This window comes from Scyliorhinus torazame, chromosome 9 (assembly GCF_047496885.1).
Source record: "Scyliorhinus torazame isolate Kashiwa2021f chromosome 9, sScyTor2.1, whole genome shotgun sequence".
NCBI classification, from domain to species: Eukaryota; Metazoa; Chordata; class Chondrichthyes; order Carcharhiniformes; family Scyliorhinidae; genus Scyliorhinus; species Scyliorhinus torazame.
The window spans coordinates 162,824,888-162,969,066 of NC_092715.1; the positions used below are offsets into that span (position 1 = coordinate 162,824,888).

A 144,179-nucleotide genomic window follows, 5' to 3' on the forward strand; every position below is an offset into this window, starting at 1 on the left:
CGATTCCAACAATAAAGAACTGTAGCTATGAGGATAAATTGGAGAGGTTAGGACTATTTTCCTTGGAAAAAGAAGGCTGAGAGGAAAATTGATAGAGATATTCAAGATGAGGGTAAATAGTGAGAAACTGTTCGCATTCAAGGGAGCATAAAAAACTAAAGGGCACAAATTCAAAATAATTGGCAAAAGGAGTAAACATTTTGTGAGGAAAAAAATGTTGCACACAGAGAAAGTAGGAGGCTGGAACAAACTTCCTGATAGGGCTGTGGAGTCAGGTTCGACTGAGGTATTCAAAAGGTTTGATATCTGAAAGGATAGAATGTGCAAGGTGCCAGACATAAGACAGTGGAGTGGGACTCGGTAGAATTCGCTTTCAGAGAACCAGTGCAGATTCGACAGGCCGAATGGCCTCTTTCTGCTCTGTAAAGATTCTGTGATAGTGAGTTCAGTGCTAAGCTATTTCCAGGTATATATGAGAAGTGCAATAATGATCGCACTACTTCTCCTCATTACCCTGGATCTAATGGCCTGATTCTCAAATGTAGACAGACCAAGCAAGATCAACACATTGCAATTTTACATCAGAGAGCGACACCTTTCAGCACTGACAGAGCTCATGTTCAGCAAACCAGTGCGTACCAATTTCTCTACTCTTACCCATTCGACTCTCAGAAACAAGCCAGCAGCTTCTAACACTTCAAAAGAAGGTGCCCAAGCTGCACAAGAAAAATGGGGGAACAGAATTGCCAAGTTTATATTTCGGACAACATGTATCCAGGATCCCGCAGAAGATAATAGCTACCAACGGAGATGGCAAGGATTTGTTCGGAAACAAGGTCCTTGAAGTAATTACAGATAAATAACAATGATGAGGCATAGCCGAGGACAACTCACATCCATTCCAGCTCCTCAACCACCGTACAGTCCTGTTGTACCTCCGACAAGATGGGAGAGTGCAGCACATCAGTGTAAAAGACATGCTGAGGTACTTGCAACCACCTTTGGCCCGAAGTGCTGAGCGGATTATCCAACGTGGCCTCCGCCTACCCGTTTCACTTTAAAAAAAAAATTTAGAGTACCAAATTCATTTTTCCCAATTAAGGGGCAATTTAACGTGACCAATCCACCTACCCTGCACATCTTTGGGTTGTGGGGGTGAAACCCACGCAAACACGGGGAGAATGTACAAACCCCACACAGCCAGTGACCCAGAACCGGGATCGAACCTGGGACCTTGGCGCTGTGAGGCAGCAATGCTAACCACTGCACCACCGTGCTGCCCCCCACCCCTGCCCCGTTTCACTCTTAATACCCTCAGATGAAGTAGAGTTGGGCTATTGTGTTGCCAACATCACCTTCAGCCCAAGCACATATTTAAAAAAATCTAATTTTGAAAACAAGTGCCAGTCACAGCTCAGTTGGTAGCCCTCTTTTCTCTTATTCACAAAATTCAGGATTCAAGACCCATTCTGTGGTTTGAGTACAAAGATCAAGGCAGACACTCTACTGTAGTACTGAGGGAGTGCTGCACTGTCAGAGGGTCGGTACTGAGGGAGTGCTGCACTGTGAGAGGGTCGGTACTGAGAGAGTGCTGCACTGTCAGAGGGTCAGTGCTGCGGAAGTGCTGCACTGTCAGAGGGTCAGTACTAAGGGAGTGCTGCACTGTCAGAGAGTCAGTAATGAGGGACTGCCGCACTGTCAGAGGGTCAGTGCTCAGGGAGTGCTACACTGTCAGAGGGTAAGTGCTGAGGGAATGCTACACTGTCAGACGGTCAGTACTGAGGGAGTGCTGCACTGTCAGAGGGTTGGTACTGAGGCAGTGCTGCACTGCCAGATGGTCAGCACTGAGAGTGCTGCACTGTCAGAGGGTCAGTAATGAGGGAATGCTACACTGTAAGAGGTTCGGTACTGAGGGAGTACTGCACTGTCAGAGGGTCAGTGCTGAGGAAGTGATGCACTGTCAGAGGGTCAGTGCTGAGGGAGTGCTACACTGTCAGAGGCTCAGTGCTGCGGAAGTGCTGCACTATCAGAGGGTCAGTGCTGAGGAAGTGCTGCACTGTCAGAGGGTCAGTGCTGAGGGAGTGCTACACTGTCAGAGGCTCAGTGCTGAGGGAGTGCTGCACTGTCAGAGGGTCAGTACTGACGGAGTGCTACACTGTCAGAGGTGCTGTCTTTTGGATGAGATGCTAAGCGTAGGCCCATCTGCTTCCTTGGGTGGCTGTTCATGATCCAATGGCACTCTTTTGAAGAAGAGTAGGGGAGATATCCCTGTTATTGTGGCCAATAATTGTGGCCACATAAGTGCAGCCTCAACCGGGACCTGGGATTCATGTCGCATTACATTCATCCCCCACCATCTGGCCTGCAAAATCCTACCAACTGTCCTGGCTTGAGACAATTCACACCTCTTTAACCTGGGGTTACTCCTATCTCTGGCTATGTAAACACTTAATTAACTGCAAATGCTCGCATTCTAAGCATTGTCTTGCCTCTTTGAATTTGTCTATATATATGTTTCTGGAACATACCTCTTCATTCACCTGAGGAAGGAGCAGTGCTCCGGAAGCTAGTGTTTGAAACAAACCTGTTGGACTTTAACCTGGTGTTGTAAGACTTCTTATTGTGGCCAATAATTATCCCTCGACATGCACCCCCCAAAAAAAGGATCATCTGGTCATTGTTGTGAGTGTTAATAAGCTATAAAAGCACCAATCGCTCATATGGGATTGTGCAAACATGTGAGTTCATTTATCAATTCTGGGCACAGGTGAACAAATATGCATGGACAGAAAGCTTGAGTACATCAGCAGCAGGGCTTTTGGGCTGTGTTCAGTTCCATTGCCAGAGTGAAACTGAAGCTGGATCACATGAGACACTTCACTCAAAGTGACAGCATGCTGCTATCCCTTAAAGACATATTACAACATTCCCTCCCTTCCATCATCAGGTCAGAAGTGGGGATGTTCACTGATGATTGCGCAAAGTTCAGCACCATTTACGATTCCTCAGACACTGAAACAGTCCATGTAAAAATATAGCAAGACCTCGACAATATCCAGGCTTGGGCTGACAACTGGTAAGTAACATTCATGCCACACAAGTGCCAGGCAAGGACTATCTCCAACAAGAGAGAATCTAACCATTGCCCCATGACATTTAATGGCATTGCCATTACTGAATCCCCCACTATCTACATCCTGGGGGTTACCATTGACCAGAAACTGAACTTAACCAACCAAATAGTCACTGTGACTACAAGAGCAGGTCAGAGTCCAGGAAGACTGCAGCTAGTAACTCACCTCCTGACTCCCCAAAGCCTATCCACCACCTACAAGGCACAAGTCAAGACTGTGCTGGAATACACCCCACTTGCCTGGATGCATGAATCTCCAACAGCACTCAAGAAGCTCGACACAATCCAGGACAAAGCAGCCTGCTTGATTGGCACCCCTTCCACAAACGTTCATTCCCTCCACCACTGATGCACAGTGACAGCCTTGTGCACCATCTACAATATGTACTGCAGGAACTTACCAAGGCTTCTTCAGCAGCAGCTTCCAAATCCACTACCACCACGATCTAGAAGGACAAGGGCAGCAGATACCTGGGAACCCCACAACCTAGAGATTCCCTTCCAAGTCACTCATCAGCCTGATTGGGAGATAAATCGCCTTCACTGTCGCTGGGGCAACATCCTGGAACTCCCTCCTTAATAGCACTGTGGATATATCTACACCTCTAGGACAGCAGCGGTGGAAGAAGACAGCTCACTACTATCTTCTCAAGGGCAATTAAGGATGGGCAACAAATGCTGGCTTAGCCAGCGAAGCCCCCATCCTGTAAACATTTTTTAAAAAGTGGATAAGAGGTCTGTGCAAAATCCTGGAATACAGGACAAAGTCCTTCAGCATGTACCAGATCGCACCTTGTAGACTTCAGTAATTTTAAACAACACTGAAAATGACTAAACTCTTCTGCAATTGTAGCAAGAAGCAGTGGAAATCAATCAGGAACTAATCAGAAAGTAGTTGATGATTTCTTTAAATAGTGTTGTGGGGAGAGGTCCTTTCTGAAGCTGAATGTGGGTTCAGCCATGCAGGGTTAAGAGAGGGCAATAGCTGGATTGTGGGGTTCCAAAAGTGCACCCTGGTGTAAAAATAACATTACATCAGACAGCTCTGCATATTTTTTGCACTAAAACGGCATCTGCGCAGCCAGCACCATCTGCCTCACCCAGCCCTTGCTTTATTTTTAAATTAAGGGGCAATTTAGAGTAACCAACCCTGTACATCTTTGGGTTGTGCGGGTGAGACCCTCGTGGAGAATGTGCAAACTCCACGCTGTAGCCACTTAAAATGGCTAACTCCCGATTTAAAATGGCGAATGGCAAAGGCTGATGGGAAAGTTAGCCAACAGGACAAAGACGAGCAGCTGCAGGTTGACTGTGTATTTACCTCTGGAAAGGTCAGACAAGATCGATACCAGCAACCATCAGCATAACAAAACACCAGCCATCTGCATACTAATGAGCAATCCCCGGGAACAATGAGCAACATTTAGACACATAAAGCAAAACCAGACTCTTCGGCGCCAGCAGGAGCCTACGCAAAGGGAGGTGAACGACCACCTCAAGACCGCCCATCGATCAGGGAACCGCTCCAGCATTGGAGAAAATCGAACCAAGCGATTGGGACAAAGTCCAATCACTTGGGAACAGGTACAGGGTCCGCCCCGAAAGGCGGGAAGACCCTGGCGACTATAAGAATTGAGCCCCAAGTTCAAGGCGCTCTCTCTTCCAGCTCTCTACACCAGCTCTTCTTCTTCGGCTCGCTTCCAGCTCTTCCAGCTCTTGTCACTCTTCAGCAGCCGACCGAACCTGTAAGTCTTATTTCAACGCTCGCTACGAGATAGGCGCTCCTAGCTATCAATCTGTACCAACTTCAAATCCCGCAGGCTCAAAACCCGAGGAAAGGCCACTTGTTTCCCTGACCTGGTGGGCCAGTTCCAAGTTAAGTATAGGCCTGTTAGTTATAGAAGTAGCTTAGACGTAGAATTTATGCATGAGTAGTGATTACTGTGTATAATAAATGTGGTTTGATTTAAATCTTACTAATCGGTGTGTTGGACTATTGATCATTACTCGGACTTGAACCACGTGGCGGTATCATAAAGATACCTGGCGACTCAAGAGCAAAGGTGATAAAACAGAGCAATTAAACTAAGGCAAACTAGCAACAACATGGACAGTGACCTGGGGCCGGATCGAATCCAGGTCCTCGGCGCCGTGAAGCAGCAGTGCTAGCCACTGCACCACCATGCCGCACTCACCCAGCCCTTTCTTACCTGCAGTCAGTCCTTCTCCCTCAGGTGGATCTCCTGGAGGAGATACTTTTCAGTTGGGCGAAGACTCTGGATCTTTTCACTGGGCCATTTCAGGTGACTATTCTAATGGGGATGGTTTCTGTCGCCCCTCTCCTGTGGGATCAACCATCCTTACCTTGTGGATGGGCCTCTGCACTCCGGGGTTTTCCTTTGTTAGGGGGCCATCAAAATGCCCGTGGTCACCTTACTTACTCACCATGAGGCCTGGCCCCAGTGCTCCAGGGGCCACCCAAGATGGCCACCATCATGTGTATGCCATGTGGGTATGCGCCTGCACTCCGGAGTTTCCCTTTGTTTGGGGAGCCTCCAAAGTGGCTGCTTGTGGCGCCTTTGTGTTTCTTGCTACCATGTGCGATCTGTCATAGCCAGTCTAGCTCCCTTCACCCCCTTGTCCCTTTGCTGTCCTGCTGGGTTTGTCCCCCTCCCCCTTCCCCTTCCTCATCCCTGTGAGTGACCCCCCCCCCAGCTATTCCCCTCCTGTTCCCCCCCCAATATGTAGTGTTCTCCCTCCTGTCGCCAAGCACCCTCTCCCAGATGGGAGATGTGCCCCTCGTTCGTACTTCCTAGTGCTAGCTTACCCACTAGTGTGGTGCCCCCACCATCTGGGCCGATCTATACCTCCCCGACCACTGCGTGTCTGTCCCCCCTTCCTCATCCTCACCTTCAGCCCCACTTGCGCCCTGCTGCTCTCCTTTCTGAGACTTAGCTCCAGAACTCAATGGCTCAAAGGTTCAATGCTGGTTGCGTTGATGTCTTCCCAGCACACGTTTGTGGACAAACTCATCTGCATCCGTTGGTGCGGTGAAGTAATATTCCCTGCCCATGAGAAGTCACCCAGAGCTTGGCCGGGTACAGCATTCCAAACTGTACATTGTTTTCATAAAGGGTCTTTGGCTTTGTTAAATTCTGACTGCCGCTTGACCATGTCTGCCCCAATGTCCTGATACACCCTGATTAAGTGACCCTCCCAGTTGTAGAACCTAGTGTTTCTAACGACACGGGCTCTCATCGGTTGCGGCAAGGCTTAAACAACATAATGGGCTACAAAGCAAAGCCGAGTAGAATCTCCAGCAGCAGCGCACTCCTTCCCGGTGATCTCAATGCATTCTATGCTCAGTTTGAGCAGGAAACCATCAAACTGTTGTCGCGTGCCCCAGCAGCCTCCGCCATACCCATATCTACAGTCACAGCTTCCGAAGCCAGATCGACCTTCTTGAATGAGAACTCTCAGAAAGCAATGGGTCCTGACGGAGTCGCTGGTTGTACACTCAGATGCTGTGTGGACCAACTAGTGGATGTGTTTGCAGACATTTTCAACTTCTCCCTACTCCATTCCGAGGTTCCCACCTGCTTCAAGAAGACTACCATCATACTGGTGCCAAAGAAGAACCAGGCAATGTGCCTCAATGACTACCATCTGATGACCCTGACATCAATTGTAATGAAGTGCTTAGAGAGGTTGGTCATGAGACACATCACCTCCATGTTCCCAGAATGCCTAGATCTACTGCAATTTGCATACCACCACAACTGGTTCACAGCAGACGCTATCTCCCTGGCCCTACACTCATCCCTGGAGCATCTTGACAACAAGGACTCCTACGTCAGACTCCTATTCATTGACTGTAGCTCCAACTTCAATACCATAACTCCAGCCAAGCTCATATCAAAACTCCTCGGACTTGGCTCCTCACTCTGCAACTGGATCCTCGACTTTCTGACCCATAGACCACAATCAGTAAGGATAAACAACAACACCTCCTCCACGATAGTCCTCCATACCAGCACCCTGCAAGGCTGTGTACTTAGCCCCCTACTATACTCTCTATACACACACGACTGTGTGGCCAAATTTGGCTTCAACTCCATGTACAATTTTGGTGATGACACGACCGTAGTGGGTCGGATCTCAAACAAAGATGAGTCAGTACAGAAGGGAGTTAAAGAACCTAGTAGCATGGTGTAACGACAACAATCTCTTCCTCAACGTCAGCAAAACTAAGGAGCTGGTCATTGACTTCAGGAAGCGAAGAATCGTACACACCCCTGTCTGCATCAATGGTGCTGAGGTGGCGATGGTTGACAGCTTCAAATTCCAAGATATGCACATCACCAACAATCTGGTCCGCCCAAGTCGGCGCTACGACCAAGAAAGCACAACAGCGCCAATACTCCCTCAGGAAACTAAGGAAATTTAGCATGTCCACATTGACTCTTACCAATTTTTACAGATGCATCATAGAAAGCATCCTCTCTGGCTGCATCACAGCCTGGTATGGCAACTGCTCATCCCAAGACCGCAAGAAACTACAGAATTGTGAATACACACTAACAGATTCAAAAACAGCTTCTTCCCCGCTGTTAACAGACTCCTGAATGACCCTCTTATGGACTTAACTGATCGCTTCACACATCTTCTCCACTGAGTAGTACCGCACTTCGTATGCTCACCCGATGGCTTTACATTGTGTATTTATGTATTTATATATGTCCTATGTTTTTTCATGTATTGAACGATCTGTCTGGACTGTATGCAGAACAATACTTTTCACTGTACCTCGGTACACGTGACAATAAATCAAATCAAATCAATTACCAAATTTAAGCTTCTTTCCTGGTCTTGGTAATGGTGCAGCTTCGCGATGATGGCCAGCAGCTATTCCCCAGCCTTGAGCTTTGGCCAAAGTGATTGTGGGCTCTGTCTATTTCTTGAGGCTTGGGGAAGCTTTCCCTCCCCACCAGTTATGGGTGGCACAGTAGCATTGTGGTTAGCACTGTTGCTTCACAGCGCCAGGGTTCCAGGTTCGATTCCCAGCTTGGGTCACTGGCAGGGGAATGGGAACCGGATTTGTAGTCCGATATTCAGGACGCCAAAGCATGTAATGAGGCAGTGGGGAAGGGAACACTGACAAAGGAGAGTACTTGCAGGCACGGAGATGGGTTAAAGTGTGTATACTTCAACGCAAGAAGCATCAGGAATAAGGTGGGTGAACTTAAGGCATGGATCGGTACTTGGGACTACGATGTGGTGGCCATCACGGAAATTTGGATAGAAGAGGGGCAGAAATGGTTGTTGGAGGTCCCTGGTTATAGATGTTTCAATAAGATTAGGGACGGTGGTAAAAGAGGTGGGGGGGGGGGGGGGGTGGTGGCATTGTTAATTAGAGATAGTATAACAGCTGCAGAAAGGCAGTTCGAGGCGTATCAGCCTACTGAGGTAGTATGGGTTGAAGTTAGAAATAGGAAAGGAGCAGTCACCTTGTTAGGAGTTTTCTATAGGCCCCCCAATAGTAGCAGAGATGTGGAGGAACAGATTGGGAAACAGATTTTGGAAAGGTGCAGAAGTCACAGGGTAGTAGTCATGGGTGACTTTAACTTCCCAAACATTGAGTGGAATCTCTTTAGATCAAATAGTTTGGATGGGGTGGTGTTTGTGCAGTGTGTCCAGGAAGCTTTTCTAACACAGTATGTAGATTGTCCGACCAGAGGAGGGGCAATATTGGATTTAGTACTTGGTAATGAACCAGGGCAAGTGATAGATTTGTTAGTGGAGGAGCATTTTGGAGATAGTGACCATAATTCTGTGACTTTCATTTTAGTAATGGAGAGGGATAGGTGCGTGCAACAGGGCAAGGTTTACAATTGGGGGAAGGGTAAATACGATGTTGTCAGACAAGAATTGAAGTGCATAAGTTGGGAACATAGGCTGTCAGGGAAGGACACAAGTGAAATGTGGAACTTGTTCAAGGAACAGGTACTACGTGTCCTTGATATGTATGTCCCTGTCACGCAAGGAAGAGATGGTCGAGTGAGGGAACCACGGTTGACAAGAGAGGTTGAATGTCTTGTTAAGAGGAACAAGGAGACTTATGTAAGGCTGAGGAAACAAGGTTCAGACAGGGCGTTGGAGGGATACAACATAGCCAGGAGGGAACTGAAGAAAGGGATTAGGAGAGCTAAGAGAGGGCATGAACAATGTTTGGCGGGTAGGATCAAGGAAAACCCCAAGGCCTTTTACACATATATGAGAAATATGAGAATGACTAGAGCGAGGGTAGGTCCGATCAAGGACAATAGCGGGAGATTATGTATTGAGTCTGAAGAGATAGGAGAGGTCTTGAATGAGTACTTTTCTTCTGTATTTACAAATGAGAGGGGCCATATTGTTGGAGAGGACAGTGTGAAACAGACTGGTAAGCTCGAGGAAATACTTGTTAGGAAGGAAGATGTGTTGGGCATTTTGAAAAACTTGAGGATAGACAAGTCCCCCGGGCCTGACGGGATATATCCAAGGATTGTATGGGAAGCAAGAGATGAAATTGCAGAGCCATTGGCAATGATCTTTTCGTCCTCACTGTCAACAGGGGTGGTACCAGGGGATTGGAGAGTGGCGAATGTCGTGCCCTTGTTCAAAAAAGGGACTCGGGATAACCCTGGGAATTACAGGCCAGTTAGTCTTACTTCGGTGGTAGGCAAAGTCATGGAAAGGGTACTGAAGGATAGGATTTCTGAGCATCTGGAAAGACACTGCTTGATTAGGGATAGTCAGCACGGATTTGTGAGGGGGAGGTCTTGCCTTACAAGTCTTATTGAATTCTTTGAGGAGGTGACCAAGCATGTGGATGAAGGTAAAGCAGTGAATGTAGTGTACATGGATTTTAGTAAGGCATTTGATAAGGTTCCCCATGGTAGGCTTCTGCAGAAAGTAAGGAGGCATGGGATAGTGGGAAATTTGGCCAGTTGGATAACGAACTGGCTAACCGATAGAAGTCAGAGAGTGGTGGTGGATGGCAAATATTCAGCCTGGATCCCAGTTACCAGTGGCGTACCGCAGGGATCCGTTCTGGGTCCTCTGCTGTTTGTGATTTTCATTAATGACTTGGATGAGGGAGTTGAAGGGTGGGTCAGTAAATTTGCAGACAATACGAAGATTGGTGGAGTTGTGGATAGTGAGGAAGGCTGTTGTCGGCTGCAAAGAGACATAGATAGGATGCAGAGCTGGGCTGAGAAGTGGCAGATGGAGTTTAACCCTGAAAAGTGTGAGGTTGTCCATTTTGGAAGGACAAATATGAATGCGGATTACAGGGTTAATGGTAGAGTTCTTGGCAATGTGGAGGAGCAGAGAGATCTTGGGGTCTATGTTCATACATCTTTGAAAGTTGCCACTCAAGTGGATAGAGCTGTGAAGAAGGCCTATGGTGTGCTAGTGTTCATTAACAGAGGGATTGAATTTAAGAGCCGTGAGGTGATGATGCAGCTGTACAAAACTTTGGTAAGGCCACATTTGGAGTACTGTGTACAGTTCTGGTCGCCTCATTTTAGGAAGAATGTGGAAGCTTTGGAAAAGGTGCAAAGGAGATTTACCAGGATGTTGCCTGGAATGGAGAGTAGGTCTTACGAGGAAAGGTTGAGGGTGCTAGGCCTTTTCTCATTAGAACGGAGAAGGATGAGGGGCGACTTGATAGAGGTTTATAAGATGATCAAGGGAATAGATAGAGTCGACAGTCAGAGAATTTTTCCCGGGTGGAACAAACCATTACAAGGGGACATAAATTTAAGGTGAATGGTGGAAGATATAGGGGGGATGTCAGAGGTAGGTTCTTTACCCAGAGAGTAGTGGGGGCATGGAATGCACTGCCTGTGGAAGTAGTTGAGTCGGAAACATTAGGGACCTTCAAGCAGCTATTGGATAGGTACATGGATTACGGTAAAATTATATAGTGTAGATTTATTTGTTCTTAAGGGCAGCACGGTAGCATTGTGGATAGCACAATTGCTTCACAGCTCCAGGGTCCCAGGTTTGATTCTGGCTTGGGTCACTGTCTGTGCGGAGTCTGCACATCCTCCCCGTGTCTGCGTGGGTTTCCTCCGGGTGCTCCGGTTTCCTCCCACAGTCCAAAGATGTGCAGCATGATAAATTGCCCTTAGTGTCCAAAATTGCCCTTAGTGTTGGGTGGAGGTGTTGACTTTGGGTAGGGTGCTCTTTCCAAGAGCCAGTGCAGACTCAATGGGCCGAATGGCCTCCTTCTGCCCTGTAAATTCAATGATAATCTATGATTAATCTAGGACAAAGGTTCGGCACAACATTGTGGGCCGAAGGGCCTGTTCTGTGCTGTATTTTTCTATGTTCTATGTTCTAAGCCCCGAAAGACGTGCTTGTTAGGTAATTTGAACTTTCTGAATTCTCCCTCCGTGTACCCGGCCAGGCGCCGGAATGTGGCGACTAGGGTATTTTCACAGTAACGTCATTGCAGTGTTAATGTAAGCCTACTTGTGACAATAAAGATTATTGAAATTGTTAAAGCTTGCCTAGCATCTGGACCATGTATTCCGTAGGGTTTCTGTCCTTGGTTCCCTTTGCTAGGCCCACAATGCGGAGCTTCAGGCAGTGCAACCGATTTTCTTTATCTTCGACCTTCCCCTTTAGTGTCCCTTGCATCGCCACCAACGTTGCCATTTCCATCACTAGTACAGTGATCCTGTCGCTCTGGTCAGTCAAGGACTTCTCCAGCTCCCTGATCGTCTCCAGCCTCCTGTCTGCCTTTTCCATTGCCATCTGCAGGGTGACCAGCGCCTCCGCCATCACCACTTTAACCGTTGCCATCATCTCTATCTTGATGGCCTCCTTGAGCTCCTGGAGTCCATGTATTTGGAACACCCTCCATTCGTTCATCGGAGAGGAGACCTGTGTATGGCCTGGTGATCCTTCCTGTTCAGGTGTGGCCAGGAGCCATCGCCTCTGTCCTTCTCTCCAGGCTTTTGCTGCCTTTGCCGTCCAATCGGCCCCTGGAGTTGCTGCTCCTTGGCATGCCTTGTCCTGATGATGTTGGAGGAGGGTGAGGGCATTTTCTCCTGGTGTTAGTGGGCTATTTTGGGTTTAAAAGCACCTAAATTTGAATTTCCAGGAGGTGGACCACTGTTTTTGAGTCCGCTCAGTACATCCCCATCACCGGAAGCTGAAAAGGATTTTCAACTCTGTGCTGTTCGTCTATTCCAAAGAAAACAAACTCAAGACTCATTCATCCACTTTATTGTGAATGCTCCGCACATTAAGGCACAAAGCTTTGTCTTTTTAACATTACTTGTCTCACTCCCAATATTTTTCACTGTGGCCCCTTTTGAATCTGGCCCTTGGTTTCTCTGCCAATCACTTTTCTTATTCCCCTTTCTGTCTTTTGTTTCTGTCCCTGTTTCCTCCTCCTCTGACTCCTTGCATAGGTTCCCACCCCCCTGCCATTTTAGTTTAAACCCTCCCCAACCACTCCCCAACCCTCTCCAACCACAGCATGTTATGTTGCTGTGCCGCCAAGATTAATTTCACAGAATTTCAAAGTCATTCAGATACCATCAATTAATTATGCCGATCTAGCTATTACTCATAGCATCAATAATCAGGAATATGAGACCTGGCTGCTAAACACTACAGGGCCAGCGGAGAGAGAAAAAAAGTAGATATTTCTAAGGCACCACAGAGATGGCAAATCAGATTAAAAAAACACATAACTTGTGTGAGATAGGTCACATTATTCATAAAGTAAGCAACCATAGATGACAGGATGTTTTCTGATTCTCATTGCAGATTATACCTCCAGCTAGATAAAATACAGTGAGCAGCATGAGATTTATTGGCAGATCCTCCCATTTTGGCCTCAGTCACCGTAACGGAGGAATCAGTGGTGCTGGGTAAATTATCAGTGAACACAGGAATTCTTCAGCTTCTTGCAACTGGCCTCATAACATCAACTGTTCGCAATGTTTAAAAAATACTTACATTGAAATAGTGCCCCTTTATGACCACAGGAGGTCCCAAAATGTTTTGCAATCAATGAAGTACTTGTGAAATGTCATCACTGTTGTAATGTAGGAAATGTAGCAGTCAATTTGTGTACAGCCAGCTCCCACAATCAGCAATATGTTAATGACCAGAAAACCTGTTTTATTCATTTTAATGAGAGATTAATGCTTGTCAGGGAATAACACCATGGGATCTTTTACATCCACCTGAGAGAGCAGATGAGGGTTTGGCTCAATGTGTTATCTGAAAGATAGGTTAGTAAACTAATTAGAAATGAATGAAAATGATTAAAGTAATGAATTTTAACAAGCAAGTAATCAGCCTCTTGGCAAATACAACAGGTGAAATAGCTACCTACCGTATGTTGACAATTTATGTTGGCAATTTCAGAAGAATGGCTCACATCAAGAAATGCTTCACTTTTAACGTTTAAGGTTGAGGTGGCCTTTCTTGACGAAAGATAATCTCGACCTGAAATGTCAACTCTGTTTCTCTCTCCACTGAGGCTGCCAGACCTGCGGAGAGTTTCCAGCATTTTCTGTTTTCATTTCTGATTTCCAGCATCAGCAGTATTTTGCTTTATCCGTTGTCGCTTAAGAGGTATGAGTCAAAAGGACATCAAACATTCAGTTCAGATAATCATCCAATCAACACAATAATAAACAAGCTTAACAAGACATCAGCGTTCTGGTTAATGCCACTTTTCATAGCAAATGGCAGTAGGTCAGGAAAAAGAAAAACAAAATTATCTTCAATCCCTAATGATGTGGAGATGCCGGCGTTGGACTGGGGTGAGCACAGTAAGAAGTTTTACAACACCAGGTTAAAGTCCAACAGGTTTGTTTCGATGTCACTAGCTTTCAGAGCACTGCTCCTTCCTCAGGTGAATGAAGAGGTATGTTCCAGAAACATATATATAGACAGATTCAAAGATGCCAGACAATGCTTGGAATGCGAGCATTAGCAGGTGATTAAATCTTTACAGATCCAGAGATGGGGTAACCCCAGGTTAAAGAGGTGTGAATTGTGTCAAGCCAGGACAGTTGGTAGGATTTCGCAGGCCAGATGGTGGGGGATGAATGTAATGCGACATGAATCCCAGGTCCCGGTTGAGGCCGCATTCATGTGTGCGGAACTTGGCTATAAGCTTCTGCTCGGCGATTCTGCGTTGTCGCGCGTCCTGAAGGCCGCCTTGGAGAACGCTTACCCGGAGATCAGAGGCTGAATGCCCTTGACTGCTGAAGTGTTCCCCGACTGGAAGGGAACATTCCTGCCTGGTGATTGTTGCGCGATATCCGTTCATTCGTTGTCGCAGCGTCTGCATGGTCTTGCCAATGTACCACGCTTCGGGACATCCTTTCCTGCAGCGTATGAGGTAGACAACGTTGGCCGAGTCGCACGAGTATGTACCGCGTACCTGGTGGGTGGTGTTCTCACGTGTAATGGTGGTATCCATGTCGATGATCTGGCACGTCTTGCAGAGATTGCCATGGCAGGGTTGTGTGGTGTCGTGGTCACTGTTCTGAAGGCTGGGTAGTTTGCTGCAAACAATGGTTTGTTTGAGGTTGCGCGGTTGTTTGAAGGCAAGTAGTGGGGGTGTGGGGATGACCTTGGCAAGATGTTCATCTTCATCGATGACGTGTTGAAGGCTGTGAAGAAGATGACGTAGTTTCTCCGCTCCGGGAAAGTACTGGACGACGAAGGGTATTCTGTCGGTTGTGTCCCATGTTTGTCTTCTGAGGAGGTCGGTACGGTTTTTTGCTGTGGCGCGTTGGAACTGTCGATCGATGAGTCGAGCGCCATATCCCGTTCGTACGAGGGCATCTTTCAACGTCTGTAGATATCTATTACGCTCCTCCTCGTCTGCGCAGATCCTGTGTATACGGAGAGCTTGTCCAAAGGGGATGGCTTCTTTAATGTGTTTAGGGTGGAAGCTGGAGAAGTGGAGCATCGTGAGGTTATCCGTGGGTTTGTGGTAATCCCTAAGATCACGGGTGATGGGTGCCAAGAAATTAAAAACCTCACATCGACAGAAGAAGCTGTTGTGGACAGTTTGGTCTAAAGGCAGTGACTAAGGTCAAAATGGGAGTTTCTGTCAATGAATCTTTGTCATGTTGTTCACTGAAGCTTAACTGATAAGAGATGTAATCAGAATCAATCAATGGGAATCAGAAAACATCCTGTCACCCCTGATCGATTGCTTTATGAATAACATTATCTACTTCACACTAGTAACAGATCTTGGCCATTTGTCACATCTGTGACACCTTAATAATACCTACCTTTTCATACACCATACTGATACAGAGCACTGGTGCACCACCCATTGGACCAGTAGCCATTCACAGAACAAAACACTAGGATTCTTAAATTGCAGCAGTGACTACAGCTCAAAAGCACTTCATTGACTGGAAAGTGCTTTTGGACATAAAGTCATGAAACATGCTACATAAATGCAAATTCTAATCAACAGTTTAGAAGCACTCACTGGACATGATGAATGTAGCCTTTCAACTAGTTTACTCAAGGCAACAAGAGGTTCATCGCATCCCAAAACTTTGAGGACTCATTGTTTAAGTGACAGACTTTCAACTGGCATAACACCACAATGGCATGGCTGGCATAGCACATAATAAAAAACACACATTGCGGCTCCACTCATTCCGCTCTCATTTTCGGCACCTCTTCACATCCTCAACTGGACATCCAACATTCACACCCACTTCACCTTAGTCCCACCTCACACCCATACCTCATTATTGCAATTCACAACAGATGGCATTCCATCGACTCCTCAAACGCCATTTCTCATCCTAATACTTTCTGTTATCTCTCATTGAAAGAGAACAGATTCCACAACTACAATCACTCATGTTGAATTGCTGTCAGCGCAAATAGGAATGTCGGGATCTGCACACTGTAGACTTAAAACCTTTTCTACCTGTCGGCACTAACCCATGTCTCTGATCTTCCACAGATTCCTCAAGAGTGATGGAGCAGTTGGAACAAGAGAAGATCATGAAATCCTCACAGGAGTGTGCGCATTCTAAGGAAACATCATCACATAATTCATCTTCACCCTTCACCTGCTCAGAAACACATACCTGAGGGAGAGCACCACATTCGCCATCTTATTAAAGGTGGCATGAGGGCTCCCAATGTTGCTGGCCCAATTAGAGGGTCGGCAATACCCAAGCCCACTGGGAGAGGTGAGAGTTAGTAAGGCAGCCTTTGGAGGGGTAAAATAAAATTAATAAAGTGACGTAGGAAGGTGTTTACCCCTTCGATAGGAGGGGATACCCTTCTAGGTGCATCATTGGATTTGGAGGCTGCCTTTTGCCTGAGTGGCCCCCTCTTTGGGGAATGGGGCCACCAGCTTTGACAGACCCCGCAGACTGTTGCAGGGAGGCACCTCTGCATATGCCGGGAGTTGGTTATGCTGCCAGCAAAAGGCCATCAAACCTTTTTCATCACCACTCATTGGGACCGTAAATATGTAAATTGGCTACACATCACTGTGGTGCCCTGCCCTCTCCTGGGAATTATCCCTGGCAATGGGAATCCATGGAGAGCTGTACCAAAACACCTATGAAAGGAATGGATGCAGCTCGGTCAAAAGGTGCAAGTCTGGCAGCAACACGATCCTTTCAAGGTTGCTCCTGAGCAGCCCAATGTATTTGAATGGCCCCAAAATAAGCAGTTTGGGTGCCAGTTTTGTGGTGCAACTGACATATCTGCTCCTTGTTCCCACAGGACAAGAGAGCCCACAAGGACAGACTGGTGGTGAAGTCCCATTTCTCACTTTCTTAACACAATGAACGTGTCGGCAGTGTACCCTGTCCAGCTCTCCATCATGGACAGTGAGGCAATTGTGAGGGCACAAGAAGTTAAGTAACCCCATGACTGGGCACAAGGCAGCTGCACAAGGCATTGTGCTCCTGTGTCCTCCACTGCACAAGCATTAACATGACCATCATATTACTCTGGATGCATCTGTCTGGAAGGGAAATCTTTCTGTTCTCTCACACAGGTCAGCCACACAAACTGAGAGCTGTGTGGTCTTTAGTAGACGGTTGAACACGTCTGAGGCGGAGAAGGGGAGCTCAAACAATCCATTGTCAGACCTTTCCCCCACACCCTCCACTAGCACAAATACTCTTACCTTGGCAGGTATTCATTACGCTTAGATTTCAGAAAACAACCTAGTGAGAGAAAGACAGATGTGCTTTTTGGAGGCTGTGGCAGTCAGGGTCACTGAGAGACAGAAGACTGTGGGAAGCTATCCCATATAGATACTTATTACGATCCCAGACCAGACCCCAACAGTGGCTAGGATACTAGACCAAAACCCCAGTATTTTAGTTTATTTGTAAGACTGTGCGGAAAGAATAATTCACTCCAGGAGCGACTGCATTAAGAAATAGGGCTTTAGTACTCCTAAAACAAAACTTTATTATGGATACAATATTAAACTTTTTAACTTCACACAGCTTACAATTATCCCTTAACACAACTATACAATTTCCCATTAAACAATAAGAAAAGAAACATACAGGTCACTGAGGGACACTGCTCAGAGTCACTCAGGTCACTGAGGGACACAGCTCAGAGTCACTCAGGTCACTGAGCGACACAGCTCAGAGTCACTCAGGTAGGTCACTGAGGGACACAGCTCAGAGTCACTCAGGTCACTGAGGGACACAGCTCAGAGTCACTCAGGTCACTGAGGGACACTGATCAGAGTCACTCAGGTCATTGAGGGATACAGCTCAGAGTCACTCAGGTGACTGAGGGACACAGCTCAGAGTCACTCAGGTAGGTCACTGAGGGACACAGCTCAGAGTCACTCAGGTCACTGAGGGACACTGATCAGAGTCACTCAGGTCACTGAGGGATACAGCTCAGAGTCATTCAGGTGACTGAGGGACACAGCTCAGAGTCACTCAGGTGACTGAGGGACACAGCTCAGAGTCACTCAGGTCACTGAGGGACACAGCTCAGAGTCATTCAGGTCACTGAGGGACACAGCTCAGAGTCACTCAGGTCACTGAGGGACACAGCTCAGACTCACTCAGGTCACTGAGGGACACAACTCAGAGTCGCTCAGGTCACTGAGGGACACAGCTCAGAGTCACTCAGGTTACTGAGGGAGACAGCTCAGAGTCACTCTGGTCACTGAGGGACACAGCTCAGAGTCTCTCTGGTCACTGAGGGACACAGCTCAGAGTCACTCAGGCCACTGAGGGACACAGCTGAGAGTCACTCTGGTCACTGAGGGACAGAGCTCAGAGTCACTCAGGTGACTGAGGGACACAGCTCAGAGTCACTCAGGTAGGTCACTGAGGGACACAGCTCAGAGTCACTCAGGTCACTGAGGGACAGAGCTCAGAGTCACTCAGGCCACTGAGGGACACAGCTGAGAGTCTCTCTGGTCACTGAGGGACACAGCTCAGAGTCACTCAGGCCACTGAGGGACACAGCTGAGAGTCACTCTGGTCACTGAGGGACACTGCTCGGACTCACTCTGGTCACTGAGGGACACAGCTCAGAGTCACTCAGGTGACTGAGGGACACAGCTCAGAGTCACTCAGGTAGGTCACTGAGGGACACAGCTCAGAGTCACTCAGGTCACTGAGGGACAGAGCTCAGAGTCACTCTGGTCACTGAGGGACACAGCTCAGAGTCACTCAGGCCACTGAGGGACACAGCTCAGAGTCACTCAGGTAGGTCACTGAGGGACACAGCTCAGAGTCACTCAGGTCACTGAGGGACAGAGCTCAGAGTCACTCAGGCCACTGAGGGACACAGCTCAGAGTCACTTTGGTCACTGAGGGACACAGCTCAGAGTCTCTCAGGTGACTGAGGGACACAGCTCAGAGTCACTCAGGTGACTGAGGGACACAGCTCAGAGTCACTCAGGTCACTGAGGGACACAGCTCAGAGTCACTCAGGCCACTGAGGGACACAGCTCAGAGTCACTCAGGTAGGTCACTGAGGGATACAGCTCAGAGTCACTCAGGTGACTGAGGGACAGCTCAGAGTCACTCAGGTCACTGAGGGACACAGCTCAGAGTCACTCAGGTCACTGAGGGACACAGCTCAGAGTCACTCAGGTCACTGAGGGACACAGCTCAGAGTCACTCAGGTCACTGAGGGACACAGCTCAGAGTCACTCAGGTCACTGAGGGACACAGCTCAGAGTCACTCAGGTCACTGAGGGACACAGCTCAGAGTCACTCAGGTGACTGAGGGACACAGCTCAGAGTCACTCAGGTGACTGAGGGACACAGCTCAGAGTCACTCAGGTGACTGAGGGACACAGCTCAGAGTCACTCAGGTGACTGAGGGACACTGCTCGGACACTCCAATGAGCTCTGGTGCACCGCAGCATTTGACAACGTCTGACTCCTGCCCACAGTAGCACTTTCCACCATCCACCTGGGTGACCCCTGCATGTGAGCCGACCCTTTCATCACACGGTCTGATCGGATCCCTGGGGTGGCAGAGGTGGGGGACGGTGGAAGGGCCCTATGTTCTGTAACGGTGAGCGCTGACTGAACTGCGGTCCCCAGGTCAGTGCCACCCACAGCGTTCATCCATTCCACCCCCCCCCGATGAAGATCAATCAGATTCGCATAAGGTAGCGATGCTCCTAACAGCGGCAGGGCCCAAAGCAATTGCTGTGTTTAATACGTTTAAATTTGCAAACTATGAAGACAGAAAAAATTTAATGAAGTAATTCAAAGATTTGATACACATTGCAACCCCAGAAAGAATGAAATTTATGAACGCTGTGTGTTTAGATCATGTTCACAGGAAACAGGGGAGTCCATAGATCATTTCATCACTGATTTCAAGTTAAAAGCTAAAACCTGTAATGTTTCTGCGGTGGAATCTTCCATGATTCGGGACCAGATTGTGTTTGGTGTGAATGGGAATAAGCTGAGGGAACAGTTGCTGAGGGAGTCGGAGCTGTCCTTGGAACAAACAGTTAAGATTTGTCAGGCTCACGAGCTAACAGCACAGCATTCTGAAATGTTTCTCAGTAATGGCGGCGTCTTCTTGCAGGAAAACACTCCGGTTGCTGCCCTTTTTCCAAAAGGATGGGAAACTTCAGAAAGAAGGCAGGAACGTTCCTGCAGCACCTTGCACACCAACAAACTGGTTAACGATCAGGACAAAGTGTAAAAGATCTGGTCAAAGGCACAAATTAAGACAGTGTCCAGCGTTTGGCGAGTTTTGTTCCAGATGCAAAGGAAAAACAACACATCCATGTGAACTCCAGCACAAGAGAACAGATTTCACTTGGACCGAGCAACATGCGCAGTGTGGAAGAAGCTCAAGACTTCACTAACCACCACGCCAGTTCTCACATTTTTTGACCCATCTAAGCAGATTAAAGTGTCAACAGACACATCCACAGATGGACTGGGAGCAGTTCTTCTGCAACTCGAGCATGACGATTGGTTACCAGCCACGTATGCATCACGATCCAGGACGACAACAGAGCAGAGGTACGCTCAAATCGAAAAAGAATGCTGGGTTTAGTTGTAGGGTTGGAGAAATTCCACAACTACGTCTACGGGCTTCCAACTTTCACAGTTGAGACAGATCATCATCCTTTGGTTAACATCATGAAAATAAATCTTAGCGAGATGTCGCCGAGAATTCAGCGAATGATCGTGAAGTTGCAACTGTACGACTTTGAGTTGGTATATACGCCGGGTAAACATCTTATTGTAGCTGACGAGCTTTCCAGAGCTACCAGCAACGAGGAACCACTCCAGGTGGATGAGGACGTACAGGACCACATAACCATGGTGACAGAGTCTCTGCCAGTCTCTGACAAGTCAAAAATAATTCAAGAAGAAACTGCCAAGGACACTGTCCTGCAGAAAGTGAGAAAGTATTTCCATGAATTTTCATTCACACCAAACACAATGGAAATGCCCAAAAGATCCTCTTCAAGTTTCTACAATATTCAAACAGAATTAAGTGATGTGAAAAAAATTTCTGCAGAATCAGCGGATTGTCATTCTACAGGCACGGAATTTGCATGAAGGGCACTAGGGGATGGAAAAGTGCAAGTGGAGAGCCAGGTAGGCAGTTTATTGGCCTGGGACCAACCGTGACATTGAGTTAATGGTGGAAAACTGTGAAACATGCTGCAGATTTCAGCACAGGCAGAGCAAGGAACCTATGCAGATGGGCGAGACAGCCACAACTCCGTGGTAGACATTAGCCATGGATCTTTTCCATTTAAATGTAAAGGAGTATCTTCTGATCATAGACCAGGGGCGACATTCTCCGACCCCCCGCCGGGTCGGAGAATCGCCGGGGGCTGGCGTGAATCCCAATCCGAAGTCTCCGGCACCGGATATTCGGCAGGGGCGGGAATCGCGCCGCGCCGGTTGGCGGGCCCCCACCGCTCGATTCTCCGGCCCGGATGGGCCGAAGTCCCGCCGATAAATTGCCTGTCCCGCCGGCGTAAATTAAATCACCTACCTTACCGGCGGGACAAGGCGGCGTGGGTGGGCTCCGGGGTCCTGGGGGGGGGCGCGGGGCGATCTGACCCCGGGGGCTGCCCCCACGGTGGCCTGGCCCGCAATCGGGGCCCACCGATCCGCGGGCGGGCCTGTGCCGTGGGGGCACTCTTTCCCTTCCGCCTCCGCCACGTCTCCACCATGGCGGAGGTGGAAGAGACTACCTCCACTGCGCATGCGTGGGAAACTGTCAGCGGCCGCTGACGCTCCCGCGCATGCGCCGCCCGGAGATGTCATTTCCACGCCAGCTGGCAGGGCAACAAAGGCCGTTTCTGCCTGCTGGCGGGGCGGAAATTCCTCCGGCGTCGGCCTAGCCCCTCAATGTTGGGGCTCGGCCCCAAAGATGCGGAGCATTCCGCACCTTTGGGGCGGCGCGATGCCCGTCTGATTGGCGCCGTTTTGGGCGCCAGTCGGCGGACATCGCGCCGTTTCCGGAGAATTTCGCCCCAGATTTCGAACTACCCGGAGCCAGCACAGTTGTCGAATTCTACGGCAAGTTGTGTCATTCAGAATGTCAAAGAAATTTTTGCGCAGCACGGCATTTCCGAATGTGGTCATGAGCAATAATGGTCCTTGTTTTGACTGCCATGAGTGGACAGAATTTGCACGGCAGGATGATTTCCAACATGTTACCTCCAGTTCTCATTATCCTCAGTCGAATGGCAAGGCTGAAAAGGGAGTGCATATTGTCTAGCAGATCCTAAAGAAAGCACTAGACAGCTGCGATGATACGTTTCTTGTGTTGCTCAGCTATTGTTTGCCACCACTTGCTTCACAGCTCTAGGGTCCCAGGTTCGATTCCCGGCTTGGGTCACTGTCTGTGCGGAGTCTGCACGTTCTCTCCGTGTCTGCGTGTGTTTCCTCCGGCTGCTCCAGTTTCCTCCCACAGTCCAAAGATGTGCAGGTTAGGTGGATTGGCCATGCTAAATTGCCCTTAGTGTCCAAAAAAGGTTAGATGGTGTTACGGGGATAGGGTGGCGGTGTGGGGATAGGGTGGAGGTGTGGGGATAGGGTGGAGGTATGGGCTTGATTAGGGTCCTCTTTCCATGGGCCGGTGCAGACTTGATTGGCCGAATGGCCTCCTGCACTGTAAATTCTATGATTTTATGATTCTACAATTCACTAGTCAATGGCCTCTCACCTGCGCAGATGCTGATGAACAGGCAACTGCGAACGACTCTACCTCTTTTTCCTCATGAGCCCATGATCCACTCGTTAACAAGACAATTGACTTCTCAGAAAGGAAGGCAGAAGGGATTCTATGATAGGTCTGCCAAAGGAATTCAACCTCTGCAGCCAGAGGACATGGTGAGAGTAGAAGACTCCAAAGGAAATGGATGGTCTTAGCAGGTGAAGGTACGGCGACAAGCAGGTCCAAACTCGTATATTATTATGACGGATGAAGGTGCTGTCTTGAGAAGGGATAGAAGAGCTTTGCTCAAAGTACAGCAACTGTTTGTAATGCAACCATCAGAAGAAGCATGCAACAGCCCCAAAACATCTGAAGAACATATGGAACAAATACAACAAGAGGATGATGCATCAATACACGAAGAACATCAAACTCAAGCAACAAACACTAAAGAACATGAAGAACCGTTGCAAGTTCAGCAGACACGGAGAGAGTCGACAAGGGTAAGGCGCAATCCAGAAAGACTGAACTTGTGAAAGACTAAAAATTCTGAACGTGTAAATAGTTATGCATATCATGGTGAAATATAATAAAGTAATTTAATGTATGTAAATAATTTCATTTTCCAGAGGAAAGAAGATGTGATTATTTGCATAAAGCACGTTTGTGCATAATGTTATGCATGACCTCCGACCACTAAGTGGCTGGGGAGTTGGGCGTAGGTCACGCTGGAGGATAGACGTGTTTTGCAGTAGCTCGACAATAGTTACTTAGTTTGAGTAGTTTTATTATTTTATTTATCCTAGTTATCTTTATCATGCAGTTGTTTCAGAATAAATTATTTAAACTAGATGTTCTGTAGTCACTTCGGCCAGTATACAGAACATGACAAGCGTCACCATTGTCACATGTAGATCACCAGCAGAGTTACTCATGAATAGAGGGTTGCGTACCACACTTCCATACTTGGAAAAGGAGGAGGAGAATGCGGTGGTACTGCAGGAAATGCAAAACATTAAAGCAACACAAAAGCAGTTCCATGATAGAGTGTCGAGAATGTTACCACCTCTGAGTAGTGATGACATTGTGAGAATAAAAGGTTCAGGCAATTGGTCGGGAAAAGCCACTGCATTTGAAGAAGTAGCACCTCATTCCTACAATGTACAGACAGAGGAAGGGATGGGTTTAAGATGAAATCGTTACACACTCTTGAAAATCAGAGAAGACGTTCACAACAACATGATGGATGACGAACCTACATCAGAATCAACGTCAGCTGCAGTGTCAGATAGTTCAGCAGTCCCTGAGCATGAGAATGTCAGGGAGAACATTGAATCTACAAGTTCTGAGCAGCAAGGTCAAACTTTGAGAAGATAAACCAGAGTCAGAAGAAAACCTGATTGACTCAATTTGTAGATTTGGATTATTTGTACATACTATGCTTGCTGTTCTTGTATATATATATTTGTTAAACCAGTTTTAAATTTGTTTTAAAAAAGTACTGTTAGACTCATGGGCTTATGATATCACATGCAAATATACTGATGATAATGTGTTAATTTATTCTTTCAAAGGAAAGGGGATGTAGTGATATCATTGTTGTGTTGTAATTCACCGACTGGCCACTATTAGTATAAACGAATGTTAGAGTCAGATGACCCCTCAGACTGGCTGGAGGAAACTAGAGAGAGGTTGCTTGTGCTTGATCTTACTGTTATTCATCTGTTGTTTTGTATATATTTGACCCACAGTTAATGTTAATAAATCATTTATAGCTTTAGCTACAAGTGTTCCTGTACTATACGGTTTATCTGACAGATATATACTTGAGAAGGAAGGTGAGGGAAACAGGGCTTTACTGTAATTGAGAGGAGCGTGAGAGTATAGTCATAGGATGCTGATGAAAGAAAACTCATCAAAGAGAAATACAGAACATTTGGAACATTTCCATTCTGATTTGGTCATGGTTTCTGTCACCACTTCATTTGAACACAAGTGGAACAAGCTCACAACCTTCTGAAGCGGTTTTGATAACAGAATTTCAATTTGGAGAAGTCTCTCTGTTGCAATTCTAATCCAGCCGGATCTCTTATTTTCCAGATCATCTACAGTGACAGATTGGATATTAATTCTGTTGGGAATGCTGCTGTACATTGTGTTGCCTGGGAAATGGAGTAAGGCTGCAGCTGGTGGGAATGCACAGCTGCGATCTACTCCGTCTTCCCACATTATCTGGCCTTGTAGCTGGATATTATTTTGTTCAAAGTTAACTGTTAAATCTGTGTATTTTTTACATGCTCGGCTCAACCAATGATCACATAGAGTGGACTGGACTTTATACGTTTTTCAAGAGGGTGAGGGATGCGGAGTGGAAGCTGAGTGGCCCACTAGCTCCTGGCCCTGTCGTTTCAGCTCACCCAATCAGGCATCAGATGGCCATTTAGTGGCCATCCGGTAGGAAGGAGGTGTATTAAAGATGGAAAGAGGGGCTCCTTGCACAATTGGGCTGAGACGTCATGCAGCGGCAGGGTAATGCAGTGAACAGGAGGTTGGTCACACCTACAAGTTTAAAAGCTCCGGAGCACTCTGAATGTCTCTTCATTGTTTCTAACAGAAGCTGAAGAATTAGTTTTTAAAAAACCACGCTGTCACCTTTGCCAATAGAATCTGCTGAGAATTTCAGCCATGTTCCCAGTGACAGAACTTTGCTTCCACCCGTGTGCAGCCTAGTCAAAGCTACTGTCAAACACTCCTAAGCTTTATCACGATGTGGAGATGCCAGCACCAGACTGGGGTGAACACAGTAAGAAGTCTCACAACACCAGGTTTAAGTCCAACAGGTTTATTTGAAATCACAAGCTTTCGGAGCACTGCTCCTTCATCAGGTGAAGTGGAGGCAGGTTCACAAACACAGCAGATGTAGGAGAGACACAATTGCAAGGGAATTACATATTACATCCAACAGCTGAAAAATGCAGTGGGCAACAAAAGATTGCCCAAAAGAGTAAGCATTGCGCTGATCAAGGAGACACAGCCTGAGTGAGTGAGAAACAGACAGAGTGAGAATTTGGTAATTTGGTGCAGTGAGCTAACCAGGAAAGGTAAGTGGTTAATCTAATTGTGCTGTTTTTCAGTTAAAAGTGCAGTGTAGATTAGTGTCTGATTGGCTGAAGCTGCCCCCACCCTAATTGCTGAGAGGCAGTTATCTGGCAGTCACCTGAGGCCTGTTAAGGGGCACAAAGGTACACATTGTATTTTTCTCTTTGAAGTTTTAGTGTGAGTCATCCTAAAGTCTGTATAAAAGACAGACAGAAAGCGCACTTAGTAAGCATTGCGCTGGTCAAGGAGACACAGCCTGAGTGAGTGAGACACAGACAGAGTGAGAATTTGGTAATTTGGTGCAGTGAGGTAATTCGGGGAAGAGTGGGAGAAGGTGCTTTTCCCCGACTGTTTTGTTCTCTCTCTTTCTTCGGACCTAATTTTGGGAGCCATTCGGAGGAGGAGGAGCAGTCTCTGTGTATAAAAACCTAACGGTAACTTCCTGTTTTCCAGGTTTTTTTTTCCAAAAGTGACGTCAGAGGGAAGCTGTGATCTGATTGGTTGATAGCAAATCTGCCCCCAATTTTTTTAAAAACACAGCTAAACTCGTAAACTTAAATTAAACTAATTAATTAATTAGTGATGGCTGGTTCTAGATGAAGGCGCCGAGTTGATGAGCTGGAGTCTGAGCTTCAAACACTGAGGCACATCCGGGAGGGGGAGACTTACCTGGACACTGTGTTTCAGGAGGCAGTCACACCTGTCAGAGCAAGTAGTTTAAATCCTGCCAGTGGCCAGGGACAGCAGGGTGTGACTGCAAGTCAGGCAGGTAAAGGGAACCAGCAGTCAGGAACTCAGGAGCTTCAGCCCTTGACCCTGTCCAACAGGTATGAGGCACTTGCTCCCTGTGTGGATGGCGAACAGGGCTGCAGGAAGGATGAGTCAGCTGACCAAGGCACCATGGTTCAGCAGGCCATTCAAGGGGAGGGAGTAAATAGGCAAGTTGTAGTTGCAGGGGATTCTATTATCAGGGGGGTAGATAGTATCCTTTGTGAGCCGGATAAAGAGTCCCGCATGGTATGTTGCCTGCCCGGTGCTAGGGTGCGGGACATCTCTGACCGGCTTGAAAGGATACTGGAGAGGGAGGGGGAGGATCCAGTTGTTGTGGTCAATGTCGGTACCAACAACATAGGCAAGTCTAGAAAAGAGGACCTGTTTAGAGATTATAAAGAGCTAGGATTCAAATTAATCTCCGGATTACTGCCCGAGCCACTTGCAAATTGGCATAGGGAGGCAAGAATAAGGGAAGTTAACACGTGGCTGAAAGAGTGGTGTGGGAAAGAGGGGTTCCTTTTCATGGGACACTGGCATCAGTTTTGGGACAGGGGGGACCTATACCGTTGGGATGGTCTCTACCTGAACCGAGCTGGGACCAGTGTTCTGGCGAAAAGAGTAAATAGGGTGGTCAATAGGACTTTAAACTAGAGATTGGGGGGAAGGGAAAGTCAGGGAACCAAGAGGTGAAGTAATCAGTGGGAAGCGTAGCTGCTTAGGAATACAAAAAAGCACGAAAAGTCAGAACTCAGGAGAAGTTACGATAGTCCCCATCCCACAAAATATGACACAGTGTATGGAAAGGTTCAGTAAACCAAGGTCCACCACACTAAGAAAACAAAAAGGGACGGTCAATAGAGAATTAAAGGTGCTATATTTAAATGCGCGCAGTGTACGGAACAAGGTAGGTGAGCTTGTGGGCCCAGATTGTGACTGGCAGGTATGATGTGGTAGGCATCACAGAGACGTGGTTGCAGGGGGTTCAGGACTGGCATTTAAACATCCAGGGATTCACAACCTATCGAAAAGACAGAGAGGTGGGCAGAGGGGGCGGGGTTGCCTTGTTAATTAGGAATGAAATTAAATCAATAGCACTAAACGACATAGGGTCAGATGATGTGGAGTCTGTGTGGGTAGAGTTGAGGAACCACAAAGGCAAAAAACCATAATGGGAGTTATGTACAGGCCTCCTAACAGTGGTCAGGACCAGGGGCACAAAATGCACCACAAAATAGAAAGTGCATGTCAGAAAGGCAACGTCACAGTGATCATGGGGGACTTCAATATGCAGGTGGACTGGGTAAATAATGCTGCCAGTGGACCCAAGGAAAGGGAATTCATTGAATGTTTACAGGAGGGCTTTTTGGAACAGCTTGTGATGGAGCCCACGAGGAAACAGGCCATTCTGGACTTAGTGTTATGTAATGAGCCAGACTTGATTAAAGATCTTAAAGTAAGGGAACACTTAGGAGGCAGTGTTCATAATATGGTAGAATTCAATCTCCAATTTGAAAGAAAGAAGGTAGAATCAGATGTAAAGGTGTTACAGTTAAATAAAGGTAACTACAGGGGCATGAGGGAGGACCTGACGAAAATCGACTGGGAGCAGAGCCTAGTGGGAAAGACAGTAGAACAGTAATGGCAGGAGTTTCTGGGAGTAATTGAGGACACAGTACAGAGGTTCATCCCAAAGAAAAGAAAGGTTATCAGAGGGGGGATTAGGCAGCCATGGCTGACAAAGGAAGTTAGGGAATGCATCAAAGCAAAAGAGAAAGCCTATAATGTGGCAAAGAGTAGTGGGAAGTCAGAAGATTGGGAAGGCTACAAAAACAAACAGGATAACAAAGAGAGAAATAAGGAAAGAGAGGATCAATTATGAAGGTAGGCTAGCCAGTAACATTAGGAATGATAGTAAAAGTTTCTTTAAATACATTAAAAACAAACAGGAGGCAAAAGTAGACATTGGGTCGCTCCAAAATGACGCTGGTAATCTAGTGATGGGAGACAAGGAAATAGCTGAGGAACTAAATAAGTACTTTGCGTCAGTCTTCACAGTAGAAGACATGAATAATATCCTAACAATTCAGGAGAGTCAGGGGGCAGAGTTGAATATGGTAGCCATCACAAAGGAGAAAGTGCTAGAGAAACTATGAGGTCTAAAAATTGATAAATCTCCGGGCCCAGATGGGCTACCTCCTAGAGTTCTAAAGGAGATAGCTGAAGAAATAGTGGAGGCGTTAGTTATGATCTTTCAAAAGTCACTGGAGTCAGGGAAAGTCCCAGAGGATTGGAAAATCTCTGTTGTAACCCCCCTGTTCAAGAAGGGAACAAGGAAAAAGATGGAAAATTATAGGCCAATTAGCCTAACCTCGGTTGTTGGCAAGATTTTAGAATCCATTGTTAAGGATGAGATTTATAAATTCTTGGAAGTGCAGGGTCGGATTAGGACAAGTCAGCATGGATTTAGTAAGGGGAGGTCGTGCCTGACAAACCTGTTAGAGTTCTTTGAAGAGATAACAAATAGGTTAGACCAAGGAGAGCCAATGGATGTTATCTATCTTGACTTCCAAAAGGCCTTTGATAAGGTGCCTCATGGGAGACTGCTGAGTAAAATAAGGGCCCATGGTATTCGAGGCAAGGTACTAACATGGATTGACGATTGGCTGTCAGGCAGAAGGCAGAGAGTTGGGATAAAAGGTTCTTTTTCGGAATGGCAACCGGTAACGAGTGGTGTCCTGCAGGGTTCAGTGTTGGGGCCACAGCTGTTCTCTTTATATTAACGATCTAGATGACGGGACTGGGGGCATTCTGGCTAAGTTTGCCGATGATACAAAGATAGGTGGAGGGGCAGGTAGTATGGAGGAGATGAGGAGGCTGCAGAAAGATTTAGACAGTTTAGGAGAGTGGTCCAAGAAATGGCTGATGAAATTCAACGTGGGCAAGTGCGAGGTCTTGCACTTTGGAAAAAAGAATAAAGGCATGGACTATTTTCTAAACGGTGACAAAATTCATAATGCTGAAGTGCAAAGGGACTTGGGAGTCCTAGTCCAGGATTCTCTAAAGGTAAACTTGCATGTTGAGTCTGTAATTAAGAAAGCAAATGCAATGTTGTCATTTATCTCTCAAGAGGCTTGGAATATAAAAGCAGGGATGTACTTCTGAAGCTTTATAAAGCATTAGTTAGGCCCCATTTAGAATACTGTGAGCAATTTTGGGCCCCACACCTCAGGAAGGACATACTGGCACTGGAGCGGGTCCAGCGGAGATTCACACGGATGGTCCCAGGAATGGTAGGCCTAACATACGATGAACGTCTGAGGATCCTGGGATTATATTCATTGGAGTTTAGGAGGTTGAGGGGAGATCTAATAGAAACTCACAAGATAATGAATGGCTTAGATAGGGTGGACGTAGGGAAGTTGTTTTCATTAGCAGGGGAGACTAGGACGCGGGGGCACAGCCTTAGAATAAAAGGGAGTCACTTTAGAACAGAGATGAGGAGAAATTTCTTCAGCCAGTGAGTGGTGGGTCTGTGGAATTCATTGCCACAGAGGGCGGTGGAGGCCGAGACGTTGAGTGTCTTTAAGACAGAAGTTGATAAATTCTTGATTTCTCGAGGAATTAAGGGCAATGGAGAGAGAGCGGGTAAATGGAGTTGAAATCAGCCATGATTGAATGGTGGAGTGGACTCGATGGGCCGAATGACCTTACTTCCGCTCCTATGTCTTATGGTCTTAATTGGATTGTTAACAGGCTCAATAGCTTGTTAATGGATTTTTTCAAAATGGTGAGGGGGGGTTCTGATTTCTGCACCTGCTCCCTTTCCGTAATTTTAGAGACTGGTGCAATGATGTCATACCGCTGACCCGACATCACCATGTCCTATTTTACACGCGCTTGGATGGACGGGGTACCCCCTCAGGAGAACTCCCAGAATCTGGTATATCATAATTGAAGGTTCTTTTGTTTTCCTGCCTCTGCAGATTGTTCAGGCAGCCCTATTGGGCCCCCCTTCACCAACACTCCGACTCCCTCCCTCCCCACCCCCCCCTTCCTTTCCCTTCTGTTGGTACAGAGGCGAGGGTATCTAGTCTCTCTAGTGCAAAGTTTAGTGCTCGTACCATTTGTTTTTGTAGAAACGTGTTGTGATCTGTTTTAATAATCAGAGTATCCACCCCCCCCTCCCCGTACATTGGTACTGAGGAGTACCCTGTTTCTCCAACACAAAATGAGTGTTTGTACCGTTTGGCCTTGTATAGATTTTTTACTGTTTTAGTAAAAAGATATGGATGGACGGGGGACTGGCGGGAAGGGGGGGGCTGGCAGGAAGGGGGGGGGGGGCGGTGCACAGTTTGCTGTTGTTAAATCCAACTATTTTGGTGCAAATAAAATAACGAAGGGAACTAAATCAAATAAACTGAGGGACAGTCCCTTAAAGTGATCCTGCCTTAAACACAAACAAATGACAAATGAAACTTAGAACATCAAGCCAAAATGTGATTAAGAGAGTCAATAAGGCACCCCCCCCATCCCGCTCATTTTTCAGTGGCAATCAGAAGTGGCTGCTGCTTACCCTCCCAAAGACAATGAGGATCAATTACAATGCCCTACCACCAGCCAGATCAGTTAACATTTTGAATCTGTGTCTTTCTGGGTTTATATTGCTCTGTGCAGAATACAATCCTTTTACCCATTGAAGCATCAGAAAAAGGTGAGTTTCTTTTGTTTTTATTGTATTTCCAAATTCTTGCTGGGAGAATTGAACCCTGTAATTCCACAAATTTTGAAGGACACCATACATTTCAGGAATAATGAGCCAAATTTAAAGCTGGACAAGTGGGTAGAAAACAAGGTTGGGAGGGGGATGATTCATTTGGATGCAAAGTGCAGTGTCAGGTCCTTGTCATTGGGAAGGAAGGCCAAGTAGGGTTCCACAAGCAGATGCCAAGGCAATAATGGCCTGTGAATCCCTCATTATCAACAGATTGACCATCCATCAGCTCAAGTCCTAATGGGACTTCTGCATTTCTATCGGAAGGCAACTCCCAACTGTACACAAACAATCCAGGCCATCCTTGCCATCCCAGTCACTGAGAGTGTCAGAATTCCATCTTTACACACATAGGCCTGCTACTTATTCTGCAAGCGATCACACTGTTAACCAGATCACTATGTTATGGGCGAGGCGTTTCAGAACCCCAAAATATATCATGGAGTTCAACCAACCTCTCCCTTTAATGGATTTGTTGCTTTTCCTAGCACATGGCTTTTTCCCTAGGTGTGAGATTACAATTATGGACACGTGGGTTTTTAAACACAAAACACTGTTTATTCCATGAACTCAACTTAACATCTTAAATAAACATTGGATCTCTTAACACCCCTTACTTCAAAGATAATTCAGAAAATATTGCAACAGTAAATAATTCCTTAAAATGTTCCTTCAAACTTCCAAGATACTTAACACCTTTAAACAGTATCACATCAGGTTAAAGGCTTCACTATTATAAGTTTAAATCACCCAAATGATCCAGAGATAGTCTTTCATGGCAGAGATCCTGCTCACTGCAAACACAGACACACACACAAGCTGTTTTTAAACTGAAACTAAAACTGCAAAATGGCTGAACTGAGCTGAGCTCCACCCACTCTATGACATCACTGTTTTCTTAAAGGTACATTGCTTAAACATCTTAAAGGTACTCTCGCATGACAACTACAATAAAGATCACCCACCACACATGAATAAAGTAAACAAAAGTATTTAATTGAATGTTAACACGTTCCATAATCTAATGATTGAACACCCAGGCCACCCTGGTGGATGAACATAATCTTTTTTTTACATTTATGATCACTACAATGTGGTGACATCCAAAATTGAGGTGGATGCAGACTGCCGAATGTATTGCTCAAAGACTAGTCTTTCCAATGTAGCGTCTGTATTGAACTGACTGTATGATGGCTTCCCCCCAAACATTCCTTCATGGCAGAGGTCACATGACTATGGAAAGCCAGGTAGGACATTTGGCAATGATTGCATTTCAAAATCCAAACATTTCTCCTTTTCCATAATGAACAACGGACAACTTGACATGCATGATCATGTGTAACTGTAAGTTACCCAAGTTACCCACTACATCACAATTGTTCTCATGCATTAATAAACTTCTTCTAATTCTCAGTCTCTGAAACTGCATTGCATATATGGCCATTAAATCATACAGATATGTGTGCGCATTGTCATTGGCTGTTCATCTGATTGATGTTCCTTCTCTGGGGAGTGTCGTTCCCGTAGGCACTTGCTGTAGCCATGGTAACTGTTGTTGTTGTTCCATTTCTGTTGTTGGGAAGTGATGGTCATGCTGTACTCTGTGCTCCTGGTGAAATCCCATCTTCCTGATTGGCTGCCTCTGTGAAGGAACAGCTTATTTAGTTGTTCGTATATGCCTCTGGTTGCACTGGTATATTTGATCGTTAACCTCGTATGATCAAGGTGAACAATTCTATGCATGTTCCAAGTTGGCACAAGGGCTGAACGGCCTGCATCAGTTGCTCCTGCATGTCTATGATGTACTTACCAGATTATGACCCAATTCTAAATATGATTGCATTCCTATGAGGTGACAAGAAACTCTCTGAGGTTTTGATACCCTCATCCTCAAAGGTGGACATCAGGGTCCTGGATGATAGAGCAGATCGACTTCTGGAATGCAGAGAATACAAATAATTAGGTTCATGTCATTCACAATCCTTCTTCCCATCAGTCTTTGATGTGCATCTCCTGACTACCCAGTCGTCAACACCAAGGTTCAGGCCTCCTCACTCTCTACACTCCAGCTTCGCCATCAGTGCTTACCTGGCCACTCTGCTCTCTGGCCAGTTTCACCGCCTCCTCCTCTGCCAGTATGAGCATCCTAATGTTGGACACCCCTCCACCCATCTTTCCATGCTCTCTGGTATTCTTGCCATTTTCCCCTTTAAGCAGAAGAGGAGAATGAGTCTTGGCGCCTTGGACAACTAACCCCCTTATCAGAATGCAATATTCTGACAGATAATGGGGCCTCCCAGGTAACTCATCCACACTTCTACTCATGCGACTTCTACAGTGGTGGGAGCATGGACCTGCAACATCTCTCCCACATGCGTCCAAGCCTCATGATGCATCTGCTGCTGGGTCTTATACTTCTTCCATCCAACTGCCTGACCCCTCCCTTCATTGAGACTAATTCCTTGTTGCCCTCATGGGTGCCACATTATTCTAATAACAGCATCATGCTCACCCTGGCCTGAGGAGCCTAACATCTGCTGGGATCTCCGTTCAGGATTCCATGGTCAGGTGGGAGAGTTTTGTGAGGCCATTGGTGGGGAAAAGCACCTCTTGCCTTTCCTGGGCAATCTGGTTCACCTGCAGGGAGGCAAAGCTGAACCCTGGGCCCATCCTTGGATCTGATCCATTTGTCAGATGGATGCTCCCTTCTCGAGGCTGAGCACAGATTACAACAAGCAAGTCTGATTCTGGAGGTCACAGTGTTGAGGTGGATTTCTATCAGCCCCTGCAACACTGATGCTGTTGCCTACTTACTGCAGGCATGTCTGTGTGCTGCTTAAAATTGACATCAGGACCCCTGATCCCGTCAACTGGTGGTGCATAATTAGCTGCGTTTATTGGTTAACTGCAACGTAATCATGGTCGACCAGCTGTTCCCATTGTGAATGGAAGTGCCGCCCACTACTGGGTCCACCACCATAACCCGGCTCAGGGCAACTAAATTCTGCCCAATATTTTCCATTCTGGTAGTGGCAACTGTGTACAGAGCAGACAAGATGCTCCATGCTGTACTTAATGGCAGAGCTGCATTTGCAGAACTATATTCTCCCACTCATTTGCAATAATATTAGTGAAAAGTGGATTTATTTTCAATAACTTCTGCAATAAAATTAAAATCATACAGTTAACTTCATAAATTTCTTTAAAAATGAAAACATTTTAGAAGTCTTTGAACAAAATAAATATTTGTTATGCCTTAAATTTTATTCTATAATTCTCTCGCACCTATAAGTTCTCCAGCACTTGAAGATTACATCAGTTGGATTGTGTAAGGCCTTTTATAATGTGACCTATTGTGTGATGAAAATGCATTAAACAACATGGCCTTTGGTTTTCACAATTGGGAGTGAATGGTGGTCAAATTTCTTCTGAAACCTGCAGCAGAACTACTCATGGAGACGTACATAAATGCATTATGTTTTGACATAATGTGCACATGGTTGCAAAAGTGGAGGAGTGCTCTGACCTTTCAGAAGAAATTGGAGCGCCTGCCATGTGAGGCTTGGTTGACACAATTAAATCTACTGGCATGTTTCTACTGGCCAAGGGTGAGGATTCCACTCAATATAGTAAATAGATTGATTTCCAAATCACATTAAGATGTTATTTGTTTCTGTAATGTTTTGCTGGACTGTTGCTCTATTGGAGATGGAGCAGCACTCTATCAGCCAGGCTAACAACTCAGCTTATCCTGATGAATAAAGAGTGGGCAAGATTGGAATAGATGTGGTTACTCAGTACAGTATATTCACATTTAATGATGCCAGTGCGAACTGGTTTAAATTCAGCTGAATAATACTTTGTTGAAAATTTCCTCAGGGCTTTTCCTAACTTTGGTGGAGATTTGACAGAGGTCCCAATTACGTATGGAGTGATACTACAATTAGTCTTAGTGCCTCTGGGCTTGGAGAACAAACAATAACTTGGGTTTCTGCTCTTACAATAGGATAAGGTGTGTTAGTTGTGATTATAGAATCCATAGAATTCCTGCAGTGCAAAAGGAGGCCATTCAGCCTATCGAGTCTGCACAGACTCTCCAACAGAACACCCCACCTAGTTCCACTTCCCCACCCTATCCCTGTAACCCCACCTAACCTGCACATCGTTGGACTGTGGGAAGAAAGCAGAGCACCCGGAAGAAACCCACGCAGACACAGAGAATGTGCAAACTCCGCACAGTCAACCAAAGGCAGAATCAAACCAGGGTCCCTTGCGCTGTGATAGGAAGGAGCAACTTACATTTACACTGCACCTTGTGACAACTCTCAGAGTTATCGTACTGTGCTTCACAACTTTGAAGCGCAAGGGTCTGGGCAGCCATTTAGTGCACAAAGTTTCCATGAAGCAACAATAACATGGCTGACTGTTACAATTCCAGTTGATGTTATAACTGGAATGGAAGATCCCAGAATGGAACCCTAGCTCAAAAGACCGTGGGCGGGATTCTCCGTCCCGCCGCACCAGCAGGCCTCCGGGATTCTCTGTCTCGGCAGCCAGCCAATGGGGTTTCCCACTGTGGGTAGCCCCACGCTATCGGGAAATCCCCGGGCTTCCGGCAAAACAGAGAATCCCGAGAGCGGAGAATCCAGCCCTGTAACTTTTACTTTTCCTTATAAAATGTGGAGGAACAGAGTCATTAGGCTGCTAATTTAAAAAAAAATTAATTTAGAGTACCCAAGTATTTATTTACTTGTTTCATAGATTATCATAGAATTTACAGTGCAGAAGGAGGTCATTCGGCCCATCGAGTCTGCACCGGCTCCTGGAAAGAGCACCCTACCCAAGTTCAACATCTCCACCCTATCACCATAACCCAGTAACCCCACCCAACACTAAGGGCAATTTTGGACACTAAGGGCAATTTATCATGGTCAATCCACCTAACCTGCACATCTTTGTACTGTGGGAGGAAACCGGAGCACCCAGAGGAAACCCACGCACACACCGGGAGGATGTGCAGACTCCGCACAGACAGTGACCCAAGCCGGAATCGAACCTGGGACCCTGGAGCTGTGAAGAAATTGTGCTATCCACAATGCTACCATGCTGCCCCTCTTATTTTCCATTTAAGAGGCAATTTAGCGTGGTCAATCCACCTACCATGAGCATCTTTGGGTTGTGGGGGTGAAACCCACGCAGACACGAGGAGAATGTGCAAACTCCACACAGACAGTGACTAGGGCTGGGATCGAACCTGGGTCCTCAGCGCTGTAGGAAGCAGTGCTAACCACTGCACCACCGTGCCGCCCCAAGGCCGCTAATTAATAGCAAAAAGAAAATAAACGTATTAATCACAAAAAATTGGATTGTGATACAATATGCCTTTACTCCTCATTTATCTTAACAATTACACACAGGTTTTAGGATTAACATGGATTACAAAGTACACTTAATCTACAACGGTCTCATTAAAACAAAGTACCTTTTAAGCACACAAGATGACTGTGGGCAAATATACTCTCCACTCTGAACCCCAAGTGAATGTTTGTGGATGACTTCTCAGAATCCCCCATATGATTGTCATGTGAGAGTTTCCAAACTCCACTCCCAAAAACACGCTTTAAAATCTTCTCTCAGAATTATGTTTTTGCTTAACAATTTGCATTCTAAAGTCCAGTCCAGATTTTCCAAATGACATTTTTAAACAAAACTTCCACTCCACTTGGCTCACCTAATGAAGGAGCTGCGCTCCAAAAGCTAGTGATTCGAAACAAACCTGTTGGACTTTAACCTAGTGCTGTAAGACTTCTTACTGTGCCCACCTCAGTCCAATGTCAGCATCTCCACATCCACTCCACTTGTAACAGTGAATCCAGTCCAGGATTTTACACCACCTGTAGGATTTCTTTGTTTTGACTGCTGTGTAAATGCTCACAATTGCTTTAACTCTCAATTCCCAGACTATATTAAGATGACATCAGATGTTAATTTATCTTAGAAGGCTGCCTTTAAATCTGGTTACTGAAATTTTCTCTTTAACTCAGAACACTTTGTTTACTCTTCCTTGGATTTTTATGAGCAATAGCTTGGTCTGTGTTCAATTAACTCCAGTCATCTTAAACATTCTTTCTGTCCCAATTCCATGGTCACCTGGACTGTACTAGTACTTTTGGAAGCCGTCCTCTTTGCAACTCCGTCCTGTCCAGTCTTTCATCTGGCAGAGTTGAGAGATATTCGCTCCCCAAGGTCATGACTTCAACTGGCCACAAGATCATAAGACGTAGGAGCAGAGGTGGACCGGTTGTCCCATCAAGACTGCTCTCCCAATCAATTAGATCATGGCTAATTTGATATAGTCCTTAACTCCACTTTCCCACCTTATCCCCATAACATTTAATTCCCTTACTGATTAAAAATCTGTTCATCAGTTCAGCTAAAACTAAAACCTAAAATCTTTTTTTATCGTTTCAGAGCCTCCAGTTGCTCGACAACGCCTGCTAGATCTATTTATTCCAAACACCATTATTGTCTCTAAGCACAATAAAAGAGCGGTTTCCTGGGCAGCGTTCTTCCTTCTATCATCCTTCGCAAAAATATGGCTTGGTCATTGTTAGGAAAACAAAGGTCATTTAAGGGATTTATATTTGTTTGTTAAACATGAGATATAAGGGGCGGGACTTTCCGCGCCTCCGCACCGAAGTCGCGCTTGGCGCGGGGGCGGAGAATGGGCGTCAAACCCGAGATCGGGTCCAACGCCACTCCCGTGATCCTCCGGTCCCCGGAGAAGCGCCGGCAATTGGGTACGCGTGGTCGACGCGGCGCCGGTTGGGGGCCATTGAAAGAGGGCCCCGCGTTGATTCTCCAATTGCAGCTGGCCGAGTTCCCGCCGGCGTCGTTCTCTCATGGTTCCACCCGGCGGGCAATCGGTGTGCCGGCTGCGGACTCAGTCCGAGGCCGCCCTGGTGGGGGGCGGGGGGGGATCATTCACCGGGGAGGGCCTCCAAGACGGCCAGGCTATTGCACGGGGTCTACCGATCCCTGGGCGCAAGCGATCTGGAGGGGGCCTACCTTCTTGGTGCCGGTCCGCAGTGTAGGTTGGCCATGTTTCATGGGGCGGCTGACACAGACCTCATTTGGGGCTGGGGTATTTTGTGCGGGTGGTCCAGGCTGGGCGAGCATTTTACAATTCCATTCCCCCTAACTACAGGTATGGCCCCCCCCCCCCCCCCCCCCCCCCCCCCCCCCCAAATCCAGTGCCCACTCAGTGCTCCTCACTCTTCTTGACCTTTTGTGGTCTACTGCTACGTCTCGGTGTGTTCCCAGGATACACATCAGAGGCGGAGGCAGCCTGCTGCTTTCCGTGCCCTCTGACCTTTGATGCTTTTGGCAAACGTCCTCTCGAGGGCCTGGGGCTGATGGGCCCCGGCCGACTTATCGGTTTCACAGGCATCGTCATGCCACCCTGTTCTGCCTGCTGCCCTTGAGATCTCCGGTGTCGGGGAGGGGGGGATTTGGAAGATCTGGAGACCGCCCCCTTCTCCTTGGTGGCAGGCCGGGGTTGGTCTCCAGTGTTCCTCCTCCCTGATGGTGCCTATAGGGCCCTTTGTGACTCCAGGGGATGGAGCGGCAGCTAGAATGAGCTGCAGAAGCCTCTGAGACATCCGGATCTGCAGTCCTGGAGGTTCCCTATTGTCTGCACCATGGTGTCAACACCCTCAGCCATGCTGCTCAGTGATTGGGCAATGCTTTAGAGTGTCTCGGCAATGCCCACCTGCATCTAGGACTGCCCCTCATCGACTGGGACATGATGTTGAGGCCTTCAGCCATGGTCTTTACAGACTGACCCATGCCTTGGGCATCACCATTCAAGATGCAGATGTCGTGCTCCAGGTTTTCCACTGCAGTCGCCACCCAAGTGGTATTGACCTCAATACCACACATTGTTGGCACCATATCCTGCGCATGAAGCCTTTGGGACTCCAGTTGGCTTTTCGGTCATTGGAATGTCGCTGATACCCCCTCCTGAATGTCCTGGCTGTGTCCTATCATGTGCACCAGCTCTGGGCGAACCTTGTCCAGAGGCTTGGTATCTGATTGGGACCCAGCTGAGTCCTGGGATCCAGCAGATTCTGACTGCTGCCTCCCTTGAATGTTCGAGCCTCCACCTGATGTGCATGGGCGGCACGGTAGCACAGTGTTTAGCACTATTGCTTCACAGCACCAGGGGCCCGTGTTCGATTACCCGCTGGGTCACTGACTGTGCGGAGTCTGGACATTCTCCCCGTGGCTGCGTGGGTTTCCTCCGGGTTCTCCGGTTTCCTCCACAAGTCCTGAAAGACTTGCTTGTTAGGTGAATTGGACATTCCAGCGAATTGGACGTTCTGAATTCTCCCTCAGTGTACCCGAATGAGCCCCTGACTGTGGCGACTAGGGGATTTTCACAGTAACTTTATTGCAGTGTTAATGTAAGCCTACTGGTGACACTAATAAAGATTATTAGATTATTATCAGCAACTGTGTCGTGCTCACCAAATTGTGCGCCAGAAGCCTGCCCACTAATGCCGCCCAACAGGGTGTATGTCTCTGCACTGGTGGAAGGTGGGGGTGATAGTTGTAATGCCTCGATGGTGGTCTCCTCGGAGCTCTCCTCTGAGGTAGTCGCTTGGTGGCCAGAGGGGGAAACGACTCCGGATGGTCCGGCCTCATCAGATGGAGGTCCTGCGAGAGAATGGACATATGGTCAGTGAGAGGGAAGGATCATTTTGTCTATAATGAACAACTCACTTGAGACAGGTCACCTGGGTGGAGAGACAGTGGATCCACATGTCTGTGCTGCAGGTCAACCTCGCTTTTGGTGACTGCTCTCTCCTTGGACAATCTCATGATATCCAGGGCTGGTTCCTCATAGATGGTGAGGACTCGGATCTCTGGCATCCCGCCTCCTGTCTTGGATCTTTCCCACTTATTATGGGCTATCTTCTCCTGCTGAAACAAAGAGAGGGCTGTGTGAACCATATGCTTAATGGGTCAGGGGGGGTCTATAGCAGGTGGAATGTATGGGCATCACACTTGGAAGGGGTTGTGCTGGTGGGTGCCAGGGGGTTCGGAGGCCATTGCCTGAGGCCTGCCCCGCTATTCTCCATCCCTGACCGGCCGAATTCCCGACGGCATGGACCACTCATGGTCCCACCATCCGTGATACCTGGAGGCCGCCCCCATGCGCATGTGTGCCTTCTGACCTGGATGTACGGGGTGGGGGGGGGGGGTGTATCGGCAGCCGGAGCTGTGAGCTACACGACAGCTGACTGCTAGCCCTCTGCAGGGCTGTGAATCTGTGGCCTTTTGATGCCTGTTTTCCTGGCGTAAAAGACCACAGTTTTCACGACAGCGTAGGGACATAGTCCCGAAAACAGAGAATCCAGCCCAGGATGTCATTAAAAAATAGTTTTCCGCTACTGAGTATTCATGGAATTGAAATAAATCACAAGTTTGAAACCTCCACAGGTTACCATTAGGTTTGGCACTTTATCTCCACATCGCAATGTGCCATTGGGAAATCAGGATTTTGCATCCTATTTGATTACGTATGCCATGTTTCCCGCTCTTTCCAACTCAGTATAATCTGTTCACATGTCTGTCCTTGGCCTGCTGCATTGCTCCAGTGAAGTGCAACACAAACTGTAAAAGCAGCACTTCATATTCTGATTAGGGCCAATGCAGCCCTCAGGGTTCAACATTGGGTTCAACAACTTTGCACTCTGACCTTTCTCCTCCATCTTGATCTTTTTTATTCTGTATCCAAAACATTTTTCGTCCCAATGCAAAACCCTCTCACTCTCTTTCCCCCACCGGGCCATCTGTCACCTGTTCTTTAGTTTTCCTTTCACTGAGCGTTGACCTTGATTCTTCCATCGATACCTCGGCCGGGATTCTCCAAAATCTCTGGATTCTTCGGCGTCAACACCGGAGTGTTTCTCGCCGGCGCCAACGGGCCTCTTGGCCCAGCGATTCAGTGGGCCACAGGGGGGGCAGCATGGCGCCGGAGTGCTGCGTGCTGCTCTGGCGCTGATATGCGGCCCTGCACTGCCGGCGCGGGTCCGCACATGCGTGTGGTGGCCGTTTCCGCGCCGGCTGTGCAACATGGCGGACCCATACAGCGGGCCCACACGGAAGGAGGTAGGCCCCCTCCAGATCGCACGCACCCGCCAATCAATAGCCCCCGATCGCGGGCCCCCTCCGGAGTCTAACCTCCCGACCCCCCTACCAGGGCGGCCACCGCGGCCGTGGGTCCGAGCTCCCGCCGGGTGGTACCAGGTTGGAACCACGCCGGCGGAACTCGGCGGGAACTTGGCCGGTCGATCACAGAGAATCGCCGCGGGAGCCGACTTGCCGATCCCCGATTTGCGCCGCGTCGACCGCTCACGCGCGGCTGCCGCCAATTCTCCGGAGAATCGCGTCCCGGTGTCGGAGCGGCGTGGCAGGAATTTCCGGCGTGACCGCTGATTCTCCGACCCGGCGCGCGCTCGGCGAATCCAGGCCCTCACCTTTATGCAACAACTAGAACCTTCTCCTGCATTTAATGCTTTCTCTGTGTTGTGAGCTACACATTTCTGTTACAACCTCTCCCAGCTCCCACCAATCACTGACTTTTCGCCCTGCTTCAGATGCTCCGGCTCCTCTTACACAGTACATCATCCAACACTTTTATCCCTTTAGCTCTGAAGAAGAGCCATATGGACTTGAAACGTTAACTTTATTTTCGCCCTCCACAACTGCTGCAAGATCTGCTGAGTTTTTCCAGCATTTTCTAGTTTTTATTAGGTTTAAAGGTCTTTTGTTTAAGCCTCCTGGAAATATTTACCCATCTGAAAGATTTTTGTACTTTGAACAAATCTTACATTATAACAATTTTGTATTTTCATCATTTTTGAGTTAATCAGATCCAAATCAGTTGCTGGTGGGATTAATGTCTTATTTAAAAGGGATTGTGGCATGTGTTCTCCCCCTATTTGCTGATCATATTCTTCTGGTGCATTGGGTTTGGATGATGAACAAGTTACATTTAAATATAATTGTCGATATTGTAATAAGATCTCAACACACAAAGCAAGCATTGTTCAGTTTTGACATTCTAATAGGTATGTGTCATTTTATGGCAACCATCCTTATTTTTCAAGCTGAGTTGAAAATGATAGCAGGCCTGCATAATCAGTAAGTTGATACAGTGCATGTTCACACATGAAAGTGCTTTCAACATTGAGAACAAGTATAGCTGTAATGGAGGAGGAATAATCAGAGCACAAAAAGCACCGCTGTTTAAAGTATTGTTCTGAAATGTACCTTTCGGGGAATTATTTGAATCCTTGCAGAAATCAATGCAGCAAATGTTTGTCATTGCTGACAGTCAAATAACATCCTGCCATTTTTTGAATGATGGCTGCTGGGAAACTCAACCTCTCCTTTGGGAGTCAAATGGCTGTTGGCAAGTGAACAAAGTGCACAAAGATGTAGGTTTGATTTTATAACACGTCAAAAGCTTACATATGGGGCGGAATTCTCTCATCCCGTGGCAGAGTGTCCACGACGGCGTGAACGGGCCGCTGCCAGGAGTAATTCTGGCCACTACAGGGGGCCAGCACGGTGCTGGAGCGGTTCGCGCCGCTCCAGCTGCCGATCCCGGCGCGAACTGGGCACCGCGGGATCTGCGCACGCGCAGTGGCCTGCTTCAACGCACCGGCCCCGATGCAACATAGCTCAGGACTACAGGAGCCGGCACGTAGAATAGGAGGCCCCCAGCCAGAGAGGCCGGCCCGCCGATCGGTGGGCCCCGATCGTGGGCCAGGCCGCATCGGAGGCCCCCCAGTGTAGGCGCCCCCCTCCCCCCCACAGGCCGCCACCCGACCCTTCCACACTGAGTTCCCGCCGGCTGAGAGCAGGTTAGAACGGCGCCGGCGGGACTCAGCATTTCCACAACGGCCGCTCGGCCCTTCCCGGCCCGAGAATGGCGGGCTGGCCGCATAGAGAGGCCTGCGACCGGCGCCGCGCCAAACACGCTGGCAGAGAATCGCATGCCGGTGTCGGGGCGGCGTGGCCCGGTCGCGGGGATTCTCCGGCCAGCCCCGGGCTGAGAAAATCGCACCCATGGTACCTTAGGTCAAAACAAAAAGGATGAGGAAACTAATAATACATAATGAACTATCTGCAAATAGTCGGCATACAGTCATCAAACATTACAATTGATGCAATTCAACTAGAAAAAAAAAATCCACATTTGGGCACGTTTAGCGGGGGTGTTGCTTGGCGGCTGCCCCACTAGTCGACTGCACTTTGCCATTTTGTTTTGGCCTCGGCGAGGACCGTCCTGTTGAAGCCGCACTTACATAATTTCCTGCACTGACGAGTTCAGCTTGCCAGTGCAGGCTGAGTACTCGTATGTCGGGGTGCCATTGTTAAAGGCAGACTCAATCTTTTGCCCCCCTCAGTGACCCCACCGCGGCCTCCAGACCGCCCCCCCACCCCCCCCCCCCCCTCCCTCCCGACTGTATCCAACTTATCTCTTCCGGGATTCTTGAGCCTCCCCTCACCCCACCTTGTAAGGGCACGACACCCCGGGCCCGATCCCTGGCACTGGCAACCGGGCACCTTGGCACTACCAGTCTGGCAGTGCCCTTGGCAGCCTAGCAGTGCCACCTGGGCACCTTGGCAGTGCCAGGGTGACTGTGTGGTAGTGCCAAGGTGTCAGGCTGATAGTGCCAAAGTTCCCAGGTACTAGCAAAGGGCCAAGATACCCCCCCTGCCTTGCCCCCAATCACCTGAGGGTCTCCAATGGCCTCGGACCTTCTCAGGTGCCGTTATGACTGGTCCACATTTAGGCAGCATGGTGGCGCAGTGGTTAGCACAGCTGCCTCACGGCTCCGAGGTCCCAGGTTCGATCCCGGCTCTGGAACACTGTCCGTGTGGAGATTGCACATTCTTCCCGTGTTTGTGTAGGTTTCGCCCCCACAACCCAAAGATGTGCATGGGATTGGCCAAGCTAAATTGCCCCTTAATTGGAAAAAAAATGAATTGGGTACTCTAAATTTAAAAACAAATGACTGGTCCACAATAAACAGTGCCCGGTCAAGGCCCTGGGAGAATATGGCGCAGACATATTTCAATGGGCTGAATTGCTCATTTAAATATGCTGATCTAGATCTCACCCAGTGTGACGATATCCAGTTGCTGTCGTCTCGAGAGGTTCAGTCGAATCCCACGAGACATTTCAAGCATTCTGAAACACGTGAGAGCCCTCTCAAGAGATTCAATGGCCTTGTCAGGTTACCAAGCAGGACCCAATGAGGCCTGTAAATCCTGTCCACAGTCTTTAAACCATGCTGTTGTTAAAACTATTTATCAAAACATATTTATTAATATTGTAATACTTGCACCTATAATGTCAAAACATCTAAAAAGTGCTGCAAGCACTTTCAAGTTACATGTGTGGAGACATTTTCCAGATCTATATGTTTCTGACTTGGAGCATCACTTGCTGGAAGCATATTTCGGAATCCAGGAATTCAGGTCAAAAGACTTGACAGGGCCAGTTAACTTTTTGCACTTGAACTCATGATATGTGTTCCCATCAGATAACTCCTTGTGTTGGGCAAGAATATTTATAAATTTTACCCTATAATGTCACTAAGCCCCAGTCTGGAGTTTTTAATTCAGTCAGAAAGACTAAAGCATGCATCTGTCTTTTGCTTCTTCAGAATTGGGCCGGAGGGTTGGGGAATGCATCAGTTGTGTATTGCAGCAATTTTAACTGTGAGTGCTGATGACATCATTGAGTGAAATTGTGGGACGAAGCAACAAATGTTAACATTGTGAAGGATCATAATGAAAACATCGCGCACTCCGACAGTTAAGGGTAATCAGTGCTGTACTTCATAACTGTCTTCACTTCTTACAACAAAATAATTTCCCCCCCCACCCCAATTTCCTTTACAAAATACATTAACTTACAGGGCTCCTCCCGTACAGCTCCACAGAAGAGACCATTCTTCACTCACTTCACTGTGAACAGTCACGGCCGAGTTTTCCATTGTTTTTGAAACTGGAACAAAGAAAAGGGAAACAGTTGGGGTGGGGGTGATCTGCGAGATGGTCAAAGAGCAATTGCTACTCAATGGAGCGTGCATGCTGAAGTGAATCCATGGATGATTTCATTTCAGTCCATCCTCCAAACACAGACTCATGCAGATACCAAGCTCTGCGACTGGGATCAATGGAAGGTTAAGATCAATAAGGAACTAAACCAGCCAAATGTGTAAGCCCAATAAGTACTTAACATACTTATTTATTAAAGTATTACATTAATATCATTGCATACATTCAAGAAATCAGGAGATTTCACCAATTTAGCGCTCCTTCAGTTTCCTCTGATGAATTCATCTGCATTTGAGTTAAACATTTATATTCAACAAAATAGACATTTAAACATTAAAGAACATCAACATTAATCAGAATTTAACTGTCTTTTGCCAAGATTTCTGACCAAGAGGTTGCCTTTAAAATGTAGGTCCTGCTGCCGTAAATTTCTGTTTCCTCCCACTAAAGCTCTAGGCCACTTAGAAAAGCAATGTTCACTGAATGAATTACTCTCTCCCTATGGAGAAATGTACCAAACTAAGTTAACCTGTGTTCTTTTATGATAACATGAACTCCTCATAAGTTTCTCTTGACTACCCTCAAAGCAGCATTTCCCTTTGAGGGGATGAATAGAATCATGGAATCACAACATTGTTACAGCACAGAAGGAGGCTGGCTCTCTGTAAGAGGAACTTAGTGAATGCTACTTCCCTGGGCTTTCCTAGAATCCCTTCTAGTACTTATCCAATTCCATTTTGAAAGCCATGATTGAGTCTACTTCCACCACCCATTCAGGCAGTATATTCCAGCCTGTAACCATTCACTGCACAAAAAGGCTTTACCTCATGTTGCCTTTGGTTCTTTTGTTAATTGGAAGGAGAAGAATACTGATATCGTCACTCCTTGTGATAATTTTAAAAAAAGTTTAGAAATAGCTTGTTCAAACCATTTTCATCCTAGCTGAACATGTGATTAAAACTACAGTAGATTTGCAAAACCTGACTCCCAATGGACAGCAATAAAGAAATGGATGCTGGTGGTCGTCTGGTGAATATTTTTCATTCAGCAACCCAATTTGAAGATGAAGGCCAGCAAGACCTTTAGTTGTCCAGTAGTAGATCATAAAAATCCATATTAATATAAGCAACAGCCTCACTTGCAGGAAATGTAATTTAATGAACATTCTCTATTCTCTGATGTACTCCCAACATTTATCAAAATTCATGTTCATGTGCCATAAAATATTCCAAATGTAGATTAAAACGCAAAGACTTTCCTGATTTCATGAACTTTAGTGGTTCCAGGCTTCGCAGAAATTATTAATTGTGTAGCATGCATATTCTATTGCTCATGTTATCAGTTTTGAAGTTCTCCTGAAATGCATCCACATTCATAATGGTCCAGAATTGCTGTGCACCGAGATTAGTAGCGCCATCAAACAGTCGCATCGCACACGACTCGGGACACGATGCGGCCGGTAAATCTTGCAGGAGGCCTCTAATGGGATCCCGCGAGACATCATAATCTGGATCCCTCCTACAATGGGCGGGTCCTAAATTTACCTATTTAAGTGTGCAGTTAGGTAAGTTATGTTGGGGGATTGTGAGATCAGGGCACCTTTTAAAAATGGCACCTGGATCTCTTCCTGCACTGGCGAACGGAGCTCCTCAGTGCAAGAAATAAAGTCAAGTGTGGCCTCGGCGGGGTTTCCCGCTGAGTCCTGTTCAATAGTGGGGTCATTCCCAGCACTACAAGCACTGAGAAACACCCCACTAAACCTTCCACAATGGGACTCTGTTTTTTTTCTGTTAAATCGTGCCCTTGGCTCCCCACTCTGCAACTGGATCCTCGATTTTCTGACCAACAGACCACAATCAGTAAGAATGAACAACAACACCTCCTCCACAATAGTCCTCAACACCAGCGCCCCGCAAGGCTGCGTACTTAGCCCCCTACTCTACTCCCTGTACACACACGACTGCGTGGCAAAACTTGGTTCCAACTCCATCTACAAGTTTGCTGACGATACGACCATTGTGGGCCGGATCTCGAATAACGATGAGTCCGAATACAGGAGGGACATAGAGAACCTAGTGGAGTGGTGTAGCGACAACAATCTCTCCCTCAATGCCAGCAAAACTAATGAGCTGGTAATTGACTTCAGGAAGCAAAATACTGTCCACACCCCTGTCAGCATCAATGGGGCCGAGGTGGAGATGGTTAGCAGTTTCAAATTCCTAGGGGTGCACATCTCCAAAAATCTGTCCTGGTCCACCCACGTCAACGCTACCACCAAGACAGCACAACAGCGCCTATACTTCCTCAGGAAACTAAGGAAATTCGGCATGTCCACATTGACTCTTACCAACTTTTACAGATGCACCATAGAAAGCATCCTATCAGGCTGCATCACAGCCTGGTATGGCAACTGCTCGGCCCAGGACCGCAAGAAACTTCAGAGAGGCGTGAACACCGCCCAGTCCATCACACGAACCTGCCTCCCATCCATTGACTCCATCTACACCTCCCGCTGCCTGGGGAAAGCGGGCAGTATAATCAAAGATCCCTCCCACCCGGCTTACTCACTCTTCCAACTTCTTCCATTGGGCAGGAGATACAGAAGTCTGAGAACACGCACGAACAGACTCAAAAACAGTTTCTTCCCCACTGTCACCAGACTCCTAAATGACCCTCTTATGGACTGATTTCATTAACACCACACCCTGTATGCTTCATCTGATGCCAGTGCTTTTGTAGTTACATTGTATATGTTGTGTTGCCCTATTATGTATTTTCTTTTATTCCCTTTTCTTCTCATGTACTTAAAGATCTGTTGAGCTGCTCGCAGAAAAATACTTTTCACTGTACCTCGGTACACGTGACAATAAACAAATCCAATCCAATCCAATCCAAGATATCGAGCTTCAATACCAAGTGCATATTGTGGTTCTCAAATTTTATGAAAAGCAGACTAGTTACTGTTACAACATAGTTGTTCAGCAACATTAGAAATGTATTTCATATATTTAAAATTATTTAACTTTGACCCTGGTTTAGATCATCTCAAATTGATACCCTATTTATCATAGTAACTCGACAGTATAGCAGGAGGCCATTCGGCCCATTGCATCTGCACCCCCCCTTTGAAGAGCACCCTACTTAAACCCACACCTCCACCATACTTATGGGGAAGTTGTTTTGAAAATACATAAGCAGAATGAGGGTTGCTGCTTGTACACAGTCTTTTCTCCCCAGTCATACAATGAGGTGACCCTAATCCTCTCCACCAAGGTGCCAGCAATTCTTGCCAAGACTGAAAAGATATTTTACAAATGTTAATACTACACCTTTATTGAAACGTTATGTAACGTTATGTAAATATCCTGTGGAATATTTGTTTCTCTAAGAACGCCTTGGAATCCTGTAAATATCACTGTGGAAATATACAATTTTTGACAAAATACAAAGGAGGAATTGAAACTGACAAGGAAATTATTAGTATGGCTTACAAAATGGTGGCATGATAAATAAATGGGGTGGAGAGTCAATAATTGTAGCATGTCTTCATGGATTACAGACTTCTTAATGTGCACTCTTAATTTTAACCTTGAAAAACATCTGCAGCTTCATTAAATTGTCTGTAAATAGAAAACTAATCGCACCAAGTATAGTCAAATTCTCACTTAATGTTTTTTTTGCTTTGATGGCCATTCATATCTAGAAATGCAAGTATATATTAATATAAAACGGATACCGGTGGGCTGCCATGAAAAGCCATTTGGGACCACCAGCAAAGTTATGGAGAGATAGACGGTATGGCCGTGATTATGCAGGGCCCCAGGGAGCATGGTGGGAGGCGAGGGCTTTGAAATTGGATGGGCTGGTGGGGGCGCCATGCCTGTCACCTCCCCGCTGCCCTAGGCATTTTACCAGCATTAGGGAAGGTAACAGATAGCTGTCCTACCCTAAGCCAATTGAGTCCCTTAAATGTCTAATTAATGGCTCATTGAGGGCCTCTTCCTGCCACCATTCATAGTTTACCAGCGGTAGGTAGACACTTCACCATGTAGGGAGACTGCCAGGTATATATCCTGGCGGCCTCCTTGCGGACTCATGGGGGCCATCTTGATAGGCCTGGCTGTGCCCAAAAGTGATAGAGTCATACGCTACTGACAGAGGGCCTTTAGACCGTCATGTCTGTACCAACCATCAAGCACCTGTCTATAGGGGCTGGTTTAGCACAGTGGGCTAAACAACTGGCTTGTAATACAGAACAAGGCCAGCAGCACAGGTTCAATTCCCGTACCGGCCTCCCCGAACAGGCGGCGGAGTGTGGCGGCTAGGGGCTTTTCACAGTAACTTCATTGAAGCCTACTTGTGACAATAAGCGATTATTGTTATTCTAATCCCATTTTCAAGCCCATGCTATGGCATTTCAAGTGCTCATCCAAAATGTTGTGAGTGTTCCTGCCTCTACCACCCTTTCAGGCAGCGAGTTCCAGATTCCCACCACCCTCTGGGTGAAAAAGCTTTTCCTCAAATCTCCTGTCCATTACCTTAAATCTATAGCCCCTGACTATTGATCTCTCTAGTAAGGGAAAAGGTTCCTTCCTTTATACCTTATCTATATCCTTCATAATTTTTACTTCTCAATCAGATTCCCCCTCAGCCTTCTAAGCACTAAGAAGAATAACTACAGCTTAACCAACCTCTCTTCATAGCTGAACTGCTTCAGCCCAGGTAACATCTTGGTGAATCGTCTCTGCACCCTCTCTAGTACAATCACATCCTTCCTACAGTGTGTTGACCAGAACTGCACACTGTACTTTAGCTGTGGCTAAAGAAGAATTTTATACACTCCATCATAACCTCCCTGCTCTTATATTCTATGCCTCAATTAATAAACTCAAGTATCTAAAATGCCTTCTTAACCACCTTATTTACCTGTCCTGCTGCCTTCAGAGATCTATGTACATGCATCCCAAGGCTCCTCTGGTCCTCTGTACATTCTAGCATTCTACCATTCATTGTGTGTTTCCTTGCCTTGTTAGTCCTCCCAAAATGCATCACCTCACACTTTTCAAGGATAATTTCTATTTGCCTATCTGACTAGCCTGTCTATATCGTCCTGTAATCCAAGGTTTTCCTCCTCACTATTTACTACACCAACAATATTTGTGTAATCTCGGAATTTCATAGAATTTACAGTGCAAAAGGAGGCCATTCAGCCCATCAAGTCTGCACCAGCCCTTGCAAAGAGCACCCTACTCAAGCCCACGTATCTACCCTATCCCCGTAACCCCCACTTAATCTTTTTGGACACTAAGGGCAATTTAGCATGGCCAATCCACCTAACCCGCACATCTTTGGACTGTGGGAGGAAACCGGAGCACCCGGAGCAAACCCACATACACACGGGGAGAACGTGCAGACTCCACACAGACAGTGACCCAAGTCGGGAATCGAACCTGGGACCCTGGAGCTGTGAAGCAACTGTGCTAACCACTATACTACCATGTTGCCCATCTATGCTACTGTGCTGCCCATCTATGCTACCATGCTGCCCAATTTACCGATAATACCCCCACATTTCCATCTAGATCATTAATATATACTGCAAAAAGTTCCTTATCCCTGCGGCTCACCACTGGACACAAGCTTCCAGTCACAAAAACAACCTTCGACCAACATCCTGCCTCCAAGGCAATTTTGGATCTAATTTGTCAATTGTCCCTGGATCCTATGTGTATAGGATCTTCTTGAATAGTCTACCATGCGGGAAACTACACTATCCTCATCTGCATACAGTCACCTCCTCGAAAAATTCACCCACATTTGTTAACCATGATTTCCCCTTGACAAAGCCATGCTGACTATCCTTGATTAATCCTTGCCTTTCCAAGTGGAGGTTAATTCTGTCCCTCAGAATTTTTTCCAATAATTTATCTACCATTGTAATTACATGTTTTTTCCCTACTTCACTTCTTGAATAATGGTACCACATTAGCTGTCTTCCAGTCCTCTCTGTGACCAGAGAGGATTTGAAACTTAATGTTACAGCCTCTGCAATCTCCTCTCTTGCCTCACACAGCAGCCAAGGATGCATCTCATCTGGGCCTGGCGATTTATCCACTTATAATCTGGCTAAAACCGTTAACACCTTCTCCTTAGACCCCTCTCTTCTTCCCATACGTACATCATCCCTCTCCATAGCGAATACAAATATTCATTTAATACCTTGCCGCTTTGGGCCCTAATGAGCCCTACTTCTTTCCGGGTTACCCTCTTGCCCTTATTGTACTTATTAAACCTCTTGGATTTTCCTTTATTTTGCCCCTCTTCACTCTCCTAGTTTATTTTTTAAGTAACCCTCTACACTTTCTATATTGCTCTAGGGTTTCCACTATTTTCAGCCCCCTGTATCTAACATAAGCTTTCCTTATCTTCCTTATCCAATCGTGTATTTCCTTTGACATCCAGGGTTCTCTGAACTTTCCGGTCCCACCCTTTACCTTTCGGGGGATATGTTTGGTTTCTCTCCATTCTATTTTTGAATGATCGCCCCTGAGGCCCCCCCTCTCCCAGAGGCAAGGACTGTAATATCCCCGTGCAGTGTGACCGACCTCCTCACCCCATTTGCCACCACTGTAGACTCATCATTTTGTAGTTCAAGTATTCGACAGGGAATATCCTAGTTTTGGGAAAAGGGACCCTGTTTAAAAGACAGGCTGTTGGTCCCCAGACCAGAAAGGAGAAAACATTTTTAATGCTTACCCAAATCCAACCCCACCCAACAGAGACTGGGACCACCTAATTGCCTGTTCCAAATTGGCTAGGGAGACAATCTCTCTGATGTGATCAAGGAGACGATAGAGCCCATTGGAAGGCAATTCATACATCATAGACGGGCAGCATGGTCGGCGCAGGCTTGGAGGGCCGTAGGGCCTGTTCCTGTGCTTTACTTCTCTTTGTATATAATATACCAGATCAGGAGTTCCCTTTGTTCCATAATACCAGCTGGACAAGTGGGGGGAGGGGGGGGGGGGGGGGGGGGGGGCGCGGGGGGCAATACGCATTTGAACAAAGCATTCTGTCCAGGGGACCAATTGATAAATTTTGGGGTTTCTTTTCACCATCTGGGCAGATCAAGCAGAGAATAACTGGGGCAGCCTCTGAAATGAAAGGGGGTTTGAGCTGTGGGATGAAATGAAAAGGAAGGAACACGAGAGTCGAGGCATACAGCTCGACAAGATCAGTACATCAGAGCAGCACCTGGTTCTCTCTCACCCTCCCGCTACAACCAGGACCGAAGGAAGTCACATATCCCAAGGAATGGTTACCGCCCGAAGACCTTGACCAGAGAGGACACAAAAGTTTAATTTGTAGACTGCAGAATACTCAGCCCAATGTCGTGTGGAGAGTCGCCTCACAACTCCTGACCAAATCTTAGGTAATTTTGGGTGTTTAACAACCATGGGTAAAGGAACCCGAGGGTCCTTAGTTTGGTGAAGTCCAAGGGGAAGTAATCTGTTTTGTTATCAGCCACATAAGAACGGCTTGCATCAGTTGTGTCATATTTAGATTTTCTGTACATAATAAGCACACTATGATTATTCAAAACTTGAAACCTGTGATGATCTCATTATTTATCACCCTTCAGAGTGGTTCATGAATTTAATTTAAATTTTAAAATAAATTTTAAAGTGCCAATTCTTTTGTTTTCCCAATTAAGGGGCAATCCACTTACCCAGCACACCTTTGGGTTGTGGGAGTGAGAGCCACGCAGACACGGGGAAAATGTGCAAAGCCCACACAGAGAGTGGCCCGGGGCCAGGATCGAAGCCAGGCCCTCAGTGCCATGAGGCAGCAATGCTAATCACTGCGCCACCGTGCCGTCCCTAGAGTGGTTCATAAATGTAAGCCCAGACCTTTGACTGTAAATGAATGAGTTCAGTCGTGACCAATAAGGCTGAATGGCCCTCACATGATTAGAAACATCCTACACCACCAGCACCCTGCAACCTCACTGGGGCCTGCTTCCTTGGCCTTGGCAGGCCCTGTCTGACTTACCCTAATTTCAGCGCCTCCTTCACCTTCACTGTTTCAGGCCGGCTGGAGCACCAGCATTGGCTATTGCTCCTGGGACTGAAGCTTCCATAAGCAGCTGAGGTGACTTTGCCCCCAAGCTTTCCAGCCAGTGGATGGGGCTACTTCTGCTCCATAAAATCACAAACCATGCATGGAAAACTGCTCAATTCATAATGTGGAAATCCCCATGTCACAAAATTCAGCTCCATAGTGTCTGTAGTTCAGTGTTGTTGTGGTACCAAAATAGGTCCATTCATGCATACTCGCAATGTATAGGAATTAGAAGCATCCGTTGGAAGTATGCAGGATATGTTGATTGTAGTGTCAGTCAGTGTCCAACACTGGTTTGACACAGGTGTTGCAGTTATTGACCTTACCACTCCATCTAATGTCCTCTTTTAAGTATGTGTCAATAATAATAATCTTTATTGTCACAAGTAGGCTTACATTAACACTGTAATGAAGTTACTGTGAAAAGCCCCTAGACGCCAAATTCCGGCGCCTGTTCGGGTACACAGAGGGAGAATTCAGAATGTCCAAATTACCTAATAGCACGTCTTTCAGGACTTGTGGGAGGAAACCGGAGCACCCGGAGGAAACCCACGCAGGCACGGGGAGAACATGCAGACTCCGCACAGACAGTGACCCAAGCCGGGAATCAAACCTGGGACCCTGGCACTGTGAATCAGCAGTGCTAACCACTGTGCTATTGTGTTGTCCCACAAGAAGGACCATTCCATTAGTGCTATTTAAAGGGATCAGAAACTTGCAGGTTAGTTCCTGATTAATTTGCACTGGCTCAATTTTGAGTTTGTGCAAGTGTCGATGGTTTGAAGAGTTGTTCAAGTTTGGGGCCATTAAGGATGGGCTATAAATTGTGGCCTAGCCAGTGGTGCTCACATCCCATGAAGAAATTGATGTGGAGCCATGCTCAGCACATCACTCTGATGAATGCCATTCTCCTAGCAGTAGGCACAATGCATTTACTCAATGCCAATTGGTGCACCTTGGGCGTGATTCTCCACTCCCACGCCGGTTGGGAGAATCGCCTGGGCCGCCAAAATTTCCGGGGACGCCGGTCCGACGCCCTCCAGCGATTCTCCCAAGCGGCGAGAACGGCCTGGTCGAGTTTTGCGGGCCGCAGGCCGGAGAATCGCCGGAGACATCCAAAATGGCGATTCTCCGGCACCCCCGCTATTCTGAGGCCCGGATGGGCCGAGCGGCCAAGCCAAAACGGCGGGTTCCCCCCGGCGCCGTCCACACCTGGTCGCTGCAGTCGTGGGCGGTGTGTGAACGCTGGGGGAGCGGCCTGTGGGGGGGCAAGGGCGGTTCCTGCACCGGGCTTCACCTGGAATGTGGGGTGGCCCGCGATCGGTGCCCACCGATCGTCGGGCCGTCCTCTCTGAAGGAGGACCTCCTTCCTTCCGCGGCCCCGCAAGATCTGTCCCCCATCTTCTTGCGGGGCGGATTTAGAGAGGACGGCAACCACGCATGCGCGGATGACGCCCGTTATGCGGCGCCGGCCGCGTCATCTATGCGGCGTCGCTTTTACGCGGGCAACAAGGCCTGGCGCGTGTAGATGACGCGGCCCCAATCCTGGCCCATTGTCAGGGCCTGAATCGGTCGGGACTGGGGCCGTTCCGTGCCGTCGTGAACCTCGACAGCGTTCACGACGGCGCGGCCACTTCGGTGTGGGAGTGGAGAATCCCGCCCCATGAGTATATGAACCACCATGTCAAACCAGAGTATGGCTGCTGGGCAGCAAGGGCTAACTCTGTGTCCCATCTAGTTCAAAAATTCACTCCACACAACAACGTGTGGCCAACATGTGTGCAATGAGAGCTATGCTGCCACATGACACTTCAGAGAGCAGACCACTGCGATGCTGCAGCAATGCTCTTGCTGCTTGGATTCCTAGGAGGAGCCCTGCAGTACTTGCTGGAATGTGTCCCAATTCATGGTGGTCTTGCCTTTCCTCCAGAGCTTGGCTATCATGAGGGTACAGGTTTTGCTACCAGAAAGCAAAGGAGGAGGGGAGGAGGCAACCAGCAAACTCCTTTCAAGTTGGTCTGTCTTTGATCATTTCATTTGACTACAGTTCCACTGAGCACCACCCCAATGCCCATTGTACAATAATCCCACCCCAATACTTATGTTACAGGGCATTATTTTATTCGCAGTGCTGAAATGACAGCCACCACAACATAAACATTCCGAAACAACTTTAACAAACCATCAAATATTCCGTACAAAAATCAACTATTCTCCTTAGTGTATTCCCTATCGTACAGATGCATTTGCCGGATCTAGTGCTCATCCGCAGTTCTACCACAGTGGCAGCAGCATGGCTGGTGGATGATGTTGATTTTCACTGGGGGAGACTGCAGATGACACTGCAAGATGTCCTCGAGCAATTCTGGGCCTAGAATCCCTGGCTTCAACCTGTACCACCTTGTCATGGGCGACAGCAGTTTAGGTTCACTGACTGACTGACCCACAACAGCAGGGACACTGGTAGAACGGCAATGTTGGGAGCAGGAATGCTGCCATCCTGCTGGAGAACAGCTGGTTTGAGTTGAACATAAACACTGCTGCTCACCAGAACAACACCTCAGCAACGTCAGTAATCTGCTGGAGCAGCTGTGACACCCTGAAAACATGTTTGATCACTGGTAACCACAGCACTGATGGAAGGAGTCTGATCCCGCATGGCAGCATGCTGAGATTTCATGATCTCAGACTGAGCTTCCACTGCAGCAGTCCGATGTTGCGTGACTTCTGCTAAAGCTGCAATGGAGCTCAGACATTGACCATCTAGCACTGCTGTTGAATATTGTGGGTTCCTCAAATCACCAACATCAAGGACTTGCAACAAAAGTAGTTTATTCCTAAACATAACAGCTACATGCAGTATTTGTGCTCTGCCCACGCTCTACGGTATAATGCCTGTGCTCCCGCTACGTGACATCTTATGTAACCACATCATCACGTTCTCACGTGGCCACTCAGTCTACAACATCACCCTAGATTGACCCACAACTGTTCTTAAAAACTTAACCTCTGCTTCCACCCTTCAATGGATAGACTCCAAACTTTACAGGAAGCACTGCATTTCATTGGAGTCAAACTCCTACAGGCCACTTAAAGGTGACATCAAGCTTTTTGGCAGGCCTCTCAATGCACAAAACATTTCATTCTGCATGCCCCTCAGCCGTATTCTGCATGCCATCTCATCAAATTCCTCCCTGACTCTCCTTCTGGAGAACTCTTGTACAAACTCATTCTCCGAGGAGCTGACATCTGCACTGTCCTTTAATCCACTTTGCTGCAGCCCACTTATGCCCAGTGATTCACCTGTTTCTCTGTTACCCTCTGAAGCACACACAGTGTCAGTATCTGAACTGATGCTGTGAGTGTGAAATTGAGTGTTTCTTGTTCATCGATTTCTTGTTCTTCCAGGACTTCAGGGTCCTGAGGCAGTGTTTGACCAGGTGACAGTTCTTGGGTATCTGAAAGGATACAGGCAGAACAGTAGGGTGGTGCCAGCTAAAGGTGAATTTTTACTTAATTTACAGGTAGGTTTCTGGAGTGGGCTGGCCAGGAGGGGAGGCAAAGGCACGGGAGTGACGTTCCATGTCTGTGACCCCTTCCCAATCACAGGAAGTTTCCCCACCGCTGGCACACTGAGTCGTGGTTTCTCTCATTTTGTTTAGTGGGCCCTGCCACTGAGTTTCTTGCGAATGCCTGGCCGGATGAAATTTTACCCAATGTATTTGGATAATATGCCTGTTGCAGTTGAATAGCTGGATGTATTTGCAAGCTGTGAGATCTGGGTGTGAGCCTTGGAGCAATGCTCTACGCCTAAGAGTGAGCTGAAGCTAAGACTATTAGAAAGAGTCATGCTTGATGGTGACTATTGGTATGTAAGTGAAGGAGAGGTGGTTAATGGAGCTGTGCGTTAGGCTAATGGTTCATTTGTATGCATATGGTATGTGAAGATGCATTCCCTGAACTTGATCATTCATTTGAGGGAATTGAATATTTTGCAGCATTGCCTCAGATCCGCAGACTTCTAGCAGTTACTGCCTTTGTGATGTTTGTCTGGAACTTCTTATGGACTCCTGACCATCTGTGAAGAGACATGGGGTGCACTATCAAGCCTGTTACACCATTTTCACCCGGCTTTCTGCTCATATACTCTTCTTTAACCAGGTCCAGCACCTGTTGCAGCCAGAATGCACAATGCCTTTAAGAGGTGCAGGCTGGCTTTAAGTAGTGCAGACAAACATTACCTGGCACATGAACTTGGGTCCCCTACTGTGGTGTGCCGGCACTCAGCAACACTCTTAACACTGGGTTCCATGTGGCCTTCATTTAAATTGTCAGGCAGCGAGATGTTTGCATGCTGTCTGCATCACTACAAACAGCCATGGGTTAATCACACCGCAATTTACACCCCCATTATTCAATAACCGTCTGCCCCCCCCTCCACTGGCCCAACACCCTCACTCTGTCTTCATCAAAGAAGCCTGAAAATGAGGGGAGAAAATTAAAAATGAGGTAAAATTAAAGAATACTCCTTTTAAAGTACTGTGGGAAGAGAGAATAGCTGACCTTGGTGATGTTGTGTTTCAGGAACCTGTTTTTAAATCTATTTGACGTTAATGGGTTTTCTGCTGGATATTAAAGGTCATATATAAAATGATTTGATCGGGCAGCACGGTGGCGCAGTGGTAGCACTGCAGTCTCACGGCGCCGAGGTCCCAGGATCGATCCAGGCTCTGAGTCACTGTCCGTGTGGAGTTTGCACATTCTCCCCATGCTTGCGTGGGTTTCACCCCCACAACCCAAAGATGTGCAAGGTAGGTGGATTGAACACGCTAAAATTGCCCCTTAATTGGAAAAAATGAATTGGGTACTCTAAATTTATTTTTAAAAATAAAATAAAATGATTTGAGGTAGTTTCTGCTGGGTTTCTGATACAATTAGGTACACAAAAGCCTTCCCTCATTTGCGACTGAATATTATGAAATGGGCAGGATTGGAAAATTAAGATAGAAATAATGAAGGCTGATACTCAGAAAGTAGTCAGAACCTGAGACTCGAGCCTGCTCCACCATTTAATCTGGTCATTGTGGTGATGTGCATCAATGTAAATGCATGTAGGCTAACTAGACACTAGAGGGAGCACCAGAAACATCACACACACACTCAACCAATAGATCAAGTAGATAGGACTGGACCAATAGACATTCACGATACACAAGGAGGTGACACGCCCCAGGGGGGCATTACACCAACCCATATATAAAGGACACCACACACATGATCTGCCTCTTTCCAGTGGAGACAGTCAGTGAGTAGAGACACAGGGTTAACTCAATATTACACCCACCACGTGGATTGCAGCAGCTGGTTAGTCAGTCTGGGTAGCTATAGTAGGATTAGCAGTAGTGTCGAACCTGAGTAATACAAGTGTAAATAGTTTAATAAACGTGTTGAAGTTATCTCCACGTCTGAACCTTCCTTTGTCAAGTGCACCACAAGGAAGCCGCTTATGTAACACCTACAACATAACAAATCAACCATGGCTGATCCTGTGTCACAATACCATACCATTGTACCTCTTGATACCTTTAGTATCGAGACATTTATCTATTTCTTTCTTAAATATATTCAGTTACTTGGCCTTCACAGCCTTCTGTGAGAATTCCACAGGTTCACCACGCTCTGAGTGAAAAATATTCTCCTCATCTCAATCCTAAATTGTCTTGCGACCATTATTCCTTGTTCTCGACCGCCCCAGCCGGTGGAAGCATCATCCCTGCACCGAGTCTGTTCAGGTCTGTCAGAATTTTCATATATTTCAATGAGAAACCCTCCCACTTTTCTTTTTTTTTCCTATAAATTTAGAGTACCCAATTTTTCTTTTTCCCAATTAAGGGGCAATTTAGCGTGGCCAATCTACCTACACTGCACATCTTTGGGTTGTGGGGGTGAAACCCACGCAGACATGGGGTGAATGTGCAAACTCCAGACGGACAGTGACCCAGGGCCGGGATTCGAACCTGGGTCGGGTCCTCAGCGCCATAGGCAGCAATACTAACCACTGTATCACATGCTGCCCTCCCTTCCACTTTTCTAAACTCCATTGATTACAGGTACCAGTTGACCCAATCTCTCCTCATACAACAATCCTGTCATCCCAGAAATCAGTCTAGTGCAATGTTTTTCAAACTTTTTGCCTGGAACCAACTTTTACCAAGCGGCCATCCTTTGGGACCCACACCAGCCAGCCAACCTTTGCGACCCACGCTGGCTGACCTTCCCGACCCAAGGCCGACCTTCATGACCCACTGCCCGAACTTCGCGACTGACTTTTTTGCTTACCTTTAATGCGACAGGTGAGCCTGCTTAGTTCTCACAATCTCACTAATTTTGTCATTCAATGTTACATTTCCGCTAAGGGTTTCAGTTAATAATTTAAGTTCTCGCTGCATCCTTTGAAAAAAATCAAGAGGTTTGTCCTCGAACTCGCCATGCTTAGTCTTCAAATGTTAGTAATTCCCTGCACATAATGCAGGTGGGCTTTGCATCCTGATTTGCATTGGCACAATTAATAAAGCCATACCTCAAGAAATCATCTTTATACTGCTGTGTTCCCGATCTCAGCTTTTTCTTAATGGATTGTTCATCAGAGGCCATGGAGCTCACACCAGCACCGCCTTGTCTGTCGTGGAGTCTCCTGATAAGCTTTATCCAGCAGATTTTGTTCTGAGATCCTGGCCTATTTGTGTCTCTGGCCTTCTCCTCCTTATTACAAAATGATCCATCTTCAGTTCTTCTCACAGTCCAGTTGTTTGCTTGCTGGCAGCTTCAAAATGAAGGAATCTCTCCTCCGTGATTTCCTGGCCAAACATGGATCGCGAAATGTCAGAGTATGTGCCTGGTGCATGAGATGCAGCTCTCTCACCACGTCTAGTGGGAAGACTGCCGTTTTCAATAAGAAATTTGGTCCTGGGACAGCGTGCTGTCCAAGTACCGTCTCGCCCTGGTGTCGGTACACTGATGTCAGGAGGAGACGGTACTGGGACAGCGCGCTGACGTCAGGGCGAGACGGTGCTGGGACAGCGGGCTGATGTCAGCAGGAGACGGTACTGGGACAGCGCGCTGACGTCAGGAGGAGACGGTACTGGGACAGCGCGCTGACGTCAGAAGGAGATGGTACTGGGACAGCGCACTGACATCAGGAGGAGACGGTACTGGGACAGCGCGCTAATGTCAGAAGGAGATGGTACTGGGACAGCGCGCTGACATCAGGAGGAGACGGTACTGGGACTGCGCACAGACATCAGGAGGAGACGGTACCGGGACAGCGTGCTGATGTCAGGAGGAGACGGTACTGGGACTGCGCACAGACATCAGGAGGAGACTGTGCTTGGACAGCGCGCTGACACCAGGGCGAGACGGTACTGGGACAGCGCGCTGATGTCAGGAGGAGATGGTACTGGGACAGCGCGCTGACATCAGGAGGAGACGGTACTGGGACAGCGTGCTGATGTCAGGAGAAGATGGTACTGGGACAGCACACTGCCATCAGGGTGAGACGGTGCTGGGACAGCGCCCTGATGTCGGGAGGAGACGGTACTGGGACAGCACGTTGATTTCAGGAGAAGACGGTACTGGGACAGCACACTGCCATCAGCGTGAGTCGGTACTGGGACAGCTCCCTGACATTAGGGCGAGACGGTACAGGGACAGAATGCTGACGTCAGGAGGAGATGGTACTGGGACAGCATGCTGACGTCAAGAGTAGACAGTATGTCATGTGTGTGTCTGCATATCATGACATCTCCCCTTTTTTTAATGTTTGGATGACAAATGTGAACCTATTTACAAGAATAGGCCAATATTAACATATATACATGCTGTGGATGTGAACATATGTACATGTGAAAACAGCTGTCTAATGCGAGAACACAGAACATAGCAAACAGAACAAATGTTCAGAAGTCCAGTCTCTGTGGCTTGCGTCTGATCCTGGTCGACTGCCGGAGAGGTGGTGGTGGGGACGACAGCGCCTTGATGGGCGGGATTGAAGCCTGACTGGTGGCCTCGTGAGTCGAGGTATCAGGAGGTGGCAAAACAACAGAAGGAAACGGAGAAGAATGTGGTTGCGGGCAGGCAACTTTGCGCAGTGCCCGTCTGTTTCGTCGCACAACAGAACCATCAGCCAGACGCACAACATACGAGCGGGGCGCAGCCTGTCTAGAACAACGACAGCTGGAGCTGACCAGCCTCCATCAGGGATCTTGACCCGAACAGTGTCTGACGTGGATAACACGGGCAAATCGGTGGCATGAGCACCATAGCCCTGTTTCTGCCGGTTTCGGAGTTGCTGGACCTTCTGCAGCACCGGGAGGTGAGCCAGGATAGGCACGTGTATGGCTGGAAGTGTCGTTCGCAGGCCCCTGTTCATCAGGAGTTGAGCCGGCGACATGCCAGTGGACATGGGGTCGCCCTGTACGCAAGCAGTGCAAGGTGAATGTCAGACGCAGAATCCGCGGCCTTGCAGATGAGCTGCTTCACTATGTGCACCTCTTTCTCACCTTTTCCGTTTGACTGCGGATAGTGTGGGCTGGAAGTGACGTGTTTGAACTGATACGACTGGGCAAACAGAGACCATTCATGGCTGCTGAAACACGGGCCATTGTCACTCATGACAGTGAGTGGGATACCAAGCCTGGAGAACATTGCCTTACAGGCCCTGATGACGGTCCGAGATGTGAGGTCTGAGAGCTTCACAACTTCAGGATATTTGGAAAAGTAATCAATGATTTACACGTAATCACGACCATTCGCATGAAAGAGGTCGATGCCAACCTGGACCACGAAGAGGTTTCGATTTCATGCTGCTGAAGTGTCTCCTTACTCTGCGCTGGCTGGAAGCGTTGACAGGTCGCAGAGTTAAGGACCATGTTCGCGATGTCCTGGCTGATCCCGGGCCAGTAGACAGCCTGCCTGGCTCTGCATCTGCACGTTTCCACACCCAGGTGGCCCTCATGGGTTTGACGGAGCACCAAGCTCTGGAGACGATGTGGAATTACAATCCGGTCCAGTTTGAGGAGGATACCATCAACCACCATCAGGTTGTCCTTTACATTGAAAAATTGAGGGCACTGCCCTTTTTGCCAGCCACTGGCTAGGTGTTGCAGAACACGCTGCAAGAGGGGGTCTTTGGCTGTCTCCTCACAGTTACGAATCACCTTCTCATCAGATGCCGGAAGGGTGCTAGCACACAGCTGTGACTCAATTTGCCAGATGACGTTCAGTGGTTCACTAGGCATGCTGATGGAGCAGGACAGTGTATCGGCAATGATGAGCTCCTTGCCAGGCTTGTAGACCAGGTCAAAGTCGTACCTTCTGAGTTTGAGGAGGATGCGCTGCCCGAGGCGTCATGTCATTAAGGTCCTTGTGGACAATGTGGACCAGGGGCCTGTGATCCGGCTCGACTGTGAATGTCGGCAGGCCGTAGACATAGTCGTGAAACTTGAGAATGCCAGTGAGAAGGTCCAGGCATTCCTTCTCGATTTGTGCATACCTTTGTTCGGTGGGCGTCATTGCCCTTGATGCGTAGGCAACCGATGCCCAGGATGAAGTGTCATCGCGTCGCGTTGCAGCAGGACCGCACCGATGCCATCCTGGCTCGCATCTGTCGAGATTTTCGTCTCCCTGTTGTCGTGTTATTCACCCTGGGGTAACACTTGGGAGCAGCCTGTCGAAGAACAACAGCTGGAGCTGACCAGCCTCCACCAGGCAACTTGATGCGAACAGCATCTTCCGGAGAGAGTACGGCAACAGCGCAAGGTTAAAGTCAGAAGCTGAGTCCGCAGCCTTCCAGAGCAGTTGCTTCACCATATGGATCCCTTTTTCGAGCTTGCCGTTAGATTGCGGGTAATGCAGGCTCGAGGTAATGTGCTTGAACTGGTATAGCTTCACGAAGTTGGACCACTCTTGGCTATAGAAGCAGAGACCGTTGTCGCTCATGACTGTGAACGGAATACCATGCCTGGCAAATGTCTCCTTGCAGGCCTTGATGACAGTCCTTGATGTGAGGTCGGACAGTTTCACCACTTCGGGGTAACTCGAGAAGTAGTCAATTGAAAAAAATATATATTTTATTAAAGTTTTCAAACACAATTTTTCCACTTTACAAATCAACATAAAAAAAATAACACAATAGCTAATAAGTAACATTATTTAAATAAAATAGTGAACTAACAAAGTAACAAAAAATAGTGCGTAGTGCTCCCCCCCCCCGCCCTTCCCCCCCCCCCCCCCCTCCCCTCTGGGCTGCTGCTGCTGCCGATCTATTTTCCCTTAACGTTCCGCGAGATAGTCAAGGAACGGTTGCCACCGCCTGGAGAACCCCTGAACCGATCCTCTCAGCGCAAACTTCATTCGTTCCAGTTTTATGAACCCTGCCATATCGTTTATCCAGGCCTCCACGCCGGGGGGGTTTCGCTTCCTTCCACATGAGTAAGATCCTTCGCCGGGCTACCAGAGACACAAAGGCCAGAATATCGGCCTCTTTCGCCTCCTGCACTCCCGGCTCTTCCGCTACCCCAAATATCGCTAACCCCCAGCCTGGCTTGACCTGGACCTTCACCACCTTTGAAATCACCCTTGCCACTCCCCTCCAGTACTCATCCAGTGCCGGGCACGCCCAGAACATGTGTGTGCGGTTTGCCGGGCTTCCCAAGCACCTCCCGCACCTGTCCTCCACTCCGAAGAACCTGCTCAGTCTTGCTCCCGTCATATGTGCTCTGTGTAGTACCTTGAATTGTATCAGGCTAAGCCTGGCACACGAGGAAGAGGAATTTACCCTACTTAGGGCATCAGTCCACAGCCCCTCCTCAATCTCCTCCCCCAGCTCTTCTTCCCATTTTCCTTTCAGCTCCTCTACCAGCGCCTCCCCCTCGTCTCTCATCTCCTGATATATTTCGGACACTTTGCCCTCCCCGACCCATATCCCCGAAATCACTCTATCCTGGATCCCTGTGTCGGGAGCAGCGGAAATTCCCTCACCTGTTGCCTCGTAAACGCCCTCACTTGCATGTATCTAAAGATATTCCCCGGGGGCAACTCATACTTTTCCTCCAGCGCTCCCAGGCTCGCGAACATCCCGTCAATAAACAAATTTCTCAATCTCCTAATTCCTCCCCGATGCCAGCTCTGGAACCCTCCGTCCATCCTTCCTGGGAGAAACCTATGGTTATTCCTGACCACACCGAGGCACCCGTCACCCCCCTGTGTCGCCTCCATTGCCCCCAGATCCGTAAGGTTGCCACCACCGCTAGGTTTGTGGTATACCTTTTCGGGGAAAGTGGTAGCAGTGCCGTCACCAGCGCCTTTAGGCTCGTTCGTTTACAGGACGCGATCTCCAGCCTCTTCCATGCCACCCCCTCTCCCTCCCTCATCCACTTGCAAACCATCGCCACATTGGCGGCCCAATAGTAGTCGTCCAGATTCGGCAACGCCAGTCCCCCTCTGTCCCTGCTGCGCTGCAGGAACCCCCTCCTTACCCTCGGGGTCCTCCCTGCCCACACGAAACTCATAACACTCCTGTCTATTTTCTTGAAAAAGGCCTTAGTGATCAGAATGGGGAGACATTGAAACACAAAAAGAAATCTTGGGAGGGCCATCATTTTTACCGCCTGCACTCTGCCCGCCAGTGAGAGCGGCAGCATATCCCACCTCTTGAAATCCTCCTCCATCTGCTCCACCAGCCGCGTCAGATTGAGTTTGTGTAGAGTTCCCCAGCTCTTGGCTACCTGAATCCCCAAATATCAGAAGCTCCTTTCCACTCTCCTTAACGGCAGGGCGTCTATCCCTCTTCCCTGATCCCCGGGGTGTACTACGAAAAGCTCACTCTTCCCCATATTTAGCCTATATCCCGAAAAATCTCCAAACTCCCTCAATATCTGCATAACCTCTGTCATCCCCTCTACAGGATCCGCCACATATAGCAGTAGGTCATCTGCGTAGAGTGACACTCGATGTTCCTCTCCCCCTCTAACCACCCCCCTCCATTTCTTAGAGTCTCTCAACGCTATGGCCAGTGGTTCAATTGCCAGCGCGAACAGTAATGGGGACAGGGGGCACCCCTGCCTTGTTCCCCTATGTAACCAAAAATACTCCGATCTTTGCCGATTTGTGACTACACTTGCCACTGGGGCCCCATATAGGAGTTTGACCCAACTGACAAACCCCTCCCCGAACCCAAATCTCCTCAACACCTCCCATAGATACTCCCACTCTACCCTATCAAATGCCTTCTCTGCATCCATTGCCACCACTATCTCTGCCTCCCCCTCTGCTGGGGGCATCATTATCACCCCCAACAGCCGTCGCACGTTGACATTCAGTTGTCTCCCCTTTACAAACCCTGTCTGGTCTTCATGCACCAGCCCCGGGACACAATCCTCGATCCTCATCGCCAGCACTTTTGCCAGCAACTTGGCGTCCACATTCAGGAGCGAGATAGGCCTATATGACCCGCATTGCAGCGGATCTTTATCTCGCTTCAGGATTAGTGATATCGTCGCCTCCGACATTGTCGGGGGTAGAGTCCCCCCTTCTTTGTCCTCGTTAAAGGTTCTCGCCAGCAGCGGGGCCAACAAGTCCACATATTTCCTGTAAAATTCCACCGGGAACCCGTCTGGTCCCGGGGCCTTCCCTGCCTGCATGTTCTCCAGCCCTTTAGTCACCTCATCCACCTCAATTGGTGCCCCCAGACCTGCCACCTCCTGCTCCTCCACCCTCAGGAACCTTAGTTGGTCCAGAAACTGTTGCATTCCCTCTTTTCCCCCCGGGGGTTGGGACTTATCTGGCCTCTCATAAAAGGTCTTGAACACCTCATTTACCTTCCCTGCTCTCCGCTCCGTAGTTCCCGTTTCATCCCTGACTCCCCCAATTTCCCTCGCCGCTATCCTCTTACGAAGCTGGTGGGCCAGCAGCCGGCTCGCCTTTTCCCCATATTCGTATCTCATCCCCTGTGCCTTCCTCCACTGTGCCTCTGCCTTCCCTGTGGTCAGCAGGTCAAACTCCGTCTGAAGTCTTCACCTCTCTCGATGTAGTCCTTCGTCCGGGGCCTCCGTATATCTTTTATTCACCCTCAGAATCTCCCCCACTAATCTCTCCCTTTCTTTGCCCTCTTTTTTCTCCTTGTAAGCCCTAATGAAGATCAACTCTCCCCTAACCACTGCCTTCAGCACTTCCCATACTATCCCCATCTGGACCTCACCATCATCATTGGCCTCCAGGTACCTCTCGATACATCCCCGCACCCTTCCACAGACCCCCTCATCCGCCAATAATCCCACATCCAGTCGCCAGAGTGGGCGCTGTTCCCTCTCCTCTCCTAGTTCCAGATCCACCCAGTGCGGGGCATGGTCTGAATACTCCGTTCCTGCCACCTTCGAAATCAGTGCCCTGCTCAAAACAAAGAAATCTATCCGGGAGTATACCTTATGGACATGGGAGAAAAAGGAAAACTCTTTGGCCAACGGCCTGGCAAATCTCCACGGATCCACTCCCCCCATTTGCTCCATGAACCCCCTAAGCACCTTGGCCGCTGCCGGCCTTCTTCCGGTCCTGGATCTAGACCGATCTAACCCTGGATCCAGCACAGTATTGAAATCCCCCCCCATTACCAGGCTTCCCACCTCCAGGTCCAGGATACGTCCCAGCATCCGCTTCATAAATCCCCCGTCGTCCCAGTTCGGGGCATATACATTTACCAGCACGACCTCCTTTCCCTGCAATCTACCACTCACCATCACATATCTACCCCCATTGTCCATCACTAGCCTCGAACGACACCCGTTTTCCCACCAATATCGCCACCCCTCTATTTTTCGCGTCCAACCCTGAGCGGAACACCTGTCCCACCCATCCTTTCCTTAACCTAACCTGATCCACCACCTTCAGATGCGTCTCTTGAAGCATGACCACATCTGCCTTCAGTCCTTTTAAGTGCGCGAACACTCGGGCCCTCTTAATCGGCCCATTTAGGCCTCTCACATTCCACGTGATCAGCCGGATTGGGGGGCCGCCCCCCCCGCACCGATTAGCCATCCCCTATTCTAGGCCAGTCCCCCGTCCAGGTCCCGCGCACCCACCCGTCCCCCAGGCGGCGCCCTCCCATCCCGACCACCTCTTCCCTTGCCAGCTCCCTCTCGCTCCCAACAGCAGCAACCCAGTTGATCCCCCCCCCCCGCCCCCCCGCTAGATCCCCATCTAGCATGGTTACTCCCCCCATGATGCTTCCGAAAGTCAGCTGACTCCAACTGATCCTGGCTTCCCCGGCTCTCTCCTTGACCCCCCCCCCCGTGTGTGGAACTCTCATCCTTCTTGCGCCTATCTTCCCGCCATCATCTCCCTTGCGCAGGAAAAAAAAACCCTGCGCTTCCCTGGATTGGCCCCGCCCCCCATGGCGCAGTTCCCTCATTCCCCATCCCCCCCCTCAGTCCCTTTTTTCCACCGGCGCCCACATTTCTCAGTGTCCCCCCGTCAAGAAGAGAACAAACCCCGTCTATCGTCCCGATACTGTGAACCTCCCATTCCCCAATTTACATTTCTATACATTGACATCGTCGTCTCCCCCACAGCATCAGTCCCTCAGTTCTGATCCAGTTTCTCTTCTTGGATGAAGGTCCATGCCTCATCCGACGTTTCAAAATAGTAATGTTTGCCTTGATGCGTGACCCACAATCGCGCCGCCTGCAGCATCCCAAATTTTATTTTCTTCTTGTGAAGCACCGCCTTGGCCCGATTAAAGCTCGCCCTCCTTCTCGCCACCTCCGCGCTCCAGTCCTGATACACTCGTATCACTGCATTCTCCCACCTGCTACTCCGTACCTTCTTGGCCCAACACAAAACGGCCTCTCTGTTGGTGAAGCGGTGAAATCTCACCACTATCGCCCTTGGTGGTTCTCCAGCCTTTGGTCTCCTCGCAAGGACCTGGTGAGCCCCTTCCACCTCCAGGGGGCCCGAGGGGGGCTCAGCTCCCATTAGCGAATGGAGCATCGTGCTCACATAAGCCCCAACGTCAGCTCCCTCCACTCCTTCGGGGAGACCCAGAATCCGGAGGTTCTTTCTCCTCGAGCTGTTCTCCAGGACTTCGAGCCTTTCGATACACCTCTTATGTAGCGCCTCGTGCATCTCCATTTTTACCGCTCGGCCCAGAATCTCATCCTCGTTTTCGGCTGCCTTTGCCTTCACCCCACGGAACTCTATCGCCTGGGCCTTTTGTGTTTCTTTTAGCCCTTCGATTGCCAATAACATCGGCGCCAGCACCTCCTTCTTTAATTCCTCCACACACCGTCGGAGGAATTCCTGCTGGTCCGGGCCCCATGTCGTCTGGGCTCCATCCGCCGCCATCTTGCTTCTTCCTTCTCTTCTCTGCCGCTGCTCCAAAGGATCCTTCGCAATCTGGCCACTACCACCGATCCTTTCCATACACACCCAGGGGGACTCCTTCCTTCGTCTCCCCACACTGTGTTTGGTCCAAAAGAAATTCCGTTGGGGCTCCCGAAAAGAGCCCAAAAGTCCGTTAGAACGGGAGCTGCCGAAACGTGCAGCTTAGCAGTGCATCGCCGCAACTGGAAGTCATCGAGAAGTAGTCAATTATAAGCACGTAGTCACGCCCAATGGCATGAAAAAGGTTGATTCCCACCTTAGACCATGGAGAGGTCACGATATCGTGTTGCTGGAGTGTTTCTTTGGGCTGAGCAGGCTGGAAACGCTGGCAAGTTGTACAATTGAGGACCATGTTGGATATGTCCTCGTTGATGCCAGGCCAATAGACAGCCTGCCGGGCCCTGCGCCTGCATTTCTCGATACCGAGGTGTCCCTCGTGGATCTGTTTGAGCACTAAGCTCTGGAGGCTGCGCGGAATAACGATACGATCCAGCTTGAGGAGGATCCCCTCAACAACTGTTAGGTCATCCTTGACATTAAAGAACCGGGCACTTTCTGCCAACCATTTGCAAGGTGATGAATGACCCGCTGCAGAAGAGGGTCCTCGGCAGTCTCTTCGCGAATGTTGATGACCCGTTCGTCTGAGGCCGGGAGGTTGCTGGCATACAGTTGCACCTGTGCCTCAATTTGGCGGATGAAGTCGCCCTGTTCACAGGGCGAGGTGATGGTGTGAGACAGGCATCCGCAATGATTAGCTCCTTGCCCGGTGTGTAAACCAATTCAAAATCATACCTGCGGAGTCGAAGGAGAATGCGCTGAAGCCTGGGCGTCATGTCATTCAAGTCCTTGTGAATGATATGGACCAAGGATCTGTGGTCAGTCTCTACTGTGAAGGTTGGTAAACCGTAGACGTAATCGTGGAACTTTACAATACCGGTGAGGAGGCCTAGGCACTCTTTCTCTATCTGAGCATACCTCTGCTCAGTGGGAGTCATGGCCCTGGGCGCATAGGCCACTGGAGCCCAGGACGAGGAGTCATTCTTCTGGAGGAGCACCGCACCATTGCCATCCTCGCTGGAGTCCGTGGAGATCTTTGTCTCCCGCTCTGGGTCAAAAAACGTCAGTACCGGAGCAGTGGCGAGCTTTGCCTTTAACTCGAGCCACTCTGCTTGATGTGTGGGTAGCCAATGAAAGGCAGTGGACTTCTTCACCAGATGCCTGAGAGCCGTGGTGTGTGATGCGAGGTTGGGAATGGACTTTCCCAAGATGTTAACCATACCCAGGAAGCAGAGTACCGCCTTTTTGTCTTCCGGGGTCTTCATGGTGTTGATGGCCTTGACTTTGTCCGAGTCCGGTTGCACGCCCTGCTGGGATATTTGATCATCCAAAAACTTGATTGATGACATGCCAAAGGAGCATTTGGCCTTGTTCAACTTGAGGTCGTTGGCATGTATGGTCTAAAGACTTGTTGGAGACGAGATATATGTTCCTCTGGGGTTGTGGACCATGTAATGATGTCATCAACATAAACCCGCACACCCTCAATGCCCTCCAGCATCTGTTCCATGATCCTGTGAAAGATTTCAGAGGCTGAAACAATACCGAACGGCATGCGGTTGTAACAGGACCTTCCGAAAGGTGTATTGAACGTGCAGAGCTTCCTGCTGGACTCGTCCAGTTGTATCTGCCAGAAGCCATGCGATGCATCTAGCTTTGTGAAGAATTTGGCATGTGCCATCTCACTGGTTAGCTCCTCCCGCTTCGGGATCGGGTACTGTTCCCGCATTATGTTTCGGTTAAGATCCGTGGGATCTATACATATGCGCAGTTCTCCAGAGGGCTTCTTCACACAGACCATCGAGCTGACCCAGTCAGTCGGTTCCGTCACTTTAGAGATTATACCCTGGTCTTGGAGCTCCTGCAGCTGCGCCTTTAAACGGTCCTTCAGAGGAGCCGGCACCCGGCGTGGTGCATGGATCACAGGCGTGGCATCAGGCCGGAGTAAGATTTTGTAGCGGTAGGGCAGCGTGCCCATCCCACTGAACACATCCGGGTATTGTGACAGGATTTCGTCAATGTCAGCCTGAAGATTCACATCGGCAGAGGACATGGCGTGTACGCGCTGGACAAGATTGAGTAGCTTGCATGCATGGGCACCAAGCAGGGAAGCCTTGTCAGGCTTGACGATTTTGAATCGCAGTGTGACTTTGATGGCCTTGTTGGAGACATGCAGGTGACAAGACCCTAACGCAGTAATGGCATTGCCATTATAATCAAGCAACTGGCAGGCCGGCGGTAGAATTTTTGGCTGCCTTTGGATGCGAGCAAGATCTGCTTGAGATATGAGATTGGCTGAAGCACCAGTGTCCAGCTTGAACCAGATGCTACATTGGTTGACTTGTACAACAGCACGCCATTCGTCCGCAGAATCCACTTTGAGGATGGGTAGGCGTGTTGCTGAATTTGAGGAGGCCTTGTCATACGTGGTAATGATGCCCACACAATATGGGGACTCCAGAAAGTCGTCCTCTGGATCCGTGGTGTTACCAGGTTCCGAATCCAGCAGCCCTTGCTGCACACTTCGAATGCGTTTGCGTTGGAACTGGGATCGCTGGCCCACGATCGGTGGTGCAGACCTGCACAAGGCTGCATAATGGCCAGGCTTCCCACAGTTTAAACATCGCCTGCCTCTTGCAGGGCATTGCCGCTTTAAGTGGGCGGTGCCGCCGTTCGGGCACGTCATGACGTTGACGTCATAACTCTCCGTGCGTCATCGCACATGCGCAGTGCGATCAGCCGCCGCTCGCACCTGTGCAGTGTGGTCTTCGGCTGCTTTGTTCTCCCGTCTGTGGTGCGCATGCGTGGGACCCTGGGAAAAGCGTGTGAAATGGCCGCCTTCATCGACGCTAAGGCTCCGCATTCGGGCGATGGCCTCTGCCTCGTGGGAGGCAAGTTGGTCCTGTTTTGCGATTTAAGGAGGGAGTAGCGACTTTTCGCCTGTTCATGCACTTTACACGTCTCGATGGCTACTGGCAGGGTCATGTTTTTAATTTTTAGGAGCTGCTCCCGCAGGGCGTCGGAGTGGACCCCAAACACGATCTGATTCCTGATGAGGGAATCAGCGGTGTCACCGTAGTTGCAGGATTGCGCTAGTATGCGGAGATGAGTTAGAAAGGATTGGAAAGGCTCATCCTTACCCTGAAGGCGTTGCTGGAAGACATAGCGCTCAAAGCTCTCGTTCGTTTCGACTTCACAGTAACTGTCGAATTTGGCTAACACGGTCCGGAATTTGGTCTTGTCCTCACCGTCGGCAAAAGTGAGCGAATTGAAGATTTGGATGGCCTGGTTCCCCGCAGTCGATAGGAGCAGCGTGATTTTTCTGGCATCGGACGCATCCTCGAAGCCTGACACCTCACTGTATAGACTGAACCTCTGCTTGAAGTCCCGCCAGTTGGCGACAAGATTTCGGGAGATGCGGAGTTGTGGAGGGGCCTGGATCTTCTCCATGCCGCTGGAAGGCACTTGCTGGTTGTCACTGAATTATTCAAGGTAAATTACTTAGATGAAGTAGACTCCTGGTATCAGTGTAGTGTCATTCACCCTGGGGTAACACAGACTGCGACAGGATGCAGATGAAATGTGAAGCATACACCAAACGTAGGCGTTGGTTCAATACGATTTATTGAACTTCTGTAACAATGCACACAGCTGGCTGTGGGTTGACACTCTACTACTCTAAGTGTAATAACTCTAACTAACTTGACCAGGCTAGCTCTGATCCACGTGTAGAAGGTGCTGACTGATATATACACCCTGACTGTCACTACAGTTGTCACCAGCGGAAAAAGGCAGAGTGCTGATGCCTCGTGTGTTTTATATTTGGAAGCCCCCCTCTCGTGTTCTGTCTGGTGATTGGTTGTGATTTGTCCTGTATGTTAATTGGCTAACCTGGGTATCTGTCACTGCCTGTTTTTACCTCATGATCTGCATGGGTGCATATTATGACACCTGCCTGGGTCGAAAAATGCCAATACGGGTGCAGTGGTGAGCTTGGCTTTCAGCTCCAACCATTCTGCCTGATGGGCCACCTTCCACTCGAAGGCAGTGGACTTCTTCACTCGGTTTCGTAGGGCCGTGGTGTGTGTGGCCATGTTTGGAATGAACTTGCCCAGACAATTGACTATGCCCAGGAAGGGCAATACCGACTTCTTGTTTTCCGGGACCTTCATGTCTGCGATGGCCTTGACCTTGTCTGTGTCAGGGCACACGCCCTGCTGAGAGATCTGGGCCGGGATTCTCCCCTACCCGGTGGGGCGGGGGGTCCCGGCAGGATGGAGTGGCGGGAACCACTCCGGCGTCGGGCCGCCCCAAAGGTGTGAATTTCTCTGCACCTTTACGGGCCAAGCCCTCACCTTGAGGGGCTAGGCCCGCGCCGGAGTGGTTGGCGCGCCGCCGGCCGGCAGGAAAGGTCTTTGGTGCCATGCCAGCCGGGGCCGAAAGGACTTCGCCGGCCGGTGGAAGTCCGCACATGCACGGGAGCGTCAGCGGCTGCTGACGTCATCCCCGCGCATGCGCAAGAGGGGTGTCTCTTCCGCGTCGGCCGTGGTGAAGGCTGTGGCCGAGGCGGAAGGAAACGAGTGCCCCCACGACACAGGCCCGCCCGCAGATCAGTGGGCCCCGATCGCGGGCCAGGCCACCGTGGGGGCGCCCCCCAGGGCTAGATCGCCCTGCGCCCCCCCCCCCCCCAGCGGGACTGGCATTCCAGCAGTGGGACTTGGGTCCATGGCTCGCCGACCGGCGCGGCGGGATTCCTGCCCCCGCAGAATATCCGGTGCCGGAGAATTCGTCAACCAACGGGGGCGGGATTCACGCCAACCCCCGGCGATTCTCCGACCCGGCGGGGGGTCGGAGAATCCTGTCCCTGGTCTCCTAGGAATTGAGTGTCGCCATGTCAAAGCAACATTTGGCCCTGTTCAGCTTCAGGCCATTGGCGTGGACACGGCGGAATACCTGCCTGAGACGGGAAGCATGCTCCTCAGGGGTCGTGGACCATATGATGACATCGTCCACGTACACACAAATCCCTTCGATGCCCTCATCATCTGCTCCATGATGTGATGAAATATCTTCGATGCCGAGACAATGCCGAATGGCATACGGTTATAGCAGCACCTGCCAAATGGTGTGTTGAAGGTGCAGAGCCTTCTGCTGGACTCATCCGGCTGGATTTGCCAGAATCCATGTGATGCATCTAACTTCGTGAAGAACCGTGCATGTGCCATCTCACTGGTGAGCTCCTCTTGCTTCGGGATGGGGTAGTGTTCACGCATTATATTCTGGTTGAGATCCTTGGGATCAATGCAGATGCGCAGGTCTCCAGAGGGTTTTTTAACCACCACCATCGAGCTGACCCAGTCAGTCGGTTCGGTTACCCTGGAAATGATCCCCTGCTGCTGCAGCACCTTGAGCTGTTCCTTCAGGTACTCCTTCAGCGGAGCCGGAACCCGGCATGGTGCATGGACCACTGGCTTGGCATCAGGTCGCAGTAGGATCTTGTACCGATATGGCATGTTCACGTGTGGTAATGATGCCCACTCGGTAAGCGGATTCCAGGCACTCGTCCTCTGGATCCGTTGTACTGCCAGGATCAGAATCCTGTAATCGTCGTTGCACATTCTGGACGCGCCGTCGGCAGAATTGGGAGCGCTGGCCTCTGACTGGTGGTGCAGACCTGCACAAGGCTGCATAGTGTCCAGGCTTCCCACAGTTTAAGCATTGCAGGGCCGTGCCCCTTTAAGTGGGCATTGCCACAGTTCGGGCACATCATGACGTCGGCGTCATGACGCGGTGTACATCGTCGCATATGCGCAGTGCGGTCGGCAGATGTCTGCACCTGCGCAGTGTGGGTGTTGGCCACTTCGTTATCCCATTCGCATCGCGCCTGCGTGGGACTCCGGGAAAGGCGCGCGAGATGGCCTCTGTCTTCAATGCTGAGGCGCTGCACCCGGGAGATGGCCTGCACACTCGCTGCCTCATGGGAGGCAAGTTTCTCATTTTCAGCCGATTTGTATTGGGAATACCAATTTTTTGTGTGCTCATGCACCGTACATGTTTCAATCGCGACTGGCAGGGACATATGCTTGATTTTTAAGAGCTGCTCTCTCAGAGGATCAGAGTGAACTCCAAACATGATTTGGTCTCTGATCATGGAGTCAGCAATATCACCAAAGTTGCAGCACAGCGCCAGCAGGCGGAGGCTAGTTATGAAGGCATTGAAAGGTTCATCTTTACCTTGAAGACGTTGTTTGAATATATAGCGCTCGAAGATTTCTTTGGTGTCCACTTCACATTGACTATCGAACTTGTCCAGGATGGTCTGAAACTTTGTCTTGTCCTGGCCTTCGGTGAAGTTAAACTAGTTGAAGAGTTGGATGGCTTGATCACCCGCTGTTGAGAGGAGAAGCGCGATCTTTCTTGCATCAGACGCACCCTCGAGGTCTGAGGCTTTGATGTACAGCAGAAACTTTTGCTTGAATATCCGTCAGTTGGCACTGAGATTGCCGGAGGTCCTGAGCTGATGAGGAGCCTGAATCTTCTCTATGGTGACGGGATACATTTGCTGATCGTCACGGAACGGACTGAGGTAGGCCACCTTAAATTAGTAGTCTCCTGGTATCATGTCGTGTTAGGTACACTGGTCTAACACTGGCTGCAACTGGATGCAGCTTAGATCAGAAAGATACTCCAGACCTTGAAGTTAGTTCAACCAGTTTTATTGAACTAATAGCACAGTTAGCACAGTTCTCTGTGAGTTCAACTCTCTGCTAACTTAAGTGTGGTTACTCTGTCTGACTGTACCAGACTAGCTCTTAACCACGTGGTGGAGGTGTGAGATTGTAACAACACCCTTGACTGAGTCTCTAGATGTTCATCAGTAGATGCCTCCATCGCGGACACCACCGGTGCTGTGTTGGCCTGAGTGGCACACATGGTCATGATCACCTCCTGTTCTTGCACACTGTTGGACTCCTCCAACTACACCCACAGGTCACAGATGCTCGCTGACAACCCCTCATGTAGTCCCTGGCACTGCGACTGCACCTCCACAATCGATGGGACTGTCTGTTCCACAAGCCCAAAACCTGTATGGATGGCAGTTGGTCCCTGGGGTGGGCCCGTCCTCCGACCATCCATCCCCTCGGATGTTCCTACCTCCACCTGATGTACCGGAGCAGCTGTGTGGTGCGCATCAAATAGTGTCCCAGGGGCCCCTTCACTAAAGTGCCCAACCGAGGTGAATGTCTCTGGGATGGTGGAGGGTGCTGGAGACAGCTGTGATGGGAAATCTGTGCCAACATCGGCTCGAGCTTTGATTTCAGACTACCAGACTAGCCCTTGACCAAGTGTCAGTTCTGGGGTATTTTAAAGGGTAAAAGCACAAGGTGAGCTTTGGGTTGAGGTGTGGACATTTGTCCTCTCAAGTGGGATTGAGAGGTGGATGATTACACCTTCTGTAGCTTGTAACTTACAGCAGGTTGGTGGATGAGAGTGAATGGCTTGTGTGAGGTGCCTTAGATTGGAACACACCGTCATCGACAATGGTTCTTGCCCCATCTTTAGCTCCTGCCACCATGTAGCTGCACAAATTATTGCCCAAACTATCTGAACAGTAAAGCTGAGGACATACAAGTGTGCCAGTCCCCCATCGGTTAGATGCTCTTGCCTCCAATTATGGACCACCTTGGGCTGAAAGAGAGAGGGAAGTGTGTCAGTGATATTAATGCATTGTGTTTGCATTGTGGCCTGACACAGTTGAATAGCTGGAAGAGTGCACAAGTTTTGAGATGTGAATGTGAGGTTTACAGCATTACTAAGTGTGTGAAGGTGAGGTGAAGCTATGAATGGTGCTTGATGGTGACTGTTGGTAGGTAAGTAACGAAGAAGTGGTAAATGGAGCATTATGTTAAGCTCGTGATACATTTGTAAGGATAAGATGTGTGATGATGCATTCATTAACCGTCACTATTTGTATGAGGTAATTGAACTTTTTGTGCCACTGCTTCCAGGTCTTTGATCTAAATTGCTGACAGTGATCGTGACAACTAGCCACTCCCACTGTCTTCGTAATGTTGTTTTGATGTGTTGGGTGTTCTCGATCACATACAGATCACCAACACTCGAAGTAGAGCAACACTATTTTATTAAAAGATTAACTATTTAAACATACTTGAACTGTGGGTAAATACGATACCAGCTTTAACTAAAGAGCTTTGCCTTGTCCTAACCAGTTGATGCACTCAGCACATGGTGAATGTCTGTGTTGCAGGCTGTGAGCTCTGTGCTCCTAGCTAGCTGCTACTCGAATGAGTGGGAACTCTGATGTCCCCTATCTTTATAGTGCGTGTGCTCTCACTGGTGATTGGCTGCGGTGTTGTGTGTGTTGATTGGTCCCACTGTGTGTTCATCAGTGTGGGTCTGCGGCATGATATACTGGTGTATATTATGACATCCCCCCTTTCATATAAAAAAATGTACCTGCGTGACAATAAATAGTGTATGGTGAATGTTCCTGACTAAGTTTGTGCGAAGTATTTACAGGACTATGTACATAAAACTAAGCTATTTACATGGGAAAGTGCCTGGTGCAGAAAAACAGTATGTCACAAGAATAACGAGATGAACACTATATACAAATCACTTGAACGATTAAACAGAAGAACAGAACAGACCAGAGAGTCGATTAGTCCACAAAGTTCACAAATTAAGTCTCTGAGGTGGGTGACGAATTCTGGTTCACCGTCTCAAGGGTGGGTCGGGAGCCGCCGGCTGAGGAGCGGGCTGGACTGCGTCAGAGTGAGGAGGATGCAGAGTCCAGGTCAGGGTCAACAGGAGGGCGAGGCAATGGTGGGGGATCACGTAGCGAGCGTGGAACGAGACGAAGGGCACGTCGATTACGGCGCAGAATGGAGCCATCCGGTAGACGAACCAGGAACGAGCGGGGAGCCACCTGCCGAAGAACCACAACGGTTGCAGACCAGCCACCACCTGGAAGATGGATGCGGATGTTGTCATCTGGAGCCAGAGCAGGGAGATCAGCTGCACGGGAGTCATGAGACTCCTTGTGCTGTGCACGAGACAGTTGCATTCGTTGAAGGACCGGAACGTGGTCGAGGTCTGGGACATGAATGGACGGCACCGTCGTCCTTAGGGTGAGACCCATGAGCAGCTGGGCTGGCGACAGGCCAGTGGACAGTGGGGCTGAGCGATAGGCCAGCAGGGCGAGATAGAAGTCGGATCCCGCATCGGCAGCCTTGCAGAGGAGCCTTTTGACTATGTGGACACCCTTCTCCGTTTTGCCGTTGGATTGGGGGTACAGGGGACTGGAAGTCACATGCACAAAGTTGTACGTCCTGGCAAAGTTGGACCATTCCTGGCTTGCGAAGCAGGGGCCATTGTCCGACATCACAGTGAGTGGGATGCCGTGATGAGCAAAGGTGTCCTTACAGGCACGGATGACTGCAGACGATGTGATGTCGTGTAAACGTACCACCTCCGGGTAGTTTGAAAAATAGTCTACAATCAGGACATTGTCCCTGCCCAGCATGTGGAACAGGTCGATGCCGACCTTGGACCAAGGGGACGTGACCAACTCATGGGGCTGTAGGGTCTCACGTGGTTGGGCCGGCTGGAAACGCTGACAGGTGGAGCAGTTGAGCACTGTGTTGGTGATGTCGTCATTAATGCCGGGCCAGTAGACTGCCTCTCGGGCCCATCGGCGGCACTTCTCCACGCCACGATGGCTCTCGTGTAGCTGTTCCAAGATGAGCTGGCGCATGCTGTGCGGGATGACAATGCGGTCCAGTTTCAGGAGAACACCATCAACTACCGCCAGATCATCTCTGATGTTGTAGAACTGCGGACATTGGCCCTTGAGCCACCCATCTGTTAGGTGGCGCATGACACGCTGTAGCAGGGGGTCAGCCGCTGTCTCACGGCAAATTTGGACGAGGCATTCATCCGTGGCAGGTAAATTGGAGGCCACGAAGGCCACATGAGCGTTCTATGTTCTAACCTGGCAGATGAATCCCGCTGGGTCACACGGAGTGTTGACTGCCCTGGAAAGAGCGTCGGCTATGATCAGGTCTTTGACCGGGGTGTATATCAGCTTGAAGTCGTAGCGCCATAGTTTGAGCAGAATGCGCAGGAGGTGAGGCGTCATGTCATTCAAGTCTTTCTGTATTATATTGACCAGCAGGCGATGGTCGGTCTCGATGGTGAATTGGGGAAGGCCGTACACATAATCATGAAACTTGACGACACTGGTCAAAAGGCCCAGGCACTCCTTTTCTATCTGCATGTAGCGCTGTTCCGTGGGGGTCATGGCGCGTGACGCATATGCAACGGGGGCCCATAATGAGGCCTCATCGCATTGGAGGAGCACTGCGCCAATGCCAGACTGGTTGGCATCGGTCAAAATTTTTGTCCCTTTCGCTGGATCAAAAAAGGCCAACACTGGGGCCATGGTGAGTTTGGTTTTAAGTTCTGTCCATTCGCGCTCGTGGGCAGGAAGCCATTGGAAGTCTGTCGTCTTCCTGACCAGGTTCCTGAGAGCTGTGGTATGAGAGGCGAAGTTAGGGATGAACTTCCCTAGGAAGTTGACCATGCCCAGAAATCGGAGGACCGCCTTCTTGTCCTCTGGCTTTTTCATGGCTGTGATGGCAGCCACCTTGTCCGCATCCGGCCGCACACCCAACTGGGAGATATGGTTCCCTAGGAACTTGAGTTCCGTCTGGCCGAAGGAGCATTTGGCTCTGTTGAGGCGTAGGCCCTGCTCCCGTACGCGTTTGAACACGCGCTGGAGGCGACTGACATGCTCCTGCGGGGTGGTGGACCAAATGATTATGTCGTCGACATAGACGCGAACACCTTCAATGCCTTCCATCATTTGTTCCATGATCCTGTGGAACACTTCTGAAGCCGATATGATCCCAAACGGCATCCTGTTGTAACAATATCTGCCAAAAGGGGTGTTAAAGGTACACAGTTTCCTGCTGGATCTGTCGAGTTGGATTTGCCAGAATCCTTTCAAGGCGTCAAATTTGGTGAAGAGCTTGGCGCGAGCCATCTCGCATGTGATCTCTTCGCGCTTGGGGATTGGATAATGCTCCCTCATTATATTGCGATTCAGATCCTTGGGATCAATGCAGATTCTGAGCTCGCCGGAAGGCCTTTTTATGCACAACATGGAACTGACCCAGTCGGTTGGTTCTGTAACTCTGGAGATCACTCCTTGGTCTTGGAGGTCCTTCAGCTGCTGCTTGAGGCGGTCCTTGAGGGGTGCTGGGACTCTGCGAGGTGCATGCACCACAGGCGTGGCGTTCTGTTTGAGTAGGATCTTGTAAGTATATGGGAGCGTGCCCATGCCTTCGAAGACGTCGCGTTGCTGGTCGCTGATGGCGTTGAGTTGCGCCCTGAAGTCAGCATCCTGGAAGGCAGCCGTGTCATGAGGAGAGAGAGAGTGAACTCTTTGAACGAGGTTGAGTAACTTGCACGCCTGTGCACCAAGCAGAGAGTCCTTCGAGGAGCCAACGATCTCGAAAGGAAGAATGGCTTTTTGTGACGTGTGCATCACTTCGAGTTGGCATGAGCCGGTAGCAGGAATGATGTTGCTATTGTAGTCCAATAGCTGGCAGGCCGATGGAAGGATGGTTGGTTTGACACAAAAGCAGACCACGCCATGAGATTGGCGGAGGCACCAGTGTCCAGGCGGAATCGTATTTGGGACCGGTTGACCGTCACGGTGGCGCACCACTCATCGTCTGGGTCGATGCTGTATACCGACAGCGGCTGGTGTCTTTACTTCGGGGACAGCCTGTTCTTCGTTACGACACCGACTCGAAAAGGCGCCTTCGGGTCCTCGGTGTCACTGCTGTGAGGGAGGTCGGAATCGGACTCGGTGACCGTGGGTTGAATTGCCCGAACATTCCTGCGAGGCTGGCTGAAGCGATATGAATTGGAAGGCTGAGCTGCTTGACAGCAGGCAGCATAGTGGCCAAATCTTCCACATCGTAGGCATTGTCGAGATTTAGCGGGGCATTGCCGCTTTAAATGGGTGGAGCCACAGTTGCCGCACGTCGTGACGTCAGCACGTTCACTGCGCCACCGCGCATGAGCGGTGCGGTCGTGCGTGGTGCGGGCCTCCGCATTACGTTCCTCCACATCGCCGTCCCCTCGTTTGATGTGTACAAGCGTGGGAGTCCGCAAAAAGCGCGCGAAATGGCCGCCCTCATCCAGGCTGATGCCCTGGTGGTGTTCAATCACTTGGACCCGTTCTGCCTTGTTGGGACCTTGCCGCGCCATTTCAGCCGCTTGTATATGGGAATACCGACTCGTGGCGGTCGCTAGGGTGAGTTGCTTCACTTTGAGGAGCTGCTGGCGTAGGGGGTCCGACTGAACACCAAAAACGATCTGGTCGCGTATCATGGAGTCGGAGGTGGGCCCGTAGCTGCAAGACTGCGCAAGGATGTGGAGGTGCGTTAGAAAGGATGGAAAGGTTCAGCCTTACCCTGCAAACGCTGCTGGAACACGTAGCGTTCGAAACTTTCATTCACCTCTGCACTGCAGTGAGTGTCAAACTTGAGGAGAACCGTCTTGAACTTCATCTTGTCTTCATCATCTGCAAAGGTGAGGGAGTTGAAAATGTGGATGGCTTCGTCCCCGGCCGTGGAGAGGAGAAGAGCAATCTTTCTAGTGTCCGAGGCCCTCCCTGTCCGTGGCTTCGAGGTAGAACTGGAAGCGCTGTTTGAAAATCTTCCAGTTGGCCCCGAGGTTGCCGGCGATGCGGAGCGGCGGCGGCGGGCTGATGTTGTCCATGTTGCAGAATGACGGAATGCTGGCGGAAGGCAGATCACTTGCAGGTAGGTCTAAGAAGTGCTAGTATGCAACCACTCCTGGTATCAAGATGTGTTGGGTGTTCTGGATCACATACAGGTCACCAACACTTGAAGTAGTGCAACACTATTTTCTTAAAAGATTAACTATTTAAACATACTTGAACTGTGGGGAAATACGATACCAGCTTTAACTAAAGAGCTTTGCCTTGTCCTAACCAGTCGATGCACTCAGCACATGGTGAATGTCTGTGTTGCAGGCTGTGAGCTCTGTGCTCCTAGCTAGCTGCTACTCGAATGAGTGGGAACTCTGATGCCCCCTGTCTTTATAGTGCGTGTGCTCTCACTGGTGATTGGCTGCGGTGTTGTGTATGTTGATTGGTCCCACTGTGTGTCCATCAGTGTGTGTCTGCACCATGATATACTGGTGTATATTATGACATGTTTTTGGAAGGCCTCGCTGCCCCTTGAGGGAAGAGGACCTCTCTCCTTCTGTCTACCCCCCGGCCCCCAGCAGCACATTAAGAAACCTTGGATCATGCTCTCAAGCCATTTTGAATCCTGTTCTTGCCCAGAGATTCCTCTTTAATCAGTTCAAGTGCCTGCTCCAGCCAAAATGCACTTTCCCTTTCAGAGGTTGAGATTGGCTTTACGTAGTTCAGCTCGCTTTAGGTTGTGCTAGACTTGCACAAACATGGGTCCCCTGAGGTGTGCAGCTAATCAGCAGTGGGCTCACTACTGGGCTGTATGCCATCAGCAGGCAGCACAAGGTTTGCCTGCTGCCTACGTTGCCACACGTGTATGCGGGTTAAACACACATGATCCCTGTACTGGATTTCTGGCCAAATCCAAATATATCCCATATATCCAAAGTCACTTCAAGCTCCCATTATACTTAGAAATACCTGTGGGTTGAAGATTAATGTAATGTTTTATGATTCCTTACATATCTTACCTGGACTGCAACAGAACAAATGAGATATTCATTTATGATAAAATCACTAATGGCTTCAATTTACTACGAGGCCATTCATAACATTAACTTTTTGTCCAAAGTATTTACTTAAATGCTTCTCAAAACAATATTGCTAAATTAGGAAATTCATGGACAAAACTGCAGATTTAGCTCCTTATTAAATAATCTTCATTGCAATGAAGTTACTGTGAGAAGCCCTTAGTCGCCACATTCCGGCGCCTGTTCAGGTACACAAAGGGAGAATTCAGAATGTCCAAATTACCTAACAAGCATGTCTTTTGGGACTTGTGGGAGGAAACCGGAGCGCCCGGAGGAAACCCACGCAGACACGGAGAATGTACAGACTCTACACAGACAGTGACCCAAGCCGGGAATCGAACCTGTGACCCTGGCGCTGTGGAGAACCAGCGCTAACCATTGTGCTACTGAGCCGCCCTTTATTCTTGGTGTCCTTGTGAACACTATTGTTTTATAGGAAGGCAGCAGCTGGGTGTCGAAGTGGCCATGTTGGGCCTAGTCTTGTGACAGACACAAGCCTGATATTCACAGTGAAACTGGAAAGACCATTCACCCCCTCTCACATTGCCGTCGCCTCTAGCGTTGATTTCTATTCTGCTTTTCAGGTGGGAAAAAACAGTAACCTATTCAGAGTTAGAATGCAACACTCACTGCCCCCGTCCCTGCCATCATTCGGCCCGTCAATATGAAATGTTTGAATTCTTATTAATTTCAGCATTTGGATTAGCTGGAGAAAACACGGGCTGGGATTCTCCGACCGGTGCGAATTCCGCCCCGCTGCCCCGACCCCAGCTGCCCTATTCTCCGGTGCCGTTTTTCAGGGGCCGGCGGGATTCCCGCCACGCCACGGGGGCCGTTGACAGCGTCCCGTCCCCCCCCGGCAACTCTACGGGCCCCAATGGGCCGAGTGGCCGTAAAGGTTTGCCCAGTCCCGCCGGCGTGAATTACTCACCCCACACACGGCAGCACCTGACAGGTAAGTGTGCGGGGGTGGTCCCGGGAAGGGCCGCCATGGTGGCCTGGCCCGCGATTGGGGCCTACCGATCTGCGGACGGGCTGGTTCCATGGGGGGCCATCTTTCCTCCCCGCCGGGCTCCTGTAGGACTCCGCCATATTGCCCGGGGTCCGGCGCGGAGAAGGGAACCCCCGCACATGCGCGGAAATACGTCGGCCGGTCTACGCATGCACGGAAATAAGCTGGCCATTCCACAAATGCGCAAGGTCACGCCGGCCGTTCCGTGCATGCGTGAACTCGCACCAGCCCTTCGGCGCCGGTTGGAGCGGCGCCAACCCCTCCGGCGTCAACCTAGCCCCCGAGAAATTCGAGAATTCCGCACTTTCGGGGGCTGTTGACGCCGGAGTGGTTGGCGCCGGTTTTCCCTCCGGTGTGGGGACATAGTCCCATTTTTTGGAGAATCCCGCCCACAGTCTCTGTATATGTGCAGTGAATATGTTGCAGCATCATAAGCTGCGCACATGTACATCATGGTCCGTGCAAAGAAATTGGGAGATTTGGCAACTTTCTTGCATCATTTGAAGCAAATATCTAACATACACCAGAGATTTGTTTTCACCTTACGCTTCTCAGTTGAAGCTTGTAGACTCACCATTAAATCTTTGTCATATTCTTTCATAGTCAAGGCATAGCAAGTATATTAAACCTTTGTAACTCGCAGATAACACAATCAATACAAAACCAAAAGTTGGCAGGGTAACAGAAAGTAACTGTAAGCCAGAACAATGTCGGCTCTTTCAGAGGTGCGTTGAGACCCTTGTGTTTTGCTTGGAAAAGGGGAGATGTAAAAGCTGATAACTCTCAGCACGGCAACCGCATCTGCAGCACCTTTGAATCTATCAAACATGTTGGTCATTTGAAAGGAATGTGCCAATCATCTAAATTTGCTATTTCACAGGTATGTCCTAAACCTGGCACCAGTGGTTGAGGTATTGCGTTCCATTCATATACCTGCGGCATTTTGGAATTTATCCCAATGGCATGGGGTAATGCTTCAGAAATCTGAAACATATTATCCCAAATTCTAATAGCACTGGAGGAAACTGTATGTGATGGATAGATTATAATAAAGGTTCAGTCACTGTAATATTTGACCTGCGCTAGAAGAGCCGGAAATGACAAACGTTTTACCAAATGCTATGGGCTAGTCAAAGTTGCTGAAATGATGTGGAGATGCTGGCGTTGGACTGGGGTGGGCACAGTAAGAAATCTTACAACACCCGGTTAAAGTCCAACAGGTTTATTTGGAATCACTAGCTTTCGGAGCACAACTCCATCATCAGGTGAGTGAAGAAGTAGGTTACACAAACACAGCATATAAAGACACGGCCAATGATGCAAGACAATACTTTGAATGCAAGTCTTTGCAGGTAATTGAGTCTTTACAGGTCCAGATAGTGTGACTGGCGAGAGGGATAATCACAGGTTAAAGAAGTGTGACTTGTCTCAAACCAGGACAGTTGGTAGGATTTTGTAAGCCCAAGCCAGATGGTGGGGGGTTAAATGTAGTTACATGTAGTGCGACATGAATCCAAGGTCCCGGTTGAGGCTGTACTCATGTGTGCGGAACTTGGCTATCAGTTTCTGCTCGGAGATTCTGAGCTGTCGCGCGTCCTGAAGGCCTCCTTGGAGAACGCTTACCCGAAGATCAGAGGCTGAATGCCCTTGATTGCTGAAGTGTTCCCCGACTGGAAGGGAACATTCCTGATTGGCGATTGTCACGCAATGTCCATTCATCCATTGTTGTAGCGTCTCTATGGTCTCGCCAATGTACCACGCATCAGAAAGTTGTTGAAGTCTTTCTTTCCCCATCGGTTGCCATATAACCTGCTGTTTTTCATTCAAACATCCAGACATTTTGTCTGCTTAAGTTAGAAACTTATCATTGGTCTAGAAGATTTGTCTGCACCCAAATTTACACCCACTGCCTCAAATAAAGACTAGTATTAAAATAAAGAAAGACCCACTTAACACGTTACTATAGATCTATTTAATCAAATCTAAATGTATGCCAATGACTGTGCAGGTGTTATGGGTAATTTAATCCCCAGAAATGGGTGGGTTTGGGTTGGGTGGGAGGTTAAGGTTACAAATCTGGGGCGGGATTCTCCCCTAACCGGCGGGGTGAGCCGTACTGATGCTGAGGAGTGGCGTGAACCACTCTGGCGTCGGCCGCCCAGAAGGTGCGGAATCCTACGCACCTTCAGGGGCTAGGGCGGCACCGGTGGGATTGGCGCCACGCCAGCCAGTGCCAAAGGGCTTGGTGCCGTGCCAACCAGCGGCGAAGGGCCTCCGCCAGCCGGCGCAAGTTGGCGCATGCATGGGAGCGCCAGCGTGTACTGGCATCATCCCAGCGCATGCGCAGGTGGCTTCATCTCCACACCGTTCAGCTGCCAGTGCGGAGGGAAAGAGTGCCCCAACGGAACAGGCCCGCCCGTGGATCGGTGGGCCCCAAACGCGGGCCAGGCCACCATGGGGGCCCCCACCCCCGGGGCCAGATCCCATGTGCCACCCCGAGGACTCCGTAGGCCGCACGCAGAGTCAGGTCCCGCAGGTGCGGACCTGGTTTGATTTACGCCGGCGGGACCGGCCGAAAACGGGCGGCCACTCGGCCCACTTCGCAGCGGAGAATCGCCGGGGGGGGGGGGGGGTGGGGGGCGCTGCCAGCGGTCCCCGACTGGCACGAAGCGTTTCCTGCCCCTGCCGAAAAACCGGCGCCGGAGAATCCGGCAGCCGGCATGAGGGCGGCGGGGCCGGATTCACCCCCCCCCCCCCCCGCTGATTCTCCGGCCCGGCAGGGAGTTGGAGAATCCGGCCCCTGAATCCTGACTGCATCCTTGGGCGAGATTCTCTGACCCCCCCGCCGGGTCGGAGAATCGCTGGGGGCTGGCGTGAATCCCGCCCCCGCCGGTTGCCGAATTCTCTGGCACCGGATATTCGGCGGGGGCGGGAATCGCGCCGTGCCGGCTGGCGGGCCCCCCCCCCCCGGCGATTCTCCAGCCCGGTTGGGCCGAAGTCCCGCTGCTAGAATGCCTGTCCCGCCGGCGTGGATTAAACCACCTTTCTTACCGGCGGGACAAGGCGGCGCGGGCGGGCTCCGGGGTCCTGGAGGGGGGCACGGGGCGATCTGGCTCCGGGGGGTGCCCCCACGGTGGCCTGGCCCGCGATCGGGGCCCACCGATCCGCGGGCGGGCCTGTGCCGTGGGGGCACTCTTTTCCTTCCACCTTCGCCATGGTCTCCACCATGGCGGAGGCGGAAGAGACCCCCTCCACAGCGCATGCGCGGGGTTGCCGTGAGCGGCCACTGACGCTCCCGCGCATGCGCCGCCCGGCAATGTCATTTCCGCGCCGGCTGGCGGAACACCAAAGGCCTTTCCTGCCAGCTGGCGGGGCGGAAATCAGTCTGTCACGGGCCTAGCCCCTCAAGGTTAGGGCTCGGCCGCTCAAGGTGCGGAGGATTCCGCACCTTTGGGGCGGCGCGATGCCGGACTGATTTGCAGCGGTTTTGGTGCCGGTCGGCAGACATCACGCCGATTACGGAGAATTTTGGCCCTTATTCTGATCCATTTTTCAGTTTGAATGAAGAAGGGACATGTCGGGGGTAATATGCGTTGGGGACCCACTAGTTCTATCCACTGTTTTTGACTTAACCGTAGAGGCCAGGTTTTCTGGGCCTTGGATACCTGTCAGCCAAAGGAAGGTCAGGACTGTTGCACCCAACTAGAGCTTTACACATACCTGCTTGAACAAGCATTCCAGCCTTGACAACATCCCGCTATTTGGCACCCCCAACCCTTTGGATCTCTCCCTAACCTCCCCAGCCAAAGCCCTCCAACCTGCCTCACAAGCTCCCTCATTGAAGCCTCTGACTTCTCCCCACCTCGCCCGTCAAAGCATCCAACCTCCCAGTGTCCTCCCGCTGAGGCATCTGAACTCATTTACACTGGGCTCTGGTCCATCAGACCTTCCAGTTAAAGATAAAGGGTGCAATGTAACAGAGAAACTTCGAAGTGTCATTTTGGGTGCGATTGGTGGGGTGTTTCTCAATGGCTGCGTTTGTGAGATCGTGGCCCATATTTAAAAACACTTTGTGCAATTAGCCCCTATGGGTTTCTCGCCATTACTGGTTGTCTCGCTGTCTGATTCGCAAGTCTCGCACCTCAACGTCTCGTCATCAACAAGAGGAATTGCTTTTAAGCGCTCCCTCATTAATCACTCCCAGCCAACACACAAGTATGGCGACGCGCAGACCTGCTCCTCATTTTGGTGATGCCAATCTGACCAGGCTTCCCGACACCCTCAATGAGAGGCGGGACATCCTGCTCAGCCAAAAGGATCGGAGTGCCAACAGCAGGGCCACCAATACCACCCGGGAGGCAGTGGCAGCAGCTGCCAGTGCGGGCAGCATGACCAGGAGGACCAGTGTTCAATGTTGGAAGAAGACTAATTACCTCCACCAAGCTGCAAGGGTGTGTTACCACCTCTCTCCTGGCATCAGCTCTGCCTGTCACCCCTCAACTTCAAAACCTCCCAACCCCCAAAACCCACAGATCACTGGCTGACATTGTGCACCGTATCCACATCTGGGGCGAAATTCTCCGGTATCGGCGCGATGTCCACCGACTGCCGCCCAAAACGGCGCAAATCAGTCGGGCATCGCGCCACCCCAAAGGTGCGAAATGCTCCGCATCTTTGGGGGCCGAGCCCCAACCTTAAGGGGCTAGGCCGGCGCCGGACTAATTTCCGCCCCACCAGCTGGCGGAAAAGGCCTTTGGTGCCCCGCCAGCTGCTGCGGAAATGACATCTCCGGGCGACGCACTCGTGGGAGAGTTAGCGGCCACTGACGGCATTCCCGCGCATGTGCAGTGGAGGGTGTCTCTTCCGCCTCCGCCATGGTGGAGACCGTGGCGAAGGCAGAAGGGAAAGAGTGCCCCCACAGCACAGGCCCACCGCGGATCGGTGGGCCTCGATCGCGGGCCAGGCCACCGTGGGGGCACCCCCCGGGGCCAGATCGCCCCGCGCCCCCACCAGGACCCCGGAGCCCGCCCGCGCCGCCTTGTCCCGCCAGTAAGATAGGTGGTTTAACCTACGCCGGCGGTACAGGCATTTTAGCGGCGGGACTTCGGCCCATACGGGCCGGAGAATCACGGGGGGGGCCCGCCAACCGGTGCGGCGTGATTCCCGCTCCCGCTGAATATCCGGTGCCGGAGAATTCGGCAACCGGTGGGGGCGGGATTCACGCCAGCCCCCGGCGATTCTCCGACCCGGCGGGGGGTCGGAGAATCTCGCCCCTGATCTTCATGCTTGTTCCCCAGAACTGCCTGGCACCCAGCAGCACAGCCCCTTTATGTCCAGGTGCGGTGCCTGTCATGTTCTGTGTTGTGGCCGTAGTACAGACGCACACAGAACATCTAGTTTTTTGACTATTAAGATAACTTATTTTCAAGATCACGTGGAAGTTGAATTAACAAACTGTAATACAAATGATAACTGATAATTGAATTCTCCTGGAGTTACTTCTCATGCAATGGTCCTCTAGCACGACTTACTACTAACTGCCAGATCTCTCCAGTCACATGGTGGATCTCTATCACCACCTGCTTGTCGGAAGTCATACCGATACTATATACATTGATAGATAATGATATACATTGATGTACAGATGCATATCACCACATCCCCCTTCCTTTGGAAGTGTTATCATTTTCAAATATAACTGTGCTTTAAAAAACATGATATGTATGATAACTTTAGACATGTACTGTACAGAATTCATTACAAGTTCAGTCTGTCAGATTACGACTTAATCTGGTTGATCTCCTGAGCACTGGCTGAGTAGGCAATCGTGTTCCACCTTCATTTATAGTTGGTGTTCCTGCTTGTTCTGTATTTATTGCTATGGATGGTTCTCTGATGTGTGTTCTGTATCCTCTTCAAGTGTTTTGGGATTACATACCAACTCTTCTGTTGGACTCAAACTGAAGAGATGTTGAACTTTCAACAGCGCTCTTTGGTTTCTTTGCAAGACTGAGCTGACCTCAGTGATGACGAGAAATGAATATGGACCTGCCTGTTGCAGTACCTGTGCAAGCCTTACCCATCCGTTTGCATTGGCATCCTCCAATCTAACAGTGCCACCTGGATGCAATGGCTGGAGCTTCCTTGCGGCTCACGGTAGCACAATGGTTAGCACTGTTGCTTCACAGTGCCAAGGTCCCAGGTTCGATTCCCGGCTTGGGTCACTGTCTGTGAAGAGTCTGCACGTTCTCCCTGTGTCTGCGTGGGTTTCCTCCGGGCACTCCGGTTTCCTCCACAAGTCCTGAAAGACGTGCTTGTTAGGTGAATTGGACATTCTGAATTCTCCCTCACTGTACCCAAACAGGCACCGGAATGTGGCGACTAGGGGCTTTTCACAGATACTTCATTGCAATGTTCATGTAAGCCTACTTGTGACAATAAAGATTATTATTATCTGCTCCGGTTTCCTTCGGGTGCCCCAGTTTCCTCCCACAAGTTCCGAAAGATGTGCTGTTAGGTAATTTGGACATTCTGAATTCTCCCTGTGTACCTGACCAGGTGCCGGAATGTGGCGACTAGAGTGTTTTCACAATAACTTCATTGTAGTGTTAATGTAAGCCTACTTGTGACAATAATAAAGATTATTATTATTAATATTATTAAAACCCTTTCTGCCTCCTTTTTTAAAGAAGCAGTTTCCGCTTCAGTCCTCGGTCCACAGGGCGAGTTGTAATGGAAGGCAGGGTCGTTCGCTGCGGTCTATTCATTAGCAGCTGTGCTGGTAACAGCCCATTGACAAGCGCCGCCGAGTGATAACTCAAAAGTTCCAGATACATGTCTTCCTGGCTGTCAATGGCTTTTTTTTAGCAGCTGCTTGACAATGTGCACACCTTTTTCTGCTTTGTCGTTTGCCTGGGGATATAAGGGACTTGAAGTAATGTGCTTCATGTCATAATGACGGGCGAACTCAGCCCACTCAGTTTTTCAAACAGGGACCACTGTCAGTCATGACAGTGTTTGGTATGCCTTGCCGGGCAAAAATCTCTTGATCATGTTGGATAACACACCGAGCAGTCGAGTTCACTAACTGTGCCACCTCCGGTTAATTAGAGAAGTAATCAATAATCAAAAGGTAGTCTTTTCCATTGAAGTCAAAAAGATCCATGCTCACCTTCTGCCAAGGAGCTGTGATGATTTCACTCATGTGCATCAGCACTTTGATGTGTTTGCACTGGAACATTTTCACAGTTATCCACCATGACTGCAATGTCTTGGGTGATGCCTGGTCTATAAACTGTATCCCTGGCCCTGTGCTTGCACGTCTCAATGCCTGGGAGCCTTTCATGGAGCTTTTTGAGCATGAGCGGCCTCAAGGAATGCGGAATCACAATCCTGTGCTGTCACAGTAGAAATCCATTCGCCTCACTCAACTCTGTCCTCACATTGTAGTAACCCGAGCAGGAACCCTTAGGCCATCCCTCGTGGAGATTCTTTATTACTTTCTGTAGGACTATGCCCTTGGTTGTTTCTTCCTTTATTAGGCACGACTTCACATCAGAGACTGGAAGAGACACAGCGACATGATTGACATAGACGTGCACATCTTTAATGCCCGTGGCTCGGGAAGGCGTGTCAGCGACAGTGAGATGCTGGCCTGGAGTGGAGATTAGGTCAAAATCATAGCGCTGGAGCAGTGTCTTTCAAACTTTTTTCCCGGGGACCTATTTTTACCAACTGGTCAACCCACACCAGTCGACCTTCACGACACACGCCACCCGACCTTCGCGACACACGCCACCCGACCTTCGCGACACACGCCACCCGACCTTCGCGGCCCACGCCACCCGACCTTCGCGGCCCACACCAGTCGACCTTTGCGGCCCACGCCACCCGACCTTCGCGGCCCACGCCGGCCGACCTTTGCGACCCACACCAGCCAACCTTCTCGACCCCCCATTTTCTCTTACCTTGTTTGCTGCTGACAAACTGGAGGAATCGCAATCGCGCCCAAAGCACGTGATGTCAATGTTCGGGGGGACTGACCTGCTCTCTGCCTCCTTTCAGGCAGGAAGGTTACATAGAATTTTTTAAAAAATCTTCTGCGTCTCCGATTGCGCAAATTTGCAGGCAACAGCCGCAGCAGCCGACTTTTAACCTTCTTTTGTTGTATTCCCAATTCTGGCCTCTTGTGCATTATTTTCTTTGCTCCACAATTTGCGGCTGTACTGTCGGCTACTATTGTCCCAAACTCTGGAAAATCTTCCTTAAACCACTCTGCCTCTTTAGCTTTCTCTCTCTCTCTCACTTCTGTCATAATATACACCAGTATATCATGGTGCAGACACACACTGATGGACACACAGTGGGACCAATCAACACACACAACACCGCAGCCAATCACCAGTGAGAGCACACGCATTGTAAAGACAGGGGGCATCAGAGTTCCTGCTCATTCGAGTAGCAGCTAGCTAGGAGCACAGAGCTCACAGCCTGCAACACAGACATTCACCATGTTCTGAGTGCATCGACTGGTTAGGACAAGGCAAAGCTCTTTAGTTAAAGATAGTATCGTATTTACCCACAGTTCAAGTATGTTTAAATAGTTAACTTTTTAATAAAATAGTGTTGCACTACTTCAAGTGTTGGTGACCTGTATGTGATCCAGAACACCCAACACATCATGATACCAGGGGTGGATGCATACTAGCACTTCTTAGACCTACCTACAAGTGATCTGCCTTCTGCCAGCATTCCGTCATCCTGCAACATGGACAACATCAAACCACCGCCGCCGCTCCGCATCGCCGGCAACCTCGGGGCCAACTGGAAGATTTTCAAACAGCGCTTCCAGCTCTACCTCGAAGTCACGGACAGGGAAGGTGCCTCAGACACCAGAAAGATTGCTCTTCTCCTCTCCACGTCCGGGGACCATGCCATCCACATTTTCAACTCTCTCACCTTTGCAGATGACGAAGACAAGACGAAGTTCAAGACGGTTCTCCTCAGGTTTGACACTCACTGCAGCGCAGAGGTGAATGAAAGTTTCGAACGCTACGTGTTCCAGCAGCGTTTGCAGGGTAAGGACGAACCTTTCCAATCCTTTCTAATGCACCTCCGCATCCTTGCGCAATCTTGCAGCTACAGGCCCACCTCCGACTCCATGATACGCGACCAGATCGTTTTCGGTGTTCAGTCGGACCCACTACGTCAGCAGCTCTTCAAAGTAAAGCAACTCATCCTAGCGACCGCCATCGAGACCGTGTCCTACATGAAAATGCCACCAGTCGGTACTCCCATATACAAGCGGCTGAAACGGCCCGGCAAGGTCCTCACGAGGCGGAACGGGTCCAAGTGATTGAGCACTTCCAGGGCCTCAGCCTGGATGAGGGCGGCCATTTCGCGTGCTTTTTGCGGACTCCCGCGCTTGTACGCACCAAACGAGATGATGTGGAGGAACGTAATGTGCAGGCACGCACCACGCATGACTGCACCGCGCATGCGCGGCGGCGTAGCGAATGTGCTGATGTAACGACGTGCGGCAACTGTGGCTCTGCCCATTTAAAGCGGCAATGCCCCGCAAAATCTCGACAATGCCTACGATGTGGAAGATTTGGCCACTATGCTGCCTGCTGTCAAGCAGCTCAGCCTGCCAATTCATATCGCTTCAGCCAGGAATGTTCGGGCAATTCAACCCACGGTCACCGAGTCCGATTCCGACCTCCCACACAGCAGTGACACCGAGGACCTGAAGGCGCCTTTTCGAGTCGGTGTCGTAACGAAAAACAGGCTGTCCCCGAAGCAAAGACACCAGCCGCTGTCGGTATACAGCATCGATCCAGACGATGAGTGGTGTGCCACCGTGACGGTCAACCGGTCCCAAATACGATTCCGCCTGGACGCTGGTGCCTCCGACAATCTCATGACGTGGTCTGCTTTCCAAAGCCTTCGTGTCAAACCAACCATTCTTCCATCGGCCTGCCAGCTATTGGACTACAATGGGAACATCGTTCCTGCTACCGGCTCAATCCAACTCGAAGTGACGCACAAGTCACGAAAAGCCATTCTTCCTTTCGAGATCGTTGGCTCCACGAAGGACTCTCTGCTTGGCGCACAGGTGTGCAAGCTGCTAAATCTCTTTCAAAGAGTTCACTCTCTCTCTCCTGATGACACGTCTGCCTTCCAGGATGCTGACCTCAGGGCGCAACTCAACATCATCGACTAGCACCGCGACGTCTTCGGAGGCATGGGCACGCTCCCATATACTTACAAGATCCTACTCAAACAGAACGCCACGCCTGTGGTGCATGCACCTCGCAGAGTCCCAGAACCCCTCAAGGACCGCCTCAAGCAGCAGCTGCAGGACCTCCAAGACCAAGGAATGATCTCCAGAGTTACGGAACCAACCGACTGGGTCAGTTCCATTGTGTGCGTAAAAAAGCCTTCCGGCGAGCTCAGAATCTGCATTGATCCAAAGGATCTGAATCGCAATATAATGAGGGAGCATTACCCAATCCCTAAGCGCGAAGAGATCACATGCGAGATGGCTCGTGCCAAGCTCTTCACCAAACTTGAGACCTCGAAAGGATTCTGGCAAATTCAACTAGACAGATCCAGCAGGAAACTGTGTACCTTTAACACCCCTTTTGGCAGATATTGTTACAACAGGATGCCGTTTGGGATCATATCGGCGCCAGAAGTGTTCCGCAGGATCATGGAACAAATGATGGAAGGCATTGAAGGTGTTCGCATCTATGTCGACGACATAATCATTTGGTCCACCACCCCGCAGGAGCATGTCAGTCGCCTCCAGAACGTGTTCAAACGCGTACGGGAGCAGGGCCTACGCCTCAACAGAGCCAAATGCTCCTTCGGCCAGACAGAACTCAAGTTCCGAGGGGACCACATCGAACATTACAGCGCAGTACAGGCCCTTCGGCCCTCGATGTTGCGCCGACCTGTGAAACCACTCTAAAGCCCATCTACACTATTCCCTTATTGTCCATATGTCTATCCAATGACCATTTGAATGTCCTTAGTGTTGGCGAGTCCAATACTGTTGCAGGCAGGGCATTCCACGCCCTTACTACTCTCTGAGTAAAGAACCTACCTCTGACATCTGTCTTATATCTATCTCCCCTCAATTTAAAGGTATGTCCCCTCGTGCTAGACATCACCATCCGAGGAAAAAGGCTCTCACTGTCCACCCTATCCAATCCTCTGATCATCTTGTATGCCTCAATTAAGTCACCTCTTAACCTTCTTCTCTCTAACGAAAACAGTCTCAAGTCCCTCAGCCTTTCCTCATAAGATCTTCCCTCCATACCAGGCAACATTCTGGTAAATCTCCTCTGCACCCTTTCCAATGCTTCCACATCCTTCCTATAATGCGGCAACCTAAATTGCACGCAATACTACAAATGCGGCCGCACCAGAGTGTTGTATAGCTGCAACATGACCTCATGGCTCCTAAACTCAATCCCTCTACCAATAAAAGCTAACACACCGTACACCTTCTTCACAACCCTCTCAACCTGGGTGGCACCTTTCAGGGATCTATGTACATGGACACCGAGATCTCTCTGCTCATCCACACTGCCAAGAATCTTACCATTAGCCCAGTACTCAGTCTTCCTGTTATTCCTTCCAAAATGATTCACCTCACACTTTTCTGCATTAAACTCCATTTGCCACTTCTCAGCCCAGCGCTGCAGCTTATCTATGTCCCTCTGTAACTTGTAACATCCTTCCGCACTGTCCACAACTCCACCGACTTTAGTGTCATCTGCAAATTTACTCACCCATCCTTCTACGCCCTCCTCCAGGTCATTTATAAAAATGAAAAACAGCAGTGGCCCCAAAACAGACCCTTGTGGTACACCACTAGTAACTGGACTCCAGTCTGAACATTTCCCATCAACCACCACCCTTTGTCTTCTTCCAGCTAGCCAATTTCTGATCCAAACTGCTAAATCACCCTGAATCCCATGCCTCCGTATTTTCTGCAGTAGCCTACCATGGGGAACCTTATCAAACGCTTTACTGAAATCCAAACCACATCAACTGCTTTACCCTCATCCACCTGTTTGGTCACCTTCTCAAAGAACTCTATAAGGTTTGTGAGGCACGACCTACCCTTCATAAAACCGTGTTGACTATCTCTAATCAAATTATTCCTTTCCAGATGTAAACCTTTCCAAGATTTTTCCCACAACAGAAGTAAGGCTCACTGGTCTATAGTTACCGGGGTTATCTCTACTCCCCTTCTTGAACAAGGGGACAACATTTGCTATCCTCCAGTCTTCTGGCACTATTCCTGTAGACAAAGATGACTTAAAGATCAAGGCCAAATGCTCAGCAATCTCCTCCCTAGCTTCCCAGAGAATCATCTCCCAGTTGGGTGTGCGGCCGGATGCAGACAAGGTGGCTGCCATCACAGCCGTGAAAAAGCCAGAGGGCAAGAAGGCGGTCCTCCGATTTCTGGGCATGGTCAACTCCCTCGGGATGTTCATCCACAACCTCGCCTCTCATACCACAGCTCTCAGGAACCTGGTCAGGAAGACGACAGACCTCCAATGGCTTCCTGCCCATGAGCGCGAATGGAGAGAACTTAAAACCAAACTCACCACGGCCCCAGTATTGGCCTTTTTTGATCCAGCGAAAGAGACAAAAATTTTGACCGATGCCAGCCAATCTGGCATTGGGGCAGTGCTCCTGCAACACGATGAGGCCTCATCATGAGCCCCCGTTGCATATGCGTCACGCGTCATGACCCCCACGGAACAACCGCTACGTGCAGATAGAAAAGGAGTGCCTGGGTCTGTTGACCGGTGTCGTCAAGTTCATGATTATGTGTACGGCCTTCCCCAATTCACTGCCGAGACCAACCATCGCCTGCTGGTCAATATGATACAAAAAGACTTGAACGACATGACGCCTTGCCTCCAGCGCATTCTGCTCAAACTCCGGCGATACGACTTCCAGCTCGTATACACCCCGGGCAAAGACATGATCATAGCCGACGCTCTGTCCAGGGCAGTCAACACCCCGTGTGACCCAGCGGGATTCGTCTGCCAGGTTGACGCCCATGTGGCCTTCGTGGCCTCCAATCTACCAGCCACGGATGAACGCCTCGTCAAAATCCGCCGCGAGACTGCGGCTGACTCCCTGCTACAGCGTGTCATGCGCCACATGACGGATGGGTGGCTCAAGGGCCAATACCCACAGTTCTACAACATCAGAGACGATCTGGCGGTAGTCGATGGTGTCCTCCTGAAGCTGGACCGCATTGTTATCCCGCACAGCATGCGCCAGCTTGTCTTGGAACAGCTATATGAGGGCCATCTTGGCGTGGAGAAGTGCCGCCGACAGGCCCGAGAGGCGGTCTACTGGCCCAGCATCAATGACGACATCGCCAACACAGTGCTCAACTGTCCCACCTGTCAGCGGTTCCAGGCGACCCAACCATGTGAGACCCTTCAGCCCCACGAGTTGGTCACGTCCTCTTGGTCCAAGGTCGGCATCGACCTGTTCCACGCACTGGGCAGGGACTATGTTCTGATTGTAGACTATTTTTCAAACTACCCGGAGGTGGTACGTTTGCACAACATCACATCGTCTGCAGTCATCCGTGATCGTCACGGCATCCCACTCACTGTGATGTCGGACAATGGCCCCTGCTTCGCAAGCCAGGAATGGTCCAACTTTGCCAGGAGGTACAACTTTGTGCATGTGACATCCAGTCCCCTGTACCCCCAATCCAACGGCAAAGCGGAGAAGGGCGTCCACATAGTCAAACGGCTCCTCTGCAAGGCTGCCGATGCGGGATCCGACTTCTACCTCACCCTGCTGGCCTATCGCTCTGCCCCATTGTCCACTGGCCTGTCGCTAGCCCAGCTGCTCATGGGTTGCACCCTGAGGACGACGGTGCCATCCATTCACGTCCCAGATCTTGACCACGTTCCGGTCCTTCGCCGGATACAGCTGTCTCGTGCACAGCACAAGGCGGCTCATGACTCCCGTGCAGCTGATCTCCCTGCTCTGGCTCCAGATGGCAATGTCCGCATCCATCTTCCGGATGGTGGCTGGTCTGCAACTGCTGTGGTTCTTTGGCAGGATCTCCCAGCTCGATCCTGGATCGTCTACCGGATGGTTCCATTCTGCACTGTAATTGACGTGCCCTTCGTCTCGTTCCGCGCTCGCTACGTGATCCTCCGCCATTGCCACGCCCTCCTGTTGTCCCTGACCTGGACTATGCAGAGATTCCGGTTACTCTGCAACCTCCTCAATCTGACACAGTCCAGCCCGCTCCTCAGCCGGTGGCTCCTGACCCACCCCTGAGGCGGTCAACCAGAATTTGTCGCCCACGTCAGAGACTTAATTTGTGAACTTTGTGCACTAATGGACTCTCTGGTCTGTTCTGTTCTTCCATTTAATCGTTCAAGTGATTTGTATATAGTGTTCATCTCGTTATTTGTGTGACACACTGTTTTTTCTGCACCAGGTACCTTCCCATATAAATAGCTTAGTTTTATGTACATAGTCCTGTAAATATTTCACGCACACGTAGTCAGGAACATTCACCACACACTATTTATTGTCATGCAGGCACATTTTTTCTATAAAAGGGGGATGTCATAATATACACCAGAATATCATGCCGCAGACACACACTGATGGACACACAGTGGGACCAATCAACATACACAACACCGCAGCCAATCACCAGTGATAGCACACGCACTATAAAGACAGGGGACATCAGAGTTCCCGCTCATTCGAGTAGCAGCTAGCTAGGAGCACAGAGCTCACAGCCTGCAACACAGACATTCACCATGTGCTGAGTGCATCAACTGGTTAGGACAAGGCAAAGGTCTTTAGTTGAAGCTAGTATCGTATTTACCCACAGTTCAAGTATGTTTAAATTGTTAACCTTTTAATAAAATAGTGTTGCACTACTTCAAGTGTTGGTGACCTGTATGTGATCCAGAACACCCAACACATCAACTTCCTTTAAGCCTCTCCGTCTGTCGCGGCCCTCCCGATTGCGCACATTCGCACGCAACAGTCGGCTTTTAACAATGCCGGCTGTGAGTGGCCTTCAAAGAGGCTGTGACCACATTAAAAAAATGCGGCTGCACTTCGCATGCGTGCCCGCTCATCGGTGCGCATGCGCAAACATCTGCGCATACACACCGATGAACGGGCACACATGCGCAGTGCGGGCACATTTATGTTGAATGGTCGCGGCCTTCTTGAAGGCCGCTCGCAGCCGGAATTGTTAAAAGCCGGCAGCTGTGGCTGTTGCGTGTGAATGTGCAGAATCGGGAGCACCGTGACGGATGGCTCCACGACCCTCCCAATACCCGCCAGCGACCCACCTGCGGGTCGCGACGCTGACTTTGAAAATGTCTGTGCTAGAGCTTCATCATCAAACGCTGGATCCTCGGGGACATTTCGCATAAGTTCTGATGTACAATGGAGACGAGTGGTCAGTCTCCACAAGAAGACCATACACATGATGGTGGAACTTGTACAAACCATTGACTAACCCAAGGCATTCTTTTTCAATCTGCGCTCTGCCGTTCACGTACCACATCCATTTGAAGGAGAATGCGAAGCCAGTTGTACAGGCGCCGAGGAGTGTACCTGCTCCACTGAAGGACAAACTGCAGGCTGAGTTGGACAGAATGATGTCTCTAGGAGTTATCAAACGCATAGAGGAACCTACCGACTGGGTTAACGCTATGGTTTGCGTTGAAAAGCAGAACAATGCCCTATGGATATGCATGGACCCCAAAGGCCTGACATTAACATCAACAGAAAGCACTACAAGATTCCGAAGAGGGAGGAGATCACCTGCTAGATAGCTGGAGTGACATGTTTCAGCAAGCTGGACGCATCACAAGGCTTCTGTCAGCTCAAGCTGGACAAATCGAGCACAAACTTGTGCACGTTTAACATACCCTTTGGGCGCTATTGTTTCCTGAAGATGCCATTCGCCATTATATCTGCATCAGAGATCTTCCAACGTGCCATGGAGCACATAGTCAAATGGTTACCAGGCGCCGGGTCTATGTGAATGACATAATAATCTGGGGGTCAACACGCGACAAGCATGGCCGAAGGCTTCTCAGCGTCTTACAAAGGATAAAGAAAAATGTTCTGAAGCTTAATAAAGCAAAATGTCAAATTGGGGTTGACAGCATCACCTTCTTGGGGGACAATCTCGCTGCCCAAGGTGTGCAGCCGGATAATGAGAAGATAAAGACTATTTTGATGATGCCACGACCCACAGATAAAAAAGGCATCCTACAGATACTAGGGATGATCAACTTTGTTGGCAAGCTTATTCCCACCCTGGCATCTAAAACCTCTCACCTCTGAGATATGATAAAAAAGGACGTAGTGTTTCAATGGTCTCCCAGACATGAGCAGGAGTGGCCAGCATTACGCATTTCGTTGACTACAGCACCAGTGCTAGCGTTTTTTGATCCTCCCAAAGAGACCAAAATTTCAACTGATATGTCTAAGGATGGCTTAAGAGCAGTGTTACTGCAGCAGAGTGCCGACGACAACTGGCTGCCTGTGGCATACACATCCAGAGCAATGTCAGAGATGGAGTGCAGATATGCGCAGATTGAAAAAGAATGCCTTGGGTTAGTCAATGGTTTGTACAAGTTCCACCATCATGTGTATGGTCTTCTTGTGGAGACTGACCACTCGTCTCCATTGTACATCAGAACAATGCAGAGTGAAATATCTCTGGAAAGTCCTTTATTTTAGATTCTACGGATGCATGTTGGCGGGGTGCCATGCTTTCTGCAGCGTACACCCGCTTAACGAGTCCAAGCTTTTCACATGCTTCCACTCCTATGAGTGATTTGCACCCTGTCTCCACGATGGAAAATGTAATCATGCAATTCTGTCTTTAACAGTTACTGCGAGCTCACAAGCTCCTAACGTTGTGATTTGATGACCATTATAGTCCTTCAGTAGCCCTGACCAACGAATCATTTTCAGCTTAATCTTTAGCGCTTTGAATGCTCACAAAGTGATAAGGTTGACCCTCACTCCCCTGTCGAGCTTACATTTTTTTTTAGTGTGCCATTAACCATCAACGGGATCGTCCATCTATCTTCTATTGTATTCACATCCACATCACTATGGCTGCAAATGGTAAGGAAAATTTGCCGTTGTGGCTGTTCGGACTACTCATGTCCTGAGTCAAAATCATATCCACAGCAGCCAGGTCGTTGATGCATGTCTCATTAATTAAGTTAACTGGACCTGTTTGATCCACTGTTGGATGTGAGAGACATCACCGAGCAAAGTGATTTGTTCTTCCACACTTGTAACACACCTTTGCAAATGTGGGACATCGCCGTGGCAAATGTCGATTGCCGCATTGCTGGCACAAAATGGCGGATCCAGTCGGCCGCTCAAAATGACCACACACACTGCAACCACGGTTCTTTTTAAACTGCATCACAGTGCTTATGGCGCTGGCATCTTCTGCCACTATTGGCGTGAAAATGTTTCAGATTGAGCACACTAATCTGCTGTGCAGCTAACTCGCAGGCACAATAAATATTGGCAGCATTTTCTAGTTGAAGCACATCTTCCTGTAATAATCTCTCAAGTACCTTAATAATAATAATAATTATTATTATTATTGTCACAAGTAGGCTTACATTAACACTGCAATGAGTTACTGTGAAAAGCCCCTAGTCGCCACATTCTGGCGCCTGTTCGGGTACACTGAGGTAGAATTCAGAATGTCCAAATTACCTAACAGCACGTCTTCCAGGACTTGTGGGAGGAAACCGGAGCACCCGGAGGAAACCCACGCAGACACAGGGAGAACGCGCTGACTCCGCACAGACAGTCACCCAAGCCGGGAATTGAACCTGGGACCCTGTCGGAAGTCACCGGGAGCAGGTGTCCTCCTCTTCCATGGGGTGCCAAGTCCACGAGGCCCAGGCACAGGTGCCGCACTGTCTCTTTGTTGAGATGAAGTCCTGTGACACATGCTGCCCATCATCTCCTCGAAAGACCAACGACGCCTGTACATCTTTGGCCATTGCTGGCATCCCATTGGGTTTCTGCTCAGCCTGAGGGATAGACAGGTCCCCTGCATCGACGTTGCTGCCTTCTCCGGCGTCTGGCCGCCTGGGTTGCCATCAGCATCATGAGGGCATCTTCTGCAGGACGGACACCATCATTTATTTTGGTCTCTGTAAGGAATTGGAGAAGGGGATAGACAGTTAGGGCTTCCACCTCGTGACCTAAAATCTCCCAGGTTTCCCCCACCATTACATGATGCACCTTCTCTCAGAGTGCCATCCAGCGAGCCAGTTATGCTGTAAAACCTCGCCCTGCACACTCGCCCCCAGCCATAGCAGGTATGCCTGGATCCAGACTCCAGACCTCTGCTGGGGTCATGAGGGAGACCATGTTTAGGTGCCTTCCCCTGATTCACACATTCACCCTTTGGTCGCGGGGATATCCCTACTGCTGAAGCCCATTCTTGAGTGTTTGATGTTGGCTGCTATGTACTGACACTTAGAGGATAGGCAAACTGTTCAGGCTTCAAAGCTTGATTGAAATGTGACGCAATAATCATCACCTGAGACATGGCACGTGTACCAACGGGAAGCCACTTGAGAATATTTTGTTTACTAAGCTGTCAACAGTGCCAGTATTTAAAAAGACGAAAACCATTTACTTAATAGTCTATATAATCACACCAATAATTAATCAACAAGGAATACACATAAGTACCTTTTCACTACAGAATATCGGTACAATAGTTTATTTGTACAAAGAAAACTAAACACACTGTATCATCATGCAGGTCCTCAACCAAATGAAGGATTCTTGCCATTGCATCAATTTATCTATCAGTCTTTGGCCATGAGCCTCCGATGCACAGGCCTTCTGATATGGTTTAAATTAATCGGAACCAAAGCTCGGTGTCCATATGTTCCACCGGCATTCAAGATGCAAGAAAACAGCCTCGATGTACAACGATCAGGTTGTTCATTCAGATCAATACGCCTCTCTCTCCCCCTCCTGCAAATTGCAATACCCACTGCAATTCGCATCCGACCGCAACAGGTCCACAGCAGATGCCATCTCCCTGGCCCGAGACTCATCCCTAGAGCATCTCGACAACAAGGACTCCTACATCAGACTCCTATTTATTGACTACCGCTCCACCTTCAACACCATAATCCCAGCCAAGCTCATATCAAAGCTCTAAAACCTCGGACTTGGCTCCTCACTCTGCAACTGGATCCTCGACTTTCTGACCCACAGACCACAATCAGTAAGAATAAACAACAACAGCTCCTCCACAATAGTCCTCAATACCAGGACCCCGCAAGGCTGCGTACTTAGCCCCCTACTATACTCTCTGTACACACACGACTATGTGGCAAAATCTGGTTCCAACTCCATCTACAAGTTTGCTGACGATACGACCATTGTGGGCCGGATCTCGAATAACGATGAGTCAGAATACAGGAGGGAGATAGAGAACCTAGTGGAGTGGTGCAGCGACAACAATCTCTCCCTCAATGCCAGCAAAACTAAAGAGCTGGTCATTGACTTCCGGAAGCAAAGTACTGTACACACCCCTGTCAGCATCAACGGGGCCGAGGTGGAGATGGTTAGCAGCTTCAAATTCCTAGGGGTACACTCCAAAAATCTGTCCTGGTCCACCCACGTTGATGCTACCACCAAGAAAGCACAAAAGTGTCTATACTTCCTCAGGAAACTAAGAAAATTTGGCATGTCCACTCTAACCAACTTTTACAGATGCACCATAGAAAGCACCCTATCGGGCTGCATCACAGCCTGCTATGGCAACTGCTCGGCCCAGGACCGCAAGAAACCACAGAGAGTCGTGAACACCGCCCAGTCCATCACACAAACCTGCCTCCCATCCATTGACTCCATCTACACCTCCCGCTGCCTGGGGAAAGTGGGCAGCATAATCAAAGATCCCTCCCACCCGGCTTACTCACTCTTCCAACTTCTCCCATCGGGCAGGAGATACAGAAGTCTGAGAACACGCACGAACAGACTCAAAAACAGCTTCTTCCCCGCTGTTACCAGACTCCTAAACGACCCTGTTATGGACTGACTTCATTAACACTACACCCTGTATGCTTCATCCGATGCCAGTGTTATGTAGTTACATTGTATATGTTGTGTTGCCCTATTATGTATTTTCTTTTATTTCCTTTTCTTTTCCTGTACTTAATGATCTGTTGAGCTGCTCACAGAAAAATACTTTTCACTGTACCTCGGTACACGTGACAATAAACAAATCTAAATCCAATCCAATTCTGCAGTTCCCAGCAGTAGACTCTTCAGCAGGGGAAAATCACACCAACACAGAGCACACCAGAAGACAGAAAGAGCTCTTCTTCCCCCTCTCCAGTGCTGGCAGCAGGTCATCTTACATCCTCCGGTTCCTTACTCCGGGCCACAAAAGCAAAGGTGTGGCAGCGCACAACCACACAGCCTCCAGGCTGCATTCGGATCAATCTGCCTCTCTTTCCACTCCTGTAGCTCCCAGCAATAGACACCACAACAGTGGAAAGTCACACTGAAAAATCACACGGACGCAGAGCACGCCGGAAGAGAGAAAAAGCACCCCTTCCCCTTCTCCAGCAGGTCATCTTACATCCTCCCTTTCCTTACTCCAGGCCACAGAAGCAAAAGACGTGGCAGCAAACAAACACATGGCCTTCAGGTAGTTGCAGCTACCAGAAGGAGCAAACAACCAACACAAGTGGAGGGCACGGTAGCATAGTGGTTAGCACAGTTGCTTCACAGCTCCAGGGTGCCAAGTTCAATTCCCGGCTTGGGTCACTGTCTGTGCGGAGTTTGCACTTTCTTCCCATGTCTGCGTGGGTTTCCTCCGGGTGTTCCGGTTTCCTCCCACAGTCCAAAAAATGTGCAGGTTAGGTGGATTGGCCATGCTAAATTGCCCTTCGTGTCCAAAAAAAAAGGTTGGGTTGGGTGGGGTTATTGGGATAGGGTGGGGTTGTGGGCTTCAGTAGGGTGCTCTTTCTAAGGGCTGGTGCAGACTTGATGGCCGAATAGCCTCCTTCTGCACTGTAAATTTTATGATTCTATGAACCTGCAGCACCACTTGAGAGCTGTTAAATGCTCTCACAACTAACAAGTCCAATTCCTCATTAGCAATAGCCTGCAGCTGTGAAGCTAGAGGCTGCTCACAGCCAAAGGGATTTAAAGTGATACTCAGCATATAACCAAGAACATGACTCTGTCCTGGGGGTGTTTGGCAGGACAGACAGGCAGCAGCTGTAGTTGGTCCTCTTCTGGGTATCCACAATATTTTACGAAAGCTTGAAGGCCTCACTGACAAAAAGCCCCTCACCTCCCCCCCCCGCACCCCGACCCAGGAGCAACCCCTGACCTGGAATTCTTCATCCCCCTGACCAAACCCAACCCCCCTGTGGGGACCCCCCTACCCTTAAGCACTGGGGAAGCATCTCCAGTGCCCATGAGCTGCACGTTGAAAATGGAAATGGCTATTCATCTCCTCAGTTCCCCTCAGCGGCCATTGTGCCAGCTTTACGTTTTTAAAAAGGAGCTCTAAACAACGTCAGTGTGATTTCTCGCTGGGGAGTCTGTTAATTCCTGGGAGGCAGTTACCTTTGCCTTCAATGTGGCTACTGAGATGAAATTAATGCAAATTGATGTTAATGATATGCTTGCCGTATTTGAGTGAGATCTGAAATTCACCATCGGAAGCGGGCCGGTTAGATGCCAAACTGATTTGTGCCCGGCGTAAATCTCCATTTTGGCCTTTCATGCTATATAACTGGAGTGCCCAGACTTGCATCGAGTGCAACTTGTATTGTAGATGAGCACCAGCAGGCATTTTGGGGACTGCTTTATAACTCTCAACAAATATTTTTCATTGCGGAACAAAGGCTCGGTGAGAAGGTTGCACCATCTGTGGGTAACTAAGGAAGTTTATGATGGGATCAAATTGAAAGAAAAAACAAACAAATTAGTGAAGATTAATGATAGACCAGAAGATGTAGTCAACCAGCCAAGGGTGACAAAAAAAAATAATAAAGAAGAAGAAAATAAATGATAAGAGTAAAGTACACTCTTATTCTGAGACCACGTCCCTTTGTCCTAGATTCCACCATGAAAGGAAACATCCTCTCAACAGCTAACCTGTCAAACTCCTTCAGAATCTTACAGGTTTCAATCAAATTACCTCTCATTTTTTAAAAGTAATTCTTCGGAGTATAGGTTCAACCTGCTCAAAGCTTCCTTATGAGACATTCCCTTCATTCCAGGAATCAACCTAGTGAACCTTCTCTCTATGTCTCCAATGCAAGAATGTCCCTCCTTAGAAAGCAACCCAAAACTGTACACAGTCCTGCAGGTGCAGCCTTACCAATGCACTATACAGTTACAGCAAGATGTTCCTACTTTTTGGGACACCCATTGAGGAGGAGGAGCAACAGACAGAGTAGGAGGTATAACCCCAAACTGCAGTGGTGAGGTTGGAAATGGCATTAGACACAAAATTAGACTTGCATGTAATAAGGGAATATCAGTGATCATGGGTGATTTTAATTTTCACATAGATTGGGCAAATCAAATTAGCCACAATGTCGTAGAGGAGGAATTCCTGGAGTGTATACGGGATGGTTTTCTTGACCAATATATGGCGGAACCAACTAGAGAGCAGGCCATCTTAAATTGGGTACTGTGTGATGAGAAGGGGATCATTGCCAATGTGGCTGTATGAGACTACTTGGGGATGAGCGACCACAACATGATAGAATTTTTTAGCAAGATGGAGAGTGAAGTAGTTGATTCGGAGACTAGGGTGCTGAATCTTAATAAAGGGAACGATGAAGATATGATGCGCAAGTTGGTCTTGATAGATTGGGGAGAGTTACTTAAAGGGATGACAGTGGATAGACAATGGCAAACATTCAAGGTACGCATGGAGGAACTACAGCAACTGTTCATTCGTGTCTGGCAGAAAAGCAAAGTGGGTAAGAGGGCCAATCCACTGCTTACAAAGGAAATTAGAAATAATATCCGATCCAACGAAGAAGCATACAGATTGGCCAAGAAAAATAATAGGTCTGAGGATTGGGAGCAGTTGAGAATTCATCAAAGAAGGACGAAGGGATTGATTAAGAAGGGGAAAGTACAGTACGAAAGGAAGTTTGCAGGGAACATAAAGACTGCCACTAAGAGTTTCTACAGATGTGTGAAGAGAATGAGATTGGTAAAGAGAATAGTAGGCTCCCTACAGACAGAAACAGGGGAATGCATAATAAGGGACAAAGAAATGGCTGAGCAATTGAATACATACTTTGGTTCTGTCTTCACAAAAGAGGACTCAAATCAGATACCAGAAATGTTGGAGAATGAAAGGTTTAGTGAGAGGGAAGAACTGAGGGAGATCAACATTAGTAGAGAAATGGTGCTGGGAAAATTGATGGGAGAAGGCGGATAAATCCCCAGGGCCTGAGAATCTGCATCCCAGAATGCTTAAGGAGGTGGCTCTGGAAATAGTGGACGCATTGGTGGTCATCTCCCGGATTCTATAGACTCTGGAACTGTCCCTGCAGATTGGAGGGTAGCTCACGTCACTCTGATACTCAAAAAGGGAGGTCGAGAGAAAGCAGGGAATTATAGACCAGTAAGCCGAACATCGGTAGTGGAGAAAATGCTACCATCCAGAAAGGACCTACCATCTGAGGCTCAGCTACCAACAAATTCCCAAGTGGCAGTGTCTCCGAAGGCTATGCCTCACCAGGGAGGTCATTACCAATCAGTGTGCACATTGGAGGGCGGGTTGAGCAGGTGGTGGCCATTCCATACCAGTGACACTGAAGGTCACTGTGACACGGAACATTTGCATTGTTGGATCTTCCCAGGGATGCATTGGAAATATGTGTGAGATCTCAACATCGATGCATCAATGTGGTGACTGATGCCCTGTTCAAGACGGCCAGCAAGTACAACTATTACCACACCAATCTGGATAGGCAAGCTGAGAGAATCATTGGGTTGAGGGTCACTTGGATTCCCCCGAGTGCATGGTGTGGTTAACTGCATGCATGTGGTCACCAAGTTTCCCACACACCAGCCAATGGCCTTCATCAGCAGGAAAATCTTCTGCTCACTCAGTGTACAATCGATCTGCGATCACCAAAATCAGATCTTTCAAGAGTGTGCAGTTTCTAGGAAGCGACTTTGATGCTTACATTCTCCGCCAGTCCCATGTCCTACTACTTCAGGCATGGATACTTGGAGACAAGGGCTACCCATTTAAGAGAGGGCTACACACACCTTTGAGGAACCCATGCATAGATAAAGGAGAAGTACAGCACCTGCCGTGGGTCTTCCTGAGCGGCCATCAAGCATGCCATTGGACTTCTGAAGATGCAATTTTGGTGTCTTGAGCAATCTGGTGGAACCCTGCTGTATGGTCCAGTGAGGGTCTCGCATATCATGGTGGTGTGCTGTGCACTGCACAACCTGGCACTACAGAGGAGGAGAGCACTGAACAATGAGGATCCTGTGGATTGCGATGTCTCCTCTGACAATGTGGAGGATGCTGCAGACATGATGAATGTCCCCATAGGGACCACAAGCAAAATGCATGAGATACCTGCAAAGGAGGCTTGGTAAGTACAAATACGCAGATGCTTCATGTAGCACTTACCAGCAATTAGCTCCACACCAGTGAAGTCTTACCTTTCTGCAGCTCTGCTGTCACTTCCTTCATTTACCATAGTACGAAGTCTTACAACACCAGGTTAAAGTCCAACAGGTTTGTTTCGATGTCACTAGCTTTCGGAGCGCTGCTCCTTCCTCAGGTGAATGAAGAGGTCTGTTCCAGAAACACATATATAGACAAATTCAAAGATGCCAAACAATGCTAGGAATGCGAGCATTAGCAGGTGATTAAATCTTTACAGATCCAGAGATGGGGTAACCCCAGGTTAAAGAGGTGTGAATTGTACCAAGCCAGGACAGTTGGTAGGATTTCGCAGGCCAGATGGTGGGGGATGAATGTAATGCGACATGAATCCCAGGTCCCGGTTGAGGCCGCACTCATGTGTGCGGAACTTGGCTAAAAGTTTCTGCTCGGCGATTCTGCGTTGTCGCGGGTCCTGAAGGCCGCCTTGGAGCACGCTTACCTGGAGATCAGAGGCTGAATGCCCTTGACTGCTGAAGTGTTCCCCGACTGGAAGGGAACATTCCTGCCTGGTGATTGTTGCGTGATGTCCGTTCATTCGTTGTCGCAGCGTCTGCATGGTCTCGCCAATGTACCACGCTTCGGGACATCCTTTCCTGCAGCGTATGAGGTAGACAACGTTGGCCGAGTCGCACGAGTATGTACCGCGTACCTGGTGGGTGGTGCTCTCATGTGTAATAGTGGTATCCATGTCGATGATTTGGCACGTCTTGCAGAGATTGCCATGACAGGGTTGTGTGGTGTCGTGGTCACTGTTCTGAAGACTGGGTAGTTTGCTGCAAACAATGGTTCGTTTGAGGTTGCGCGGTTGTTTGAAGGCAAGTAGTGGGGGTGTGGGGATGACCTTGGCAAGATGTTCACATCGTCATCAATGACGTGTTGAAGGCTGTGAAGAAGATGACGTAGTTTCTCCGCTACGGGGAAGTACTGGACGACGAAGGGTATTCTGTCGGTTGTGTCCCATGTTTGTATTCTGAGGAGGTCGGTCCGTTTTTTCGCTGTGGCGCGTTGGAACTGTCGATCGATAAGTCGAGCGCCATATCCCGTTCGTACGAGGGCATCTTTCAACGTCTGTAGATGTCTGTTACGCTCCTCCTCGTCTGAGCAGATCCTGTGTATACGGAGCACTTGTCCATAGGGGATGGCTTCTTTAATGTGTTTAGGGTGGAAGCTGGAGAAGTGGAGCATCATGAGGTTATCCGTGGGTTTGCGGTAAAGTGAAGTGCTGAGGTGACCGTCCTTGATGGAGACGAGTGTGTCCAAGAATGCAACTGATTTTGGAGAGTAGTCCATGGTGAGTCTGATGGTTGGATGGAACTTATTAATGTAATTGTGTAGTCGTTTCAGTGATTCTTCGCCGTGGGTCCAAAGGAAAAAAATGTCATCGATGTATCTGGTGTATAACGTCGGTTGAAGGTCCTGTGCGGTGAGTAGGTCCTGTTCAAACTTGTGCATGAAGATGTTGGCGTATTGGGGTGCGAATATGGTCCCCATGGCTGTTCCGTGCGTCTGGATGAAGAACTTGTTGTCGAAGGTGAAGACGTTGTGATCCAGAATGAAGCGGATGAGTTGCAGAATTGCGTCTGGAGATTGGCAGTTGTTGGTGTTGAGTACTGAGGCTGTTGCAGCAATGCCGTCGTCATGGGGGATGCTGGTGTAGAGTGCCGAGACGTCCATTGTGACGAGGAATGTTCCTGGTTCAACTGGTCCATGGGTGCTGAGTTTCTGTAGGAAGTCCGTCGTGTCGCGACAGAAGCTGGGTGTACCTTGTACGATGGGTTTCAAGATGCCCTCGATGTAGCCAGAGAGGTTCTCACACAGGGTCCCATTGCCTGAAACGATAGGGCGGCCTGGTGTGTTGGCCTTATGTATTTTCGGGAGGCAGTAGAGATCTCCAATGCGGGGAGTACGTGGGATGAGAGCACATAGGGTGCTCTGAAGATCTGGATCCAAGGTCTTGATCAGTCTGTTAAGTTGGCGGATGTGTTCCTTGGTCGGATCTGCGGGTAACTGTCTGTAGTGTTCTTGGTTGTTCAGTTGTCGGTATACTTCTTTGCAGTAGTCCGTTCTGTTCAGTACAACAGTGGCCCCCCCTTTGTCTGCTGGTTTGATGACGATGCTGCGGTTGGTCTTGAGAGCGCGGATGGCATTGCGTTGTGCTTGGGTGACGTTCGGGGCTGTCTTGTGAATGCGACTGATGAATCTGGCATTGACGCGACTCCTGACGGCTTGAGCATACATGTCGAGTCTAAGGCAGCGGCCTTCCGGAGGGGTTCAATTCGACTCTTTCCTCTTCGGTTGCCGCACCGCAGATCTCTCGGTCTGCTGTTCCGGTTCATTGGTAGTCTGCTTGGGTTCTCTGTTGGCCTCTTGGGGTCTGTGGAAGAATTCCCGGAGCCTCATTCGCCTGATGAATTCCTCCGTGTCTGCCGCGAGACTGATGGGGTCCATTTTGGTGGTGGTGCAGAAATTAAGCCCTCTGCTGAGGACTTCGATTTTGTCTGGTTGAAGGGTGTAGTCCGACAAGTTGACAATAGATTTCCCTGTATTGTTTTCTACTGTGACACCGGGGGTGGCTTGGTTGCTGCCGGTGGTGATGCCAAGTTTCTCAAGCTTTCTGTTCTTGGTATGCATATAGGTGGCATAGTATTGTTGTCTCATCTGTTTGGCGGTGTTCCGCAGCTGGTCTGCTGCGTCCTGAGCGCAAGTTGAGAATATGGCCTCTATCTTGGTTTCCAGGTTGCGTCGTCTGCTGTAGAGCTGGCGGACGAGGTGGTTGAGGAGCGTGAGAGAGGTGCGACGGCAGAGTTTCTCAGCGAAGTCTGTGTTGTAGGTCGACTTGAGTGGGTTTGTGATCTGTAGCCCTTTCGGGATCTTGTCTGCTTTCTTGCATCTTTGTAGAAACTTAATGTCAGTGTCTATATGCGCGATCTTCCTGGAGATCCTCTCCACTTTGAACCGGCCGTTTGCGGTGTAAATGGTAGCCATGATGTGGAGATGCCGGCGTTGGACTGGGGTGAGCACAGTACGAAGTCTTACAACACCAGGTTAAAGTCCAACAGGTTTGTTTCGATGTCACTAGCTTTCGAAGCGCTGCTCCGCGCTCAGGACGCGCGACAACGCAGAATCGCCGAGCATAAACTTATAGCCAAGTTCCGCACACATGAGTGCGGCCTCAACCGGGACCTGGGATTCATGTTGCATTACATTCATCCCCCACCATCTGGCCTGCGAAATCCTACCAACTGTCCTGGCTTGGTACAATTCACACCTCTTTAACCTGGGGTTACCCCATCTCTGGATCTGTAAAGATTTAATCACCTGCTAATGCTCGCATTCCTAGCATTGTTTGGCATCTTTGAATTTGTCTATATATGTGTTTCTGGAACAGACCTCTTCATTCACCTGAGGCAGGAGCAGCGCTCCGAAAGCTAGTGACATCGAAACAAACCTGTTGGACTTTAACCTGGTGTTGTAAGACTTCGTACTGTGCTCACCCCAGTCCAACGCCGGCATCTCCACTTCATTTACCATGCCATTGCATGCATCCGCAACTTCCATATTAGCACTTCTGATACGTCTTCCTTCTTTCTCAGCCAAAGACTGCCGCCTCACATGAAAGTGTCTTCCATCATGTCCATCCCATATAACACATTTCTGTTCTCTCTCCTTCCACTCCCTCCCACAACCATGATAGGTTTCCACTTGTCCTCCTCTTCCAGGCATCTGACTCCGACTTCAACAGATTATCATTCATCATTTTGAATTTGATGCCATTGCTAAAGACAATCTTTCAGCATTCTGAAGGGACTGTTCACTCTGCGATAACCTGATCCACTTCATAGTCACCCCAACGCCCTCTGCCTTCCCTCTGGCACTTTTTGATGCAAGCGCAGATGCAAAACTACCCCTTTTACTTCCTCCCTTCTCACCGCCCAAGGCCCCTGACAATCTTTCCACGTGAAACCGTGATTTACTTGAACTTCTTTCAAATGAGTATATTGTAGTTGCTGCTAATGTGCAGTCACCTCCACATTGGGCACATCATCATTGAGCTCCTTTTTAAAATTGCCTTTGTTGCTTCAAAACAGTAGAGTGACTGCTGCTGAGCTATGTTAAACTGACAGTGGCACGAGGCACCAACAGTCTTATCGGAGTATAAGTTAATACAGAAATCTACAAGAACTCTTCCGTGGTAAGAGACTGACGTGTGGGAAAGAAACGATAAAGACAACGGGAGGAATTTTCCGGCTTTTTCCGCCAGTGGATCTTCCCGACCCGTCGAAGATAACCCCTGCTGTGGGTTCCCCGGTGGTGGAGGGTGCAAACGGAAACCCCGTTGACAGCAGCAGGATTGGAAGATTCCCCCGCTGGCAAAGGCCGGGGCCCTCCGCCGCCTAAATACATACCTCCGGGTGGGTGGGGGGGGGGGGAGAGAGAGAGAGAGAGATTCCTGGGAACTTCAGTTACATGGAAGCACTTTAATTCCATTAAAGCAAATATTTTTTTCCCCTCCGGTAACTGATGCCACAAACAAGAGTGCAACAAAGCCCTTAGTCTTGAAGCATTTCAATTTTGGGAAAGGATTCCAGAATTTACTGTATGATTTCTATAGTGCTGGCAGAAGCAATTACACCAGAAATATTGGCTGGATTTTGCACCCATGTTTGCGGTGGATGCAAACAATGACATGAGTGCGAAATCCCACGGGAGGCCCAAAGTGAGATCTTGCTGATGAGATCTCATGACATGATCGCCCACACCACCCACCATTGATGTAATGTGGTTTCCACCCAGCAAGGTCGAGATTTTAAATGCATTGACATTTAATTATAGGGCTTCGCCGCTGTATTGTGCCGCACATTGGGATGGCATGCCAGCGATGTTTACAACAATTTTTTAAAAATGTGAATCAGGCAAAAGGAACCCACCAGTGGTGCATAGGTAAGTATGGGCGGGAGAGAAACATGCCTGGGAAGAACCCTGACACTGTCCCCTAATACTGCCCAGTCACAGCCCCTGGCACAGCCCTGGCACTCAGGCACTTCCACCTGTCACTACCCCTTGTCACTGCACCCTGGCACGGTCTGCTGACACTGACCCCTGACATCCAAACACTGCCCCCGGTGCCCTGCTCTTGACCCCAGCACCCTGGCACTATGCCTGGCACTGCATCCTGACACTGCCTGGGAACATTCCCTCGCACTGCCCCTTGGTGCAGGCCACTAACACCCTGCCACTTCCCCTGGTACACTGGCACAGCACCTGGCACTATCCCTTGGCACTGCAGCCATGCACTGCCCCATGACACCCTGCAGCAGTGCAGGCACAGTGGAAGGATGCCAGGGCAGTGCCAAGGGGAAGCACCAGGGTTTTAGGGTCAATGCCAGAGAGTGCCAGTGCCCTAGGCACTGCCAGATGGGGTGTTGCTTTGGAGAGCTCCATGAGAGGTGTTCTCCATGCTTATGGGGGATTGGAGGATTGCTTATGTGCTTGTGGGGGGGATCACTGCGTGCGTGGGTGAAGAGGTGCCTCATTTTTTTATTAATCCCGCCCCCATTGTTGCTGGATTTTTCAGGCCCTGCCTGATATATTACTTTACGTAATATATATATTACTCTTTGAACCAGCCGAGTTGATGAAATAAACAATAGTTTTCTTTTAAAGATGAACTAAATTAATGAGTAATATAAATAATATTCTGTGAGTCCTTTGTACTTAACACTCAACTAATAAAATAAATAAAATACGGTAAAGATAACTTACTAACTATACAATGTAATAATGAAATAACTTATAACTTCTCTCTCTAGCTAGTCTATGTCTTGTCTTTCACTCTCCTGAAGCACACTCTCTCAGAAAGAGCGGGAAAGTCTTTCCTATACCATCTGATAGTGAGACATCTGGTGTTGAAATGACTGTACTACATTTACATACATTGATCATGTATATTAATATACAGAGGTCACTACACCGCCCACCAGCGTGATGGAATGGGACATGCCTCCAGCATTGTTTTCTTCAAACTGCTGGACAATATTGCGAGACAAGCCAACTGTGCAGCTGGCAAGTTGTACACAGCTTTTGCCACTTGGTCCAGCTCTTGTAAGAAAAACAGGAAAATTACACTCACCATTCAAACTCAGTGGGTGGGATTGTCTGGCCGTTCCTGCCTATGGGATCTTCCAGAGCCGCTGAGAGTGAACCCTTGCCATGGGTTCCCTGGTGGAGGGTGCAAACAACTGGAAACTTTGTTGACAGAGGCGGAACTGTATGATCCCGCCACCGGTCAATGGCAGGCCACCTCTGTCGCTGCAAAAGATGTCACATGGGTGCGGGGAAAACCCCGCCCATTGCCTTTGATCTCAGTCTAGGAGACTTGTTGCATTTTCAGCTGAGACCACAGTCCTTAATCATGGAAAACACACTTTACCAAAACTAAAACGGTGTTGAAAAGGACATTGGTGCAGCCAACTGTTTGGCTCATATTATGCTTCGGAAACTTTGATTTGAAACAGAAAATACCACTCTCAAGGTCTATGCTTACTTCAGAATTTTTCATAGAATCATAGAATTTACAGTGCTGAAGGAGGCCATTCGGTCAATCAAGTCTGCACCTGTCCTTGTAACGAGCACTCCACTTTGGCCCACGCCTCCACCCTACCCCCGTAACCCAGTCTAACATTTTTGGACACCAAGGGGCAATCCACCTAACCTGCACATCTTTGGACTGTGGGAGGAAACCGGAGCACCCGGAGGAAACCCACGCAGGCACGAGGAGAACGTGCAGACTCCACACAGACAATCACCCGAGGCCGGAATTGAACCCGGGTCCCTGGAGCTAACCACTGTGCCACTGTGTCGGCCGGCGAGCAGAACAGCAATTAATGGAGTTCTGACACTTTGTTGTAATGGAGGAGTGTAATCTACTGAGGCACAAGGTGGCTTTTCCTGCAGACCGCTTTTGAGAGATCGCTGACATGCTGGAAACCTCTGACAAGTGACTTGCAGAGTGTCGGTGAAGAAAAGTGTCCCAAAGCATTATGGAGCTGTTTCAGGGACCTGGCAGGGGTGGCGGGTGCTTAGCCAACAAAGTGGCTGAGCTTAGTTTGGCTTTCTCAGCAAGTTCTGAAGCTATTCATGGACTGGATTGAAGCTTCAGAGTCCAAGCTCTTCAGTGTCCTCTCCATGTATGAGCTGACGTGTGACAAGAAAAGGAATCTCGAAGGAAGAGTTTGGGACAAGTTTTTTTGTGTTCACAGTGAATGGCAGACTGAAATGTTTAAAACCAGATGTGGCAGAAAAATGTGAGGGAGACTTTTTAATTTTATACAAAAGAGTCAAGAAGTACTCGAGTGACTGATGTGACTTGGCCGAAATCAAGCTTCACAACAGAATGTCCAAATTCGCCCTTGCCAATGCTTGTTCTTCGAATAATCGTTTTATTGTGTTCAAACATGAAGAGATTGACATGGATGTGTTGTAGAAAGAATTTGGCATTTCGAAAGAGCGTTGAATCCTCCCCCTGAGATGAAGCTTTGCCAGATGACTGAGCAGAATTACCTGAAACTTAACAGCAAATTCCAGATGGAAAAAATTACAAACTTAAAGAAAATCAGCTTCTGTACATTTGTTGTAAAGGTGTTGGTTACAGAAGGTGTGTATAGAATCCCTACAGTGCAGAAGGAGGCCAATTGGTCCATCAAGTCTTCACTGACCCTCCAAAGGAGCACTCTAAGGCCACTCGCCCACCCTATTCCCGTAACCCCATGCATTGATCATGTCCAATCCACCTAACCTACACATCTTTGGACACAAAGGGGCAATTTAGCATAGCCAATCAACCTGACCTGCACATCTTTGCACTGTGGGAGGAAACCGGAGCACCCGGAGGAAACCCACACAGTCACAGGCGAACATGAAAATTCCACACTGTCACCCAAGATCAGAATCGAACCCAGGGCCCTGGCACGGTGAGGCAACAGTGCTAACTACTGTACCACCATGCTGCCCTTTCCGTTAAAGAAGTCTGCATCATCTTCCATATATGAACAGCAAGTCTTTATTAACTACTCATAATTCTATATAAACGTAAAGTAGAGGGTGCAGGAAAGGAGTTATCTCCATCGTAGATCTTAGCACATTTCTGGCTAACACCACACTGAGCATAGGTTTGTGACATGTGCCTTCTTACATCACTGTAGGGGTGGTGTTGTACTTAGTCCCATATTAACCCTGTATGTGCCTGACACTTCTGCGACAATATTCTCCATAACATGCAGCAATGCTCATACAGAACGTCTGTTCTCCATGATTATCACCACTTAGAGAAACAAGAGGAAGCGACTGGAAAGGGACACCATGAAAGCAGAACTCCAGAGGAACGCAAAGGTACTCTGAAGTCATGGGTGCATTGGCTTTAACTTGTTGACATTGTTATCAGTTATTATACTATTAGCTATTCTACTGCATGTTCAGTTCAGGGATTGGTTAGCTCAGTTGGCTAGATGACTAATGTGTGATACAGAAAGACGCTAACAGCACGGGTACAATCCATGTACTGGCTGTGGTAGTTGAGCTGACCCTGTCTCTTCACCTTACCCCATGCTTGGGCAGTGTCTACCTGATGGAGAGTGATGCATATGGTCCTTTGGGACCATGGTGAGATGAAAGCGTGTACCTATATTATTTAGCACAGTCACTATTGCTAAAATGTAATGCAGTTGCAGCAGCATTGTTCCATGCTTATTTTAATTAATTATAACAGCAGGCCAGTCAGGCCCTGGCTTGCCTTACAGCCATTTTCGGGTCTGCACATAGCAGGCCTACCTGAGGGCATAGGGCCATGGCTGAGGATACAGTTTGATATCCTATATATCTGGCCCCTGCCACTGGCGACCCTAACTTGGCACCTCTAAAAACTTTTATTGTTTTGATACCTTGGTGGGGGCGCCTCCATTTTGAGGCACCCTCACAATCTCCTCACCACAGAAGTGCCCACCTCTCTGGGTGGGGCTACTGCGGCTCTAGAACTATGATCCTTCGAATTGGGCTGGCAGTGTAGGTAGCCTGCCCACAGCCCTTAAAAAACATTGATCTTGGGCACAATTTAACCACCACATCGTGCCCAGCGCAGATCTGGGTGCATCGGTTAAATGGCAGGAAACGTCGAAATCGAGATTTACGACAGGCGAGGTTAGTTTGCCATTTAACGGACCCGTTCACAATGAATTAACCAGCTCCCAGATGCGAAATCACTTGGGCGTTGTTTAGTACTCCTTTTTAAAAATGAGAAGCTGGCGCAGTGGCCGCTGAAGGGTACTGAGGAGGTGAGTAGCCATTTCCATTTTCCAGCATGCAGCTCAAGGGCACTGGCGCTGCTGCCTCAGTGCTCGGGGGAAGGGGGCATCCCTGAGAGGCTTGGGCTTGGTTGTGGGAGCTCAAGCGTTCCAGATCGGGAACTGCCCCTGAACTGGAAGGTGTGGTGAGGGGCTTTTCATCTGTGAGACCTACAAGTCACCTTTAAATATTGTGGATACCCATAACAGGGGCAACTACAGCTGCAGCCTGTCTGTCCTACTAAACACTTCCTGGAGAGAGCCCTGCTCTTGGTTCTGTGCAGAAGATCACTTTAACTCCCTTTGACTGTGAGCAGCCTCTAGCTTCACAGCTGAAGGTTATTGCGAATAAGGAATTGGTCTTGTCAGTTGTGAGAGCACTTCACAGCTGCAGGTTGTGTTTGCTGCTTGCTCCTGCTGGAGGCTGCAGGTTGTGTTTGCTGCTTGCTCCTGCTGGTGGATGCAGATGCCTGGATGCTGCTATTGCTAGTCCCTTCCTTTTCTGTAGCCGGAAAGAAAGACAGTTTTTTCTAAGATACCCGGGTCCTGGAACACCTGGAACTGGCACGTCACCGCAGGTTAAACATGCTGGAAGTTAGGGATTTTCAACTACACCTTGAACGCCTGTGGAATATGTGGATGTCAGGATTTGGTTCCAATGAGATTGGGCCGTGTGGGAGGGCCTGCACAGCTGTGGCTCCTGGACAGAGAATGGCACTGATACATGCATCAAGTAACAAGCTGATGGGCAAATCATTTCCACGACAAAGTTCAGGACATGGGCAGCATGGTAGCATTGTGGATAGCACAATTGCTTCACAGCTCCAGGGTCCCAGGTTCGATTCCGGCTTGGGTCACTGTCTGTGCGGAGTCTGCACATCCTCCCCGTGTGTGCGTGGGTTTCCTCCGGGTGCTCCGGTTTCCTCCCACAGTCCAAAGATGTGCAGGTTAGGTGGATTGGCCATGATAAATTGCCCTTAGTGTCCAAAATTGCCCTTAGTGTTGGGTGGGGTTACTGGGTTGTGGGGATAGGGAGGAGGTGTTGGCCTTGGGTGAGGTGCTCTTTCCAAGAGTCGGTGCAGACTCGATGGGCCGAATGGCCTCCTTCTGCACTGTAAATTCTATGATAATCTATGATGATAACACAATCTCAGGCTTCTCCTTCATTGCTGTTGAGAAACCTGCGAGGGGTGATACTGTGTGTTTGTTTGTTTTTGTGAACGTGAGATGATATAGCTTTGTATTGCTACCAATGTGAAACGGTGATATTTCCCTATTGTTTAATGGTCAGTGTGATATGTGCAGTTGATTTTCAAATTTTTGTTCCTGTTGACCGTTTAATAAACAAAATATTCTCAAGTGGCTTCTTGTGGGTACACGGGCCATATCTCAGACACTGATTATTGCATCGCATTTCAATCAAACTTTGAACCCTCAGTATCATCTGGCTCTGCCATTGCACCATGCTGTCAACGCCATCAGCAATGCTCTTCAGTGACTGGTCCACGCTCTGCAGTGCCCTGGCAATGTCCACCTGCACCTGAGGCACATCCCTCAGTGACTGGGACATGACGGCGAGGCCCTCAGCCATGGTCATCACAGATTGAACCACGCCTTTGATACCCACCACTCAAGACGCTGACTTTGTGCTGCAAGCTTTCCACTGCGGTTGCTACCCGAGCAATGTTGGCCTCAGTACCACATATTGTTGGTATTATCTCCTGCGCCCGTAGCCTTTGAGACTCTTCAAATTGGCTATGCACTCACTGGAATGTCACTGGCATCCCCTAGTGAATCTCACGGCTGTGTCCTTTCATTTGCATTAGCTCTGGGATAACCTTGTCCAGATGCTCAACACCTGAATGGGCCTCAGTTGAGTCCTGGGATCCAGCAGACCTCTGACTGATGTCTCCCTTGAATGTTCCTGCCTCCACCTGATGTGCATCAGCAACTGTGTGGACTCACCAGATTGTGCCCCAGAGGCCTGTCCACTAATGTCGCCAACTGAGGTGTGTGGCTCCATGCTGGTGGAACATGGGGATGATAGCCGTGACGCCTCAATGGTGGTCTCCTTGGAGCTCTCCTCCAAGGTAGTCTCCTGGGTGGCGTGAGAGGGGAACGGCTCCGGATGGCCCTGCCTCATCAGATGGAGATCCTGCAAGACAATGGACATGTGGTCAGTGAGAGGGAAGGACCATTTTGTCTGACATGAACAACTCACTTGAGTCAGCTCATCTGGGTGAAGGGGCAGTGGTGCAGGCCAACCTCACTGTCGGTGACTGCTCTCTCCTCGGTCAACTGTGCAATTTCCAGGGCCCGTTCCTCAAAGGGGGTGGAGATTTGAATTTCTGGTACTCGGCCGCCTCATCTTGGTCTCTTCCCGCTAATAATGGGCTATCTTCTCCTGCAGGGCCAAAGAGAGGGCTTTGTGAGCCACACTCTTGATGAGTCGAGGGGGGGAGGTGTCTATAGCAGATGGCATGTGTGGGCACTGCACCTGGACATGAAGTATTTGTGCTGTTGGATGACGGTGGGTTCTGAGGAGCAAGCACAAAGATCAGATGTGGATAGGGTACACAGTGTCAGGCAGTGATTTTTGCCGGGGTGAGGGGGCGGTTGGAAATTTGAGGAGTGACAGGCAGAACCGATGCCAGGGGAGAGATGGTAACTTACCCTTGCAGTTGGTGGAGGTCATTGATCTTCTTCTGACATTGAACGCTGGTCCTCCTGGTCATGCTGCCCACACTGGCAGCTGCTGCCACTGTCTCCCAGGTGGTATTGGTGACCCTGCTCCGGGTCCTCCAACCCCTTTGGGAGAACAGGATGTCCCATCTCTCATCGATGGCGTCAAGAAGCCTGGATAGGTCGGCATCCCCAATGTGAGGAGCAGGTCTGCGCACTGCCATCTTTGTGTATTGACTGGGAGTGAGCATTTAAAAGCAGCTCCCTCTTGTTAGCATTGAGACACTGAGGCGCAAGTCCGGCGAATCAGACGTCGAGGCAGCTCACGTGAGAAGCTCACGGGGGCTCATTTCCAGCACTAAGTGCCGTTGAGTACGCGCCGCGATCTCGCAAATGTGGCCATCGAGAAGCACCATGTCAATCGCCCCCAAAATGACACTTAGAAATGTTCCCGTTAAATCACAACCTTTATCTTACAGGCGGCCTATTGGAAACGCCTCCTCCTTCTCCCTGGCTCCTGGCCAATGTGGCCTCAGGAACACCCATTGGGACCTGACATCAGGATCTCAAAGATTACAGGCAAATCCTGCCTGCTAACACAGATGCTGCCTTAATTGTTGAGTACTTCTTGGTTAATAATCCAGAGATTAACATAAATGGTGTTAATTCAATATCGAAGGAGACAAGAGGTGGTCGGCGGACAAGTGACCCTGTGTTGCATCTACCTGCTATTTTGTAAAACTTGAAGACATAAATACGTCTAATCCAAAGCCATCCAGCACCCTTTTAAAACTAAATAAGGCATAAACAAGCAAAGTTGAACCATATTAGTACACAAATGCTCTAACCATTAATTTAATTCTTTCTGAGCCTTTTATAGCATTTCCACGATCTGGCTTTCTTCCTACTGTGTTTTAATCTCCTTACAGTAGTTATTGCTTCTCATTTTCTTCTTTTGTTTGTTTCATTTCAAGTTCCCATTTTCCCTCTGTCAGTTGTTTTTCTAGACCTTTGCCTAGTAGCTTTTTGGCAAATGTGAAACAGCCATCAATCACAAACATGGTGTTCTTTTACACAAGTGAAAGAATGTCTGTAACACCCTATTAATAGTGTGATGTTCTGTTTATTCCATGGATTCACTCTTAAGCATGTTCTGGAATGTGTTATTTGCTGTGGAATGTTAATGTCATTTTTCATGAGTACAGGAATTAAATTCTCGATATTTAAAGGGGCACTCTTCAGGAAAAGTGCTCAGGAAAGATTTCTGGTTTGCAGAATTCCTTTTATGGCAGGTGTATGCTTTTGAAGAGTGGCTACAGTACTGAACATAAACAGAGAGCTACTAATGAAATATGAAGAAGAAACTTGAATTAATAGAGCATCCTTGCTGTTTAATGCTTACGTTGAAGGTTTTGTGGCACAGTGGGAGCACGCCTACCTCTCGACCAGAAGCCCCACTTTCAAGTTCAGAACTTGTTGACCTTAGAAGGAACGTTCAATACACGGTTCACCGGGCTGATAATCAGCTCAGGAATCCTTCCACCATTGTCTCCCCACTATTCCCCAAAACGGAAAAATGTGTGTACATGAATATATGCTTAAAGAAAAATACATACTTAAATGACCAAACAGAATTCCCCAGTGTACAGAAGTCAATCTTTGCAGATGATCTCTGGATCACCACTAAATCAGAAAGATTTGAGGCTATTCGATACATCCCAATTGTACGATACTATCAGAATGCCAACCCTTGCAAAACACAAGTGTCGCCTTCCATTTGAAACACCATCAGGCCAAGCAGGACCTCCATATAATCCTTCAGCACAAAGAATATCTGGTCAAAGTAAAGCAAGTGCTAACATTCAGAGAGCATATCAATAAAGTGAACTCCAGACTGGTCTGCCCTACTTAACCCCTTTGTCTATCAAATATCTGTGTAACTCTTGCCTTGAATAACTTCATTGACCCAGCCTCCACTGGTTTCTGGGAAAATAATTCCACATACTAACAACCCTCTGAGAGAATACGGGCTGGATTCCTCTGCCCTGCCCGCCGGAAGAACGCCATGGGCGAGACACCGACAATGGAAAAATCCATTGACCTCAGGTGGGATTCTCCGGTCGCTGGACGAACGCGACCGGAGAATTCTGCTCTTCATCTGTCTTAAACTTTGTCCCCTAGTTCTATTTTCACCCACATAAGAAAATATCCTCCCAGTATCCGCCTATCAAGTCCCCTCAGGATCATATACGTTTCAATAAGATCATCGCTCATTTTTCCAAGTTCTAAGGGGTATAGGGCCAATCTGTTCCGGCTTTCTTCATCAGATAAGCCCTTCATTCCAGGAACGTGTCAAGTGAACCTCCTTTTTCAAATAAGGAAGCCAAAACTGTATACAGTACCCCAGGTGTGATCTCACCAGGCTCCATACAGTTGCAGTAAATTTTCCCTACTTTTATATTCCATTCCCCTTACAATAAACACTAACATGCCACTTGCTTTCCTATCAATTATTGTACCTGCATACTAACTTTTGTGATTCATGTACCACAACACCCAGATCCCTCTGTACCACCAAGTTCTGTAATCTCTCTCTATTTAAATAGTATACTGCCTTTCTCTTCTTACTGCTGAATGGAGAAGTTTCTATTTTCCCATGTTATACATTTGCCAACAGTTTGCTCACTTGCTTAACCTATCGTTATCCCTTTCTAGACTCTTTACCTCATCTTAACAATTTACTTTCCAATCTATGTTGGTGCGATCAGCAAATTTACTACCATACAATCAGTCTCTTTCTCCAAGTTATTGATATAGATTGTTAATAACTGAGGCCCCAGCACTGACCCCCGGTGGCACTCCAGTAGTTCCAGCTTGCTAATCCTTCATCCATGCTAATATGTTACATCCTACACCATGTGCTTTTATCTTGTATAGTAATCTTTGGTGTGGCAACTTACCACATACCTTCTGAAAATCTAAGTGCATCGCATCTACAAGTTCCCCTTTATCCACCTTGATTGCTACTTCCTCAAAGAACTCTAATAAATTAGTTAAACATAGAATTAGAACCATAGAATTCCTACAGTGCAGAAGTGGCCATTTGGCCCATCAAGTCTGCACCGACCCACTCCCCCACCCTTTCCCCGTCACCACACCTAACCTACAAATCTTTGGACACGAAGGAGCAATTTAGCATGGCCAATTCACCTAATCTGCACATCTTTGGAAATTAGCTCCTGTTCACAAAACCATCTTGATTCTGTCTGATCCCATTATGATTTTGTAAGTACCCTGCTGTAACTTCCTTAGTAATGGATTCTAGCAATTTGTTTTTTCCCTTTATTCTTTCATAGGACATGGGCATTTGTGGCTGGTCCCTAACTGCCCTTAAACTGAGTGGTTTACTGGCCATTTCAGAGGGCAGTTAAAAGTCAACCACATTGCTGTGGGTCACATGTAGGCTAGACCAGGTAAGGATGGTCGATTTCCTTCCCTAAAAAACATTATGATGATCAGCGATAGTTTCATGGTCATTATTACTGAGCCTAGCTTTCAATTCCAGATTGATTAACTGAATTTAAATTCCACCAGCTGCCATGGTGAGATTTGAGTCCATGTCCCCAGGGCATTAGCCTGGACCTCAGGATTGCTCAACCTGTGGCAATACCACTACACCACTATCTACCCCAGTGAAGGATGTTAAGCTAAGTGGTCCGTAGCTTCTTACTTTCTATCGCCCTCCTTTCTAGAATAAAGGTGCTACGTTAAATATTTTCCAATCCACTGGGACCCTTCCTGAATCTATGGAAGTTTGGAAGATTATAGCAATGCATCTACTACCTCTGCAGCCACTTCTTTTAAGACCCTAGGCAGCTCATCTGGACCTGGGGATTTCTCAGCTTTTAAGTCTAAGAGTTTTCCCAGCGCTTTTCCCCTAGTGATGGTAATTGTTTTAGGTTCCTCTCCTGCTTTCAGATTTTGATTTTCATGTATCTTTGGGACACTTTCTCTGTCTCGTACAGTGAGGACAGATACAAAAAGCCTGTTCATCACCTCTGCCATTTCCTTGTTTTCCATTGTCAAGTCCCCACACTCTCTCTCTCGAGGGCCAGCACTAACTTTAATTATTCTTTTCCTATTTAAAAACTTGCAGAAACTCTATCTGTTTTTATATTATTAGTGAGCTTTCTCTCATTCTTACATTCTCCTGCTTTATTATTTTTAGTCATTCTTTGCTAGCCCCTGAAACCTGACCAATCTTTTCATCCTTCACTAATCTTTGCAAATTTGTACAATGTTTTTTTCAATTTGATATTCTTTACTTTCTTATTTAGTCACAAATGATGCATCCTTCTCAAATATTCTTTCTTTCTTGCTGGGAAAGATCTTTTGCTGAGAGTTATTAAATATCTCCTTAAAAATCTGCCACTGCATCTCTACTGTGCTATCTTTTAACCTAGATTCCCAGTTCACTTCGGCTAGGTCTGTCTGCATACCTTTATGATTATCTTTATTCAGGTTTAAAAACTAGTCTTAGACTCAAACATCTCTCCTTAAAAGTGAATGTTAAATTGCATCATGTTATGATTGCTGTGATCCAGAGGGTTTTTTTTATCACAAGGTTATTGAATAGTGCTATCCCATTGGTCATTTCCACGTCTAGAATAACCTGCTCCCTGGTTGGCTCTAGAACATACTGCACAAAGAAATTTTCCCACTTCTACACTATGAACTCATTTTCCAGGCTACCTTTGCCAATCTGCTTCACCCAATTTACATGTCACCCATGATTATTGCAATACTTTTCTTACACACTCCATTTATTTTTCCCTGTTTACTATGTCCTACAGTGTAACTACTGTTAGGAGGATACAAAACTATTCCCATGAGTGATCTTTTACCTTTCCTATTTTGTTTCTCCATGCAAACTGATTCTTCATTTGCTCTTTCAAGCTCTCTCAATATCGTACTTATGGTATCAATAATTAACAGAGCTCCTCCACATTATCCTGTTTTCCCATCTTTGAAAAATGCCAAATACCCTTCAATATTCATGTGCCAAACTTTGTCACCTTGCAACCACATCTCTGGAATTTCTAACAGGTCACACATATTTATTTCTATTTGTGCTGTCTATTCACAATGATTTTGGAACTGACAGCCACATATCTGCCAAACTGTTTCACCAGGCTTGCATCACCATCAGTGAGGCAGGGGGCTTTCAGTAAAGTGGAAAGACAAAATAGATGGATGATTCCAGACAGCCACTGCAAGGGCGCATTCCACTAAGAGGCTGAAATCCAAAAAGAGCTTTGCCTCTGAAAATGGCTGATCCTAACATACCACAAACAAAAACTGGAGAATAACAAATTGTTGGGAAATGCTGATCATCTTGGAGAAATTGACTCCTTCCAGTTTGTGACCTTGAGCAAACACATTGGGGTAGCCTAAGTTGAGCAAACACTGTGTTGGAAAAGATTGACGACAATGGCCTGAACTTTCCGGCCGTTCGCGCCCTCGGGATCTTCTGGTCCTGCCGACAGTGCACCTTCGCCACGGGTTTCCCGGCAGCGAGGGGGGAGGGGCTTTAAATGGGAAATCCCATTGACAACGGCACAACCAGACGATCCTGCTGCTGGCAGGCTGCCTCCGCCCCCGCAAAACACACACGGATTGTGCGGAAAATCGCGCCCAATATGACCATGTGGAAGCCAAGAGACATGTTATGAATACACCTTCCTTGGCCATCAAGTAGTGGGGTGGGATTTAAACCCGGAGATCTGGCTCAGAGGCAGGTTACATTACCCATTGCAGCAGAAGACCTCCTCAACACAGACTATAAAGAGGGTTAATGGAGACAAGGAAAGGTTACAATATGGTTGGCTTAAAGATACAAAAGGTTTATTACATTAGTCGGCATGTACTATAGACCTCCAAATTGTGGGCAGGAAATGGAAGAGGTAATCTCCAGTCTGATTAGAAAGATGATTAGAAGGGCAGCACGGTAGCATTGTGGATAGCACAAATGCTTCACAGCTCCAGGGTCCCAGGTTCGATTCTGGCTTGGGTCATTGTCTGTGCGGAGTCTGCACATCCTCCCCATGTGTGCGTGGGTTTCCTCCGGGTGCTCCGGTTTCCTCCCACAGTCCAAAGATGTGCGGGTTAGGCGGATTGGCCATGATAAATTGTCCTTAGTGTCCAAAATTGCCCTTAGTGTTGGGTGGGGTTACTGGGTTATGTGGATAGGGTGGAGGTGTTGACCTTGGGTAGGGTGCTCTTTCCAAGAGCTGGTGCAGACTCGATGGGCCGAATGGCCTCCTTCTGCACTGTAAAGTCTATGATTCTATGGGTAAGAAAATCTAAATTATTGTTCTTGGCGATTTCAATTGTCTAATTATTAATTAATAGAAAAAGAGGGTTAAATGAAGAAAAGGGAATGGAATTCTTAAAATATGCTCCTGCCTCAGGCAGATAGTGAGTCTGAGGGTTGAGATGTTGCTTAAACTGCTCAGAGTAATGAAATAGATCCAGCAGATTGGTGTAATGTGGAGTAGTGACTATTAGTGTAATGTGGAGTAAATTAAGAATAAACATATTCCTGGAAAGGGAATGATTAGATAAGATAAGATTTTAAAAAGCTGAGGAACAAGCTTCATAATAATATAATAATCTTTATTAGTGTCACAAATAGGCTTACATTGACACTGCAATAAAGTGACTGAAAATCCCCTAGTCACCACACTCCGGCGCCTGTTCGGGTACATGGAGGGAGAATTCAGAAAGTCCAATTCACCTAACAAGCGCATCTTTTGGGATTTTGAGATGTAATAAAGGTATAGATTGACACCATAGAATCGCAGAGCAAAAGTGGGATTTTCTTTTAATAAATAAATTACAAAGGTACAGTAAAATATGGACTAGGATTTCACTTGAAGGTAGTGGCCCTGCTCAACATCTAGAAAGCCAGGGGGCAGCCTGCTTCCACTGGCCCGGGAAGCCACGATCAAATTTTATAGTCAGTAGACATTAAGTTGCCTGAGATCATGGCTTCGAACCCTCTGAGACAGGATGACCTGCCTCCTCGGGCTGCTGGCCAATCCAATGGCCAGCAGCTCTTTAGTCCCAGCAGCACCACTGGCCACTGCTGGAACTGCAGTGAGATCCTGACCAGGGGCGCTACGAGATGCCAGAGTACAAGGTGAGTGGAGCGGCCTTGCCAGGGTCAGTTAGACAGACCCCAATGAGGTTGTTGGGTGAGGAGGCTGTGGCGGGGGGGGGGGGGGTAGTCACAGCCAACAATCAGGTGACCAAGTGGGAAGTTGGGGTGAGCTAGCATTGGCGACCCTTTCCGTTAGGGGGAGGGTCTATGAAGCTGAGAGTACTCAGCTAGGAAATTCCACGTCCCCCCAACCCACCAGCTGCCCCCCCCTCCCCCCTCCGCCTCCTCCCCTCCAAACCTGCAGTCAGCTGCCAGGGCCTACGTGCCAGTTTCACCATATGGTGTGGACCCTCTGCAGCTGGCAAAACCCCAGTGGCAGCAGGAACAGATGCTTAAATGGGCATTAATTTTAAACCTAGACATTGGGAGCTGTCAAGCTATTAAACTTTATAGGGCATCACAGCGGAGGAAGATTTGTTTAAACCTGACACCCATATATATGTAATAGGGGTGAGTGGAAAACAATCAAAAGCAGGAATTCTGGATGATCTTTGGTGTTTCTAGCCAACAGGCTCTGACACTGCACTGTATTTGCACAAGTGGCTGCCCCAGCTGAGGAGTGATAGCTCAGTATAGGCCTGGAATCTAACCTGAGGTGGGTAAATCTGAGTACTACACCAGTATGTATACACCTCCACTCAGCTATCAAGGGAGTTCTCACTCACTTGCTTGGATGTGGGCAGACCAAATGAAGTCACTAGGACAGCAGACTCCCACCTCTGTGACGCCTACAACCAAGAAAGGCAAGAGCAACACTATCGTGTGAACACCATCACCTCCAAGTTCCCTTTCAAATCACACACCATCCTGTCATTTATAGCAGTTCCTTCATCATCACACTCCTGAAATTCTCTCTTAACAGTACCTAACAGTGGGAGTGCCTTCTCTATATTGATTACAGTGGTTCAAAGAAAAGTGTCACTGGGTCTTTGCAGAACTAGATCAACCTAATGCAATAAATGCTGGTTCTTGACAGTGCTGTCCACATCTTAGGAACAAAGAAAAAAATAAACTAATGACCTGCACAAACATAGAAAAACATGGAATGAGCAAAGTCTATCTTATCTTTAAAGAGCACTCCTTCTCCACAACCACAGACATTCTGCCACTCTTATGGACTATATTAATCACCTGATATGGAGTTCTTCATAGGCTCCAATTTGTTTCAAGAATTAACATTTGACTCTACCCTTACACTACTGCACACAAAGGACAGAATTCCCTGTGATAACAACATCTGGGAGAGCTCTTAGTGATAACATCAGCTGGGAGAGTTCCACAGAACGAAGAATGCTCATATTCAGCTGTTTCTACTTATAGACATAATCATATCCGGCTTAGATATCAAACTCTAGACAAACTGCCAACTGATTATAATGCCTAATACTTAAGTCCATTATTGTTCCTGTTATTGTCATGAGGGTTGATGGGTGGGGGGGGGTTACCCTGATCACATGCTGGGGAGTTATGGTGAGAGTTTGAGACCAACCTGTAAACAAATGTAGGGCCATTACCCTCAGATTTACTTGGGGCTGTAAAGAGAGTGTTTCCACACAGGAAATCCAGAAGTATAGCTTTCTTGGACATCCAGCAGGAAATCTTTTATCTTTTCTGCACATGTTTCATAGAGTAGAATCATAGTACGTTTACAGCACAGAAAGAGGCCCATTGCGTTGGCAGGTTGCAGCACTTGAAGTGCAAATCCAGACACCTTTTAACTAAGTTGTGAGTTTCTGCCTCTACTACCCTTTCGGGCAGCGGGTTGCAGACCCCTACCCCTCTGGATGAAAAAAATATCCCTCATCTCTCCTCTAGTTTTTTCTAACAATTCTTTAAATCGTTTCCCTCTATCTATCCCAGTTGGTGTTATAACTGGACGGGACGATCTCAAACTGAAACCCTGACTCAAAAGGCTGTAATTTTTACTAATTTTGTATAAAACGTGGAGGAACAGAGTCACAGGACCTTTAATTAGTTTTAGCAACAAGAAAAAATACATTTATTAAACATGAAAAAATTGGAATATGCTGCAATACACCATCCTCATCTTAACAAGTAAAGTCACCATAGTCCCAGATGACCATAAGCTGCTTTCCCCTATGAGGGGGAGAGCTGACTCATGGTATTTTGACCTGAGGGTCACCGCACCTCAAACAAGAGGCAAGGTTGAGAATGCGGGGCCTTCATGAATAACCTAAGCAGGGACAGGAATTGAAGCTGCGCTGTTGGCCTCACTCTGCATCACGATCCAGCCAAGCTAAACCTGGGTGCCAGGGAACAGAGCAGGGCACTGCCCTGACATGTCCCCGACTAAGCGGGGGCTCCACTGACCTCCGAGCCCTCCGGCATGGTTATCACGCCTGTTCTCCAGTGATGGAGACCAGAGCAGGAATTCTCCAACTGTTGGAATTCTCTTTTTTCGCTGTCGGCGCACATTCGCCCCTGGGTTTCCCAGTGGTCTGGGGTGGCTTCAGTGGGAGATCCCATTGATAAGCAAGAAGAGAGAATCCCGATGCCAGCACCGCCGAGAAACGCGCGGCTGGGGGACCGGAGAATCCGACCAAGTCGTGATTCCCACCAGCCTCAGTTACCTCGCTGGGAAGGGTAAGAATCCTAGGAACCGGGAGATGGCTTCGACTGTCTGAGCATACTTAAATGCTCATTGAAATATGCTCATCTGGTTCACGCCCAGTGAGGGTGTGAACCAGATTGCGTCAGCTGCCACGGGCCGGGAGCATCACGCTCTGTTCGGCATCTGGCACGAACCCCATTTAGGAACCCTCCCACTATTCTCCCGGAATAGCAGGATGCGCACCAGGCACAACACGGGTCAAGACTAGCCCCCATTAAATTAAACCCACTTTAAACTATTTCTAATATTTACTAATACAAATATAAATCTCTTAAACTACCTTTATTTTCCCAACACTGCCCAACAGATTTCTGGTGCGGCACGCCTCCGGGACTCTCCGTCTCGCCAGCCAGCCAGCCAATGGGGTTTCCCATTACCTCATAGATCAGGCCCTTTTACCTGCCAGGATTTCCAATTCTCAGGTAACCTAGCTTCATTGGGGTAACAAATAAAAATGTAATTAAAATAGAAGCACATCGCCTCCTTAAAATATCTTACTGACTATCCTGCTTCCTGAGGGCGGATTGGAGTCCCTTCAACCAAAATGTCTCCATTAAAAGCAGAAGTGGGCCAGTTGGAGGCAGATTGGTATCAGGTTTCAGAATTCTATACTTTTTTACTTCTCACTCATCCCCAACCATCACATTGTGGAGGGTTAAAATTCCCCCATTGTGTCTCAAAGAAAAAACAATCGTTTCATAATTCAGCATTGGCCACATGTTCACAGTTTTGATTGGCCTGTAGTTTATCCTGGCAGCTCATCTGCCTTTAGATCTAATCAGTCTTGATCCTTGCAGAAACAGCTGTTGTATTCCGCCCACTCGGTTTCTCTTCTCATTTTCATCAGTAGAAGTGAAATTGATCCCTTTTATTCCTCCCACTTCCTTTATTTTTGAAGACAACAACCTGTTAGATATGTTTTCGTGGCCAGTGGGCACCCTCTGGTGTAATTCTTCTTGTGGGAGTCTGGGACAGTGAGTATTGACCATTGGGGTCATCGTAGCTGAGCCAGTCATGCGCTCATCTTGTGCTTGCACTTCTGTGCAGCAATCACTGGACGGCAGAGTGGGAATACTGGCTGCATTTTCCTTCCTTAATCAAGAGAATTAAGGCTTATTGCAGCACCTGTGCAATCAATCTTTATTTAAGCAAATACAGAAATCTAAGCAGTTTAACTTGACACTGGCTACCACCACTCGAACTGTGGGTGAAACTTTCAGAAAGATGTCATTCATTTGTAGCAAGAATTTTGCGAAAGGACCACCAGGATAAAAAAAATTAAAAAAATTAAAAATGCTTAATTAAAGGATTCCACATGACAGCTGATATTTTGTCAAATTGTGCTAAAGGTTTCTACTATAATATTAACAGACAATGTTATTCTATTGGGCCCAAAATGCTTTTATTGTATTAACAAAATGCATTTTTCATGACAACTATATGGATTTGGTCGAAATTGAAGGGAACTAAATGCTTTGAGTGGCAGTTTCTCATGGTAATATATTGACACAGCTTATTTATTGAGTTGTAAATGCTGTGTTACCAGTAATTACCCATGAATTGTAAGGTAGAAACAATAATGTTTACTTTCTAGATAGTGTGATACCAGATGTTAGAACATAATTACAGAGGGCTTCTCAGAATTATACAACGTACAAACGAGACTCTGCGGAGCGTAATGGAATAAGCTTGTGTTTTTCTGGTCAGCCAACAGTTACTGAATCCCTTCACTGTGTCAAAGAGACTCCAAAGCAAATTACAGCGATGTGCAGCACTATGTTTGGAGTGCATTGCCTCTCCTGTGAACTACGTCCAGTCAGTTCTGCAGAGCCCAAGTTTAATGCTGCTGAGTGTATATTTGACCCCAAATCCTCAATAATGCTCCACTTACATTAGTGCTCACCACCAACAGTGCTCACCCCCAACACTGCTCACCTCCAACACTGCTCACCCCCATCACTGCTCACCCCCAACACTGCTCTCCCCGAACACTGCTCACCCCCATCACTGCTCACCACCAACACTGCTCACCCCCAACACTGCTCACCCCCATCACTGCTCACCCCCAACACTGCTCACCCCCAACACTGCTCACCTCAACACTGCTCACCCCCATCACTGCTCACCACCAACACTGCTCACCCCCAACACTGCTCACCCCCAACACTGCTCACCCCCATCACTGCTCACCACCAACACTGCTCATCCCCAACACTGCTCACCCCCAACACTGCTCACCACCAACACTGCTCACCCCCAACACTGCTCACCCCCAACACTGCTCACCCCCATCACTGCTCACCACCAACACTGCTCACCCCCAACACTGCTCACCCCCATCACTGCTCACCACCAACACTGCTCATCCCCAACACTGCTCACCCCCAACACTGCTCACCCACAACACTGCTCATCCCCAACAGTGCTCACCCCCAACACTGCTCACCACCAACACTGCTCACCCCAACACTGCTCACCCCCAACACTGCTCACCCCCAACACTGCTCACCTCCAACACTGCTCACCCCCATCACTGCTCAACACCAACACTGCTCACCCCCAACACTGCTCACCCCCAACACTGCTCACCCCCATCACTGCTCACCACCAACACTGCTCATCCCCACCACTGCTCACCCACAACACTGCTCACCCCAACACTGCTCACCCCCAACACTGCTCACCCACAACACTGCTCACCCCAACACTGCTCACCCCAACACTGCTCACCGCAACACTGCTCACCCCCAACACTGCTCACCCCCAACACTGCTCACCTCCAACACTGCTCACCCCCATCACTGCTCACCACCAACACTGCTCACCCCCAACACTGCTCACCCCCAACACTGCTCACCCCCATCACTGCTCACCACCAACACTGCTCATCCCCACCACTGCTCACCCCAACACTGCTCACCCCCAACACTGCTCACCCATAACACTGCTCACCTCATCACTACTCACCACCAACACTGCTCACCGCAACACTGCTCACCCCCAACACTGCTCACCCCCAACACTGCTCACCCCCAACACTGCTCACCCCCAACACTGCTCACCCCCAACACTGCTCACCTCCAACACTGCTCACCCCAAACACTGCTCACCCCCAACACTGCTCACCCCAACACTGCTCACTCCCAACACTGCTCACCCCAGCTCTACTCGCCCCCAACACTGCTCACCCCCAACACTGCTCACCCCCAACACTACTCACCCCCAACACTGCTCACCCCAAACACTGCTCATCTCCAACACTGCTCACCCCAAACACTGCTCACCCCCAACACTGCTCACCCCCAACACTGCACACTGCAACACTGCTCACCCCAACACTGCTCACCACAACACTGTTCACCCCCAACACTGCTCACCCCAAACACTGCTCAGCCCAACACTGCTCACCCCCAACACTGCTCACCTCCAACACTGCTAACCCCCATCACTGCTCACCCCCAACACTGCTCACCCCAACACTGCTCACCCCCAACACTGCTAACCCCCATCACTGCTCACCCCCAACACTGCTCACCCCAACACTGCTCACCACCAACACTGCTCACCCCCAACACTGCTCACCCCAACACTGCTCACCCCCATCACTGCTCACCACCAACACTGCTCATGCCCACCACTGCTCACCCCAACACTGCTCACCCCCAACACTGCTCACCCCCAACACTGCTCACCCCCAACACTGCTCAACCCCAACACTGCTTACCCCCAACACTGCTTACCCCCAACACTGCTCACCCCCAACACTGCTCACCCACAACACTGCTCACCCCATCACTACTCACCACCAACACTGCTCACCGCAACACTGCTCACCCCCAACACTGCTCACCCCCAACACTGCTCACCCCCAACACTGCTCACCCCCAACACTGCTCAACCCCAACACTGCTTACCCCCAACACTGCTCACCCCCAACACTGCTCACCTCCAACACTGCTCACCCCAAACACTGCTCACCCCCAACACTGCTCATCCCCAACACTGCTCACCCCAACACTGCTAACCCCCAACACTGCTCAACCCCAACACGGCTCACCCCCAACACTGCTCACCTCCAACACTGCTAACCCCCATCACTGCTCACCCCCAACACTGCTCATCCCCAACACTGCTCACCCCCAACACTGCTCAACCCCAACACTGCTCACCCCCAACACTGCTCACCTCCAACACTGCTAACCCCCAACACTGCTCACCCCCATCACTGCTCACCACCAACACTGCTCACCCCCAACACTGCTCACCCCATCACTACTCACCCCCAACACTGCTCACCGCAACACTGCTCACCCCCAACACTGCTCACCCCCAACACTGCTCACCCCCAACACTGCTCACCCCCAACACTGCTCACCCCCAACACTGTTCACCCCCAACACTGCTCACCCCCAACACTGCTCACTCCCAACACTGCTGACCCCCATCACTGCTCACCCCCAACACTGCTCACCCCAACACTGCTCACCCCCAACACTGCTCACCCCCAACACTGCTCACTCCCAACACTGCTCACCCCCAACACTGCTCACCCCCAACACTGTTCACCCCCAACACTGCTCACCCCCAACACTGCTCACTCCCAACACTGCTGACCCCCATCACTGCTCACCCCCAACACTGCTCACCCCCAACACTGCTCACTCCCAACACTGCTGACCCCAGCACTACTCGCCCCCAACACTGCTCACCCCCATCACTGCTCACCCCAACACTGCTCACCCCCATCACTGCTCACCCCAACACTGCTCACCCCCAACACTGCTCACCCCCAACACTGCACACCCCCAACACTGCTCATCCCCAACACTGCTCACCCCAACACTGCTCACCCCAACACTGCTCACCACAACACTGTTCACCCCCAACACTGCTCACCCCAAACACTGCTCACCCCCATCACTACTCACCCCCAACACTGCTCACCGCAACACTGCTCACCCCCAACACTGCTCACCCCCAACACTGTTCACCCCCAACACTGCTCACCCCCAACACTGCTCACTCCCAACACTGCTGACCCCCATCACTGCTCACCCCAACACTGCTCACCCCCAACACTGCTCACCCCCAACACTGCTCACTCCCAACACTGCTGACCCCAGCACTACTCGCCCCCAACACTGCTCACCCCCAACACTGCTCACCCCCAACACTGCTCACTCCCAACACTGCTGACCCCAACACTGCTCACCCCCATCACTGCTCACCCCCAACACTGCTCACCTCAACACTGCTCACCCCCATCACTGCTCACCCCCAACACTGCTCACCCCAACACTGCTCACCCCCATCACTGCTCACCCCAACACTGCTCACCCCCAACACTGCTCACCCCCAACACTGCTCACCCCCAACACTGCTCACCCCCAACACTGCTCATCCCCAACACTGCTCACCCCAACACTGCTCACTCCCAACACTGCTGACCCCCATCACTGCTCACCCCAACACTGCTCACCCCCAACACTGCTCACCCCCAACACTGCTCACCCCCAACACTGCTCACCCCCAACACTGCTGACCCCCATCACTGCTCACCCCAACACTGCTCACCCCCAACACTGCTCACCCCCAACACTGCTCACCCCCAACACTGCTCACTCCCAACACTGCTGACCCCAGCACTACTCGCCCCCAACACTGCTCACCCCCAACACTGCTCACCCCCAACACTGCTCACTCCCAACACTGCTCACCCCCATCACTGCTCACCCCAACACTGCTCACCCCCATCACTGCTCACCCCAACACTGCTCACCCCCAACACTGCTCACCCCCAACACTGCACACCGCAACACTGCTCACCCCAACACTGCTCCCCACAACACTGTTCACCCCCAACACTGCTCACCCCCAACACTGCTCACCCCCAACACTGTTCACCCCAACACTGCTCACCCCAACACTGCTCACCCCAACACTGCTCACCCCCAACACTGCTCACCACCAACACTGCTCACCCCAACACTGCTCACCCCCATCACTGCTCACCCCCAACACTGCTCACCCCAACACTGCTCACCCCCATCACTGCTCACCACCAACACTGCTCACCCCCAACACTGCTCACCCCAACACTGCTCACCCCCATCACTGCTCACCCCCAACACTGCTCACCCCAACACTGCTCACCCCCATCACTGCTCACCACCAACACTGCTCACCCCAACACTGCTCACCCCCATCACTGCTCATCCCCACCACTGCTCACCCCCAACACTGCTCACCCCAACACTGCTCACCCCAACACTGCTCACCCCCAACACTGCTCACCACAACACTGTTCACCCCCAACACTGCACACCCCATCACTGCTCACCACCAACACTGCTCACCCCCAACACTGCTCACCCCCAACACTGCTCACCCCAACACTGCTCACCCCCAACACTGCTCACCCCCATCACTGCTCACCCCCAACACTGCTCACCCCAACACTGCTCACCCCCATCACTGCTCACCACCAACACTGCTCACCCCCAACACTGTTCACCCCAACACTGCTCACCCCCAACACTGCTCACCCCCAACACTGCTCACCCCAACACTGCTCACCTCCAACACCGCTCACCCCCAACACTGCTCACCCCCAACACTGCTCACCCCCAACACTGCTCACCCCCAACACTGCTCACCCCAAACACTGTTCACCCCAACACTGCTCACCCCCAACACTGCTCACCTCCAACACTGCTCACCCCCAACACTGCTCACCCCAACACTTTTCACCCCAACACTGCTCACCTCCAACACCGCTCACCCCCAACACTGCTCATCCCAACACTGCTCACCCCAACACCGCTCACCCCCAACACTGCTCTCCCCCAACACTGCTCACCTCCAACACTGCTCACCCCCAACACTGCTCACCCCCAACACTGCTCACCCCCAACACTGCTCACCCCAACACTGCTCACCCCAAACACTGCTCACCCCCATCACTGCTCACCCCAACACTGCTCACCCCCAACACTGCTCACCCCCAACACTGCTCACCGCAACACTGCTCACCCCCAACACTGCTCACCCCCAACACTGCTCACCCCAAACACTGCTCACCCCCATCACTGCTCACCCCCAACACTGCTCACCCCCATCACTGCTCACCACCAACACTGCTCACCCCAACACTGCTCACTCCCAACACTGCTCACCCCCAACACTGCTCACCCCAACACTGCTCACTCCCAACACTGCTCACCCCCAACACTGCTCACCCCCAACACTGCTCACCCCCAACACTGCTCACCCCAAACACTGCTCACCCCCATCACTGCTCACCCCCAACACTGCTCACCCCAACACTGTTCACCCCAACACTGCTCACCCCCAACACTGCTCACCCCCAACACTGCTCACCCCCAACACTGTTCACCCCAACACTGCTCACCCCCATCACTGCTCACCCCCAACACTGCTCACCCCCATCACTGCTCACCCCCAACACTGCTCACCCCAACACTGCTCACCCGCAACACTGTTCACCCCCAACACTGCTCACCCCCATCACTGCTCACCCCCAACACTGCTCACCCCCATCACTGCTCACCCCCAACACTGCTCACCCCAACACTGCTCACCCCCAACACTGTTCACCCCAACACTGCTCACCCCAACACTGCTCACCCCCAACACTGCACACCCCAACACTTTTCACCCCAACACTGCTCACCTCCAACACCGCTCACCCCCAACACTGCTCACCCCCAACACTGCTCATCCCCAACACTGCTCACCCCCAACACTGCTCACCCCCAACACTGCTCACCCCAACACTGCTCACCCCAAACACTGCTCACCCCCATCACTGCTCACCCCAACACTGCTCACCCCCAACACTGCTCACCCCCAACACTGCTCACCCCCAACACTGCTCACCACAACACTGCTCACCACAACACTGCTCACTCCCAACACTGCTCACCACCAACACTGCTCACCCCAAACACTGCTCACCCCCAACACTGCTCATCCCCAACACTGCTCACCCCCAACACTGCTCACCCCCAACACTGCTCACCCCAACACTGCTCACCCCAAACACTGCTCACCCCCATCACTGCTCACCCCAACACTGCTCACCCCCAACACTGCTCACCCCCAACACTGCTCACCCCCAACACTGCTCACCACAACACTGCTCACCACAACACTGCTCACTCCCAACACTGCTCACCACCAACACTGCTCACCCCAAACACTGCTCACCCCCATCACTGCTCACCCCCAACACTGCTCACCCCCATCACTGCTCACCACCAACACTGCTCACCCCAACACTGCTCACCCCAACACTGCTCACCCCCAACACTGCTCACCCCAACACTGCTCACTCCCAACACTGCTCACCCCCAACACTGCTCACCCCCAACACTGCTCACCCCCAACACTGCTCACCCCAAACACTGCTCACCCCCATCACTGCTCACCCCCAACACTGCTCACCCCAACACTGTTCACCCCAACACTGCTCACCCCCAACACTGCTCACCCCCAACACTGCTCACCCCCAACACTGTTCACCCCAACACTGCTCACCCCAACACTGTTCACCCCAACACTGCTCACCCCCATCACTGCTCACCCCCAACACTGCTCACCCCAACACTGCTCACCCCCAACACTGCTCACCCCAACACTGCTCACCCCCAACACTGCTCACTCCCAACACTGCTGACCCCCATCACTGCTCACCCCCAACACTGCTCACCCCAACACTGCTCACCCCCAACACTGCTCACCCCAACACTGCTCACCCCCAACACTGCTCACCCCCAACACTGCTCACCACAACACTGCTCACCCCCAACACTGCTCACCCCCATCACTGCTCACCCCAACACTGCTCACCCCAACACTGCTCACCCCAACACTGCTCACCACCATCACTGCTCACCCCCAACACTGCTCACCCCCATCACTGCTCACCCCCAACACTGCTCACCCGCAACACTGCTCACCCCAACACTGCTCACCCCCAACACTGCTGACCCCAACACTGCTCACCGCAACACTGCTCACCCCCAACACTGCTCACCGCAACACTCCTCACCCCCATCACTGCACACCGCAACACTGCTCACACCCAAACATTGCTCACCACCAACACTGCTCACCCCCAACGCTGCTCACCCCCAACACTGCTCACCCCAACACTGTTCACCCCAACACTGCTCACCCCCAACACTGCTCACCCCCAACACTGCTCACCCCCAACACTGCTCACCCCCATCACTGCTCACCACCAACACTGCTCACCCCAACACTGCTCACTCCCAACACTGCTCACCCCAACACTGTTCACCCCAACACTGCTCACCCCCAACACTGCTCACCACCAACACTGTTCACCCCAACACTGCTCACCCCCATCACTGCTCACCCCCAACACTGCTCACCCCAACACTGCTCATCCCCAACACTGCTCACCCCAACACTGCTCATCCCCAACACTGCTCACCCCCAACACTGCTCACCCCAACACTCCTCACCCCCAACACTGCACACCGCAACACTGCTCACACCCGAACATTGCTCACCACCAACACTGCTCACCCCCAACACTGCTCACTCCCGAACATTGCTCACCCCCAACACTGCTCACCCCCGACACTGCTCACTCCCCACCAACACTAAGATCTGTGTTGGAGAGATATGCCGAGACACCTGAGCATTGTTATTATACCCATTCATTGGAAGTTGAAACTTCCCAGGTAAGTACCATCAATGTGCTTCGTTCGGGACTTCCGTGGGATCCCAAAGCAGTGATCATCTCAACTTTCACTGCAGTTGCCTTCGGATGATTCTACCTCTGATAATTTGCATCGACCTCAGACAATGACATGAACTGCATTCAGTACACCCACCATGCAACTGGTCAAGAAAGATCATTTTATGTAATGGTTTCCAGTTCAAGCAGTTAGTTAGTTTGAAGTATTGCACCAACGGCGAGCTGAATGACGAGTTAATTCGTTTTGGTGATGCTGATAAGAGGATAAATGTTGGCCAGCATAGCAAAACATTTCCACATCATGCTAAAAGCCAAGGAGAGGCCGATCAATTTAGGGCACATTTTGGTATTTTGTTCCACATATAATTTCAAGAAGGAACAATTCCGAAATATGAGTGTTCACTATTTTTCCCACAGCCAAGCTCAAAGTCTGCAAGGAGATTTTTGTCTCTGAATTCCTTCATCAAATTATTTCATTGCTAGTTGTTCAGTGCTTGGCGTTCCAAATAGTTTACAATTTCTAACGTGCGGAATTCAGCTGCTGCTCCTGATGAATGATGGAAGGCCCATAAGTTGTGAGAGCTGTCTTCACCTTTACAAACATCCCAACTTTGCTGCTTACCCCCTCTGTAATGATGGCAGAGAACATTGTAATGGTAGCTTGACTTGAATAATATCAAGCACCAGGAATTCCTCAATTTGAAATGCTCTGTTTTGGATTTCACACTTTATAAAGGTCAAGCAGTTATTCTGCAACAGTGCCACATTCACATTCAGGCACTTTCTTACTGTCGCGTTTCCTCATCATCGCACCATTAATTCAGTGAAAATATTCTGGGTGTCAGCCCAGCATACACCTTTTGCTTGCCATTGCAGGTCTGAAATTAGCTTTCATGGTTAATTGTTAGCTGAACGTAGGAAATTGAAATAATACCTTCACCGAGTTCATTTTATTCATTCAAGGGATGTGGGCGTCGCTTGCTCAGCCAGCATTTACTGCCTACCCCTAATTGCCCTTGAGGAGTTGATGATGTCAGGGGAATGTCGCTTTAAGAAATGTTTGGCTGCTCATGTTACTGCAGTGATGTCAGAGTGTGGGTGGAGCTGAGCTCTGGTTCTGCTTTTTAGTTTCACTTTGAGAAAAAGCTTGGGTGTGTCTGTCTTTTTGGTTTCGTTTTTCAGTGTGTTGCAGCTGAAGTCAGCCAAAGCAGCTGTATTGTTGAGCTCTCTGCCATGAAGGACTATCTCTTGATCATTTGGTGAATTCAGAAATGTAAATGTTTTGAGTATTGAATGTAAACCCTGATGTGCTTCTGTTTACAGGTTGTTAAGTCTTTTGGATGTTAAAAGGACAGCTTAAAGGATTACTTAGTGTTGTATTCTTTGCTGGTTATCTTTGAATTAATGGTTGCTAAGATATTCACTGTTTTTTTTCAAAAGGTTAACTTGAGTTCATAGAATAAACATTGTTTTGTTTTAAAAAATACTTCTCCATTTCTGCTGTACCACACCTGTAGAGTGGGCCGTGTGCTCCCCATACCACAATCTATTAAAAGTTGTGGGTCAGGTGAACTCCATGATACACTTTGGGGTTCTCTAAACCCTGACCCATAACAATGGTAAGCTGCCTTCTTCAACTGCTGCAGCCCGTATGGTGTAGGTCAACCCACTGTGCTGTTCGGGAGGCAGTTCCAGGATTTTGATCCAGCGACAGTGAGGGAATGGAGTCAAGATGTGGACTACCTTTCACACAGCTTGATATGAAAGTGGAGGCTCAGGCTATAACAAACTAACAAAAACTTACTGAAACCCTGATGTGCCACTGCAACTGAGGCATGATGGGACTTCCACCTGCCATGGCATGTCAGCACTGACCCTGCTGTAAATTCTGGGGTCAGATCCACTGGGGGAGGTGTGCATACTGGGCAAATACAACATTTAATGCTTCAGATATACTGGGGGTCAGGGGTGGGGTGGGCAGCAGAAAATCTTTAAGAAGCGTTAGTTAGTCTGAATATGTTCTGGTTGATTGGCTGAGGTGAGGGTCGGTGGTGGGTGAGGAAAGTAGCGATTGGGTTGGTGGGGAAATGGTACAATGAAAACTGTTGCGGTTTGATGAGAAAACCTGTGAAAGAAAGATGGCAGGAAAGATGCCCAGCAGGAGGCCCAGCTGAGGACAAGGGTAGGAGAACCATCAAGCATTAATATGCACTTTATGAAGGGAGGAAGTTGTTGAGTGAATTGCTGTCGGTGGCAGTCCCTCGATTCGAGAATTTTGCCCACACAGTCATGGGTTTCTGCCATGGGTCTTCATGTGACTGAACTGGCCAATTCTCAACCCACAGCTCTTTGGACAGATGATGTGAGACATCCCACAAGGTAGTGGGGTCCAGAGTGCAGGACCTCCTTCCTTTTCTTTCTCTGCCATAGCTCTTCCCCAACATTGCGGTGTTTGGACTCAGAACATGACACAGCTTGATGGGCATGTTTTGGCATTTTTTGATTGGTAGCAAACTCCTCCCAGTCATTAATGTTAATGAAGCTGTGCTTCAAGGAGGGCTTTGGAGTGTCTTTGAAGCATTTTCTTTGGAATATTCCCCTGGAATACGGGCCATTTGAGAGTTGAAGAAACCGGATTTGACATGGGAGACAACGTTTGGAGTGCAGCTCACAACCAATCTGTAAAATCTTCACACATCCAACTCAATTTCAGATCAGTGGGATCAAATAAAGTCAACAATCGATTCCTGTGCCCACACCATTGGGTTTGTGCATCGTCAACACCAGGACTGGTTCGATGAAAACAATGGTGAAATCTCCTGGAACAACAGTGGACAGCTTACATTGTCTGGCAGACAATGTAAGGTCACAGGCCAAGGAGACAGCATTCCAGCAGCTTCAGGCTGACATCCAAAGACAAATCCGAAAGATAAAGGACATGTGGTGGAAGAGAAAAATAGATCCAACAATATGCTGACCGGGGCCATCTGTTGCAGTATGGTAGCACAGTGGTTAGCTCTGCTGCTTCACAGCGCCAGGGACCTGGGTTTGATTCCCGGCTTGGGTCACTGTCTGTGCGGAGGCTGCACGTTCTCCCCGTGTCTGTGTGTGTCTCCTCCGGGTGCTCCGGTTTCCTCCCACAAGTCCCCAGAGACCTGCTTGTTAGGTGAATTGGACATTCTGAATTCTCCCTCAGTGTACCCGAACAGGTGCGGGAGGGTGGCGACTAGGGGCTTTTCGCAGTAACTTCATTGCAGTGACACTAATAATGATTGTTATTATTATTATCGAATGCCGATGATTCCTTTGGCAATGCAGAAAGATGTTTAATGACCTCACAACAGCAGTCAAGATAACCCACCGGCTCACCCTGATCCTTCCTCGCAGTCTCTTCCAAGTGTTATTCAAACATTGTTGCCCTGGACCCATTTTTACCATCCGCTCATCCTTCGCGACCCATGGCGGCTGCCCTTGCAACCCTCGCTGGGTGACCTTCGCGACCCCCATTTTCACTATCTTTAATGTGACAGGTGAGCCTGCTCGTCCTCACGATCTCACTTGCATTGTTATTCAATGTTTCATTTCAAATAATGACTTCATCTGATGATTCAAGATCTCACTGCGTCCGTTGAAAAAAATCAAGAGGTTTGTCGTCAAATTCG

General features: G+C 49.2%; 1 long non-coding RNA gene across 1 annotated transcript; it reads right to left on the reverse strand.

Annotated features, from left to right (window-relative positions):
* Positions 1-32,383: 32,383 nt before the first annotated feature.
* LOC140430036 (uncharacterized) lies at positions 32,384-91,438 on the reverse strand. The gene is made up of 4 exons (XR_011949290.1): positions 91,283-91,438; positions 45,498-45,588; positions 33,307-33,431; positions 32,384-33,138 (listed from the first exon to the last, which is right to left on the reverse strand). It is a non-coding gene; the product is annotated as an uncharacterized lncRNA (long non-coding RNA).
* Between the last annotated feature and the right edge of the window lie 52,741 nt (positions 91,439-144,179).